The sequence below is a fragment of the Diceros bicornis genome, chromosome 12 (assembly GCF_020826845.1).
Source record: "Diceros bicornis minor isolate mBicDic1 chromosome 12, mDicBic1.mat.cur, whole genome shotgun sequence".
Classification (NCBI taxonomy): Eukaryota; Metazoa; Chordata; class Mammalia; order Perissodactyla; family Rhinocerotidae; genus Diceros; species Diceros bicornis.
The window spans coordinates 69498887-69643065 of NC_080751.1; the positions used below are offsets into that span (position 1 = coordinate 69498887).

At 41.2% G+C, this 144179-nt stretch overlaps 1 protein-coding gene across 1 annotated transcript; it reads left to right on the top strand.

Moving 5' to 3' along the window:
* Window positions 1–12450: 12450 nt before the first annotated feature.
* Window positions 12451–117580, top strand: NOL10 (nucleolar protein 10). The gene is made up of 21 exons (XM_058551804.1): window positions 12451–12606; window positions 16837–16882; window positions 18845–18943; window positions 22053–22130; window positions 27007–27044; window positions 28613–28749; window positions 29910–29975; window positions 31395–31455; window positions 35128–35213; window positions 39327–39405; window positions 40626–40775; window positions 43620–43686; window positions 50820–50872; window positions 84003–84129; window positions 87849–87928; window positions 88107–88205; window positions 90063–90152; window positions 99021–99194; window positions 99454–99701; window positions 109257–109359; window positions 114864–117580. The coding sequence occupies exons 1-21, from the start codon at window positions 12541–12543 to the stop codon at window positions 114981–114983; spliced, it is 2067 nt and encodes a 688-aa protein (XP_058407787.1). The 5' UTR covers window positions 12451–12540; the 3' UTR covers window positions 114984–117580.
* Window positions 117581–144179: the final 26599 nt, after the last annotated feature.

Here is a 144179-nt window from a genome sequence, read left to right on the forward strand (position 1 = left end):
AAGAAACCTTTGCCTATCCTCCAACTCACAAGACATTCTCCTATGTTTCCTTTTAAAAGCTTTATGGTTTTAACTTTGATGTTCATGTCTATGATCTATTTTGAATTCATAGTTTTTTGTATGGTGTGAAGTTGGACTCAAGGTCCATTTTCCCCATATGGATATCCACTGATCCTAGCACCATTTGTTGAAAAGAATTTCCTTTCCTCTTTGGAATGCTTTCATGCCTTTGTTGAAAATCAGATGATTACACAAATTGGGGTCTATTTCTGGGCTTTTTATTCTCTTTCATGATCTGTTTGTTGATTCTTACTCCAGAAGCACACTATCTTGATTCCTGTAGCTTTATAGTATGTCTTGAAATCAGAGAGTGTAAGTCTTCTAACTTTGTTTTTTTTTCCAAAAGTGTTTTGAAAAAGACACTTGCATTTCTACACATTTTAGAATCAGCTTGTCAATTTCTACCAAAAAGAAAAAAACACCTGCTGGAATTTTGATTGGGATTGCTTTGAATCTATAGATTAACGTGGTGAGAATGGACATCTTAACAATAAATTTCATCTTGAATTATTTATTTATCTCCCCCAATCTCCCACTCCCTCACCAAAACCTGCTCTTGTACTAGCTTTTATCACGTTTGACCTTGAACCTGAGAGGCACTCTTAACTTTGCCCTCTCCTTTGGCCCTCACAACAGTCACAAAGGCCTACTGGTTTTTCTCCCTAAATATTTACTGGATCCATTCTCACCTCTTTACCCCTATCACTTCCATGCCGATGTAGGCCTTCCTCCTCACTCACGGAGATAGTGAGATAATCACAGTCACTGCTTCATTAGCTGGACTCTGCAAATCTAGCTCACACAAAACCCTCAGGGAGACTGCTTTTGCAAATCTGACCCAGCACTCTGGCTCAAGGCCCACTGGCTCCAGGATGAAGTCCCAATTGCCTTAACTTGAAGCGCACCATGTTCATGATCTGGCCCTGTCCTGCATTTTCAGCTGCATTTCCTGATATTCCCTGTACCTTCCTCTTTCTGAAAGCCTCCCCACTCCCCAAATGAGCTAGGGGCCCCTCCCTGGTGTGCCCATTATGCCCTATCCACAAGACTGGGTATATAACATGGGGGACCCTTGTTCAAAAATCATTAAGAACTTCAAGATGGTGACAGCAGAACATTAAACTAAGTGTGCGGTGCTTCTGGGCACAGGCCTGGTGTGACTGCACGGGTCCTTTGCACATCCCGCACTTGTTATTGTCTCTGTTTCTGTGGAGCAGGCAGCCCTAGAGCTCTGGTGAGCCCAGGGGAGTCATCCACAAAGTAAGTTTCTTTCTTCCAAAATCAATGGCTTTTGTTTTCTGTTGTAATCTGATCGTTTTACTTTTTTTTTCCCCCCAAAGCCCCAGTAGATAGTTGTATGTCATAGCTGCACATCCTTCTAGTTGCTGTATGTGGGATGTGGCCTCAGCATGGCCGGAGAAGCGGTGCGTCGGTGTGCGCCCGGGATCCGAACCCGGGCCGCCAGTAGCGGAGCGCGCGCACTTAACCGCTAAGCCACGGGGCCGGCCCAACCTGATGGTTTTAAATGCTCTTAGAAGGTAGAACATTCACCAGTATCCTAGTCCAGTTACTCAGTCCTGAAAACTGAGTCAAGAAATGGCTCTGTGTAAGACCCACCATGATCAGGGCATTGCAAGCTCTGAGGGAATGAATGTGCTTGTGGTTGCAATGTCAGCCAGCAACTCCGTCACAAAGGGGGAGGTTGTGATCAGCTTTCAAGCCCAGAGGTCCCCTTGCAGCCAGTTTGTGTTCTGTGTAGTATAATTAACCCGTCCTTATTCTCAGTAAACATTTGTTCTTATTCAAAGCATTCTATCCGTTAAACACTCCAAAATGTCTCCTTCCAAGTAGACTGGAAATGCACGCACATTTGTATTTGGTATTATGTATATAAAGTGTAAGTGTGTGATTGAAAGAGGAAACGTACAGTGAAGTAGCATCTCACTGGCTGGGCCTGGTGTGGGGAGTTTACTGCGGGCTGGTTTGGGGCCCAGGTCCTAGTGAGGATTTTCACGGTCAAGTGTAAGAAGTCTTTGGTCTGTCTTACTACCCAGCTGCCCTGGCTTGATTTCTCCCCCTCCGGAACTCCTTGGCAGTGTGGACTATGTCCTAGGCAGCTTTTTATTCCCAATATGCACAAGGCCTGGCAACAGGTCCAATAAATGTTTGGCTGATGAATGGAAGAGAAAGGAGGAAAAAAAGAAGGCAGGAGAAGGGAAGGAAACAGAAGGGAAATTTCAGGGTTGAATTCTATTATCTTGTGGAAATAAGATAACTAACATTACCCTCTCCACCACCACCTATAGCAGACAAGCAAACAAAAAACAGCCTTACTTCACGTCCAGCTTAACTTTGTCCATAATGTAGATAATAACTCTGATTCACTTAAGATAGTTAAATGCCCATATCAATAAAACTAATGAAAACAAGAATACATTTATATCAATAATGTTTATGAAACATTATTTTCTTAACAACATGCATATAACTTTAGGCATTTTTATAATTTTATTTATTTATTTATTTTCTCCCCAAAGCCCCAATAGATAGTTGTATGTCATAGCTGCACATCCTTCTAGTTGCTGTATGTGGGACGCGGCCTCAGCATGGCCGGACAAGTGGTGCGTCGGTGTGCGCCCAGGATCTGAACCCGGGCCGCCAGCAGCGGAGCACGTGCACTTTAACTGCTAAGCCACAGGCCAGCCCTAGGCATTTTTAAATTTAGTTATTCATCCATTTGTTTATGTGATAGACATTGAGTGCCCCTTAAGTATCATAGCTAGGGAACAAATTTTCATGATTAAACATTCCATTGTTTATTTTACCATTGGCCATTTGTGGATTTAAACACAATAAAAATGTAATCTTTTTTTTGTGTGTGTGAGGAAGATCAGCCCTGAGCTAACATCTGATGCCAATCCTCCTCTTTTTTTCTGAGGAAGACTGGCCCTGGGCTAACATCCGTGCCCGTCTTCCTCTACTTTATATGGGACGCCACCATAGCATGGCTCGACAAGCAGCGTGTCGGTGTGTGCCTGGGATACGAACTGGCAAACCCTGGGCCGCCACAGCTGAGCACCCGCACTTAACCGCTTGCACCACCAGGCCGGCCCCCAAAATGTAAATCTTTTTAACGGTAAAAGTATTAACTGCATATTCCTTTCTCTTTCCTGCCCAAGCCACATAAAATAGACAAAAGGCATAACATATGGTCATCTAAAAATAAAGAGCAGTACCAAAGTGCAAACTGCATAGACATCCCTGAAAACATTGACATTATCTAACATATACTCTGGAATCTGTATGCCGATTCAGCCCACAGAGAAAGACTTGCACAGTAATGTCTTACTTTTATGTAACAATGTCATCTACAAAGTATTTTCAAATGTGTCATTTTACTTGAAACCTGCCTTCTAGGAGCTTACAACCTAAAGCAGACATATTGACAAACGTCTGAACTATGCATGACACGTAGTAGTAACTTAATAAATATTTGTTGAATGAGTATATGTATGAATATGGTTACAGTGCATGTGATCAAGAGCAAGGAAGTATTAAAATAATACAAAAATATGAAACTTTTATAATAAGTCCTAGAGGCATTTCAATTCAATTCAAACATGGTGTTTACCCATAGTAGCAGCTGAATACTTGTGTACATTTTTTTGTGAGGAGATCAGCCCTGTGCTAACATCTGCCAATCCTCCTCTTTTTTTGCTGAGGAAGACTGGCCCTGGGCTAACATCCGTGCCCATCTTCCTCCACTTTATATGGGATGCCGCCACAGCATGGCCTACCGAGCAGTGCATCGGTGCGTGCCCGGGATCCGAACTGGGGAACCCTGGGCTGCCAGCAGCGGAGAGCGGGCACTTAACCACTTGCACCACCAGGCCAGCCCATGTGCTTCACTGAATTTAATTTCTCAAATCCTTGCTATATGCCAGGAGTCTATTGCATGGAGGGAGGAGTGATTCTCTTTTTTCCTCAGTGGGAAAGATAACTTTGTGCTGGATGATAATGATGACAATGATGAGGACTATACAAGTTGTGTGTGGTAGGCAGAATTCTAAGAGGACCCAATGACCCTCACCTTTGCATAATTCCCTTCCCTTTGAATATGAGAGGATACTATGTTATGTTACACGGCAAAAGAGATTTTTGAAGATGTAATTAAGGTTACTAATCAGTTGATCTTGAGATAGGGCCTAACCTACTCACATGAACCCTTTAGAAGAAGAGTTTTCTCTGCTGGATATAGAAGAAGTCAGAGAGACCCACCTTGATTGGCCTGAAAGAATGCGAGCATCCATATTGGGAGCTGCCTATGGCGGTCATGGTGGAAGGACATGAGAATGGTCTCTGGGAGATGCCAGTGGTCCCCAGCTGACAGCTGGCAAGGAAAACAAGAGATCTTAGTCCTGCAACTGCAGAAGACCGAATTCTGCTGACGACAGCAATGACTTTGGAGGCCGATTTTCCCCCAGAGCCTCCCGACCACAACTCAGCCTGGCTGACACCTTTGTTTCTGCCTTGTGGTACCCTGACCCAGAGAACTCAGCAATCCTGTGCCAGAATCCTGACCTACAGAACGGTGAGCCAATATTTATGTTGTTTTAAGTCACTAAGTTTGTGGTAATGTGTTATGCAGCAATAGAAAACTAACCCAGTTGTTAATGGTATTTTTATGGTACGGAAAATTCCTTCACAGATTATGGGCAAGCCTAAGAGATGATTCAGAGAAACAAGGAGATGCGAGGGCTTGGTATCCTGGAATGGGAAGGGCTTGGCTAACTATCAGGCATTTCACTACTCTAAAATGGGGTCTGATTGGTGAGAGGACCACGAGATCACCAAGAGTCTGAAGGACAAAAACATAATCTTTGGTAATCACTTAGAGTAGCATCTTCCTCTTTGATTCATTCAGCAAATATTTATATTTATTCTATTCTCAGTGTTGCATATAATTACATATATAGCAGTCAGATGGCTAAGGTCCCTGTTCTCATGGGGCTTGCATTCTAGTTAGCACAGAGGAACCAGAGTATAAAAATGTTGACGTGTCAGAAAGGAAAGTCATTTCAGATGACAAATACAATAAAGACAATAAAGCACATGGATGTGATAGAGGCTGCTGGGGTAGAGGAGGGGCCGCTGTGGGTCAGAAAAGGCATCTCTGAGGAGGTGACATTTCAGTTGAGATCTAGATGGTGCAAAGTAGCCAACTATGAAAAAGCTGAGGTCAGAGCATTCGAGGCAGAGAGAACAGCATGTGCAAAGACACTGAGGCTAGAAAAGCAAGAAAGCAATGTGACTAGAGTCACTGAAGAGAAAACTCTGCGATAAGGTCAGAGAGATAGGCTGAGGACAGGTTGGATAAGATCTTGTAGGTCTCAGGAAGGAGTTTAGATTTAAATATGAGTGCACTGGTTCTGAGCAGGGGAGTGATACCATCTGAGGCACTATTTTTAAAAGATTGCTCTAAGGACTGAGGGGAGAACTGACTGTAGCAGGGAGGAGTGAACGCTGGGAGATCAACTGGCAGGCTCTTGAGGGAGCCAGGCAGTAGGTGGCAGTGGCTCAGATCAGACGGTGGCAGTGGCAATGTAGAAATCTAGAAAGTTCTTTGTGATTAAGCAGATAAGACTTTCTGGTGGATTTTATTTGGAGGGTGAGCAACCTGGTGGATGATGATCCCAGCTATTGAGACGGAGAAGCCCTGGGGTGAGGAGAATCAAGGGTGCTGTTTTTCCAGGTGAAGTTGGGAAATCTCTCCACAAGCCTCTTGTAATGCTTCATGGAGGGAAAATGAGGAAGCAGGTTCTAGAAGGAACAGAGCAGCTCCATCAGTGTGGCAGTAGGGACACTGGAAACCTAACTCACTTCAGGGTGAGTGGCGCTGCCTGGTCAGGTGTGCAGCTCTGGCAAAGTTGGACGGGGCCTCTTCCCAAGGCCCAAACCAGGCAGTTGTTCCTAGCCTTATTCGGGTCCCAATCCCTTTAGGAATCTGAGGGGAACTCTGTGTTTGTTCCATAGGAAAATGCACACATACAGATATTTTGCATAATTTGGGGGCACACCCTTGGAGTCCTAGCCTATAGCCCCCAGGTCAGTATGCTGAAGTAGGAGGGTCTCCAGCAGAATCATCTAGGAGAAAGGCATCAGGGCAATTCACACTGACCAAAGGCCTGGAATGCACGTGTAGTGGACATTTCTCATCTTTGACCATCCAGCATTTGAACTCTCCTCCAAGATTTGTAAAATTAATTTTTACAAATCCTCCTCTCAGCCTCCCCTGGAGCTTGGGCATAGGCCAGTGGCCTAGGCTGGCTGGTCAGATGTAGGATGGGGTCTGAAATGGGAGTAAGTCACGTGGAGAAGAATAAATGGGAGTAAGTCACGTGGAGAAGAATGAATGGGAGCATCCCTCCTGAAGGTGGGGGCTGCATGGCAGCAGGAATGCCCAGTTGTCAGGGGTGGCAAACTATGGAGTTGGGTTCAGTGGCAATGGCAGCAGGGTCCTCAGGGGGTAGATTTAGACAAGGTCAAGCCTCCGTTATTCCTGCTTAGTTTCTGAGCTGGCTTCCTTGCTTTCGCAAGGATTCTGTGACTCTCTCAACAGCCTTTCTAGAAAATCCTTTTCCTTTTAAATTGGCCAGAGTCTGTGAGTTTTGTTTGCAATTAAGACCACTGACAGGAGAGGGAGGGAAGGGAAGGGGAAAGAAGAGAGGGAGGAAAGGAGGAGAAGGAGGATAGGAAGAGGGAGGAGGGGTGGAGGGAAGGAAGAGGAGGAGAGGAGGAGGGAGCAGGGGAGGAGGGAAGGAGGAGGAGGAGGGAGGAGGGAATAGGGGAGGAGGGGAGGAGGGAAGGAGGAGGAGGAGGGAGGAGGAGAGCAGGAGGGAGGAGAAGAGGAGGGAAGAAGGAGGAGGAGAGGAGGAGGGAATAGGGGAGGAGGGGAGGAGGGAAGGAGGAGAGGAGGAGGGAGGAGGGAGGAAGTGATCTTCAGTCACACAGGTGGTGTTTGCGTCCTGCCTCTCTCATGTAACCTGGGGCAAATTTGTTTGTTTTTCTTTTTAACTTTCAAATCTACAGAAAAGTTGAGAAAACAGTATTTTCGATGAGTCACATAGCCCTTACATAGATTGAACAATTATTAACATCTTAGGGCAAGTTTCTTTTTTGTGAGCCTGTCTCATTTTTCTTATTTGTAATATTGGAAAATTAAAACTACCTTTCTCCTAAGGTTTTGGTGAAGATTAAAAGAGGTGACTTGTGTAAAACATTTAACTTAGAACGCCTACTGTGCGTACAATGAATTATGGTGATTTTATTGTTATTAATTTTCTCAACATACACTTGGGGGCATCTACACGGGGTGAAACTTTTGAGGCGTCAGAGATCTGATGATATATCTTGTAGTTTGGGAATCTATGGTGATATGGATAAGTAAATTAAAAATTACAATATAAGACAGTACTCTTCAACTTCGAAAAATGTTCAAACATGTAAGTGAGAAAGAAATCTCAGAATCTCATTGTTGGCTTAGCTCTTTAAAAAAAACTTTATTTTATTAAAAAAACCTTTTAATTTTAGGTGTACAGAAAAGTTGTTATTATACTACAGAGAGTTCCCATATACACCTCACACAGCTCCCCCTATTCTTATGACATATTTATCAAAACTAAGACATTAACAATGGTCCAATACTATTAACTAAACTACACATTTTATTCAGATTTTACCAATTTTTCCACTAACGTCCTCTTTCTGTTCCAGGATCCAATCCAGGACAACACGTTACATTTAGGACTCAATTCTTTTTAACGTTTTCCTTGAAGATGTACAAATATAAACCTAGCTATAAGTTTACTATGCTTTTAGCTCTTGTATTCCTATACACCCAAAAAAATTTATACATTATTTTCAAGCAAAGCTTTAAAACTTCAAACCAATATAATGCAAATTAATTTGACATGATGATTGATATTGTTTCGATGAAAACCAGTTGCCGCTTTGCTAAATAAACACATAGCACTGCTATGGCATGAGTTCTTTCGTATTTTCTACCCCACCTGATAACGTTGGTTTAATTCTTCCTATCACTGTCCTCTATCTGATCAATTGCAAAACCTTCTTTCACACAGCACACCATGACATCATTGGGCTTTCACTTGGCTCCAACTTGTCTCTATCATATTACTTTGTACCATCCCCCCTCCTTCTAATCACGGAGCCCAGACAATAAAAGTAATGGCGCGTGGCACCAGTGAACTGTAAACTTAAATGCAAACTTGGCCCTGATACTGAGTGGTAGTACCTTTCAGAAGATGGCCGACCAGATATCAGAGATGCTTATATCAATTGTTGAAAAGATTATAGTCGAAATAAAAAAAAAGCTAAAGGTTCTTTGAGAATACAACTGTAAGCCCCAGTTTAAGAAACACTGCAGTGAGATTATACACAATGTATGATGAGAACTTAGATATTTAAGGCCTCCTGGAGATGGAGAAGGATAAACGGAGTCGACGAGGTACACTGAGGGAGGAAGTTGAAAGTAGCAAGAAGAGCAGGTGCAAAGGCATGAGGGTCTGTATTTTTCAAGCTGTAAGTAATTCACCCGGAGAGTCTCGCGAGTGAGGGGTAGGGATAGGAGAGGAGCGGGGGCTGGGGGGGGGGGGGACGGGGGGTGCCGCATCAGGTACCGTGTCTGCGAAAGGTCAGAAGGGGCCAGCCAAGGTGCTCAGGTGTGTTCTTTCAGGCTTTGGGGGAACTAACCATTTTTGAGTTGCAGTGTGACATGATCAGATTGCCCACTAGAGAGATGACTATCTCCTGTGGAAGACAGATTGGAGGCAGAAGACCAGAATAAAAGGGTTGCAATGGTGGGAGAGGATGAGGGTTTGAACTCCTATGGCACTGGGGACAGAGAGAATGAATCTGACATCTGAAAGGTAGAATCCAAAAGATTTGGAGATGGATTCGCCGTGGAGATGAAGAACTGGGGGAGGAATCTTGAACTTACTTGAGGATTTCTGGAATGGCAACTAATAACAGAACATTTAAGGTTATTTGGAATCTACAACTTAACTATTTTTTTCTTAAACAGTTTTTATTTATTTTTTTTAAGAAAGACTTATTTATTTATTTTGTGAGGAAGATCAGCCCTGAGCTAACATCCATGCTAATCCTCCTCTTTTTGCTGAGGAAGACCTGCTCTGAGCTAACGTCTATTGCCAATCCTCTTCCTTTTTTTTTCCCCAAAGCCCCAGTAGATAGTTGTATGTCACAGCTGCACATCCGTCTAGTTGCTGTATGTGGGACGCAGCCTCAGCATGGCTGGACAAGCAGTGCGTTGGTGCACGCCCGGGATCCGAACCCGGGCCGCCAGCAGCCGAGCGCTCGCACTTAACCGCTAAGCCACGGGGCCAGCACCTCTTAAACAGTTTTTAATGTTTTGGTTCCCAGGAGTAAATAATAATAACTAATACATAGTGCTTACTATGTCAGGTACTGTTCTAAGTACTTCATTTTATTGAATCTAAAAGCCAATTCACTTTAAGATGCACCATTACTCATGTACCATTAGGGGAAAAAATATTGTCAATGAAATATTCATGACAAGCAAGACACATCCTGATTTCAGGGATGTTAAAAATAGATGTCCTGGAATCAATGATTTATGGCATATACTCATTTATCTTTCCAACAGCCCTCTGAGGTAGGTACTGTTATTATCATCATTTTACAAATGAGGAAACAGAGGCAGAGAGATTAGATGAGATTAACGTGCTCGATCCAGGCTCTATCCAGGTAGTCAGTGGTAGAGCCAGGATTTGGATCCAGGCAGTCTGGCTCTAGTCTGTGCTCTTAGCTCCGAGCATTGGCATCTAAGAAAGCACTACATTCAAGTTCATTACAGCCAAGGGACTGATCCTTGGGTTAGAGATGATGCTAGAAACATCCAAGAAACTGCACCCTGCTCTGTAGTTCTGTCCTCAGTAGGAAGCAACCCGAGTGGAGTATGTCAAACTCTCAGGCCGGTGCCTGTGGGGAGGCAGCTGTCTTGCCACTGAGGACCAAGAACACCTTGTTTTATCTCAGAGAAAACACTGTGTTCCCTCATGTGTGGTTCCTGACTCTAAGGTATGACATCTCTTGTTGGAAAGACAAGATGTATAAATGGACGTATTTGAAACAATGATCATCTGGCACAAAGCCACACTGTTTTCAGTATCTCCAAAGGCCAAAATGTGTGAAACAAAGAATTAGGACTTTGGGTCAGGATGAGGAGTGATCAATTAATTGATTCATTTTTACCAAGAAATATTCACAGAGGGTGTGCTATATGCCAGGCACTGGGTCAGGCCCAGGGAACCCAGAGATGAACTAAGGCCCAGTCCTGTCATCAAGTCTAGATGGAGGGGGTAGTCAGACAAGTACATCACAACTCTCAAAGATAATTGCCATAGATTTACTTCAAAATCATTCCAAATAATTCAAGGATGAGGGAGTGGTGGGGGTATAGGTGAAACATGCTGGGTCATGCGTGAGTTGGTGAAGCTGGGTGATGCATACGTGAGTTCAATACACAAATATGCTTTTAAATATGTTAAAAATTTCCTATAGCAATAAAAATGAGGGAGCAAGAAAACAGAGTGAAGAACATGTTCAAAAGGAGCCCGTTCCAAGTTTAATAAAGGAAGAAACTTTATGGGCTCTTTAAAAATGACATTTTAATTAGACTTGAGAGGTTGTGGTGACTTAAGGAAACCAAAGGGCCTGAAGGAAACTTCCAAGCATAAGCATCTAGTGTAGCATTACATCCAAGTTCATTATTACTGTGCTTGTAGGATGTTTTAAATCACTGTGTATTTTGATAATAAAAATCTACCAAAAAAGATATACTTGCCATATAGCTATTTATACAGTACACTGAAAGCATAGGAGAAAGAGCAAAATATTCATCTGGATATAAGGAGAAGCGGAGGGCATCCCAGAGTCCAGATGAGCACAGGCAAAGATTCAGAACCAGAATAATGAAACCGATGCTAATGAAACAGAAGGCAAATCTGGGAGTCAGTGGGAAATAGGATTGAATAAAGCAAAGTGAAATGGTCTAGGGCCCTTAATATCAGTAGGTGTAGGATACATCTATATATCTTATCTCTAACACTTACATAGCACTTAAGTGACAGATATTGTTGCAAGTGTTTTAATGTCAATGGCTTTTACAGTACATTCTTGAAAATAATAAAACTAATATTTTTGGGGTCTGTAAAATTATTTAAGATTTCTTGAAAATCATCCTGCATATTTTGGAAAATAAGCGTTTTCTATTTATCTGACTTGCTTAAAAGGCTTCTTTTTTTTTAATCACTATGAAGCCCATGATCTTTCTACCATGGCACACTGCCTCCCCGAGGATGGCAGTCCTGGATATTTCCTCAAAGTCTCAGGCAGAAGGTAGAAACCGGACTGGGAGTTCAAGGACAGTTATAATAGAAACAAAATTGCTAAACCCAGAAGTCCTTACCCCGACCATGAGCCTGTTGCTCAAAATGACCCACCTGTTACATGTAAGGGAAGTTAATACTATGCTCCAATTTCAAAAGGACCCGTTTGATCGCACAGTTAATCTACACTTCCCCCCGCAGTTTTCATCTACGCCAAGAATTCTCAAGTCCTCAGATCCAGGCAACAGTAAAGGCGGTTCTCTAGGTCACCGGACGATCAAGAGAGAAAGTTTGTGAACTTTCTGGAAACGACGTGTACGTGAGGGGCTGTGTCTGTAGATATTGTCACACAACCTCTCAAAAGCCATCAGGTTCAAATCCACTTCTTCCCTGATCTCCACCCCTTCTTTTACTGTTTTCTTTTTCTTTTTCGGTATGCTTTTTCTTTTATTTCCCTTCTTAGTGGATGAATATCAAAGAAATCCAGACGAAAATAACATCTTTAACACACTAATTTAAAAGAGCATTTATTTCTAATGTAATGTTGCAGAAACCCTGGAGGAGAGAAAACAACACACTTCCACTCTGAATTCTCTCACTGGCCGCCTTCTGTAGCCGGGTTCCCTCGACTGCGCCCACAGGGCTCCGGCCAGCCCAGCCAGCACCGCCCGCCTCACCCGTGACCGCGACCCTTCGGCTTGGGCAGCGACCCTACGGGCTTCCTGCCACTCGGGAAGCTGAGAGCAGGGAGAGCGACTCCCGGCTCTCCCGGTATCGGGGTCGCCGCAAGCCCCCGCCACCTCCCCGGAGCCTCAGTCTTTCTCCTCAGAGCCGCTCCCCTCCTCTAACGCCGCCACTAGTCCTCTTCCGGGAACGCGCGCTTTCTCGGCGCCCGGAAGTGCGTCATCAGCCAGCGCAGCGCCGCACGCCGAGGCGGCGCGCCGGGGAGGCCCGGAGGTTTTGAGGCTACCGTGCGCCGCGCGGAGAGGGGAGCGGACTGGAGCAGGGGTAGTCGCTTCTCGGCGCCGCCATGCAGGTCTCTAGCCTCAACGAGGTGAAGATTTACAGTCTCAGCTGCGGCAAGTCTCTTCCCGAGGTGAGTCACTGCGGGGTCCGCCTCCGCGCGGGCAGCTGCCCCTCTCTCCGGTCCTCTCCCTGTCCTCTGTTTTAGCGGGGCCCTGGCCGGCCCCTGACTCGGGGAGGCCCAGAGGCGAGTGACGGCCAGGGGGAGCTCGTCGGCACCGGGAGACGAGGACACTACTGTCGCCGCGCCAGAGCGGGGCCGAGGGGTGATCAGGGTTGATGAGCTTTGCTTGAACTTTTGTAAAGTTCTCTAGAACAGAGGTCGCGTCCCTTTTGGGTTTCTGTGGATGTTCACAGCCGCTGCCGCACGGAGGATGAAAACAGGGACGGATTGGTTGACAGACATTTCTTCCCAATTTTAATGCACGTTCATCAGCTGTTTGTTGAGTTCCTTTATATACCAAGTTCTAGAAATACAGCAGTGAGCAAGAGAAATGCAGACTTTGCGCCTGCAGAATTTACAGTGTAGAGGGCACTGTTGTTGAACCTTGTTGAACTTAACTTGATTTCATTGAGTCTTAGGACGTCAAAGTTGGAAGGGGCTTGGAAAATCAGTGATTCTCTTCCAATCTTCTCATGTTTAAAATATGCAACAGATCCAGTGAGGGGAAGGGTGATTTATTCTGGGTCACATTCCTAGGCTCTAAAGCTTGGATTTTATTTCTGTTAAGTGATGGTCAAGCCTCTGTCCAAGCACTTCCAGCGAGAGGAAACTTTTTGCAGAAGCTCGTTTCCATTTTGAGACTACTTGTTAGATAGTGGTTTTAAAACATGCCACTTTATAGCAGGCTGCTGTTGGCCTGAGTCTTGCTCTTGGAAATCAGAATAAATATAGCTCTTCCGTGTGTCCGCCCCTGAAAAATTTGGAACCAGTGATTAGATTCTCCCATTCTTCTCAGAATTAAAGTTAAATAACTCCTCGTCCTCCAACTATTCTTCACACAACATGATCATCTCGTTCATTCATTCTTCGCATTTGTTGAGAAGTGACTGCACGCAGGCAGCCCTGTGTTAGGTGTTGGGATTCACGGTGAACATGTCAGATAAGGTTCCCTATTGAGGAAAAGGATAATAATTAAGTAAATAAGACAACTTCAGATACTGGTAAGTGCTGTGAGCGATGAGGGACTAGAAGAGAGCTGTTGGGGATGAAGTGTTCAGAAAAAATGTTTTGAATAAATCCTTCAGGAAAGGCCTCTCTACAAGAGGTGACATTTGAGCAGAAACTTGGATGATGAAAAGGGGCCAGTCATGTGGAGACATGGGGGAAGGAAGAGTTTTCAGTGCTGAGAGAACAGAAAGTGTGAATGCCCCCCAGTGGGAGTGCACTTGGCGTGTTGGAGAAACAGAAGAGGCCCAGCTGTGGCTTTGGTATGCTGAGTGAGGGGAGAGAGTAGGGGCAGATAAGGCTGGAGAGGTGGGCCTTGTAGGCTAAGGTAGAAAGTTGGGCTTTTATTCTTAGTGCTGTTGGAAGCCATTGTTGGATTTTATTTTATTTTATTATTATTATTTTTTTTGTGTGAGGAAGATCGGCCCTGAGCTACCATCTGCCAATCCTCCTGTGTTTTTTTTTTTTTTTTTTTTGCTGAGGAAGACTCGCCCTGGGCTAACATCCATGCCCATCTTCCTCTACTTTATATGGGACGCCGCCACAGCGTGGCTTGCCAAGCAGTGCATCGGTGCGCGCCCGGGATCCGAACCGGTGAACCCCCGGCTGCCACAGCGGAGCGTGCGCACTTAACCACTTGTGCCACTGGGCCGGCCCCCATTGTTGAATTTTAAACTGGCTGCTGAATGGCAAATTACTGTAGCTGGGGAGAATATGAGTGGGGATGAGTTAGGTAGTCCAACTGAGAGACTTTGGTGGCTTGGGGTAGGATGGTAGCAAAGGAGATGCTAGGACACGGTGGGATTCAGGAGGTATTTTGGAGGTAGGCTAATGGGATTTGGTAATGGATTGTATAGTGGCGGGGAGAAGTTGAGGTGAAGGAAAGGAAGGAGTCAGGAGAGAACTCTTGGGTTTTGCATCTGAACAGCTGGGTACGTGGTGTTGCTGTTAACTGAAATGGAGGAGAGTTGAGCACATTGTCGTCGGGGAGGGGAAAGGTAGTGAGCTAAAAGGGTCAAAAGTTTTATTTTTGATACTTAAAGTTTGAAGTTCTAAAAAGTATCAAGTGGAAATGTTGAGTAAACAGTTGGGTGTATACTAGTATGGTGAGCTCTCTGAATCTTCTTTTTTTTTTTTTTTTTAAGATTTTATTTATTTATTTATTTTCCCCCCAAAGCCCCAGTAGATAGTTGTATGTCATAGCTGTGCATCCTTCTAGTTGCTGTATGTGGGACGTGGCCTCAGCATGGCCAGAGAAGCGGTGCGTCGGTACGCGCCCGGGATCTGAACCCCGGGCCGCCAGCAGCGGAGCGTGCGCACTTAACTGCTAAGCCACGGGCCAGCCCTCTGAATCTTCTTCTAGAGTAATTCTAACTTATCAACAATTGCCTATTTTGCTTTACCTACTTCAAATGTAAGATCAAGTAGGGTCTTGTTTTCTTTTCAACAACAGTGAAGCACCTGTCCAGTGAGAGAATTAGGTCATCAGCATGTCCAGAGCTCTTTTTCTAGGTTTTTGATCGAACTGTTTGGCATTGGTAAAGTGTCATTCTTTATTGGCTATGATTTTAATCAATACAGAGAGGATGACTGAAGTTAGTAACAACTTGCTGTTCTTTGGTGAACTTCTTTTAGCTTTAGGCTTATTTGTTCCTGCCCCGTGCTGGCTCTCTGTCTTGTGTGCCCTCCTGTAGTGCTTTTGGTTCATACAGAAACTCCCGAATGAACTTTCCTTCCTTCTCATCATCACTGTGTTACAGAATTTCTGGCCCTTTAAGGTCCCAGGCTCCCATTTAGAAGGAAATCTAAGTCCCCTTCCCTTTGCCCCAAGCTCTTGCTCATGATGTATGAGACTAGTTATTGAATGAACTGCCCCTTTCTTGAGCATAACTTCCTGAGAAGAGGAGATTGAGTCATCTATTAAAGGAGAAGCCCTGGTAATATGTCTTTGTTCTGCTTGTAATAGGTTAATGTAAAAGAATATGTTGAGTGCCCAGAAACATACTTTGTCATCTTTAATTGAAACATTATTACCTAAAATAAAATCAGAGCAGTTGAATCACAAAGAGTAGCATAAACCTATAAATCAGTGCACTAAATTCAAAGGCAGGAGGAGAGCTCTGGCTCAGACTCAGGCCTTTCACAGAATGACACCTCTTGCAATGTAGACACTGCCTCAGGCATCAGACTTAGGGTCTTGAGTGGTGAGTCTGCATGACCAGAGAATCCTAAAGATTATAATGTCATGGGTCTAACCAGCTGTACATTGGGTTTGTGCTTTTAGAAATGACATCTGTCAATTTTTCTCTCGCTTTTCTTTCGTTTCTTTAGGGTTGGGTTTCTTAACCTCATCATTGTTGACATTTTGGGTTGGACGGTTCTTTGTTGTATGGGCTGTCCTGTGCATTGTAGGATGTTTGGCAGCATCTCTGACCTCAACCCACTAGATGCCAGGAGCACACCCCTCAGTTGTGACAACCAAATATGTCTTTGGGACTTGCCAAATGCGTTGCCGTGGGGGAGGTGGGGTAAAATTGTCCCTGGTTGAGAACCAGTGCTTTAGGGTAATCGTAATTGATTAGTGCTTCATTGTTGGCACCTGTTCATGCAGTGAACTTATGCTGCTTGCAAAATTGAGGTACATTAATTACAGAACAAAATCTGGTATCAGTGAATGTGACTTTTAAAAGTAGCCTTTCTTTATTATCAAGTGGCAGCTATTTGGTCAGGTATTTATCTAGTTTTATTCTTTGTAAAAAATATATTTAAGAAAGTTTCTATTTTAATGTTTTGCTTTTTAAAATTTCACTTAAGTGAAGTTGTTCCGTATATTAGTTATAACCCATAATATTTGAGGCTTACTGCTTTCCCTTAGATTGATTAGATGAATTAGTTGTCTCTTGTGTAAAACAAGAGTAGTAGTTCTAAAAATTTATTGTCTATTATATGTAAATATATACAAGAAAAAATCCAGAGTATATGTTAACAGTAGGATTAGGATTACAGAATGTTTTCACTATGTTATATATTCCTGTAAGGTTTCAATTTTTTAATATGAGCATGTATTATGTTTGTAAGCAGAAAAACAATTCAAGTAAATATGTTTTAAAATAAAGTCTCTTCATTTTCTTTAAGTGGCTTTCTGACAGGAAGAAGAGAGCACTACAGAAGAAAAATGTTGGTGAGTATAATTTTTTCCCCAGTTTACCTACATTCATGATCCATGTTATAATGCTCTTACTTATTTATTATCATATTTAAGTGTAGGTTTGCAAAAATGCAGTGGCAAATAAACTTTTTGCCCTTTTCCTTCTTAGGAAACCTTTTCTTGTGGTTGATAGATTCCTGGTGAGTAGGGGGTTTGATCTCACCTCCATGCTAATAAGTTAGGCTGTTACTGTTTTGTGGATAATAGCAGAAGACGTAAGGCTCCTGGGTCAGAGACAAGGACTCTGTTACTAATGCAGCCCAGCAAATAGCATTCGCATCAGCATATATCTGTCACTTCCTCTTGCGGTTAAGTCCCACGGGGGCGCTCAGCATGTCCCAGATGGATGCTCTGCCTGCAGGGGGTTTGTGTTGCAGCTGAGGAGCAGGGAGCTTGGGAAGTCCGCTGCTTTTATAGCAATCAGTAAGCCAGCCTGTCTTTGTCTAGAGGAGACATGTTACCTTACCTGTCAAGGTTCCCAGCTGCATAAATAACGCTGAGAAATGGCTCAGATTCAGGAGTGGCCAGGGCCTTGCAGTCTTGCAGTACCCGGCAAGATGTGTAGGCATGCAAGAGGCCCAGGAAGGACTGTCTCTCCTAACGGTTCCATAATTGCTTTGTTCTCCAATGTATTGAAGTCTTTTTCCATTTGTTAAATCCACTTGTCAGTTTTTGAGATATAGAGACAATGAACATTTTCTTTCTGAACAAAGTAATTTTATATACAGGACATATGAACTGAATAATGAAAGATCCTTGCAGAAGATTTCAATTCTTTAGGTTATGGCAGCAGGGAAGATAGATATGTAAGGTCAGTTTTTAACTTAAATCATTTTGGACAAATTTGCATTAAATTTTCTCCAGTACAACTTGTCATATATGAAAGATGATTTATCTTCCCATATATTTTTTTTAAGTTATTATCTAAAAATCAAAGACCTAAGATATTGAAGGGGTTTCTGGATGTGAGATAAATACCCCAAGGCAAGTATCTTGGAAAAGTAGGCTTTATCTGGTACTAAAGTTAGAAAATTAAAACTTTAAATCAAAGGAAAACAAAAATTGCTGCTGATTCTGATTTCTTTTGATCCTCTTGTTCCACTGTAATGTTCTAGTGTGTAAGAAAACAGATTCAGATTGTTTAGAGGAAAAAATTGTTCATTGACTGTTTCTGCTGACCCATCTCAAAACAATCATGTGTCTTCCAAATTGAGTGAGTGGGCCACTCCTGCTCACTTGGTTTGAATCTTATATTTGAGTTTAATAAACAAGGCCGTAATGTGCTGTGGAGTCGTAAACAGTTCTGGCAATGGGCATATTGTTATGATGGTACTAGCAAGAATCCACACTTTCTTATAGGAGGGAACCAGTTTTTGTGAGAGTCCAGGTCAGTGTTTTGATCTAGAGATGGCTCTAAGTCTTCTAGCCAGGATCCTCTTGGCTGCAGATCAGTGGTGCCCACAGCGGCAAAAAGTCAGCTTGATAGCAGTTTCTTAACATTTTAAAGGTTTAAAACTTACCATTTTAAGGGTTTAAACTTGTTATTATTTAGGAGGAGAAAATGATAAGATTTTTGTCTTGGCCATGATTGAGTAACAATAGGGGCTTAACGTTTATTCTGTTCACCCATTATCCAGGTCTTAAAACTGGGTATTTGATGCACTATTATGGACATTGTTTTTTAAATTAATGATGATACTCTTTCCTTTTTAAAAAGTAAAAATAAAAAATAAAAAGCTTAGAAAAATAACGTATGAGCTAAGAAAAACCCTTGCTCTGTAGTGGGTGAGGCTGTACTGGTGTGCTTTCCCAAGGCTTGGAAGCACTGGGATGTGGTTGATCTGTTCGTAGTGACTGCTCTGAGTACTCTGTCTTCCTGTGATATAGAATAAGCACGTGGTAGTTAACCCAGTTATTTATTTTCTCTCTTTGTAGATGTCCGTAGGAGAATTGAACTTATTCAGGATTTTGAAATGCCTACTGTTTGTACCACTATTAAGGTGTCAAAAGATGGACAGTATATTTTAGCAACAGGTAAGCATCTTTTTGATTATGATTTGTATACATGTCATAGCATGAAATGCTATGGTGAGAAAAGTCACGTTTTTTTTAATTACTCTAATATTTTATTATGAAAAATTTCAAATATACAGAAATATTGAAAAAATTTTACAGTGAACATCCATTTACCCACCACCTGGGTTCTGCAGTAGTTTTCTCTATTTGCTTTATCACATATTTATCTATCCATCTTTCTGTCAATCCATCAATCCCTCCTGGTTTTTGATGCATTTCTGAGCAAGTTGCACATATCAGTATACTTCACTCCCAAATACCACAGCATGTACATCATTAACTAGAGTTCAATATTTATTTATAGCTTTTTTCCTTAGGTAAATTTACATACAGTGAAATACACAAATCTTATTATACCGTTTGGTGAGTTTTGACAAATGCATACACTTGTGTAGCACAAACCCCTATCAAGATACAGAACTTTCCTGTCACCCAGAAACTTCCCTCATTCCCCTGACAGTCAGTCCCTGCTCCCACCCAAGCCTAGGCAACCACTGCTGTGATTTATTTCTTCACCAAAAACAAGTTTAGCCTGTTTTAGAACTTGATATAAATGCATTCATACACTTTATATATTCTTTTCTTGTAAGACTTATTTCACGTAGGACTTCGTGTTTGCGATTCATACATGTTGTCAGATGTGACAGTAGTTTGTTCTTTTTTTAATTACCAAATAGTATTTCCTTGTAGGAATATACCACAGTTTATCCATTCTCCATTTGATGGACACCTGGGCTCTTTTCATTTTTTGGTTGTGATTGATAAAGCACTATGAACAGTCTTGTACAAGTCTGTTTTGAGGACTTTGCTGGGTCCTAGGGTAGGTGGATGTTTAGTTTGATAAAAAACTGCCAGGAGCCGGCCCAGTGGCACAAGTGGTTAAGTGCGTGTGCTCTGCTGCGTTGGCCCGGGGTTTGCTGGTTTGGATCCCAGGTGCACACTGACGCACCGTTTGTCAAGCCATGCTGTGGCGGCATCCCATGTAAAGTGGAGGAAGATGGGCACGGATGTTAGCCCAGGGCCAGTCTTCCTCAGCAAAAAAAAAAAAAAGGAGGATTGGCAGATGTTAGTACAGGGCTGATCTTCCTCACAAAAAAACAAAAAAAAAAACCTGCCAGACTTTTTTGCAAAGTGATGAGATCATTTTACACTCCCACCAAGGATGAGTGAGAGTTCCAGGAAAGGTCACTTTTAACGTAATGATTTTCTGTATCATGTACTAATATTTTTTAGGTCACTAAGATATTCATCAGTATCAAAAAGCCATGAAATATAGGGAACTTTTAGTGTATTATAATTTAGAACAGCATTACTCAACCTGTTTTAGTTGTGATTTTGGTACATATATCCTGTGTATTGTGCACATACATTTTTTTACTGGCTTAACATTACCCATCTCTATCCCTTTTCCAACCACTTTCTTATTTGACAGAACTTTTATACATCTGCATGCCAATCTCTTTTGTTCTGTGTTAATGGTTGTCTCAGTACTAACACTATCTATATTTCTTAGCCTCTAGTGTTTTGTTTTGTTTTTTTTTGTGAGGAAGATCAGCCCTGAGCTAACATCCATGCCAATCCTCCTCTTTTTGCTGAGACAGACTGGCTCTGAGCTAACATCCGTGCTCATCTTCCTCCACTTTATATGGGACGCTGCCACAGCATGGCCTGACAAGGGGTGCATCAGTGTGTGCCCAGGATCCGAACCTGGGCCGCCAGCAGCGGAGCTTGCACACTTAACCGCTACGCCACGGGGCCGGCCCCTCTTAGCCTCTAGTTTTATGTTCAGAATATATATATATATGTAGTAAATGTTTATAGTAAAACATTTTATAACATTTTATAAACATTTTACAATATAATGTTTATAATTATAATTTATAATGTAAATATGTTTGTATTGCATATTGTTTACGTGTGTAAATTATTACCTATTATATAATATATATAACATATATATAACATATTTTCATATATATTATATATAATATATATTATATTACAATATATTATATATTATATAGTGTGTGTGTGTAGATATACACTATACTATATACTATTTTTACATGGGATCTTGGGCTTTGATCTATGCCAGTAAACACAAGACTACCTCATTCCTTTCTTTTTAAAAAATCTTTATTGGTTTTAAAAATCAGTCTTTCTCTTTTCCTGATTGCTAACATGATAAACTTATAAAAAATGGAAACATTACAGAAATACATAAGATAACGTGTAAAAGGACCTAATATTGCACTTCACAGAGACAGTCACTGTGCTATTCCTCCAACTTTTTTCTGTACAAAGTGCTGACATTATCACTGTTGGGTTTTATAAAAATGAGAGCATACTGTGTGCACCATTGTGCAGCGCTCACCCTGGCTCTCGGTACTCACTCTCTTTCACTTGTAATACGTTTTGGTAGCTTTCCATGTCATCCTCTTTCCATTTCTGTGTCATCCTCTTTGTGAGCTATATAATGATTTACTATCATTTATTTAACCATTTCCCTATCAGTGGACATTTTATTTGCTTTCAGTTTTTGGTCATTTGTAAACAATGCTGCAATGAACATTCTTCATGTCTTTGGTACACTTGTGGGTGTGTTTCTGTAGAATAAATTTGTGTAAGTTGAAATACAGATTCAAGGTGTATAAACATCACATATGTTACAGGTATTGCCAGATTGTCCTCCAAAGAAGTTGTAACAATTTATGGTAATCCCCAAAGTATGAGTGTACTTTTTTTTAACATCCTCGCTAACACAGATATTAACCACCTTTTCATCTTTGCCATTCTGATGGACAAGAAGTATTTCATTGTTTTAATCTACTTTGTTAGATAATTAGCAAAGTTTATTAGTTATTTGTGTTTCATTTTCTATGACTTGCTTGTTTATATCCTTTGCTCATTTCCCCTTGGGATGTTGGGAGGGCTGCTTTTAAATTATTTTTCTTTGATATGGTTATGATGAATCCTACTTACCTCTGAACAAAAAGTGTACTCAACAGATTGTGGGATAATGAAAAGTATGTACTTTAGGTTTTACATCACATTAATTCTTTTTTAGGAACATATAAACCTCGGGTTCGATGTTATGACACCTATCAGTTGTCCCTGAAGTTTGAAAGGTGTCTCGATTCAGAAGGTAAGTAAGAGGTTAAATTTGAATTCATGAAAGTAGCTTTTTATGCAGGTGTGCCTTGGAGATATTGCGGGTTCAGTTCCTGAGCACCACAGTGAAGTGAATCACATAAATTTTTTGGTTTCCTAGTGCATATAAAAGTTATGTTTACACTATACTGTGGTCTGTTAAGTGTGCAGTAGCATTATGTCTAAAAAAACAATGTACATACCTTAATTTAAAGAAACTTTAGGGGGGCCAGCCTGGTGGTGTAGCGGTTAAGTCTGCACGTTCCTCTTTGGCAGCCTGTGGTTCGCCAGTTCGGATCCTGGCCGCAGACCTACTCACAGCTCTTCAAGCCATGCTGAGGCGGCATCCCACACAGAGAGCTACAACTCTACAGCTATGATACACAACTATGTACTGGGGCTTTGGGGAGAAACAAAGAAAAAGAGGAAGATTGGCAGCAGATATTAGCCCAGGGCCAGTCTTCCTCAAAAATAAAACAAAAACAAAACTTTATTACTAAACAATGCTAACCATCATCTGAGCCTTCAGCGAGTCCTAATCTTTTTGCTGGTGGATGGTCTTGCCTTGATGTTGATGGCTGCTGGCTGATCAGGATTGTGGTTACTGAAGGTTAGAGTGGCTGTGGCAATTTCTTAAAAGAAGACAGCAATGAGGTTTGCTGTATCCATGACTCTTCTTTTGACGATTTCTCCGTAGCATCTGATGCTGTTTAATAACGTTTTACCAACAGTAGAACTTCTTTCAAAATTGGAGTCAGTCCTCTCAAACCCTGCCGCTGCTTTATCAACTAAGTTTATGTAGTATTCTAAGTATTTTGTTGTCATTTCAATAATCTGCACAGCATATTCACCAGGAGTAGATTCTATCTTAAGAAACCACTTTCTTTGCTCATCCATAAGAAGCAACTCCTCATCCATTAAAATTTTATCATGAGATTGCGGCAATCCAGTCACATCTTTAGCTTTCACTTCTAATTCTAGTTCTCTTCTATTTCCGTGACACCTGCGGTTACTTCCTCCACTGAAGTCTTGAACCCCTCAAAGTCATCCATGAGGGTTGGAACAACTTCTTCCAAACGCCTGTTAGTGTGGCTATTTTGATCTCTTCGCATGAATCATGAGTGTTCTTAATGGTATCTAGAATGGTGAATTCTTTCCAGAAGGTTTTGAGTTTATTTTGCTCAGAACCGTCCAGAGGAATCACCATATATGGCAGCTTTGGCCTTACGAAATGTATTTTTTTTTTTTTTATTGTGAGAAAGGTTGGACCTGAGCTAACATCTGATGCTGATCCTCTTCTTTTTTTTGCCGAGGAAGATTGGCCCTGAGCTAACATCTGTGCCCATCTTCCTCTACTTTATATGGGACGCCGCCACAGCATGGCATGACAAGCAGTGCGTCGGTGCGCTCCCGGGATCCGAACTTGCGAACCCCAGGCCAACGAAGCAGAGTGTGCACACTTAACTGCTTGCGCCACCGGGCCGGCCCCCGAAATGTATTTCTTGAGTAATAAGACTTGAAAGTTGAAATTAGTCCTTGACCCATGGGCTGCACAATGGATGTTGTGTTAGCAGGCATGAAAACAACATTAATCTCGTTGTACATCTCCATCAGAGCTCTTGGGTGACCAGGTGCATTGTCAATAAGCAGTAATATTTTGATTTTATTTATTTATTTTTTCCCCCCAAAGCCCCAGTAGATAGTTGTATGTCATAGCTGCACATCCTTCTAGTTGCTGTATGTGGGACGCGGCCTCAGCATGGCCGGAGAAGCGGTGCATCGGTGCGCACCCGGGATCCGAACCTGGGCCGCCAGTAGCGGAGCGCGTGCACTTAACCACTAAGCCACCGGGCTGGCCCAGCAGTAATATTTTGAAAGAAATCTTTTTTTTCCTGAGCTGTGGGTCTCAACCTTGGGCTTAAATATTCAGTAAACCATGTGCTGTCATCTAGGCTTTGTTGTTCCATTTATAGAGCACAGGCAGAGTAGATTTAGCGTAATTCTTTAGATTTAGCATAATTCTTAAGGGCTGTAGGATTTTTGAAATGGTAAATGAGCATTGGCTTCAACTTAAAGTCACCAGCTACATTAGCCCCTAACAAGAGAGTCAGCCTGTCCTTTGAAGCCAGGCATTAACTTCTCCTTTCTAGCTATGCAAGTCCTAGGTGGCACCTTCTTCCAATATAAGGCTGTTTAATCTACATTGAGAATCTCTTATTTAGTGTAGCCACCTTTATTAATTATCTTAGCTGGATCTTCTGGATAATTTGCTGCAGCTTCTAGATCAGCACTTGGTGCTTCACCTGCACTTTTATGTTATGGAGACGGCTTCTTTCCTTAAACCTCACAAACCGACCTCTGCTAGCTTCAGACTTTTCTTCTGCAGCTTCCTCACCTCTCTCAGCCTTCATAGAATTGAAAAGTTAGGGCCTTGCTCTGGGTTAGGCTTTGGCTTAAGGGAGTATTGTGTCTTGTTTGATCTTCTATCCTGACCACTAAAACTTTCTCCATATCAGCAATAAGGCTGTTTTGCTTTCTTGTCATTCATTTGTTCAGTGAAGTAGCACTTTTAATTTCTTTCAAGAACTTTTCTGTTGCAGTTACAAATTGGCTAACTGACGCAAGAGGACTTCGGCCTGTCTTAGCTTTTGACATGCCTTCCTTACTAACCTTAATCGTTTCTAACTTTTGGTTTAAAGTGAGAGATGTGCAACTCTTCCTTTTACTTGAACACTTAGAAGCCATTGTAGGTTTATTCATTGGCCTAATTTCAATGTTGCTGTGTCTCGGGGAATAGGGAGGCCCGAGGAGAGGGAGAGAGACAAAGGAATGGCTGATTGGTGGAGCAGTCAGAACATTCACAACATTTATTAGTTAAGTTCACTGTCTTATAGAGGTGTGATTTTGGTTCCCCAAAACAATTACAATAGTAACATCAGAGATCACTGATCACAGATCACCATAACAAATATAATAATAATGAAAAAGTTTGAAATATTATGAGATTACCAAAATGTGACACAGACATAAAGTGAGCAAATCCTGTTGGAAAAATGGCCCCAGTAGACTTGCTTGATGCAGGCAATATCTGTGAAGCGCAATAAAGCGGAATGCAGTGAAACGACATGCCTGTATTTGGCTGTTTTTCTGCCTTTTTTTTTTTTTTTGTGAGGAAGATTGGCCCCTGAGCTAACATCCATTGCCAGTCTTCCTCTTTGCTGAGGAAGATTAGCCCTGAGCTAACATCTGTGCCCATTTTCTTCCATTTTGTATGTGGGATGCCGCCACAGCATGGCTTGATGAGCGGTGCATAGGTCCACACCCTGGATCTGAACATGAACCCCGGGCTGCTGAAGCAAAGTGTGCAAACTTGACCCCTACGCCACCAGGCTGGCCCCCTACTTTTCTGCTTTTTAAAATGGGAATGGGTTGTGTATTAGTTTTCTTTGCTCTGTAACAAATTACCATAAACATGGCCATTTAAAACATCCTTTTTTTTTTTTTTTGTGAGGAAGATTGGCCCTGAGCTAACATCCGCCAATCCTCCTCTTTTTGCTGAGGAAGACTGGCCCTGGGCTAACATCCATGCCCATCTTCCTCTACTTTATATGGGACGCCGCCACAGCATGGCTTGACAAGCGGTGTGTTGATGCGCGCCTGGGATCCGAACTGGCGAACCCCGGGCTGCCGCAGCGGAGCGCGCACACTTAACTGCTTGCGCCACTGGGCTGGCCCCTAAAACATCCTTTTATTATCTCACAGCTGTGTAGATGAAGTCCGCCCAGGCTCTGCTGTGTTCTGTGCTCAGGGCTGGACTCAAGGTGTCGGCCACGTGGGACTCTAATTCAGAGGCTTTGGGCAAGATTTGTTTTTAAACTTTCAGCTTGTTGGCAGAATGCAGTTTGTTGCAGTTATAGTACTGGGGTCTCCTTTTCGTGCTGGTCATCAGCCTGGGGCCACTCAGCTTCTAGAGGCTTTCTGCATTCCTTGTTGTCACCTTGTCTGCTCCACCTTCAAACCAGCAACAGCTCACCAGATGCTTCTTGTGCCTCGAATCTGTCTGACTTCCTCCTCTGCCACCAGCCAGAGAAAACTCTGCTTTTAAAGAGCTCATGAGATGATAAAGCTCCCCTTTGCCATATAATGTGACGTTATCAAGGGAGTGGTGTCTCATCACAGTCACAGGTTCCACCCACACTCTCCAGAGGAGGGGACTAGACAAGGGGGAAGGTCACTGGCGTCATTCTTAGAATTCTGCTTAGCTAGCACAGAGAGCAGGCTGAAATGGGAAAGTTCAGGTATTTTTATCAAGTGGCCTTGTGTTTGAGATTGAGGGAAAAGAAGTTAATGGGATATGTATTCTTCTAACTGTTTCACCCTTCTCTTTTTAAAAACAATGCAAACTTCATGTGCCGCTAATGAAAATTGTTTTTACTTCTTTATTTTTGTTTAGCAGGTATACTATATAATGAGTAAAAAGTCACTGTTATCTTTTTTAAAAGCAGTAATTTTTTAATGTTTTTCAAGTGTCTATTATTTTATTATGAATATCTCAGAAAAACTGGCAAAATTTAGAAGTCGTTATGTTTGATAAATTTATCTATTTTTAATTTGCTTCAGTTCTGCAGAAAATCTAGTTGATCTGTATTGAGAAATTATAAAATTTGTAATTTTCCATTTGATGTTTTGGGGGCAATTTAATATGGCAATTTCGTTCTTGTTTTAAGTAGGGGCAAAAAAGTAAAAAAAAAAAAAAAGCCAGCATTTGTATATAATTTTTGTGTTGAATTAGAATCTTTGCATCAAGTTTGCATTTTTATTAAAAGGCAGGTTGATAATTTTATTTTTTCCTACTATTTCTTGTTTTTCAGTTGTCACCTTTGAAACTTTGTCTGATGACTATTCAAAGGTATGCTTGATAGCATTGGTTTGTACTGACTATACTTGGGAAATGAATGAGTGGAATTTGGTTTTATAAGTATTTTTATAATGTTCCCGTTGTTAGATTAAAAATGGCTGTGTAGTAAAATAAAACCTGTTATTTTCGATTAATATATTTTTCTAGTTTGTCACATGTATGATACATAGTATCTTTTAAAACAGTAATAGAGCTAGCCTTTGGCCAGTCTAGTATCAGAATAAATTTTCCATATCACATATGAAACCTTCTTTATATTTGTAAGAATTGGTAGCAGTCATTGTGTTTAGACCACCTTATATTCTAAATGTGTGATTTTCATCACTGCATTTATTTATTTATTTATTTATTTATTGTGAGGAAGATCAGCCCTGAGCTAACATCCATGCTAATCCTCCTCTTTTTGCTGAGGAAGACCAGCTCTGAGCTAACATCTATTGCCAGTCCTCCTCCTTTTTTTCCCCAAAGCCCCAGTAGATAGTTGTATGTCATAGCTGCACATCCTTCTAGTTGCTGTATGTGGGCGCAGCCTCAGCATGGCCGGAGAAGCAGTGCGTCGGTGTGCGCCCGGGATCCGAACCCGGGCCGCCGGTAGCGGAGCACGTGCACTTAACTGCTAAGCCATGGGGCTGGCCCCATCATTGCATTTAAACTAGTGTTTTCCGGGTTGCTTTCCTTTTCTTATTCATATGTGAAAAATAAAATAGTAGTGAATGTTTAGTTTTCTTAACCCTGCAAATAAATGGTTGTGGCATATTCTGAAACAGTTCAAAACACAGCTAAATATATATCTTTTTTCTTTTCCTTCTTTTTTTGGTGCCATTAGTCCATCTATCAATTCTTGTGGTCCTTTTCAGCAGTTAGAAGATTGTTAGTCAAGTGCCTTATTCAATTTAAAATGAAAAATTTTTAGTGATGTCAGATGTCATCTTGAAGGAAAATTGAATTTTCTGAACTGACACGGCTTTATGTATTTTCTTCAGTTCCAGAAACAATAGAGTACAGTTTTATCTTTTTGCCTCTGGTAGCCATTTATCATGTAATTTGGGACATGTAATTTTGTAATGTATTTTCTCTAGATATTGATAAATTTGCTTTTAAATACCATCTGCAGATTTTTAAGATACCTCTGTAATATATTAAAGTTAAATTTATACAAGGAGTTTATCAAACCCTGTGTGATAATTGTGAGATTATTAAAATGTGTTCTTAGTAAACTGAGAAATTACTCATTGAAGTTACTGAGCAGTGCTCTACATTATAAGGTGTGGGTACCAGATAAATGAGGGACATTTGTCTTAAGTCAGTTAGAAGGTAAGGTTTGTAGAAAAACTATTTAGGATGCAGGGAGGTATTGAGAAACCAATGGAGAGGTTTGATTCTTAATCACAATTCTTAATCATGATGGAGAGTTGTGGTTATGCATGTGTCTTTACAGAGAGAAAGAGGCAGGTGAGAGAGGTCAGAGTTTTTCTTGCTTTGCTGGTTTTAGTGATGATTATAAAATAAACACTTTACCTAGAAACCTAAGCAAACTAATTTTCTTGTTTCATTTTCAGATTGTCTTTTTACATAATGATAGATACATTGAATTTCATTCACAATCAGGTTTTTACTATAAAACCAGAATACCAAAGTTCGGGAGAGATTTCTCTTACCATTATCCGTCCTGTGACTTGTACTTCGTTGGCGCAAGGTATTGGGTCTAATCACTCTTTGTTGTCTCCTTTCCGCCTTCCCAAACAACTTCTGTTCTTAAAACTGGGCAGAGGGATTAAAAGAAGAATAAGACGTGATCTCTGCCTTTCAGTTGCTCAAAGGGTGTAGTTCCAAAGTAACCGGCTCCTTTAGGAATGACGTCCTTGACTTTTGTTAGCATGGTGCTCTCAGTCTAGAGAGAGACATGGGTAGCCTAATTGGTGGTGCAGGCAGTTTCTTAGCCTCATTGCATGGCATTTTAAAACTTTGTATTCTTAAATGCTACCTTTTTCTTTATGATTGTAAAAATAATACATATCCTTTTTAGAGAATTGGGAAAATATAAAAATAGAGAAAGAAAAAAATCACCCATAATTATGCAACCCAGAGGAAACCCTTATTATGTTTTATTGTATTACCTACCTTCTAGTCTTTTCTTTTATACCCATGTAGATACCTTTTGGATCTTGTATTCCTTGTGTTATTTGTAAATACAGTCATGTGTTTCTTAACAGCAGGGATACGTTCTGAGAAATGCATCGTTAGGTGATGTCGTCATTATTCGAACATTGTAGAGCGTACTTACACAAACCTAGATGGTTAGCCTACTACCCACCTAGGCTCTATGGTACAGATCTTATAGGACCACCTTAATCTGTGGGACTTCACTAATGTATGTGATTCTTTGTTGATCGAAGTGTGGTTATATGGCACGATTGTGATATTCTACTTAATGACTTCATAATATTTCCTTGGCAAATGGGTGGTTTACATCACTTTTATACATGAACAAACTCACAAATAAGGTGATTATTTTGTAGGTTTACAATACATTTTTTTTTCCCCCCAAAGCCCCAGTAGTTGTGTGTCATAGATGCACATCCTTCCAGTTGCTGTACGTGGGACACAGCCTCAGCATGGCCGGAGAAGCGGTGTGTTAGTGCGTGCCTGGGATCCGAACCCTGGGCCGCCAGCAGAGGAGCGCGCGCACTTAACCGCTAAGCCACGGGGCCGGCCCTACAATACATTTTTATATCAGTTTTTACAAAGGAAATTGACGCCTTATGAGCAATAAAATATATTTCTAAAAATTATGTTTACTTGAAGAAAAGCTCTTTATGGTATACCAGATTTTTAACTTTTTTCATTACTTTGCAGCTCTGAAGTTTATAGATTAAACTTAGAACAAGGACGGTACCTGAATCCTCTGCAAACTGATGCTGCGTGAGTATTTTGTTTTGAGAATACTGCTGTATTTATTTTGGCCAGGAGATGGAGCCAGATGCTCACGTTGCATCCTGTGTTGCTTTTAAGCAGAGCTCTGGGCAACTTAGAAAGTGCTGTTCAGTTTTTGTCTTAAACAAAAAATTTACTAAAAGACCTGGTGATTTCTTTAAAAATTTTTATTAATATACTTGAAAATTTTAAAACTCACTAAAAAAATTCAGTTTATTATTTTTTGCAGTGTTTTTAAAATTTTCATTCATGATTTTGTTTTGTGATATTTTCTCGTTTGGAGAAGTTTTGAATTAACTTAGAGTGCCATTTAAAAAATTTTATTTTTTATGTTTTTGCTATCAGGCATTTAAGCTTTTTTCAAGTTTTCCTTTTATTGTACGTTATAGTCTACGCTTTTGTTTTATTTAAAGAAATCCTTTAGGAATGAATCTGTCATAATATTAATACTGAGCAATAACAAAAATAATAGTGAAAGTGCTTACTATGTGTTAGGCATTATTTAGTATTTTATATATATTAACTCATTTTAGACATAACAAATTTTTATGGTAGGTACTATTATTATCTCCATTTTACAGCTAGGGCAGCTGAGGCTCAGGGAGGGTAAGTAGCTTGTCCAAGGTCACACAGCTAGTAAGGGGTGGCAGCTGGATTACTTCTCATCTATGTATGTAAGGAGCTTGTTGGATTTTCATTATTGCTTTGAAAAGGTTTTTAAATGTTAGACGAACACATAGTGATAAAAACCAAGTAAACTCTTGGTATTTTATTTTACGTTGGCTTGAAATGCTCTTATTTTCTTTAAAAAAATTTATAGTCACTTCATGATGCCTCATTGAATAATAAAAAGTCATCTGCTCTTTAGCTGCATAATTTCCTGTTTATAATAACAGCTGCTATTTATTGAGTGTCTTGTAAACTCTGGACACTGTGCTGAACATTTTGTAGTTTTATCATTTGATCTCACAATAACCAAATGAGGTGGGTGAAATACTCATTTTACAGAAAAAGAAAATGAGGCTTGGATCAGTATACAGGTCTCAGGATCGGCAGAGGTATAGCTCATGTTCTTTTTGCCTTGGGAGAAAATATGTTGAGAAAGTGGAAACAGCCTTTATTCTCATGGCTGTGAAATAGTGTTTCAGAAGGAAGTCTTGTCTTATCCTTGTCTCATCTGCTGGCAGATGGAGTGTCACCCTGGGGATCAGAAGCTCTGGTGACTGGGTGTCAAGCCCTTAACCCTTTCCTGCCTCAGTGTTTTTCCTGTGCAGATGGGTGAGGGCGAATACGTGTGTCTTCTTTCTCCATAGAATTGGGTTGACTGTTTACTTCGAAAGTTTATTGAGTATCCCTCCCCCCTAAAGCAGATGCTAATACTTTCTCCCTATTGCTTTACTGTTTTAGGGAGAATAATGTTTGTGACATCAATTCAGTGCATGGCTTGTTTGCCACAGGAACAATAGAGGTAAGCATACATTGACTTTTTTTAGGTATTTGTTTTACATTTGCTGATGAGTGGAGTTTTGTTTAAGGACAGAGTTGTGTGGTTCCTCAGAGCAGGGTGCTAATGAAGCGACAAGCCACTGGCTTTCTTTTTGTGTGGAGCGTTGGTACCTTCCACACAGAGACACAGCTGTGCTGTTGCTGCAGACTGTGCCTCGTATGCATCTGATTTGGCGCGCACTGACGTGGATCATCCGGAGCTGGATGCGGAGTCGCTGCTGGGTCGCCAGCTCCGGGGGAGCGGTGTGACAGCCTGTCTTGTTCTGAGCAGGAGGCCGTATGTCCTGGAGTCCCAGCTCTCTGCTGCTTGTTAGTTTATGACTGAATTACTTTCCCTGAGGCTTAGGTTCCTCATTCGTGGCATGGAGATAATACCTACCTTGCTGACTTTGTAGAGGTGCTGGTGAGAATCACATGAAACAGCCTCTATGAAAACATTACAAACTGTAAAGGCACATAGGATCGTGATTTGTACATCCCGTATAGTAGCATTCAATAAATACACAATATTATCCTTTTAAATCACAGTACCTTTGAATCAGTGTCCTTCATACTTGTCAAGAATTTTTCTGAATTTACATTTTTTAATTACAATAATAATAAATTACTCATAGTAAAAAAAAGAAAAAGCAATTATGTCATAAACATATTATTAAAAAAAGTGTCCTCTTGTGCCTTCCAGTCACCAAATCCCATACCCCAGAGGTAACTCTTTAATGAGTGGTTTGCAGTTTTATCCTTTTGGGTTTTTTTTTATGTATATAGATATACATGTATGTTAGTAATATATTTTTTAAAGTTTTTACAAAAATGAAATTATACCATGGTTCTCCGTTTGCTTTTTTTTTTTTCAACATAATGGTATATAATGTGTATCTTTATACATTGGCACTTAAAAATTACTCATAATGCTAAACTAATTTTCTAAAACTGATGGATAAGATTCCTTTTTTTTTTTTTTTTTGGTGAGGAAGGTTAGCGCTGAGCTAACATCCATGCCCATCTTCCTCTACTGTGTATGTGGCACACCTGCTGCAACATGGCTTGATAAGTGGTGTGTAGCTCCGAGCCTGGGATCTCAGCCTGCCAACCCCAGGCCCTCAAAGTGGAGCACACGAACTTAACCGCTACGCCACCGGGCCAGCCCCAGGATTCCATTTTTTAATGCACTATAGTTTATTAAACCAATCCCATATGGATGAAATTTAGGTCTCTTTAATCAAATTATTTTTATGTTAAGAGATCGGGATTTGCAGTGGGACCCATGAGGTTGACTTAATAGAAATACATAAAATTATGTTGAATATGTTATCATACTGTCACGCCTAAATCACGCTAGTGGAGCATTTTCTTGGCAAGTACTTTTCTTGAGATTACCAAGGGAGAGTTTTAAAGTAGTTTCCTCATAGTTTTTGAAGAGTCCTTGCAGAGCAGTCTACGCTAGATATCAAGGAACACGTTCTGTAAGAGAAGTTCTGTTTTAGAGCAGGCTACTCTTTCCCCAGCTGTTAGAAGACCAGCCCTGAGACATGCTGAGGGGTGAATAGACCCCCTCCAGCTCAAAGGCTGGGGTTCCTGAAATTCTTTGATTATTGAGGGCCTGAAATTTGATATGCATAGTCAGACTAGACTTTAAAAATTCATTTTTACATTAATTTTGATATTATATATCAAATAATTTTGATTTCTCATGTGAGTTATTATAATATTATTGTTATCGAATCAGACAGTAAGTGGTTGCATTTTGTGCTTTTTGAAGTATGTAAGAGTGCAGGATTTAGCAATAGGAATATTGAAGTTTAGGTCACAAAAAATCAGTATGGTTAAAAAAATCATTTTATATTTACTCTGAAATTTATCTGCATACCCATTTTTTGTTTTTGAAATGTGACTTTTCTTTTTTCTGTCCATAAAGTCTGTTAACTCATTTTGAGAAGACATAGAAGACTAGACCATTTGGAATTACCTGCTGCATGATTGATAAGATTTCTCCTTTTATTTATCTTTGTGACAGACACGTTGGTAATAATAATAAACGATTAATGAGATCAAGCCTTCTAAGTATATTGGAGGTCTTTTCTTTTAAGGTGGTTAATATAGTAAACAATTTTTTTTTTTTTAAATTGTAGTTTTTTTTTCAATTTTATTTATTTATTTTTTTTCCCCCAAAGGCCCAGTAGATAGTTGTATGTCATAGTTGCACATCCTTCTAGTTGCTGTATGTGGGACGCGGCCTCAGCGTGGCGGGAGAAGTGGTGCGTCGGTGCGCACCCGGGATCCGAACCTGGGCCGCCAGCAGTGGAGCGTGCGCACTTAACCGCTAAGCCATGGGGCCGGCCCTAAACAACTTTTTTAGTCTCTGTGTATGTTTATATTTTTTTATCATTACAAAATCAAATAATACAGAAGAGTAAAAATTGAGAAATGTAGTTCCCTTTGCTCTAGTCCAAGCCTGCGTCCTTAGGTAAGCACTGTTCATAATTTGTTCTGTGTCCTCTCAGAGGTTTCTCTGTGTTTATGCAAACGTTTTTTAAAATGACAATGGGATCATACTGTTTTTTTAAACAAACTGGTTTTTTTTTTTTTTGAGGAAGATTGGCCCTGTGCTAACATCTGTTGCCAATCTTCTTCTTTTTCTTTTTTCTCCCCAAAGCCCCAGTACATAGTTGTGTATCATAGTTGTAGAGTAGTAGCTCTTCTGTGTGGGATGCCACCTCAACATGGCTTGAAGAGTGGTGAATAGGTCTGCGCCCAGGATCCGAACCGGTGAACCCTGGGCCGCTGAAGCAGAACGTGTAAACTTAACCGCTGCACCATCTGGCTGGCCCCAATAAACTGTTTTCTTACGTAGCAGATTGTGAACGTATTTCTAGTACATATGTATCTACATCATTGTTTGTAATGACTGTATAGTGCTGTATTTGATGGGTTACACCACTTGCTCCCTTGCTCTAGTGTTTGAAGTTTTTTTCATTTTTTTTGCTTTGTTTTCCCCCAGTTTTTTATTTTTAAAAATGTGTACCTTCTGAAAAGTTGGAAAACATAGTTCATTAATCACTCATTTGCATATATTTTGCACATTTGCTTTTTTCTTTTTTTGAAAAATGTGTGTGTGTATATATTTATATATATATATATATAAAAAAAGGTTTCTGAACCATTTGAAAATAAGTTGCAGACATTATGACGTTTTAGCTCTAAATACTTCCAAAATGTTTTTCTTAAAAACACTTTCCCCTATAAAATCATAATCCTGTTATCATCTCTAAGAAATTTAGCACTGATACAATAATACCACATAATTAAATGTTGAACATTGATGTTTAAATTTTCCCAGTTATACCAAAATGTCTTTCATAGCTTCTCCCCTCTTCACCCCACCAACCAAACAAGGGTCCAGTCAAGGATCATGCATTGCATTTTGGACCTCTTTTCTTAACCAGTTTTTTTCTTTCTTTTAATTATAAGAGAAATTCAGCTCATGGTAAGACATTTAACAGTACTAAAAGGGATATAAGGTAAAAAATTCTTATTTCCTATGAGATAATCAATATTAATAAGGCTTTTTTTGGTATTTGTCTAAAAATTTTCTAGTGGCAGCTATTACTTAAAATTACTGTTTTTTGTTGTTTAGGGTCGAGTGGAGTGTTGGGACCCAAGAACTCGAAACAGAGTAGGCCTGTTAGACTGTGCGTTAAGTAGTGTCACAGCCGATTCAGAGTAAGTAGAAATTAATTTGCAGTTTAAATATTCATCAGCTTCTGATTTAAACAAGTGTCTCAATACTGAATTAAAATCAATTGCTAAACGATGAAATTCTTCTGACTTATATCTGAGGTTGTAGTCATGCTGATGTTTTATATAAAAATCCTGTCCTGTAAAAGCTCACTACCTGGGTCAGCCACATAGAATTGCATTCTAAAATACTGCATAGAATGCCTTATTTATTTAGTTGCCATGGAATTGTGTTAAAACAAATACACTGTAGGAATTTATATTTCCAATTCTGTAGGATCTAGTGGTAGAACCGGGAGTCCCCAAGCAAAAAGATGTGCTTTGAATTCTCAGGTGGAGGAAAGCAAGTGTTTTTGATATTTTCTTATTCCTGTTGGCAATTCCTACATTTAAAACAATTAGAAAAGTAACACATACTCGAGGGATGAAAACCTCTAACAGCTTGAATCAAGTAAGAAATATGGGCCCCCTGTCCGACCTTTCCCCACTCACTGGAGTGGTTACTTTTGCACTGTTTGATCCATATTTCAGACATTTTTCTGTGCTCGTATTAACACATATGCAGAATTACACTGTCTTGGTCAGATCCCTGACATGGGGTTGTTTGCTGTGTTCAGTTCAGGAACGACCTCTCTGGGCTCCTGATCCTCACAGGAATGTGGCTTTACCAGCGCGTCCTCATTGCAGTGGGTCAGGCGTTCATCTGTGGCCGTACCGTGTGGGAGGTGGAGTGTTTGATGGGTGGGCTACAGGGAGACTGTGACCCCTCTAAAGTATTGCAGAGTTTTGTGTGATTTGTATTTTTCTGGGTAAGAGAAGAATTCATTTAGCTCTTTCTTTTGGGAAAAAAAAACCCAGCTTATGTAAAGCATCCTTGACCTAGAAACAAGTTAAGAATCACTGAATTGAAATTCAAGACATTTTTCTAATGTATACATCTTTCCCTATGTGATAACTAAAGAAGTTAATTTTTTTCATCTTTTTTTTTTTTTTTTTTTTGTGAGGAGATCAGCCCTGTGCTAACATCCGCCAATCCTCCTCCTTTTTTGCTGAGGAAGACGGCCCTGGGCTAACATCCGTGCCCATCTTCCTCCACTTTATATGGGACGCCGCCACAGCATGGCTTGCCAAGCAGTGCGTCGGTGCGCGCCCGGGATCCGAACCAGCGAACCCCGGGCTGCCGCAGCGGAGTGCGCGCACTTAACCGCTTGCGCCACTGGGCCGGCCCCTTTTTCATCTTTTTATTATAACATTTAAAGGGAGTATAGGAGATTTTTTTCTTGACTATTAGTGAGTTTTATTAAAGTAATATTAATGAACAACTTTGTTAACATGGTATGGAGTATATTATATTGAACAGTTTTAAAGTGGGAAATTCACTCATTCTAGATTTGTTTTTAGAATTAGACATCTTTATTGTGAAATATAACACACATACAGAAAATCTCATAAAACATTAATGTGCAGATTACTGAATTATTATGAACGTCTACATTTGTTAAAAGAATAAACCAATAGAAAATGCTTCTCAGTTTCATCATATTGGTATGAAAGAAAACAAATCAGAAACTTGTTTATTTTTAGAAAGTAGGAAATCAGTTGTAGGTGAACAATCTTGACCTACTCCCTAGGAAGCAGAGAGGTTAGGTTTTTCTTACTGAAACATTAACGTCTTTAAATTAGCGTAAAGATACTTGATTTCTAGTACAAGCTCTGTCATTAGTTGTTTCATCTTGAAAAAGTCATTACAGGCCAGCAGGAGTTATTTGCAATATGTCTTAAGGCTATTTTTACTTTAAATGTAATGACTACGATATACCACTATAGAAAATTTAAGGAAGGGCTGTGAAAAAATATTCTTAACTGTAGTCTTTAGAAACATGGGAGTATTTATTCTGTTTTTTTTTTTAAATAGAATATTGATTCACAAACATTTTTTAGTGGCCTTGTTTATCCTTAGGGGTGGGGCATTTTTCAGCTGTCATGATGGAGGTTATTTTGTTTATTTAAAAAAAGTAATTTTATTATTTTGTAAAAATGATTTATAGTTAGTGTAAAAAGATATTAATCAGTTTCAAAAATACACAAAAGAAAGTAACATCACCTCTGCATACACATAGGCAGATTTAATTTGAGTAACCAGACCACTCGGTACATGAAGGATGTTTATAGTTTTTCACTCTTACATATCCATTTACATTCTGTGATGATTTCCTGAGGGAAGATATCAAGAGCCTGAGTTTATGGGTTAAATAGCATATGTGTCTTTAAGGCTTTGGGTACCCATTGCTAAATTGCATGGTAGAAAAGGTAAAATTGGTTTAAAGGTCTACTTGCACAGACAGAATGCACATTCTCCCACCCTCAGTAGCCCCAGGCACCCGTCTTATTTTAATAATACTAAAATGTCAGAGAGAGCCTGGGGATGTCAATTAAATACAGCTTGGTAGAAATAATAGCTAACAGATAGCACTTGCTATTTTCCAGATAGTGTTCAAGTTCTTTACATATGTTAACTTACTTAATACTCACAACAACCACCTTTGATGTAGGTACTGATCTTGTATTCATTTTACAGATGAGGAAGTATTGACCAGTGGCGTACGTAAGCCTTTAAGAATTGTGTTGCAGAAACGTATTTATTTCTAGGGAAAGATATTCCAAGTATACTGTTAAGTGGAAAAAGAAATCATACGGATGCGTATAAAGTTTTATCATATTTTCATAAGAAAAACAACATGGATATATATCACAGGGGAAAAAATCTAGATGTGTACCAAAATGTTAAAAGTAGTTTTTTTGCTGATTCAGTTTCAGGTGATTTTATTTGTTTGTTTTTTTATGCTTTGCTTTATTTTTTCCTACACAAACGTTATGAGCTGTCACCTCTGTTATTTGACAGAGATGGAGTTCTGGAAGCCAATACAATAAGAGAAATATGTGTAAATATTGGATAGGGGAGGACAGGCTGTCATTATTCACAGATGATGTGATTGTCTGCCTGAGAAACCCAGTAGAATCAACTGGAAAACTATAAAAATATGGGAGTTAAGTAAATTGGCTACAAAATAAATGTACAAAATCAATGGCTTTGATACTTATCAGCAATATCCAGTTAGAAAGATACAATGGAAAACAGTTCTCATTTATAACAACTAAAATTGTAAAATACTGAGGGATAAATTTAATGAGTACCTATCTGAAGAAAATGACAAAATTTTATTAAGAAACAAAAAAAGTTTGAATAAGTGAAGAAAAATGACATGTCCTTGCACTGAAAAATAATTCTAGAGTTCATTTTGAAGAGTAAATGACTAAAAATGATGTGGATGAGAGGCCGCAAGGTTCCAAATGGATGCTCAGCGCAGTTACGGGCTGAGGCTTTAGGTGGCATAAGAGACCCGAGGATGCTAACAGTCAACAGCGAGGACTGTAGGTCCTGGTCCAGGACGTGTAGACGATAAGTATTGAAATGAGGACTGTGGTCCTCTTCTAACTTGTTGTCTGGCACCCTTCCACCATAGATCATTACCTTCAGTACTGATACTCTTGGTTGCTGAGAGAGAAGCATATTCCAGATTCATGGCCGTAAACATTTTTCATCATTCTTTGTACTTTTATTCCCCACTTGGGGATTACTCTTTTATTTTATCTTGACATAGCTAACTTTAAAAATGGAGATGGGTATACCCGTGCCCGAATATAAAATTGTTTCTTCTTAGGGGATGTTTAGATGCAAAAAAGAGGATGTTTCTGTAAATAATCTTATCCTGGATTAATTAAAATGAAAGATATTGTCATACTGATCCTTTTGAATTGGTTTTATATTTTCAGAAACTTTTTTTTTGTTTGTAGCTACTTTGAGAATATTTCTTACAGTTTTTGAAGAAGATAATCTACAGATTTTTAAAGGAAGATTATATTTATACGTAAAGCTCATTTTTTATTTTAATCAAGTTTGGGTACAATTACCTTTTAAACAGAAGGTCAGAAATATGAATTTCCCCATTAGAATTGAAGTGAAGATTAATAATAAATTTGTTACTTGGAAGGAAGTTTGGCCATGTGTACATGAAACACGAATATTTTGCCTTTCAGGATAAACAGTTTACCCACAATCTCTGCTTTGAAATTTAATGGTGCCTTGACCATGGCCGTTGGAACATCCACAGGGCAGGTAAGTATGTTTCAGTTGGAAACTTCACACTTAAGTTGGTATTTCAGAGGCGTGTGTGTGTTGTGGGAAACACCCACAGACCTTGTCACTGTGGGCACAGAAAATGAGGCGTTACTGTTTTGGCCGGAGTGGAGAGGCTGCTCCAGAACGCTGTGTTCATTTAGGACCCTGAGAAATTCTGATTCTGGCCTTAATGTATTAGTCTGAGAGGCTCTTGAGCTGGATCCCTGGTGGAGTGTGCCTCAGGTGTTCTCTTGACTGGAGTTTAGAACAGCATTTTCCAGAGTGTGTGTAAAAGAGTTCTGTGGTTAAAAAAGTTTGGAATTCTGTCAGATTCCTACTCTTGGAGAGTCACTCTGCATTTAAATATATTTTAAAGGCTCTGAGAATTCCTGTAGACAGGAGATGTGTTTAATAAGTGTTTCCGGAGTTTATTTGTTCAAGGATCCTCTTTTCAGATCTCGCCATTGACTGCATCCCGTGCAGTGAGTGGTCAGTGGAACAGACCTTGGCAGATGCTGTCTGAGGAGTCCAAGTGAAGTGGCCGCCGAGGTTTAGTTCATCTTTTCTTTCTTTCCGTCAAGGCAGAGCCCACACACTTGTGAATTTGCTCTCCCCAGAACAGGTCTGAGACACTTCTTCCAGGAGAGTTACTGCCTCTGTCATCATGGTCTAGAGGGGATCCGACACTGGAACTAAGATCCGGCTTCCCCAGGTCCCTGCCTCTAATGACAGGGCTCAGAAAGACGCCTGCCCTCCCCAAACAGTCATAGCCTTGCCACCACCATCTGCCTTGAATCTGCCAGGACTGTCTTCATTATGCCTGCCATTCTTGTTTCTGTCAGTTGCTCTCACAGTGCCTGGTACATAGTAGGCCCTCGGTATATGTATTTGTTGAATTCACAAATGACACAAATTCTTAAGGACTTTCCTTTTTGTTCTTTTCTTAGGATAACTCAGTAGTTCTCAATCTTAATGGGCCTAAAAATTACTGTCAGGGTTGAATTTATAAAACCATGTATTCTAAGGGTAATTTAAGAGATTTTTCCAGAATTCTTTTGCTGGCTGACTTTAGAATCTTTGTACCCTGAGTAAGGGTATTCATTGTGTTCATAAAAAGGTAATGAAACAAATGACAGCATTATTCTAAGTTTTAAATCTTGCTTTTTGAAATAAAATATTTAGTTTGTTTAAACAAATAACTTGTTTTTTTCCCCTAGGTTTTGTTATATGATCTTCGATCTGATAAGCCATTGCTAGTTAAGGATCACCAATATGGGCTGCCCATTAAGACAGTTCATTTCCAGGATTCATTAGATTTGATTTTGTCAGCAGACTCTCGAATTATCAAAATGTGGAATAAGAACTCAGTACGTATTTTTTTGTTGAAATTACTTATTTGCCTGTTTTCCTAATGTTCCTTTTCTTTCTGTTGCCTTTTTGAGTTACGTGGGTTCTTGAGGAAGAGATGCCAAGTGTCCATTTGGGAGCTTAGAGGGAAGTCAGTTACTTCAGGAGAGATCATATTCATATGTGGATGAGAGTCAGGATTGCTTTCTTCCTGTTAGGAAGTTTTCCTGTTTTGCTGGAACTGGAATGCATTTTTACATGTACCGATTAGGTAGAGAGTAAATCATTGTTTAAAAACATTGATCTGTGAGAAAGCCCCTGGATCTTGAGGCACTCTCACAACCTTAGGAAAGTTTTTGTGAGCTGCTAATTATCTTTCCATATCAATGTTATTATACATCTCAATTTCATACCTTTTCCCCATCTCAAACAACTGGATTTTAGAAGTGACACCTTTACACTAATTTCTTATGGTGTTTTTCTTAAAAACAATATTTTCTTAAGAATATTTGATGTTCTCTCCCCTCAACTCCGTGTCATTTAAAAAGTAACAAGTTCTATATTGCTAGTTTTAATCTGCCTTCTGCTTTTCATTTTTCATTTTAAAACCTAAGTATTTTGAGAAAATAGTAGAAGGTTAGTGCGTCAACTAAATGTAAGAGAATTCATTCAGTAGAGCAATTGCTTTTAAGGGCTCTTTGTATTTAATTAATTACAAACTTAGCATCTTTAGTCAAAAAGTGTTACTTTTTTTTTTTAAACTCATTTTTGAGATGAAGGGGTGGAAGGTCCAGAGCCTCAACATTAATTGCCAGAGGACAAGCGCCAGTCTGCCTGTGGAGGCTGCCTGTTCTCAGGGCAGAGATGCTACCAGCGGCCCCATCCCAGTTCAGCTACTTACCAGAATCCCTGGCAGCTTGGACCATTAGTTTTGTTTTTAATTTTCACGTTGTTAGCTCTCGAAATAATGACCTTACTCAGCTTACTTTCTTTTTTCCTCTGGATGTGTTGTGGAGATTCAGAGTTATCCTTGAGATGTGTTCTGCCTCCCAAGGCCTAGTACCTTCACAGCTCCTGTGACTCTATTTATATTAGGGAGAAGAGGAAGTCTCCCTGCTTTTCTCAATTCTTGGAAGAATTACCCTGATGACTGCCCAGGAATTGACTCTGCTGCTTACATGTATATGTTAGCTTTGGCTTGGGAGGGTTTTGAGATCTTTCTTAGGGAGATTCATGGTGTCTTAGGCTGGAATTTTCTCTGCTCTTCTTCTGATAATCCAAAGTTTTAATTTACTTTAAAACAATATTTATTTATTTATTTATTATTATTATTATTTTTTTTTGCGAGGAAGATCAGCCCTGAGCTAACATCCATGCTAATCCTCCTTTTTGCTGAGGAAGACCGGCTCTGAGCTAACATCTCCTCCTTTTTTTTTTCACCCAAAGCCCCAGTAGATGGTTGTATGTCATAGTTGCACATCCTAGTTGCTGTATGTGGGACGCAGTCTCAGCATGGCCGGAAAAGTGGTGTGTCAGTGGCCGCCCGGGATCCAAACCCGGGCTGCCAGTAGCAGAGCACGTGCACTTAACTGCTAAGCCACAGGGCTGGCCCAACAATATTTATTTTTAATACTGCAAATGCAGACATTTTTATTTTTAAAAATTCATAAAATACTGGTAAAGTAGAAGTTGTCATTGACCTGACTTCCATCCTACCTGAAGGTAACTACTGTTACCACTTTGCACGTATCCTCCCAGACCCTTTGACTACTGCGTGGTTTTCCATAGTGTGGATTTCTGTGCAGTGTGGCACCTTTTCTTTTTTGTTCCATGCTGTTATAGTTCCCTTTTTCCCCTCCTTTTTTTCTTCCGTCCTTCTTTCCTGTTTGAATGGGAACTTCAGAAGAAAGGGCGGTAGCTGTGTGAATTTCACTGTTTGTCTTGAATTAGAACTTGGCTGCTGTTTTTCACTGAGCATGAAATAACCATCTTCCCTGGGTGTTAACTGTGACCTCCTTTTGCCACGGGAGCCTCTAATAATGAGCTAATAAATGAAAGGGCTGGCAGACATTTTCAGCATCACATCTTGAAATCATCGTGATGTAGTTGCTATGATAAGTTTTATTTGGGCCTTGTTGTCATGACGGAGCGCGCCCTCGTGACCAACACCCAGGTGACTTGGTTTTGCTTGACTTGCTTTCCTTGTGTATCTTTCTTATCACTTTTTTCCACTCTCATCTTCCTATCTTCTGTTTTTTTTTTTCTTTTACTTTCCTTCTGTTAGTTTTTTAAAATACAGAACATTTCCCCCACATTTAAAATAAAAATGTTTTAGCCTGAACTGTATAACAGCTAACACTTTATGTATTTATAAGATTTCCTTTTGTAAGTTATTTTATGTCCGTGGTCTTATTTGATCTTCCTCAAACCCTGTGATACAGGGATGGCAGATAACTGTCCTTATTTTACTGTGTTGCTATCTGTCCTTCTTTGGTTTCTTTGAGTGCAAGTTTAACTAGGATGTACTTTCCAGATGATGAGAATTTTTTTAAAGTTGATGTACAACTTTATTTTAAACATTAGACATTATCTTTAAAACTTTGTATTTAGTTTCTTGGATAAGTCACCTCTTCCCCCCTGGGTTTCAGTTCCTTCATCTCTAAAATGAGGGCATTTGATAAATTGATAAAACAAATTCTCTAAGAATTTTTAAACTTAAATTCTGTGATGTCATAGGTGATTTTATTTCTTTACATAGCAGTATGTGGTTGAGTTTTGTCTCCAGTTTATTTTCTTTACATGACATTGCCAAAAGTTGTCTTCTTTTAACTATTTTAATAATTCCTCTTTGCTTACTCTTTTAGGGAAAAATATTTACTTCGTTGGAGCCAGAACATGACATTAATGATGTCTGCCTCTATCCCAGCTCAGGTATGCAGTGTGTAGCAATGAGTCATTCAGTGAGACAGATCTGGGCTATGCTTTATTGGGTTTTAAACTCATTTTATTTCTCAAGACAGGGTTTGGCTTGGTCAGGACAATTCTTGGATATTGTATTTTCTTGAAGAATCCAGAGCAGGAAGTGGTGTGGATGATTCAGAAAATGGTACTCTCAGTGACTCAGTCCTCAGCCAGCCTAGCTATTAGTAGAAACTGGTAACAGTATATAGGTAGGTGGCAGGTGCGATGCTATTTTAGTGTGCTCTTTAGCTGTTTTATGTGATTAGTAATAGTGTGTCGAAATTGAGGTTAGGGATTTGGAGAAGTCTGGAGTTGCCTGATAAACTACAAGACTCATGAAGCCATAGGTTTTGGTATATTCCATGTTGTATGCTGTTCAGCAGATTACATGGCAGATTTCAAGATTTAACAATACCTTCAAGGCAAATCTGAAGAATTTGGGGATATGAGAGAAAGTGAGAACAGTTCCCACTCTCAAGCAGCGTTGTACTCTGAGAACAGACATACACAAACAATTTTGGTGGGGGGGTACAAGGCAAAGCAGGGAAAGTTCTGTTATGTATGTACAAACAGCATTTGGACAACATGTTAGAGACGGGGGTTTCAGCCAGAGCGGCTAGAGGAGATCGTGGAGAATATTTTTGTTTGCAGTGAGTTTGGAGTGATGAGTGAGATTTGATAGGTGGAGTTGGGAGATGAGGTGAACAGAACAGGAACGGACAGAATGACAGTGAAAGAAGCAACAGTTCTTGAAGCAGCATAGAAGCTAAGACAGGAGCAATTCAGTGGGCATTGCTCAGCGAGTGTTAAGTATCACAGAAGTTGAGGCAGGAAGCAAAGAACTAAGAGTTATTACATGCTCCTATGTTGCCAGTCTAAATGATGGATGCTGTAATATTAATTTATCATTTAATCTTTTTATAACCCTGTGTAGTTAGAGGCACACACTTTTCTTTCTGTCTGTGTGTCTGTCTTACATTGTAGGAGGTGAGAAAAATTGGGTAATTTGCCCAGGGTTGGTCACCCAGTTGGTGTGTGGCAGAGCCTCGGTTAGAGCCAGCCTTTCCTGATTCTGGAGCCCATGTTCTTTCTAGTGACATGCTGCTCTTGTGAGAAAGATTAGGAACTCTAGATATTTGTGCTTAGCTTTTCATCTGTGATAGTGGAGAGGATTTTATTATAATAGTGGGAGTGAGTCAAATTCTGATGAGTTCAGGAATTAATTGCAGTTGAGGATGCTGGGGTCCTAGTTAGCAAGTATAGAGTGATCTAAAATGGCATCTGGGCTGAGTACAGTGATGAGTAAAACTAGGTGAAATTGAAGTTGGAACAAGGGTGGTGAGCATGTTTAGCTGGATTGAGGAAGTGTGAGTTTGAAGGGCAGCAGGTAGTGATGAGAGAAAGAACTTCTTGACCTGTGCTGTCCAGTTTGGTAGCCACCAGCCACATGTGGTGAACTTAGTATGACTGATCTGAGTTGAGATGTGCTCTAAGTATAAAATACACACCAGATTTCAAAGACACGGTACGGAAAAAAGAATGTAAAGTAGTTCATTAATTTTTTATATTGATTACATATTGAAATGAAAATATTTTGGACTTACTGGGTTAATAAAATATATTAAAATTAATTTTACCTATTTCTTTTTATTTTTTAAATGTGTCTACTTTTAAATCACATGTGTGGCTTGCATGATATTCCTATTGGATAGTGCTGGTCTAGACTTGGAGATCTTTAAACAGTTGAGGATGCTGAAGAGTGCAAGGCATTACAATTGAGCTGCGGGCGTGGTGGTTCTTCCCCACCACAGAGTGCAGCATTGATCTCCTCGGAGTGGAGACATTCTTCTAGTGGTCAGAAATACCGTTATCCCACCTAAGAAGAATAACAATCATTCCCTAATACCACTTTACGTCCATTCCATTTTCACATTTCCCTAACTGTCCTCAAAATGCCTTTTTTAGCCCATTTCTTTGAACTAGGATATAATCAAGGTTGTATATTGCATTTAGTTGTTGTGTATCTCTAGTTTCTTTCAATCCGGAATAGTCCCCCCATCTTTTTTTTTTTTCCTTCTTCCTGACAACTGACTTTCCCAAGAGTAGGTTCATAGTCTTATAGATTATCACTCATCCTGGACTTATGTGATTGTTTTCATGGTGTCTAACTTGTTCCTCCAGCCCCTGTATTTTTTCTAAAATAGAAGTCAGATCTAACGGCTTGATGCGCTGTAGGTTAAATATTTTGGAGGAGAGTAATGCTCGGGGCTGTGGGGTTCTCCGCTACAGACCTCATCCCATCAGTCTTCCATCCCAGTGCCAGTGAGGATGAGTGTGGGCGCTCTGTTAAGAAGACCCCCAGATCTCTGCATTACAAAGTATGCTTTTCTGACAGGTAAAAATCTTAAGAGTGATGATAAGAGGAATGACTCTACTGTTGAATAACTTATAAGAGGTTCATCAAACACAAAAACTAGCTGAGTAGTTTCTTTCGTGAGATCGCAAGCACAGTAAGATGAGTGCCTTGGCTGCTGCTCTGGGGTTTGGATCTGAGCGTGGTTGATTCATGTGCTTTGCTGTCTTTCCCTTCCTTTACCACACCTTTTTCCTTTAACGCTACTCTTTATGGTTTGTGCTTAATCATTATGAGCTTAATCATATTTTAGAAAAGCTAAAACGTTCTTCTTTTTTTATCTTGTCACTTACTCATTTTGGAGTAATTAAAGCTGAATCACGATTACTGTTTTGTAATATTTTTCCAATACTAAGACTGCTCAGAATGTTGAGAAATGGTTCTGCCTTCCTGGCCCCTTTTACACCCCAGCTCTGTTGCTCATTCAGCCGTCTCTGCGTCAGGCAGCTGCTCTGCAGGTCAGGGCGCACGAGAGGCAGCAGATGCACATCAGCTTCACATGGTGCTTGTTGAGCCTCTCTGTGTCGAGTCCCGCCCCAGGCCTGCGGAATCAGGATCACTGGTTTCAGAACCACTGGTAGAGAGAAAAGAAGGTTTCCACTCAGAAAGACCTAATTCAGGCTTCATAATTATTCAGATTCTCCAACCTCAGTTTTCTCACCTGCCTCACAGGCTGCTGGAGGTTGTCTCTACTGTTAAATGTGAAGTAGCCTTTTATTCTATCAGTATCCTCTCAACACACAGTAAAAAGCTGTTCGAGTCATCTGTAAATACCCTTGGTGCCGTATATACAGTCTCGCACTGTGGACCTACGTTTCGGTCAACGACAGACCGCATATATGACAGTGGTCCCATAAGATTAGTACCATGCAGCCTAGGTGTGTAGCAGTCTATACCATCTAGGTTTGTGTATGTACGCTCTATGATGCTTGCACAACAATGAAATCGCCTAATGACACATTCCTCAGAACATATCCCTGTTGTTAAGCGACACATGAGGGAAAATCACATGTTCCAATTTATATCAGAAGTTGAACACATAGGAAGAAATGTCCCGGCCTTTCCCCTCTGACAGAGTTCAGTACTCACCGCTTGTCTGCTCAGAGCTGTTCAAGGCGATGACAGATGCTGTATCTTTTAGTACAGTGCTTCTCATATGTATCTGATGAAGGACCAGGGTTTTGCTTTTTCTTTGTTTTTAAGTTTCCAATCCATTGCAGATTGATATTTTTGTAAAATATAATAAAAATGAATTACTAGAAAAAGGATCACACATTTGGATCTCATTGCAACGTTAAATTGCTATACAGGTTTCTAAATTCTTCTTTTCAGTTTCTACACATATCTCAGCCGGGTATCAGTTTGCCAACTGGCCCTGGGAGCACACTGTGAGTAGTGCTAGGATGGAGCATTGTCTCTGATTTCCAACTATGAGCTTCGGTGAGTCCTTCCGCCCCCGAAGCACATGCAGACCGGTATTGATAGGTGCATCCCTCTGGGGAGGACAGTGTTCTAGCAGGTTCTCTTTGGCTGCACTCTTACACCATAACCATACATTGTATACTGTACTCTACTATTTCATACCAGAGGTGTGTTCTTTTGATTCTAGGTGCCGATGATCTTTTCCTTCTTTTTTAAAATGCATATTTTTATTGTAGAAGCCGTAATAAACATAAGGAAAGGAAATTTAGAGGAAAAACCATCTGTAATTCCACAATCTCTTCACAAGTACCATTACTCTTTTCATTAGAGAAATTCTTGGTGGGCTGGCCCCGTGGCTTAGCGGTTGAGTGCGTACGCTCCGCTACTGGCGGCCCGGGTTTGGATCCCGGGCATGCCTGATACACCGCCTCTCCGGCCGTGCTGAGGCCGTGTCCCACATACAACAACTAGAAGGATGTGCAGCTATGACATACAACTATCTACTGGGGCTTTGGGGGGGGACGGGAAGGAGGAGGCTTGGCAATAGATGTTAGCTCAGGGCCGGTCTCCCTCAGCAAAAAGAGGAGGATTGGCATGGATGTTAGCTCAGGGCTGATCTTCCTCACACACACACACACACAAAAAATAGAAATTCTTGTTGTATTAATCACGTGTTCATGTGTTTTTATTTTTATTTATTTATTTTTTTGTGAGGCAGATCAGCCCTGAGCTAACATCCATGCCAATCCTCCTCTTTTTGCTGAGGAAGACCGGCCCTGAGCTAACATCTATTGCCAAGCCTCCTCCTTTGTTTCCCTTTTTCTCCCCAAAGCCCCAGTAGATCGTTGTATGTCATAGGTGCACATCCTCTAGTTGCTGTATGTGGGACGCTGCCTCAGCATGGCTGGACAAGCAGTGCGTCGGTGCGTGCCCGGAATCTGAACCCGGCCACCAGTAGCGGAGTGCGGGTCCTTAACCGCTAAGCCACGGGGCCAGCCCCAGATCATGTGTTTTTAAATTGTTGTCCTCACATGATACATATAATTGTCTTTTGGTTTCCAAGTTGACATTATATTAAAAACATTTTTCATGTTGCTGTATGGTGTTTATATTGGCACTTTTTAGTGGTTTGTTAGTTGATCATGCAAGAAGTCTTTTCATTTCACCTTAGTTGTTATTGGAGTTTTAGAGTCTCGTGTTACGTGGGCTTTGTAGTCAGGAGAATATCAGCTAATCTACTTAGTAGCTGTTCAGTGACCTTGAGCAAATTATCTCATTTCTGATGCTGCATTCTCATCTGTGGGTGTGAAGTGCCTGGCATGGTGCTTCCCACTCTCCTCTCTTGCCTGTGATCATCTTCATTTCTACTGAACTAACAACTTTCTTTAACTAGTTTGAGTTTTCTGCTTCTTACTTGTTAAAAACTTCTAATACTCCTGGGCTTTGTGAGGTTGTTTGTTTTTCTCATCCATAGTTGGTTTCAGTCCTGACCCTCCCCACTTTAGTTTGGTGGTAGGTGAGCTTGTATCACTGTATATGGCCAAGTGAACTCCTGCTCCATTGTAGAAAGCAGTCTGCTGCGTCCAGTCTGAATTCTTTTGTCTGATTGGATTAGAGCCTCTTCTATGGTTTGTTTGGTAGGTGTGGTTTTGTTTCCTTGTGGAATGTTCACGGTTCAGGGTTGAGCCAGTGAAACCAGGCTTAGGGGATGTCTTCAGCAAGAACCTTCTTTACAAGCTGTGAAAAACGTCTCTGATTTTTGTTTTGCTTTAATTTAGACATACATTCTTGCTTTTCTCAACTTGACTGTGTGCTTTTGGATGTTGCCATGGTGTGTGTGTGTATTTTGGTGAGGGTTGGTTAAGGGTTAGCTCCCACTTTTGAGTTGTGCAGGATGTGGTTCTGCTGAGAGAACATTGAGTTCCTGCTTTCTGATTGTACTTGACCTCATGTATCTCAGCATTTCACTTCTGTAGGAGCGTTAAATACTGTTCTTGTATTAACAAAAGAATAGGAAAAAATGCTTTTTAAAACACAGAATCAAATCACTGTCCTTAACATTTGGTGTATTTAATTACGATTATGTGGTCTGATGATCCAGGTGTCTTCCTTCTGTGGATTCCTCTTCTGTATTTTACAAATAGCTTTTAAAATGAATTTGGTTGATCTGTAAAAGTATTTAAAAACAAGAGCTCTTGAGTTTGAATTTTAGCTCTGAAATTCTCTAGCTCCCGACAGGACACTCAGTCCCTTTGAGCTTTGTTTTTTTGATCTGTAAAATAAGGACGGTGATATTTCTTATTTCAGAGCATTATTGCATATTCACTAAGATAATATGTGTGAAAGTGCTTAGTGAATTATAAAGGACTCCCCAAATGGTTGCTGATTTCAGTTTTATTTAAAGTGCATCATTCTGGAACAGGGGCTCTGAGGACTGGAGCTGCTTCAAGAGACTTTGGGGGAGGAGTAGGTTGCAAATGTGGTGAACAGAGACATCTAAATACTTTGGTCCTGTAGCAAAGAATCATGGATTCCTAGGTTGCTGTTGCTACTGGGGTTATAGGGAAACCTTTACTTAAATGCTGGCAAGTTGTCCCTTACTTCAATTTTGCTTTCTTAAAATGCTGATCCTGAGAAGACTAAATTATTAAGCACTCTGTTGGTTAAGTCTGTTCCCTGGTGAGTAGGTCCTTTTGGTGTAGTAAGGGCTGTGAGGGTCTCTCAGTCCTTTCTGCTGTAGCTGCATAGCTGCACATAGCATTGCCCTTAAGTCATTTTGCTTTCAGTTCAGGTGTGAAGTTTAATGCAGAAATTAGGAACTGCTTTGCTGTGACATTTTGTGGAGAGATACTTTACCGTGGTTCTTTGATTCCTGGTTAACAGAGGAAGCCTTTCTTCTTAACTTCCTCATACTGCACCAAAACTACATTTTATCTACGTCTGAAGCTTAAAACTTTCCCCCTTAAAAATGATGGCAAACTTTGTGTAGACCTGAGCCCTTTACAGTGGGAGCACTCATTTACTTAGCTAGTACAGCCTGAGCATTTTGCAGATGGGCAAGTTGGTCTTTCTGATACTTAAGGTGCCTGTCTAAGAGGGTCAGGGACTGAAGCCCATGATCTGACTCCTAGGGTACCTTGCCCCCAGGCCCGGCTCTTCTGCTCTACACTGTGTTCTGAGCCTCAAGCATTGCAACATGTAAAACAAGTAGAAAAGGATACTTTTCTTTTCCCCATGTGTTTACCTTTTTCATTGTGTTTATTTTCAGGAATGCTTCTCACTGCCAATGAAACCCCCAAGATGGGTATCTATTACATTCCGGTACGTAATACAAATAGGAGTTAACAATAAAAACAGGACAAGCAAAGATACTTTGTTTTTAAACTGATGTATTGAGGGACTTTGTGTCTGCATGTGGCTCTGTAAATTGAACACAGTGGGTCCACTTGTAGGTTCAGTTTGCTTCCTGGAGCCAGTAAAATAATGCTTACCCATTCTTTTATGGGAAACTATTTAATATCACATTAAAATAGACGTTAGAAATTAGTCTTTATTCTTCAGATTTACATTGGTTTTTTGTTTCCAAGTATTTCAGAATCTTAAACTTTCAGCTATTAGTGATCAAGAGGTCTCATTCTAAAATGAAAGTCTAGTACTCTTCCAGTCATGTCATTGTAGTTTGTTTCTTTTAAAAATCAGTTACATATAAAAGAAACTATCCAAGACAGACATGGTCAGTGATGACATGCAGTTTACAATCTTGTCCTTTTTTTTCTTCCTTAAAGAATTCTTCTCTTACATACGCCAGATGCTTCCCTACCTTTACGTTTTAGAGTATAGTGGGAAAGAAACAGGAAAATACAATCTCCTAAAGAGAAAAACCCCATAGTACAAAGTTGGCATTAGATTACCTTCTAGTCCACAAATATCTCCCTTTCCTGAGATTTGGGGAGGAGGGAGTGGGAGTGTTGAAGGTCAGAACTCTAGGGAGGGTGGACTCTCTGTAATCACTTTCAGCCCCCAGTTATGAAAATTTTTCTTATTTATGATGGTTCTTTTAAAATAGCTCAACAATGTGTGTATTTCCAAAAAAAATATTCTGGTTGATGTTGACTTTCTGTGGTTTCAGGAAACTGATATGTTGTTGAAAGCACTTTGAGATGTTTCTTTTGGTTGATAGTGAAATGAAGACCATTCGAACAGCAAGCTTTTCCTTTTTTCTAAGTTGTCATTTGTTGCTCTTTCCCTGGACTCTCACAAATACTGCTTCTGTATTCCTATCAGTTTATCCATCTTTCCTTGTCTTCATTTGTTCAATAAATATATTTATTGATTGCATCAGCTGGGTGTCAGCACAGTGCCATAGGCTGGCAGTATAACAGTGTATAGGGTACTGCACCTTTGCTCCAGGAGTTCATTGTTAGGAAATAAAACAAGTAGGCAGACTCCATTCATGTGATGACTGCTGTAAGAGAAGTATGGAAGAGTACTTTACAGCACTTAGGAGGGGAGACATTTATCCCATGCTGGGGATGGGAACTGGTGGGAAGTGTGGCAGATACGCAGAGAAACCTTCTAGAGGAATTGACTTCTAAGGGAGACCTGAAGGATGGTTATATATACTGGATGCAGAGGGTGGGTGGAGTGGGGTGCAGAATGGGAGAAGGATCTTGGAAGTAGAGGGAACAGTGTATGCAGAGATCAGAGAGAAGTTAATCCACGTGGCTGAGCATTAGAGCGAGAGGGATGGGGGTAAGATCTGAGGTTGAAGAGCCGCTCAGGAGCCAGATGGCAAAGGTCTTGTAAGCCAGGTGTGAGAATGGAGGACAGGAAGTCTTGGAAAAGTTTTAAGTGCGGGAGTGATGTGATCAGATTTGCATTTTGGAAGGATTATTTTGGCTGCTGCAAGAAGGTGGATTAGATAGGATCTAATCCAGAAGCAATAAGAACAGGCTGTAACAACCTACAGGAGAGATGACGGTGTCTGTGTTACCTCTGTGAGGCCTCCCTTTTTAGTGGTTGGAGTGTTTTGAGTTCTGAGATAATTGGAGAGAAGTCTGATTTGGCAGGTGGTAATTTCAGAGGTTTGTTATCCTTGAACTGCCAAATGGCATGTCTCAGAGATGCTCACTGATGAAGACTTGTATAGATCACAAGAAGTGCCTTCCCTCAGTCCAGCATGACACAGTCTTCTCCCAGTCTCAGGCCCTTTTGGGAGCATTGTTAGGGGAGGCAGAATAAATCAGCTTGCCGTCTAAACTTTACTTCTTGTCCTGGGAGAGGTCTTTCATTTTCCACTTAGGAGTGCTTATTATGTTTCGATCTTTAGCAGCTGCCTAAAGATGTTGATGTCTTGGATCGTAGAGCCTTTACCCCTGTAAAAAGTATGTAGAATCAACCAATGTGAAGGGGAAAAGCACTCTGTGATCGAGCATCGAGGGCTGTATCCGGAGGCCGGCTTGTAGACAAGGAAGGTGGGCTGGAGAGCCCTTGGTGTGGAGGTGAGGAGGGGCGGGTCTGAATACTTTTGGAGTGAGGCCATCTTACCACTTGTGCTTAGAAGGTGGCAGTGGGGATAGAATTGAAAGGGTCATTAAGGTTGGAAGATAGACTTGCTAATGGATTGGATGTGGGTAGTAAGGAAGAGGAAAGAACCAAAGATGACAGCCCAGTTTTTGCTTGGGTAAATGTGTGGACGAGGAGCTCATTCCCTGAGTTCAGGAAGCGGTAAGGGAGTATTTTTTTTTTTTCGGTGAGGAAGATTGGCCCTGAGCTAACGTCCGTTGCTGGTCTTCCTCTTTTTGCTGAGGAATATTGGCCCTGAGCTAACATCTGTGGCCAGGTTCCTCCATTTTGTATGTGGGATGCCGCCGCAGCATGGCTAGCGCTGTGTAGGTCCGTGCCTGGGATTTGAACCTGCAAACCCTGGGCCGCTGAAGCGGAGTGCACAGACTTAACCACTATGCCACCGGGCCAGCCCCTGAGGTAGGGGAGTATTAAAAATAGTTTTCCTGTGGCCGGCACGGTGGCATAGTGGTTAAGTTCGGTGCTCTCTGCTTTGGTGGCCTGGGGTTCGTGAATTTGGATCCTAGGCGTGGACCTACACCACTCATCAAGCCGTGCTGTGGCGGCAACTCACATACAAAATAGAGGAAGATTGGCACAGGTGTTAGCTCAGGGCCGATCTTCCTCAAGCAAAAAGAGGAGTATTGGTGAGAGGTGTTAGCTGAGGGCCGATCTTCCTCACCAAAAATATAAATAATTTTCCCTTTCGTATCATGTCCTGCGTTTTATGAAATGGTCTTTAAAAGGAACAAACACACAGCTTTTTTGATTATGCAAACAATGTATGCATATTGCTATTTATTCCAAGTGTTTTACAAAGTGTGAGAAAAACCCCTTCCCCCCCTTAATAATGTTATAAGCACTGTTAGTATTTGGATGTATTGTCTTTCAGTTATAATGTTATGTGTGTGAAATTGTATTTTATATACAAATTTGTATCCTGATTTCTTCAGTTAACTTTAGAAATATTAATTCCAAGGCATTAAAATTACCTAAAACATTTTTAGTTATCTCCATTATATTTTATTGCCTGGCTGGTGACATTTTTAGAATCTTAGAACTATAAGAGACCCATTAGTCACTTCTTATTCTCTGAGTCTATTTCTCAGGGTAGACTTTTTTGTTCTGAGTATAGGAACTTTAATTAGCACAAGTGAGAGGGGCAGGATGATAGCCAGGTGGTAAGAAACAGCTTTCTTGAGAAATGTTAGCTTATCTTATAAGACCTTTTTAGTTTCACCTTTGTGACTCGGATTTAACAGAAAGCTGTGGAAAAAATCTGCAGAGACAGCTCCCAGGTGACTGCAGGTGGGGACAGTGAGAGCATAAGTTATTCTTGCTCAGCCAGGCATTGTGCTGAAACTTGTACTTAAGTGTTCCTTCCCGGCCTCCATTCTACCCTGCTGCCCTGTGCCAAGTGATGTTTTATAGTGCCACTTGTCTTTCCTTGGAGCCTGCTCTTTGTAATACTCCTTCAAAGCAAGAACAGAGTCCAGGGGTCTGAAAGCCTGCCATTTTTCATAAGATTTTATCAAACTTACCGAGCTGGTATTTGGCATGAAGGTTTATTTGAGGCCTATAGAACCAGAGAACTGTGTGTTAAATATATGATTCATGCCAAATTTAGGAGGTTTGGACTGTGATTTGTATTAACATCTTATAAATCAGGTATGAAAACTCTTTTATCCCCCTTTGAGCCTCTGCTGAAAATGAAGACAGCTTAATGTTCTTTTAGTGTGTTAATTTTGCCTATCAGATTCCATCTTGAATACTTGAAATCTTTATAAAGTAAATGCAATTCCTAATTTACACACTCTGCCGCTCACATATCCCCATGGCTAACTAGTCTCTTATGACCCAGTGGATTTTCTCCAGCCCTTTCCCCACTTTCTCAGGACTCTCCTTTTTTCCCCTCTCAGACGCTGGGATCTATTATTTTGTTTGTTTGTTTGCTTTTTAAATTCTAGGGCCTGATTCAACTGCAGCTCCCGAGACTAATGCCAGGAATAGTTTTTCAAATTTGGTTTTCCCCTGAAATGTAATTTAATCTCAGGTTAGTTCTTTATAATTAACACCTTTGGCAACTATGTAGACTCCAAGGGGAACCCGAGTTCCCTGTGGCACCCAACCCAAAACCCAGCCAGTGTGGTTAATGTTTCTGTTGGAAATGTTCCTGAGTTCCAAGGCCCTAGTGTATCAGCAAGCTCCTGAAACCACTCGTTACTGGACAGTTGATTGCTTGCGTGCTTGATAATATATATGGGTGTGTAAACTTAAAATGTAAGAGGAAAATACATTATTATTTGCTTAGGAAGCTATTCAATTTAGAAGAATAAAAGTCAGTTAATTAAGGGTGAATGGTTTGTTTTTGTTTTTAAACATGTAAATTTAACCCACTAAAAAAGTTATATGCAATGTTACTGAACCCAACTTTCAATATTGGCAGTTAGGTATTTTAGTTTTAAAACATTTTCTTAGGAAAAAAAAGACCTATACTGTTTTTATTGAAATGTTTTTATTATTTACAATAAATCAATAAAGCGTATTAAATATTTTAACATTTACTATTTAATATACAATTATATTTTAAGTTTGGGAAGTACTTTTGGAGCCAAAGTACCTGCAAATAGAGCAGAGTTAACAACGTAAAGGATTATTTTCTATTAAGAAATAACACTTGAACTTATCCAACATAATGCATAAACCCCACAAAACTCTGTCTTTGCAAACAGAGATGATTAGTGTTAAGAAGCATAAACCTTAAGAATACTTGCTTCACTTAATTATAAAACACACACACACATCCTCACAAAGACATATAAAGCCGAAAGAAATGCAAAAATTTTTTAGTAGCCAAACTTGTGAAATGTAATAAAAAGTTCAGTCTAATGAATATCTTTAAGTCCCTTCACTTCGTGAGTTATCATTCACAAACCCAAAAAGGTCTGTGGTAGAGCCACGGTCTTCTGACCCCGGCACTGGATTTGTTTGCTCATGTCTTCTTAGGGGTTTAGTCACTGGTTTAGGGAGAACATCTGCTGTGGCACCCATGGAGACAATAGGATGGTAAGAGCTGCATAGTTTTGGGGGTGGTCAAAACTATGTTTTTGAAATAACTTAAGTTATAACATTTGAAAGTCGGTTTTAGAGAAATGGCGTGAAAAATGTTATAGTAAATATGTGGATATTTATGTTTGGGCAGATTTTATTTTTGTTGTGCAATAAAGAATTAAAAATGGATATCAAAGTCTTTTCATCAGTATTTTTTTTCTCTATGGGATTTTGTGACCAAAAAAGAAATGTAAGGGGGCTGGCCCAGTGGCGTAGCGTTTAAGTTTGCACTCTCCACTTCGGCGGCCCCAGGATTCACCGGTTCGGATCCTACGCGCGGACCTACACACCCCTCATCAAGCCATGCTGAGGTGACATCCCACATAGAACAAACTAGAAGGATGTGCAACTATGACATACAACTATCTACTGGGGCTTTGGGGAGAAAAAAGGAAAAAAGGAGGAAGATTGGCAACAGATGTTAGCTCAGGGCCAATCATCTTCTTCAGAAAAGAAATATAGGTATAAACAGTTTTGACTGTCTGTGGTGAATTGAATTTGTTAGTCTAGTTCTAAACTCAACCGCCATGTCAGATTGTCTATTATGGAAGTATTTCTGGATACTTTTTGATCATGCCTTATGTGGCCTCCCTTAGAGATGGCATCATTTTTTAAGTCCGGTATTTCAAGTATACCACTCTGGTATATTTTGGCATAATTTTCTAGAAGGCTTAAGAACATAGCCATATAGTGCTTTCTAACAATTATTCCTTGCCTTCACCTCTTAAGAAGATAACATTTTTATCAGCTATCCAAATCGGAAATGTGTTATTTTAGTTGAACATCGGATTTGACAGTATCTTAAAAATAAGTGTCTAAAATTCTTAGGTGGATGACTTCTTTGCCCTTTTGCCTATTAATATTTTTGTCTTTTTCTGTATTATAAAAATAAATGTAGGAGACAAGTACTTTTATTTATTTAGCAAGGATATATTAAGCACTGTACTGGGAACCTGAATATGTTGGTGAATGAAACAGCCTTAATACCCTGCCATTGTGAGTTTACAATCGAGGGGGAGGGGTGATGATGAACACGTGACTAAGTGCTGTGAAGGAAAGGAGTAGGATGCCGTGACAGAGCGATACACTTAGGGTCGTCAAGGGATCAGTCATCGATTATCAGTCTCTTTTATATAGATATGTTATGTCTCCTATTTGTGTGGATATTGTCTTTCCATTTTAATTTTAAAGTTTAGGGTTGGAGACTTGGTCTTCTTTTGGTCTTATGATTGCAGCGCACATCTGGGGGCAAAATGGTGAATGACAAGTTTGTCCCACAATCTCTAGAAACAAAGTGAACAGCAGAGAGGATTTTGGCCAACAGTAGGTACTGCTTTTCTTGGAGAGTCACTTGTATGAACAGTCAAGTCCCCCTTCTCCTTTAACGTACATCTCATATACAGATCACTTAACTTTATCTCTAAGTAGCATTTGACACAGCTGACCAGCCTCCATGAAAGACTGCCTGGCTTCTAGAACGCCACATTCTCCTGGTTTTCCTCCTGTCGTCCACTTGGCCCTTCTCAGTCTTCTTTGGTTTCTCCTTCCCCTGCTGGTATGTCCCAGGGCTTGGGCCTCAGCTCTCTCCCCTTGACCTGTAACTGTTAGTGAGCCGTGGGGTTTAGTCCTTGTCTCTTCTGTTTATATTCTCTCCTGAGGGAGCTCTTCTGTCCCTAGGCTTTATAGGACACCTGTGTGCTGATGACCTCCACATTTCTGTCTCCAGCCTTTCCTCCCCTCTGAGCTACAGAGTTATATATCCACCAGTCTACTTGGCTTCTCCACTTAGATGTCTAATAGACGTATAATATTTAATGTGTTCACAGCAGAATTCTTGATTCCAGCTCCCCATCCCACACCTACCAGGTGTTTCCATTTCAGTAGAGGCACTATCGTCCACCCAGTTATCTAGGCCCAGAGCACAGGAACCACCCATGTTTCCTCTCCCCCTTCCACTTCATCCCTCCTCATCCAGTCCATCAGTAAGTCACATCAACTGTATTTCCAATATTGGTTCAAATCCAGCCATTTCTCAGTATTCCTGCTCCTATCACTCATCTGGATTATCATAACTGCCTCTTAACTGATCTTCTTTTACTTTTGTGTCTCTTGCAGTCTATTTTCCATACAGAAGCCAGATTGTTTTAAAATATGAAAATAAAAACAAACATAAATCAGATTATGTCACTCCCCTGCTTAAAATCTTCCAAAGGCTTATCATTTTGCTTAGCATAACATCCTAACTCCTATCATAACTTAAAATGTCCTACCAGCAGAAATAGACTAAAACACCAGAGTCTCCATTTTCTCTTACCCATCAGAGGATAGACCTCTATAAACCATTAGTCTTTGTACAGAGATCACGAAATAGAGCATAAAACCAAATTAACCAAATCAAAAAACAAAATTAGTAGAGAGAAAAATTAATATTAGAAAAACAGAGTTAGCAAAGTTCTGCTGCCCCTTTGGATTCACCTCTGAGAGCCAAAGAAAAAAACTGCTTGGGCCTGAGCAGCCTGGGTGAGGCGTACCTCCCTGGGGATGAAATGGACCTGGCTCTGTCAGGTGAATCCATTGGGCATCTTGGTGAGACCTCCAAAACTGTTCAAGATAATTTTCAGAAAAAAGTGAAATCGTGACTTGCACAGAGATATCAAACACATTTAAAAAATTTTATTTAGCCTATTAATTAAATGAGGGAATCAGGCACATGTTATAACCAGATCAAAGGAGAAGTCTCAAATAGCACAGATTTACATGGAATAAAGTTATGTTGAATTGGAAATTTGCAGATGGACACAGATTGGCTTTTCCAAAGGTATGGAAGGTTATCTATCCAGGACAGAATTTATTTGCGTGTCTATGGACAATTATTTACAGAGTTGTAAAATAGATCCTTTAGAATCAGAATCAGATAATCTCGAAGGGTGCATTCTAGACCAGGGGTTTGGCAACCAAACACCAGCTGCCTGGTTTTGTAAATAAAGTTTTATTGGAACACGGTGCATCCATTCACTTAATGTATTGTTTATGGTAGCTTTCTGACTAAAATGGCAGAGTTGAGTAGTTGTGACAGAGAAAGACTGTGTGGTCCTCAAGCCCTCACATATTTACCTGGCCTTTTAAGAACGAGTTTGCAGGCCCCTATTCTAGACTATGCATAGTTTTCCAGTGAAGCAAAATATTTTCCCTACATTCATTTATTTACTTATTTATGTGTGTCTTTCCCCATTATAATATAAAACATGGACACAGAGACACTGTTTGTCTTTTTTGCTGTTATATCCCCAGCACCTAAAGCAGTGCCTAGTACACTGTAGGCATTGAGTTAATATGTCTTGAAAAATTAATAAAACAAATACATGTGAGAGTAATCTGATTACTGTAATGTGGAGAATCTTAAATAATAGTTGTATATTTTGACAATGGCTAGTTTGCAGTGCTTTTTAGCTGTTCTTATACCAAATTGGAATTTTGTATTTGCATTTTTCTGCTACAGCTATTGAAATAAAGTGAAGAACATGACTCATAAGTGCCAGAATAATTTTTATACAGTAAGGTAAGGATCAGTTCCTCAGTACATTCTAATCAGCCAGATAAGAGAATCTTGGTGTGATGCAATCATTGTGTTTGGGAGTGCTGACAGATTTCTAAAAGTAATACCTTGTCCAAAAGATTTAATAGTGCTTCTGTTAAGAGGATAAATTCTTTCCTAGAAAAATACAAAAGGAGAATATGAAAGTAAGGGCATTTAGCTTTTTTGTACTTTTTTTTGAAATTTGTGCAGAAGTTGCCTTTGCACCTAGGGTAGGATGGACTTAGTGTTTTAAAGACTGGAGAACAGTGCCTTTGTTGTCTTCCTGTGCGCACCTGTGCTTTTACGCTGGAGTTGCTAGAGTGCTGTGCATGCTGCTCCCTACGATTTGGGTTTGGATCTGGACCATGATGGGTCTAGTTGATCCATTTTGATTCAAAGCCAGTATTGAAGGTCTTTTATGTTTACTAATTTGATATTCAGAGAGTCCTCAAATGTGAGATCTCTTTGGCCCACTAGTTTCTGTTGAAATGGCCCTGAATGTATTAGTGTCCATATAGAATCCTAAAAGTGATAGATGACATTTTCATCTAAAATGCTTGTTTAAGCAGAGAGCTGTTGGGCATAGTGACAGAAGAATTTTGTTAGAAATTCTTATTTTATAGTGCCAGTAGCAACATATTCTCTTGGTTTAGGGAGGTAGTGCCAGATGCAAAAAAAACTATCCTTAGGGGAATTTGCCAGCATACAAAGGATGTACAAGACAGAACATAAACTGGACAAGTAGTTGCTGAAATGTTTCCACATGAAAGGATTTTTCAATGTGCTGTAAAGAACAGGGGAGGCTTTTGAAGCACAGAATATTAGAGCAGAAAGGGAACTTTGAGGTCTTCTAGTCCAACCCCTTAATTTGTAGCTGAGGAATCAAGTTTTTTGTTCAGGGTCAAATGACAAGTTGGTAGCAGAGCTGGATCTAGAAGGCATTTCTTTATTCCACATTGCATACTGGAAAGAACTTGGATTTTGGAATTAGTCTGACCTGCGTTTAAATACTATATGTGATCAGTTACCTTCTCTCCTATACATTTATGATGATGCTAGTTAATGTATCATTCTTGGGAGAATTGAGAAAGCGGTCAATTATTTTTTGTTATGTGGTTGAGATGAGGAACGCCATTAGAAAAAGGTGCTTGAATCTGTTGTTTTCATCAAAAGATGTTTATCCCCAATACCTCTCATAGCATTGCAACACTGAGTATGATTCTGGTAATTTAAGATATGGGATTTTTTGGTAAGACAAGGCCACTAGAAGCAAGTCACCCACTGTCTCTGGTCCTGTTCCAACACCTATGGAAAATGGACTCTTTTAGACTTACTGAAAGACATCCTAAAGGGATGTTCAAATTTAATTTTGATTATACTCCGTTTAGTCTTACCTGCTTGACTTTAGAACCTGATCTCTATATAAGAGGTTGAACCAATAAAACTAACTTCAGAGATAGTAAATGCAATGGATAGAGTAGGAGAAGGGAGAAGCTTTTTAAAATATAGTTAGCAAGTTCAGAGAGGGATGTGCAACTATGACATACAACTATCTACTGGGGCTTTGGGGGGAAAAAAGGGAGGAGGATTGGCAACAGATGTTAGCTCAGAGGCGGTCTTCCTCAGCAAAAAGAGGAGGATTAGCATGGATGTTAGCTCAGGGCTGATCTCCCTCACAAAAAAAAAAAATATGTGTGTGTGTGTATGTGTATGTATATATATATATATATATATATATAGTTAGCAAGTTCAGAATGGGCGAGATAGGGCTTAGCAGCAGCATCTGTGAAAAAGAGATCTGGGAGTGTTATTCAGCTGTAAGTCAAAGGAATAAATGTTAAGCAGAATGTTGGCAGTGATTCCACATGTGAATGGGGCTGGGGAAGGACAAAGTGGTACAGGAAGGAGCGTCTTGGGGCGCCTAATGGGAATGTTCATTGAGAAATAATTTATAGGCTGAGGGTCAGAGAAAGCTCAGAAAAGAGTTCAGGAATTGTGTTATCAGGCACTTTCTAGAGAAGGCATGTTTTTAGGATGTAGGAAAAGAATAAGATCATGAAACAAAGGCACCTTATGTGAGGTAAAGAAAATGAGGGGGTGTTGGACTGAAGAAGAAAGTTTTCATGATTGAGAATATGGGAAGAGCTATTAGAATATAGGAGGGAGTGAAAGGCTGCCCTTTCAGAGCTTCTAGAGGGAAGGGTAAGGACAAATTTGAATGAAAAACATGATTCATTTTAAATTGAGTTCAGCTTTGAGTTCAAAGATGCCTATTTTTTAGCTGCCTTGATTCCTAATAATGCAAATGGGATTTATGCTTAATTTTGCTCTCCAAGAAAAGCATTTTAAAGATAAAGCAAAGCCTATAAGAAAGATCTGGAAGGCTAAGACAGCTTATGAAAGGTAAAAAACTTAATTCTATAGAGAAAAAAATGTGAGGCATTTAGAGGCAGAACCTAGCAGCTAGTAGAAGAGTTAGCATTCCAAACTCCGGGCATTTTCATTACCTTTTCCTGATTAAGAGAAAGGGAAAGGCATGCAAAGCAGATGCATTTATTTTTAGTGAGTTTCCTTTCTAATCCAAGCTCACAGCAAATCTGTCGTAATTGAATTTTATCTTATGCATGAGGTTGCTTTATAAGGTGTAGTATTCTTTTTGTAATTTTTCAGTTATGTATTTATAACTATGAAATGGGAAGTAAGGCACAAAAGTCAGGTGGCTAATAAAGTATTCTGTTCTAATACAAACAAGTTGTTTGCATCATCTTTACAAAAGGGAAATATGGGCTTCCTATTTTAATCTAAACACTTTCAGGCAGTAACATAGTATCTGTGGCATTTTTCTCAACAAAGGAAATCCTCTCCATTTTTCCCATCACAATTTATTGGGTTGCAAGAATAGCAGACATACAGAAAGCATTAATGTGTGATGCTCAGGAAGTAATTTTCTGGGCATCCTGTCACATTTTCAGAAGTTAATTTTAGTTCTGACTAGGTAAAAACGCATGTAATTTCCATATGATGTACACATGACATTTATTATGTTAGTGTATCAGGTGATACTTGTTTTTGTTTAAACAGTTACACATCTGGCATGCCCATTTTCTTGAAAGTAAATGACAACTTCCTATTCAGATGCTACTCAGTTTGAATTGAATATTAACCAAAGAACCTCTCTCCCCGTGCCGGCTGTTACCTCCAACTTGGTGCTTATTAAGTTGATCTCTTTACCATTCTTGTTTTGGACAAGGTGAAGTTGGAAGTAAATCTAGTATTCCAGTGTCCTCTTGGTGTGGTTGTGTAGGTGGTAGTGATAGATGATAGTGTTCACAACCAGGGACTGGTTTTACTTTCTGAGTATGCCTGACTATTTGAATCATGTGGCAGTTTCTTTGATTAATGTGCCCATTACCAACTCTGGTTTTTTGTTGTGTTTTGTTTTTTCGTTAAAAATACAGGTGATACAAATAGGCCAAAAATTTGGACTACATTCTTTTAAAAGGCCCAGATTTTACAGAAAATAATAATAAAGTTCTGTGACTTGCGCTGTCATTACTTTGATTCAGTGTTCTCAAATCCCAAGAAGGTTTGTCTTGTGATGCCCATGGACTTGATTATAGGCGCCATAAGGGCGGGGCTTCTGTGTGTTTTACTTTTTACTCTGTCCCTGGTGCCTAGAACAGTGTCTGATACTCATAGGCTCCCACTGAATACATGCCAATTAGAAAGAATGCCAATTAGAAAGAATGCATATTATTGACACTTTGTTTTAAAAATTTTGTTGTGGAAAAATTTCAAATACACATAAAAATAGAAATATAATGAACCCCTATCTACGTGTGTCTTTGCTTCAGTATTTTCAGCTTTTCTGGGGAGTAGAGGTGGAATTGGTTTGTATTACCAGCACTTTAAATTGCTCTAGAAGATAGTCATTGAAAATTATTAAATGGAGATGAATACTTCATCTTCACATTGGCAGATACCTCTAATTAGGTTATATATTTACCTTCTTGAAGAACAGAACATTATTCTTGGTTGGAAACAAATCATGCGTAAATGATAATAGTGAGGCGTATTGAAAGAAAAGTTAGATCTGCCTATCTATGTTTCTTGCATACGTGCATATGGATGTATCGTTCATTCATTTACTCATTCATTTAATTGACTTTATTTTTTAGAGCAGTTTTAGGTTCACAGCAAAATTGTATGGAAAGTACACAGAGTTCCCACATACCCCATACAAACACTTATGCATAATATACATACTCTCTTCCACCAACATCCTGCACCAGAATGCTACATTTGTTACAATGGATGAACTCACATTGACACAGCATTATCAGCCAAAGTCATCAGGGTTCACTCTTGGTGTTGTGCAGTCTATAGATTTTGACAAATGTGTAGTGACATGTGTCCACCATTATGTGTCATACAGAGTAGTTCACTGCCCTAAAAATCCTCTTGTGCTTCTCCTCTTTATCCCTCTGTTTCTCTCCCCCAAAGCCCCTGGCAGCCACTGATCTTTTTACTGTCTACATAGTTTTGCTTTTTCCAGAATGTCATAAAATTAGAATCATTTAGTATGTAGCCTTTTCAAATTGGCTTCTTTCACTTAGTAATATGCCTTTAAGATTTCTCCATGTCTTTTTATGGCTGGTTAGCTCATTTCTTTTTATTGATGAATACTTTTCCATTGTATGGATGTACCATGGTTTGTTTATTCATTCACCTATTGAAGACATCTTGTTGCTTCAAGTTTTGGCAGTTATGAATAAAGCTGCTCTAAACGTTTATGTGCATGTTTTTGTGTGGACGTAAGTTTTCAACTCCTTTGGGTAAATAGCAAGAAGCGTGATTGCTGGATCCTCTAGTAATAGTACGTTTAGTTTTGTAAAAAACCACCAAACTGTATTCCACAGTGGCTGTACCATTTTGTTCCCACCAGCAATGAATGAAAATTCCTGTTTCTCTGCATCCTCGCCAGTATTTGGTGTTGCCAGTGTTTTGAATTTTAGCCATTCTAATAGGTGTATACTGGTATCTCATTGTTTTAATTTGCAGTATCATATATTTTTATATTGGTCACTGAAGAAAATACCACCCTCTGTTTTTTGTCTTTGTGAGTTTGACTAGATAGTCTATGTTGACTAGTTTTTTGTTTGAGTATTTTGCGGGGCTGGTTCATTCATTAAACAAATACGTAGTAGGCACCTTTCATGTGCCTGCACTAAGGCCTGGGATATCAAAGACATTTTAAGACCTGAGCCTTGCTGCCTCGGAGCCTATAGTTTTATAAAGAAACAGACAATACAGTTGATAAGGGACTTGTTTATACAAGATCTTAAAGGAGCACATAGAAAAGTCACTTTCCCATAGGTGCGAGAGTTAGAGGAAGTACTGATGTCTGAATTGAATTTTGAAGGATAGGTAGGAATTAAGCAATAAGAGGTAGAAAGAAGGGTGGTGGGATCACGAGATGATTTTACACACAGAGAATTGAAACAAGACACTGGAGCCTCCTTGTCTTCCATCTGTTTGGGAGGAGCTTAGGTTTTCGAGGGGTGGGGAAGGGCAAGAGGTAAGTGAAACTGGAGAGGTTTCAGGGCCTAAGTCTAAAGCCTTGACTTTAAGTAGAATGGCATGCGTCTGAAGGATTATTCAGGGAAGTGAGATCAGTTATGTGTGTCAGATTATTCTGCCTGTAGGGAGGGGGTTCCTTTGGCAACAGGGCAAGGACAGACTGTAATTGATTAGGAAAAGTCGTGAGGCCTCCATCTAAGGCTGTGGCAGTGGGTGGTGGAGGAAGAGACATATAAGAGACATTGAGGAGGTGCGTCCTTAGAGCTTGGTGATCATTGAGAGTGGAGACTAAGAGGGAGTGAGGGGAACTGAATGAATAGTGGTACCATTCACAAAGGTGTAAGAGCTACAGAAGGTGGAGTAGATGCTAAATTCATTTTTGGAAATGTTGAGTTGTCTTGAAATTCTCTCTCCCATGTGTATGAGTTAGAACTCTGGAGCTTCAGATAATATTGTGCTGAACTGCTTCCTGGGAGAGAGTTTTGATCTTTTGTTTTTTTGGCTCATCTCTATGGGAAGGATCAAAGGTTGTGAGTTAGTTCTTGAATTTTCCAGAGAGGAAAAAAAATCATCTTTTTTAAAGGTCTCTTCTCAGTCAAACATCACAAATATCAATCCAGGTGTTCACTAAGGACCTCACTCCCGAATTGTGGACTGGGCCTCTGCTCCTTGGTAAAGATTATCTGAAACCATTGATGTTTCAGTTGGATGTTGTAGAAGGCTTGTTAACCCTCAGTATCTATCTGTATCTGTGCCTCGGTCCTTTTGAAGATGTTATTTGTTTTGCTTTAGAAAAGAATGCTCTGCTTTTTAAAAAAAATCACACATTGTAGAAATACATAACCTAGAAAGGAAAAGTCCTTCATAACCACTCCTTCCACTACCACTATTAACAAGTGCACATTCTTCAGAGAGTCAAGTCAGTCCTCCCCCATTCCTTCCCCCTGAAACCGTACACACACACTAGCATGCATATTTTAGCAGAATCATTATACATATTATTCTGAAAGGTTTTTTTGTCACTTAATATATCATGTGATCAACATATATAAATTAAATCCATTCTTTTTAATAGTAGCACAGTATTTCATGATATAGATATGGCATAATTTATTTACCTAATTTCCTATTAATGGATATTTACTACCCATTTCTTTCAATTCTCTAAATGAGCACTGTTCAATAGAACTTTCTGTGATGACAGAAACATGGAAGCCACTAGCCGTGTGTGGCTGTTGAGCACTTGAAATGTGCTTAATGTGCCTAAGGAACTGAATTTAAAATTTTATTCCATTTTAGTTAATTTAAATTTAAATAGCCACATGTGGCTAGTGACTACTATGTTGAATGGCACAGATCTAAACTATTTCAGAGTCAAGTTAGGTCATCAAGCTGCTTGCTTGGACCGTGTTACTCTGGCATTTATAAATTACAGTTTAATGGTGTTTCTTTGATATTTAACAGTCATATAAAGTTTCTTTTGTAAACTTTTTTTTAAAGAAGTATTATTTATTGTTAGAATCCCTTAAAGTAAGATTTATGATACGCTTCTTGAATTTAGTTCCAACAAAGTTTCTCTTTCAGACACATCAGTATACTTCCCTTTATCAGGTAAGTGACATCTTTCTACCTTGCCGTGCATCTCTTTTTGCCGTGGTTGCCAGGGAGTCCAAAGTTACATTTTTGGTCCAGCTGTAGAGCAGGTGGTCTTTTACCTCTCATCACTCCCTCACCAAACTACCTAGCTTTCCTTTCATTCTGAGTTTAAAATTTTCATCATGTATGGTTTTTCTTGTAGAGCTCTTCTCTTTTTGAAAATGATTAGGTTTTGCATGAAGTTTTTGCAATCTATCCTAAGACTTCAGTAAAAAAAGATTAATACTATATGCACACTATTTGCCTCCCACAGCCCCACACACACTTGTCTCTCTTAATAGGGCCTTTAATATTGCCACATGTGTAAGAATCCTGTTTATCATCTCAGTGGGAAATATAGATATTTAAACTCTGAAATAGACATTCTACCTGGAGTTGTAGAAAATTACTTTAGTACTTTGTGGCTGGCCACATTTTATTCGACTGTGAGTCCAGATTGGGTTCTTGTACCCTCTTCTTTTCCTCTGCCAGTATAGTGCTCTCCTTTGGCTTTCTTTGGGGATTTTGCTTGAACTTAAAATGTATTCTTTAGGATTTCCTAGTTTCATGTGTGGCACCCTCTGGATAAACAGTAACTGCTGAATGGTGGCAAATATTTGTTGACCCTGCTGGAATAGCACTAAGTCATATAACCTTGGGAAAAAGTGTACATATAATTTAAAAACATTTTACTCTTCCTTTGTTTCTGCCAAGTTTCCATCGCTAGATATTTTTAAATATTAGGATACTCTTAGTTTTTACATAGACTTCAGAATTAAGAATCAGAAAGCATAAGAATATGCTGAAAAATTATTAATAAGTTCCTTTGCCTGCAAGGAAGTAGGATAGAACCAGGAAACTACTGATGTGGTAACCAGGATAACACACTAAAACCATCTGTGTAACTTTGGCAGGAATAAAATGACAAAACAAGATCTTGGAGAGCGCTCATTACCAGGTGTTTGATCAAAAAGAAAAATACGTTCTCATATGATGAAATTGGCCTGGTGCCTTGAGCACCCATGGGGTATGTGTGCGTACGCATGCGTGCAGACAGCTGTCAAGGTTGAGCATTTTCGGCGCAGTTAGGAAATTGGGAGAGGAAAAGGCTGGAAGTGGAGGACTTGAAGATTGCTTGGGGTCATTGTAACTGTAAACTCTGGAGGTGAACTCGAGGAAACGGCGTAGGATTTCAAGTGTAATGTGATGAAGAACATCAAGTGGTGATCTGTAGCAGAGGTTCAAGGCCAGGCTCCTCAGGAAAGAATGTATGGAAGGCCTTAAAGGATACATGTTTTTGTTATTTAACTCACAGTGGACTTTGAACGAGATTGGGACTGTATTAAGATATCCTTTCTTCTTTTCTCGAGAATTGAAGGAAGGTGGAAGCTGAGGATGTTTCATGCTGTTTAATGCATTGCTTGTACTTTTCATGAAAGAGCAGAAACGTAAAGCTTTTTATTTTACCTCAGATTAGAATTACATAGATTATATATAATGCAGTTTTGAATACTTAAAAGAGAACTTGAAGAGACTTCTTTTATGAAGGAATTTCGTGGTTTTGAAGAAATTTTTGCCCTCTTAAATTGTTCATTTGAGAATAATTCTGTTTCCCCTCTTCCTAAATTTAGCAAAACTATTTGGCTTCCACTAAGCTTGTATCTTCTGAATGTTGCTAAGCTCAGAGTCAATAAATCTCCAGTGGATATATGTGTTTAGTTTTCAGTAAATTGTTACTTTGGTTTCCCACAAGCTTTCTTGACTTTCCAGCACCTCAAATAAATTTGAAAGTTTAAAAAAGGAAAGGAGTGGTATGATTTTGTGTATCTTTTCATTTAGTGAAATAACGAAACGGGATAGTATATCTGTAGGCGTGATCTTCTTAGATAAGTCTGCTAAAAGGTAATGTCATGATATTAGCTCCTTTTGAAAAGAACTGAGCTGTGCCCCTATCCCCAGTCCTACCCATCTTTCCAAAATATTTGTGGGGGTGGAGTGGGGCGGGGGGTGAGGAGAGTGTGATAAGTATTGGAACTTTCTGGTCTCTCCTTTTATGTAGCCCAGGGTAGCTTCATCAGGAATTTATGGCCTCATGGGCTTCTGGGATGGCTTCAGACAAACCCTTATTGGACCCCCTTTCCGGAAAAATCACTTTATACCCAAAATTCAAAGCACAATGAAAAAACACAAAAGTGTAAATATACATGAAAATAAAGTACTATAAAGCACATGACTTCACAAACATTAATCATGCAAAGCCAAATGCTTAATGTGGAAACAGTTCTAAGTGTTCTTTTGGCACATACCACCTGTGCATTCTTGCCAGCAATGTTTAACTGAATCTAATTCTGAGGAACAGTCAGCAGATGAAGATTGTGGGGATCTCTACACATCAACTGGCCTACCTCTTAGAAAATGTTGACATCCTGAAAGGCAGTAAAGATGGGGGAGAGGGGCTCTTCTAGATTAAAAGAAATTAAAGAGACATAATAACCTAATGCAATGTGTGATCCTTAATTAGATTTTTTAAAATAATAGCTTTGTAAGATATAATTCACACGCCATGAAGTTAACCCTTGTAAAGTATGTAATTCAGTAGTTTTTACTATATTCGGAGTTCTGCGATGATCACCACTATCTAATTTCATTACGTTTCGTCACACCAAAAGGAAGCACTGTATCAGTCACTCCCTCCCCCTGCAACTGCCAATCTACTTACTTTCTATTTCTATGGATTTGCCTATTCTAGACATTTCACATAAATGGAGTCATGCAGTGTGTGGCCTTTTGTGTTTGGCTTCTTTACTTAGCACAATGTTTTCAGGATTTATCCATGTTGTAGCTTGTATCAGTACTTCATTCCTTTTGATTGCTGAGTAACATTCCATTGTATGGATTACCACATCTTGTTAATCCATTCATCACTTGATGTGCATTTGGCTTGTTTCTACTTTTGGCTATTATAAATAATGTTGCTGTAAGCATTCATACAAGTTTTTGTGTGGACATGTGTTTTCAGGTCTCTTGGGTAGATACTTAGTAGAATTGCTGGATCATATGGTAACTCTATGCTTAACTTTTTGAGAAACTGCCAAACTGTTTCCAAAATGGCTGCACCATTTTACATTCCCGATAGCAATATTTGAGAATGCCAGTTTCTCCACATTCTCATCAACTTGTTGCCTTCCATTGTTTTGATTATAGACAGCCTAGTGGGTGTGGCCTGATATCTCATTGTGTTTATTTTTTTTCATTGGTCTCCTTCAGTTGAGGGAATTTAATAATAACAAGATCCACATCTATGCAACTTTTATGTATCTGGCTATATATATATTTTTAAATTTTTTATTGATGTCATAATAGTTTATAACATTGTGAGATTCCAGTTGTACATTATTATTTGTCAGTCACCGTATAAATGTTCCCCTTCACTCCTTGTGCCCACGCCCCAACTCAGTTCCCACTGGTAACCACCAAACTGTTCTGTCTGTCCTTGTATTAGTTTATATTCCTCATTGTGGTTTTGATTTGCATTTCCCTGATGACTAATGATGTTGAGCAACTTTTCATATGCTTATTGGCCATTTTTATATCTTCTTTGGAAAAATGTCTATTCAAACGTTTGCCCATTTTTAAATTGTTATTTGTCTTTTTATTATTGAGGTATAAGAGTTCTTTATATATTCTGGATGATACTAGACCTTTATCAGATGGGTGATTTGCAAATATCTTCTCCCATTCTGTGGATTGTCTTTTCACTTTCCTTATAGTGTCCTTTGGTGCACAAAAGTTTTTAAGTTTGATGAAGTCCAACTTCCTTTTTTTTTTTTTTTGGTTATTTGTGCTTTTGATGTCATATCTAAGAAACCATTGCCTTAACTAGGTTTAGGAAGATTGGAATTTTGTAATCCAGATACAAGGAGATTTACAACTATGTTTTCTTCAAAGAGTTTTATAGTTTTTGCTCTTACATTTAGGTTGTTGATCCATTTTGTTTTGTTTTTGTATATAGTGTGAGGTAGGAGTACAGCTTTGTTCTTTTACATGTGAGTATGTAATTGTCCCAGCACTATTTGTTGTATAGATTATTCTTTCCCCATTGAATTTTTTGGATACTCTTGTTGAAAATCAATTGACAATAGATATAAAGGCTTATTTTTGACTCTCAATTTTGTTCTATTCATTAACAGTTCTGTCCTTATGCCAGTATTACACTATCTCGATTACTGTAGCTTGATTACTGTAGGCAAAAAGGCATTTAGAATTTTGGTAGGGATTGCGTTAAATCTGTAGATTGATTTAGAAGTATTGCAGTCTTAACAAGATTAAGTTTTCCAGTTCATGAACATGGAATGTCTTTTTATTTATTTAAATCTTTAATTTCTTTCAAGAAGATTTTATAGTTTTCAGTGTACAGTTTAGTTTCAGTCTTACGTTTTGAGGTTGAATATATTCCAAAGTATTTTATTCTGTTTAATGTTATTGTAAATGGAATTGCTTTCTTAATTCATTTTTGCCTAGTGTATTGCTGGTATATAGAAATACAGTTGAGGGCCGGCCCCGTGGCTTAGCGGTTAAGTGCGTGCGCTCCGCTGCTGGCGGCCCGGGTTCGGATCCCGGGCGCGCACCGACGCACTGCTTCTCTGGCCATGCTGAGGCCGCGTCCCACATACAGCAACTAGAAGGATGTGCAACTGTGACATACAACTATCTACTGGGGCTTTGGGGGAAAAATAAATAAATAAATAAAATTATAAAAAAAAAAAAGAAATACAGTTGAGTTTTACATATTGATTGTATCCTGCAGCCTTGCTAAACTTGTTTGTTAGCTCTAATGGTTTTTTCATGGGTTCTTTAGTGATTTCTATATATGATCATGTCATCTGCAAATAGAGATAGTTTTACTTCTTTTTTTCCAATCTCTGGATGCTTTTTATTTCATATTCTTGGCTAATTGCCCTAGCTAGATCTTCCAGTACAATACTGAATAGAAGTGGAGGCAGCGGACATCTTTGTCTTGTTCCTAATCTTAGGGAAAAGTACTCAGTCTTTCTAGGTATGATGTTAGCTGTGGGGTTTTGATAGATGCTTTTTAGAAGTAAGTTCCTTTCTCTTTCTAGCTTGTTGAGTGTTATCACGAGTTGGGGTTGGATTTTGTCAAATGCGTTTTCTGTGTCTCTTGAGATTGTGTAGTTTTGTCTTTTATTGTATTAATATAGGGTATCATCTTGATTGATTTTCATATGTTGAACCAACCTTTCATTCCTGGGACAAATCCCACTTGGTAATGGTGTATAATCCTTTTTGTATGCTACTGGGTTTGGTTTGCTATGATGTACATAAAGGATATTTGTGAATTTCCCAAATTTCCTTCTGTTATTGGTTTCTAATTGCATCCCATTGTGGTTAGAGAACAAACTTTGATCTCAGTCCTTTTACATTTTTTGAGACTTGTTTTGTAGCCTAACACTTGGTCTCTCCTGGAGAATGTTCCACGTGCACTTGAGAAGAATGTATATTCTACTCCTACTGACTGGAGGGTTTTTTAGATGTCTTTAGATCTAGTTAAGTTACAGTGTTGTTCAAGTCTTCTGTGTCTTTCCTATCTTCTGTCTAGTTATTCTATTCATTATTGAAAGTGAGATATTGAAGTCTCTAAATATTGTTGAGTGGTCTCTCACTTCAGTTCAGTTTTTGTTTCATGTATTTTGGGACTCTTTTCTTAGGTACATATATGTTTGTAATTGTTATATTTTCTTGATGAATTGACCCTTTTATTGTTATGAACTGTTTTTTTTTTTCCTCTAGTAACAATTTTTATCTTAAGTCTGTTTTGTCTAACCTTAATATAGACACTCTTGCTGTCTTTTGGTTAATGTGTGCATGGTATATGTTTTACCATCCATATAATTTTACTTTCAACCTATTTGTCTTCAAATCTAAAGTATGTCTCTTGTAAACGTTATATAGTTGGATCATGCTTTTTTTAAAATCCATTCTGTCAATTTTTGCCTTTTAAAGGAGAGTTGGATCCATTTACATTTAATGTCATTACTGATAAGATAGGATTTATGTCTGCTTTTTTTGCTATTTGTTTTCTAAATGTCTTATGTCATTTTTGTTCCTCAATTCATGCATTACTAGCTTTTGTTACACAGACATTTTGTAATATACTATTTTAATTCCTTTTTTGTTTATTTTGCTGTATATTTTTGAGTTATTTTCTTAGTGGTTTCTCTGAGGATTGCCATTACCACTTTAATTTATAGGAATCTAGTTCAGATTAATACCTATTTAATTTCAATAATATGCAAAAATTTTGCTCCTATGTAGCCCCATTTTTCTCCTCTTTTATGCTGTTATTGCTTCAAATTATATCTTTAAACATTGTGTGCCTGTAACTTAGATTTATGACTATTGCGTTATAGAGTTGTCTTTTACATGATGAGAAATCGCCAGCTTAACTTAGTGAGAATCCCTTCCATGTGATCAGTTGCTTTTCTCTCAATGCTTTGAAGATTCTCTCTTTGTCTTTGTCTTTTCACAATTTGACTATAATGTGTCTAGGTATGGATCTCTTTGAATTTATCCTGCTTGGCATTGAGCTTCTTGGATGTGCACGTTAATGTTTTTTACCAAATGTGAGAAGTTTTTAGTCATTATATCTTCAGATATTCTTTCTGCCCCTTTGTTTCTCTTCTCCTGCTGGGACTCCCATTATGTGTGTGTTTGTCTCTTTGATGACATCCAACAGGTCTCTGAGGCTCTGTTCAGTTTTCTTTTTTTCTGTTTCTCAGACTGGATAATCTCAATTGACCCATCTTCAAGTTTGCTAATTCTTTCTTCTGCCTATTTATATCTGTGGTTGAGCCCCTCTAGTGAATTTTTTATTTCAATTATTTTGTTTTTCAACTCAAGAACTTTTATTTAGTTCTTTTTTATAATTTCTATCTCTTTATTGATATCCTGTATTTCATGAGACGTTTGTTCTTATACTTTCCTTTAATTCTTATAGACATGGTTTCTTTTTAGTTCTTTGTGCATGTCTGTATGAGCTGGTTTCAAGTCTTTGTCTGGTAAGTCCAATGTTTGAGCTTCCTCAGAAGAAAGATTCTATTGACTGCTTTTGTCCCTCTGAGTATCGGCCATGCTTTTCTTTGTGTCTTGTATTTTTGGTTGAAAACTAGGTGTTTTAGATAATGTAATTTGGCAGTTAGAGAACTTAGATCCCTGCCTTTCCCAAGTTCATTTCTATTATTGCTGTTTGTTTACTGATTCTCTTGGGACTAAGTCTGTAAAATCTGATTTCTTTATGTGTGGCCACCAAAGTCTCTGCTTAGTTCACTTAATTATCAGCTAATGATTGAATAGAGATTTCCTTAAATGCCTGGAACCAGTAAGTCTCCCAGCCTTTGCAGAGCGATCCTTGTAAACGCAAGTCAGACCCTGTCATTCCTCTGCTCTGAAGTAAAAGGTCAAGTCCTGCAGTGGCCTACAAGACCCTGTGTGATCTAGCCCCAGTCTCTCCCTCCCTCCCTTTCTCATGCCATACTGGATTGGTCTTTTTCCTGATCCCCAAACATGCCAAGAAATTCTGACCTCAAGGCCATTGCGGTTGCCAGATACTCTCATGGCTCATTCCCTCCTCTCCTCCAGGTCTGTATTCAGTTGTCACCTCAACAAGGGCTTTCCTGTCCACCTCTCCTCCCCTTCCCCTGTATTCTCCATCATCCTTCACTGCTTTCTTTTCCTCTTAGCTCCTATCACTAGCTGTCGTACTCTGTCCTGCTTTTCGTTTGTTTGTTTATTGTTCCCCTTTCTGCATTGTTAGCTCTTTAGAGGTAGAGATTCTTGTTTGTTTTGTTCACTACTGTATCTACTGTGAAGAGAAAAATGCTTGACAGTAACTGTTTGTTGAATAAAGGAGTGGTGATCTTTGGCAATCTGTTCCTGTTTGACAATGAGGCACTAAAATGCTGATTGGAACTCTTTGTATGTGGTGGTCTTGTCTACTGGTAGTTTTCATGCTGACTCTTCAGCTAATGGCTGTTGGAGGATTCCAGATATCAACATCCAGAAGTCTGTCTTCAGGGATCTTTCATTTTCTACAGAGAGGAATCTCCCAATTTCTTTCTGGGAACGTTGGAGATTTAGGCTGGCGGGAGTGGAAGACTTGGCTTCTGGCATTCTGGGAGCTGAGAAAAGGAGCTGAAGGTCACACAGTTTGGTGTGTAGACTGCCATTTAATTGTGCTAATTTCAGCCCATAGCTCAAGTCGCCTCTTCCTGATATCCGCTCATGTGGAGCAGCTTTTCTTCACTTTCTCCAGAGAATTATCCTCTGATCTTCTCAGGGGTGATGGGAATTTAAGTATTCATCATCTCCCCTCTGTTCAGGCCCATCTTCCCAGATACATGGTGCCTTGAAGTGCTGGGTCTCAGGGACTCTAGGGAAGAATCTCCTCTCCTTTCTCTCTGTGATTTTCCTCTGTAAGCACCCGGCATTTACCATGTTAAATCCCTTAACCACTGTATTTCCTTCTTTTTGTCATAGAAGGTTGATATCTTGTTATATTGATTTACTGTCATTTTGACTGGGCTTGAGAGGGAGAGGAGATAAAAATATATAGTTAATGTGCCATTATTAACTGAAAGCTCTTTGTGGTTCTTAGTATCAGTTTTAATTTTGTATTTAAATGTTTGCTTGGAGTGTCCTATCTGCCTCTAACCCTTGAGTATAGGCACTGTATCTTATGCTTATTTGTACTCGCAGAGCCTTGCATAGATTAACTGTTAGGTTGATTGGCTGGTAGTGGAACAATAGCATAAGCAATATTAAATTTTTTTTACTTGGCCTTATTTTCTTATTTCGTTTCAGTGCCTAAACTACTTTTCAAAAACTAAATCAAAATTGAATTGATAATAGTTTTTCTCTTTTTTAAAATAAATCTTTTGAAATGTTGAAATTAAATTGCTTCTTTGCTAATCTGATTTTTAGGAATGAGAGAACAAAGCACTACAAGTAGAGTACCTTTAAATGACTCATAATTACTCACGCAAATGCATGTAAACTTGGGTATGCAATTAGGCAGCTCGTTATGTTGCAAATACAATTACATGCTTAAATGCATGGCCACTCCCTCAGCTCACCCAGCTGTCCTCTTGTCTTAAGCTTATGATCAGTTATTGTTAAGCTCCAACTGTCAGAATTTGAAAATACATGCTGGTGCTAGTGGTGCCTTTCAACCACTAATGGAGGAAGAGTTTGAAAAGGAAATTTTCCTTTGAGTTTATGTATTGCAGAGTTGGTCTTCTTCATTGGCAAAATCCCTTTCTTCTACTGGAGATGCAGGCTATGCAGTTAGAACAATTATCATTGAGGATAATAGTGGTCAGTGATATTTACGGTATAGTATATACCTCTGTCATCTCTGACCTGTGATTCTGAAATCCAGAAAGCCCTGAAAAATTTTTTATAACTCTTTGGTGGCAAAACCTGACCTGACCTGCTTCGTTAGAACTCAAACTTGACATGTAATGATGAGGCTCTTTCTAGTCTTTATTTATCCCAAATTACCGGTGTGAATATGTATGTATTTTGCTGGAGAGTTATTAATGTGTTTGATTATGGACCACTGACCCAACCTCACTGAAGATTTATGTGGTAATATAGTATATGTACTATATTACCTTTTTAAAATGCACAAGTTGTGAGTTTCAAACACTTTTTGGTCCCAGTAGTTTCTGATAAAGAGTTATGTAGCCTTATAGTAAGAGTAACAGTTTGGAGTTAGTTGGAGTTAAAATTCTAATAGGGGGATAAAACCCCCTTACCTCGTAGAGTGTGGATTGCTACTGCTATTATTATTTTTGCTATTCTTGTTGTTTTTATTATTGCTTTAGTTTTAGAACTGATATTTATATCTACTTTTAGAATGTCCTGAAAACAGTTCTCTAACAAAATAATTAGATAATTTACATGGTTACTAGGTGGTAAAATTATTTTATTTTCAAACTCTCCGTTGTTGGTTGTCAGTAAGTGCAGTTCTTATCTGTTCAGTGGTGTCATTATAACATAAATAATGTTTAAATTGAGTTTCTAGGATCGTAGTAGTATAAGATCAGTAAAAGGTAAAATTGAAAATTCTTCTGTCAAAGTATCTTTTCTATAATTAATGAGTAAAATATATATTAATTTTATGTAGCATTAAATTCTATTTAGTATGACAGTTTTTACTGAATATAAAATCATAACCTCATAGAGTTTATCAAAGCCTAGCTAAAATGTCTCCAAAGCTATCTTGAGCTCCTACCTCAATAGATAAAGGGCTCCTCAGAATCATTTTTAAATTTCTGTGGCATTAGTCACATTATATTATACTTGATTGTTTTCCGAACTTTGTTTTGCTTGTATTTGACAGTGCTTAGCTCTTGGTAAATGCTCAGTTAACCTTTTGAATGAATGAGTGAATGTATGAAGTTGAGGAAATTAAGAATCATCTAGTCCTTCCACACAAGTAGTACTATATGTGAAACAACTCCTCTCCCATTGGATTTCATTCTAGTACCTAATTTTATAGAGTATACTGTACCTGGAACAGAATAAATATGGAACTCAATAAATATGTGATGAATGGAAATTGAATTAAAATCTACCTCCTTACTTTTAATGGGTCTAGTTTTATTCTCTGAACGTAAAAGAATATACTTAAGTTCTTTTTCCATGTGATGTTATACTCTCATATCATCATCATTCTCTTTCCAATTATCATTCAAAATATGTCCCACTTCACACTGTATGCTGCAGTGCCTTCTGGAAATTGTGTAAAAGAATATTTTAAAAAGTCAACTGCGTGTACTTAGATATACAATCATGCGTTACTTAACAACAGGGCTGCATTCTGAGAAATTCGTTGTGAGGTGATTTCGTCCTTGTACAGACAACATAGAGGGTACTGGAGGGGGACAAAATTTGCCACCCCAGAAAGTGTCTCTTTAACATGAGGATTATTTTAGGCTGATTTTTTTTCTTTTCTTTTCTTTTTTTTGCTGAGGAAGATTGACCCTGAGCTAACGTGTGTTACCAATCTTCCTCTTTCATTGCTTGCGGAGGATTAGCCCTGCGCTAATGTCTATGCCAATCATCCTCTATTTTGTATGTGGGATGCCGCCACAGTGTGGCCGACAACAAGTGGTGTAGGTCCATGTCCAGGTTCTGAACCTGCGAACCCAGGCCACTGAAGCAGAGTGCCCTGAACTTAACCACCAGGCCACGGGTCCAGCCCCAAGGCTGATTATTTTTAAGAAGCAAAAGACTCAGAAAGTTTTTCCTGTTACCTCTGCCTTAACTGCCTAAAAGAATTCAGATAAAAAAATCTGTCTCAGGAAGCGAGTTGTCACCTTAGCATAACATGAGCTAGGTAGTAGAGAGGGAGGAACCTAAGAAAAGGCCTGTTTGTTGAGCTCCCCTCTGTGTTCTCTCCTGTTTCTGTGTGGCCAAACACTTGTTTTCCAAATGTTTGCTCCTTTTCACCTACCTGTGAATTGCCTTCTTTCCCTTTGAAGTCCCTGACTCTCCCCACCCCCAACATCTTCTTTTGTCTTTAGCTGAAGATGTTATTTAAGGTGACAGCTTTCACCATTTTGGCGAGTTATTCAGTTTTCCTGGGTTTCTCCCTTGTATACATGTTACTAAACTTTTGTTTGTTTTTCTCCTGTTAATCTGTCTCATGTCAATTTAATTCTTAGACCAGCCAGAAGAACCTAGAAGGGTAGAAGAAAATTTCTTCCTCCCCTACAGTACTTACACAAACCTAGATGGTATAGCCTGCTACACACCTAGGCTGTAGTACTCATCTTATGGGACCACCGTTGTATATGTGGCCCGTTGTTGACTGACTCGTTGTTATGTGGCTCATGACTGTATTACATACTTCTGTGTGTTCTAATGTAGTTATATATCAGTTAGAGTTTCCTGTACATAAGCCCATTTTGGTTCAGAGTTATTTATTGTCTGTTGATACAGTTATACCAAATGGAGTAATTAAGAATTTTCTTAGTTTTGCTAAAGTTTTTTAAATTGTTAGTTAAAAACAAGATAATTTCAAATTTAATTGCTGTTCTATGTTATCAGTTATTTTCTTTCATATTAATAGTAGGAAAATAATGAAATTATTTTGTCTTACTGAGTAACATAAGTAATGGAAAAAATGATAGCCTTTATGCTAAATTTAGTAGTTTTGTTCTTTGTCTCTAATGATATTAATAATACTTTATTGTTGTTATTTTAATCACCCTTGATCTGTTGAAACCATCCATCCACTAATCCTCAATCCTTATTTCTGCCTTAACACAACTTTAGGGTGTGGCCCAGTGGTTTTTCATAAGTAAAGTGGGGGAAGGGTATCCTTCTCTGTCAGCTGCCTAGGAATTTTAATATTCATCCTCTTTCCTCCCTACTCTTTGCCATTTTTGTCCATTACCAGAATATATGAGAATTTTGAGTTTTAAAATTAGGCATATATAATTAACATCTTAAAGACAGGTTATAATCATAGAGGCAGATGATCTTGGGCACGTGGCATGTATTTTCATGTACTTAAAAATTGGTTCTGCTGCTCAAATGGATTAGAGCAAGCAGATACTTGGCTGCATTTGTGTTGAGGCCTTCCCTTTATGTTGATGAAGTTTCTTTCCTATTTTGGAGGACCAAGTATTTCCATTTAGATTGGATGATATGATGGTCATTAAAGTTGCTAAGAGACCCACGGTATCCCTTTATAGCGGTTTGATGAACTGGTTTCCAATTCTCTGCTTTTACTGACCTGTGACTTTAGAAAATTCTTCTAAATAAAAAGTGGAAGGTCATTAACAGATAATAGAAGTTTGAAATAGAGCAGTCTTCACCAATTTTCTAAAACCTACAAAACTCTTAAGGTGTGTAAAAATGTAGAAAAACAAACAATACTGTTTTGACTGAAATATAGAATATAGCAATACAGTGACAATACAGAAACCTAGAAACTTTAGATGTGGTAGTAATAGTGTACCAGTGGTTCAAAAGGATGTTTTCTTTAAATTGTAAAGCCTGAAATTTAGGAGTAAATTAATATATTTTTAAGGATTAGTTGAAGATTTAACATTTTATAAATGAAAACAGCAAGGAATTTTTACACAGTTAATATCGTGGTCATTATAGGTACCTCAGAGAGCTATGCATGTCATTAAGCCCTCCTTACTGGTTAAGCCAACTACTGTTTTTGCAACTTAATGGTAGACTTTTGAGGAAAGCTATAATGTAGATAAAACCTGCCGTTTAATACTAGTTAAATCAGTAACTTCAGCTTTGTTGTGGTTGTTCTGATTTTTTTTTCTCTGAAAAGGAACTAGGGAAACGTGATTAATAAAATGAACCTGCTAGATTTTAATTTTGTTTTTTTTTTCTCGAGGAAGATCAGCCCTGAGCTAACATCCATGCTAATCCTCCTCTTTTTGCTGAGGAAGACCGGCTCTGTGCTAACATCTATTGCCAATCCTCCTTCTTTTTCTCCCCAAAGCCCCAGCAGATAGTTGTATGTCATAGTTGCACATCCCTCTAGTTGCTGTATGTAGGACGCTGCCTCAGCATGGCCAGAGAAGAGGTGCATCGGTGCGCGCCCAGGATCCGAACCCCAGGCCGCCAGTAGCGGAGCGCGCGCACTTAACCGCTAAGCCACGGGCCCGGCCCCCTAATTTTGTTTTTGATGGAAATTTTTCCTCCTGTAAAATTTAATGGCCATGAATTTGATTGCAGAGGTTATTTACCATAACTGACTTGTCCCCTGAGAGGCAATTTAAAACAATTCCGTTAGAATCTAGATAACTAATAAAAAAGAATGTTGTGGAACATTATTAAAAAGGATGTCATGGAAGTAATTTCAGATGTGTTCTGATATTTTTATATTCCTACCCCTTGCCTCCCCCCGCCCCCCCAAGAAAAGTCAGTAAACACAATATAATCTTTTCATTGTCTTAGAAGCCCATGTTTAGGGCTGATTTAAGGTTTAAAGGTGAAACTACTTTATTATGAGGTCCTTTGGTAACCAGTGTGCCCTTGCATAGCAGGCAAAATAGATCTGACTTTCACCAAAAAGTCTTCTTATATCCAGTAGTTTTATGGTGAGGTATTTGAGTGACTTTATCTGAATAAGGAAAATTAGACAATTTAAAAAATACTTTTGCCAAACAGGACCCTGTAAGTCTTAGTACCTTGTGCGCATGAAATTCATGAATGCATTCTTACATCATATATGAATAGATTTATTTATGAAATATTTATTGAACACATACTACTTGGCAGGCAATGTTCTAGGTAACAGAAATTCAGCATTTAGAACAGATGAGGTTCTTATTCCCCCAGGGGACAGTGTCTTGGATCTTATGTTTTAGGAAAGTGATAGTAGTGTGCTTTCTTCCTGTCTAAAAGGAGAGAAGATTGCTGTCTTAGGGCGTACAGCAGTATATGGGAGAGCTTTGCATTTGCAAATATGACTGATGGGAAGCAGATACCCCTGTAGTTGCAGTGCCTAAACTCTCACTCGCAGAAGGTGCCCCATGATTTTCCTAGCTTGCTCATGTGTGTTCATTCCAACCTGAAGTCCTTTCAAATATACTTTTTTCAGTGTCCCAGCCTGCCCTGTTTTCTCCAGCCCTCGTCTGTCTTCCCCATGGACTCAGTGCAATCTCAGTTCATTGCTTTCCATGACTTGAGTGTGTGTGTGTGCACGTTCACATGCCTTTCTGCTCCAGCTGGATTTTAAACTCCTTCAGGGAGACCACAGTCAGAGACTTTGGTTTACTCAGTGCCTTATATGGAGTAGCATTTAGTATCAATATTTGTTGACTTCAAGCTACTGTCCTAAAATTGCTTAAAATCATAGCAATTTCTTTTAAAAGTTTTCTACATTGAATTTTTTAAAAATGCCTTGTATTTCTTTTTTTTTTTTTTTTTGTGAGGAAGATCAGCCCTGAGCTAACATCTGCCAATCTTCCTCTTTTTGCTGAGGAAGACTGGTCCTGGGCTAACATCCATGCCCTATCTTCCTCCACTTTATATGGGACGCCGCCACAGCATGGCTTGACAAGTGGTGCGTCGGTGCGCGCCCGGGATCCAAACCCTGGGCCGCCACCGCGGCAGAGTGCGCGCACTTAACCGCTATGCCACTGGGCCAGCCCCCTTGTATTTCTTAAGGGTTTGTCTTTTATGGTTAAAGTCAAACCACTTAGTGTATCAAAACCTTTACGTTTGTTTTTAAAAATTGCATAGATTATGCTAATATGAAACTTCTCGATAGGACTCCTTTTATGCTCATTAAGAGTTGTTTTTCATCTTCACAAGCCCCGTATCCTTTGTGTGTGTGGAGGGGGGATTCACCCTTTCTAATCAGGCGAAGTAATATAATTAAATTAGTATGGCTATCTCTAACATTTCCTTTTTTTTTTTTTTTTTGATTGGATAGGGTATTAGGTGTCTTTTTTCTTTGTTACAACTCTCTTCCTCCTACCTTCCTTTCTCCAAAAAGTTAAGCTAGATAATTTCCATTATGATTTTTGGTTTTTTCCTATATAATTGATTACTATCAAAATACACAGGCACATATTCATTGGAAGTTCCATTTTGTCAGAGCCCAGGATTCTCCTCTGATAGCCTCCACGTTAAGAGAGGATTTCAATAGCGTAGCTTTCCCACTGAGCGAGGGTTGTTTCCTTTGGGATAAACTTTGACCTCAGTGGGTGAGACATCGAGCTGGGACAGATTTGTATCAACAGCAAAAAAGTAAAAAGCAGTCAATATTTTATGGAAGTAGTTGGATTACAAACTGAAGTATTCATATTTTATTAATTGGTTATAAATTCTCTTCAGTCTTTTGTTCCTCAGCCTTTCATTGGGACTAACTTTGTGGGCCCTGGTGACCCATTTTAGGTTCAGTCTGAAGAATTCTATTACAGAATTTTAATTTTTAATGAGTTAAATGAAGCAGACCATACAAGATCGAATATAATTATCAAGTAATTAGTTGAAAACTCTTGAAAGAAGGTAATTCTCATTTTGGACTTCTGTTTGTTGTGAGTGGCAAACTTAAAAAATTTTTCATACCAAATATGCTTTTGTAGATTCTAGTACTATTTTGAATGAAAGAGGTGATAGATAAATGGATGGATGGATATTATAAGTGCCTGAATTATTTATGTGTTTTGATAGTTCTAATGTAAGAGTATTTATTAATATCTTTGTATCCCAGACTAAGTGAGATTTTTCCCTTATAAGCCTAAGTTGTTCCTACTTTGTTTATTCTCTTCCATTATATACTTGTTTTTTTTTTAATTTTTTAAATTTTATTTATTTATTTTTTCCCCCAAAGCCTCAGTAGATAGTTGTATGTCATAGCTGCACATCCTCCTAGTTGCTGTACGTGGGACGCGACCTCAGCATGGCCAGAGAAGCGGTGTGTCAGTGCGCACCCGGGATCCGAACCCGGGCTGCCAGCAGCAGAGCGCGCACACCCAACCGCTAAGCCACAGGGCCAGCCCACATTATATACTTGTTGATTATGCATTTTGCAGTTGTTTTTCAAGACTTCTAATAGAAACAAGGATTTAAAAATTATATTGAAGAGGGAGCCGTCCTGGTGGTGTAGCGGTTCACGTGCTCCACCACTGGTCTGGGGTTCGCAGGTTCGGATCCTAGGCGTGGACCTGCACACCGTTCATCAAGCCATACTGTGGTGGCATCCCGTATAAAGTAGAGGAAGATGGACACGGATGTTAGCCCAGGCCCAGTCTTCCTCAGCAAAAAAGAGGAGGATTGGCAACAGGTGTTAGCTCAGGTCTAATCTTCCTTGTAAAAAAAAAAATTATATTGAAGAGAATCTGGTTGTAGAATAACTCACTCTGAGTTGGCATGGTGAGAATGTATATTTGCTGACTTTTGCATCAACCCCGGCAGGTTTTGGGTCCTGCTCCCAGATGGTGTTCCTTCTTAGACAACTTGACAGAAGAATTAGAAGAGAATCCAGAAAGCACAGTTTATGATGATTACAAATTTGTCACCAAGAAAGACCTTGAAAATTTAGGTAAAAAAAATTATGATAAAATGTTTATAAAATTGTTTTATTTCTACTTTTTTGGGGGGGTTTCAAACATTAGAAGTGGTGGAGTTGCGTTTGTCTGCTTTTCCTATCTTCTCTTTCTGCCAGGTCAGATACTGAACATATTATGCATACTATATATTGTCAAGTTTGTAATCTCTGCTGAGAGAAAGGTTCAGATAAATTCAACCTACTGAAGCTTTTTTTCTATCTTAAATGAAGAATAAGTTTTTTTAGCATACTAGCTATGAATAGAAAAAATATTTGTCAAGAAAGCAGTAATTCTTTTTCAAATACTGTTGGATTGTAATAAGATTTTGAAAATATCTCAGTCTGCAAGTAAATGATTTCTGGCTCCCTTTTAGGTTTGCTTATAAAAGACTCTATTCAAAACTTAGAAACCATAGATTGAATCCTCAGATATATAGAACCTTAATAGTTACTTTAGGCTTAAAGGTCACAAACCTAGAAATGCCTCTTAATAATTGCCAACACTTATATAGGGCTTACCATGTACCAGGCAATATTCTGAATGTTTTACATACAACTCATTTAATCCTCACAACTCAATGGAGTGGATACTATTATGATTCTATTTTATAGATAAGGAAACTGAGGCACAGAAGTTGCTTCAGTGGTAGCACGTGTGAGGGTTGGGTTTTAAACCTAGAGTTCTATCTCTGGTTGAGTTGAAAAGCCATACTAACCCCTTGGAAGAGCATAGTTATCTCAGTTGCCTAGCACTAGTTTGTAGGATAGAGAGAGTAGATTTTGCTAATCTTGTTCTTTTGTTGGGAAGAGGCTACATAGCAAATTATTGAGAGTGGAAAAACTGAGAGGACCCATTCTCCTCAAGTCTAGACCACTCAGTTGTCTTTGGAACAAATAGATGTACAACAGAAAATAGAATCATGTAATAAATAGATTGAGAGGTTCCTAAACTGTATTTTAAGCTATATTTCATAGCACAGTTAATCCAGACAATTCATCTTCTGCCAGTTACCACCAAAATAATTCTTTAAATTTTAATGTGTTAAAAAGAAAAGAGTTGTGTTTAGCCTTTTTAAAAACGACTTATGAATGAAATAAGGTGAACTGGGATCTTCCTCCTGGAGTACCTTCTCAAACGTCTCCAGCACAGTGTTGACAGTACCCTTGTGTCGTACCCACCTGCATTCTTAAGTTGGAGAAAAGTCGTTGCTAATTTGTAGATTTTTTTTAAACTACTGTGTTTAGTTCGTTTTGGGTGCTTTTTCAGTCTCTTTACTGGGTTTATTTTAGGTCTAGGTATATTTTGTTACAGTGTAATCATAGTGCTCATTTTTAAAATGATGGAAATAGATATAATATTCAACAAAATAAGTTACACTAGAAAGCATTTTCATGTACATTATTAATATCTTTTAATATTAAGTAAGCCATTGGTTATCATTTTTCAGTAGATTTCACCATCATATATAAAACCTTTTAAATAATTTATATTAAAAGTAGAAGTAGGGGCCAGCCCGGTGGTGTAGTGGTTAAGTTTGCGCACTGCACTTCAGCGGCCCAGGGTTCGTGGGTTTGGATCCCAGGCACGGACCTACACACTGCTTATCAGGACATGCTGTGGCAGCGTGCCGTATACAAAATAGTGGAAGATGGGCACGGATGTTAGCTCAGGGCCAATCTTCCTCACCAAAAAAAAAAAAAAAGTAAAAGTAAGACCATGTAACTAATTTCCCTTATTTCTTAAGATTGTATTTAGTGCAGCAGTAATAACATTGAATACTTGCAAGTTCTGACTTTTCCCAGCTACGAACTTTAGCAGATCCTATATAGCATGCTATTTCCCAAAACATGTCTCCCGGTCTATTACTTCTCTGGAAGTGCTGGGTGGATAGCACAGTCGCTAATGTCATGGACATTAGAGGTAGACTGACCTGGTTTACATCCCACCTCTACCACGTAATGTCTGCATGACTTGGCCAATTTACTTAACCTCGTTAAGCCTTGGTTTCCTCATCTATAAAATGGGAATAATAATGGGACCTCCCTGTAGGGTTGCTTGGAGAATGAGTCAGATAATGCCTGAACAGTACTCAGCACAGTGTCTAAATGTAATAAGTGAATGTTAACTGTTATTTTAAGAGATTTGTGGCAAATAAGTTTGGGAAATGCTAGGTTAAATAAAGTTACATCAGTTTCTTTACTTATGGCCTTCTTCGAGCCTTTAACATCATCGCACATTGTAAATCTCCGGAAGGGAGGGGAAAATATGAAGCATTTCCCAAACTTACTTGACCACAGAACTTTATTTTCCTCAGAAGATCTCCTGGAGCTTGTGTTCTGTGGAGCTAGCTGAGAAGGGCTGCTGCTGTCAGATTCTCTGCCAGAGACTCTGTTTAATTCTCTGTTTAATGTGAAAAGCTTTCTGCTTGGGTTTTTATTTATGACCTAACTTTAAATAATTCTGTGCCATAAATGTGAGCTTTATACACTTAATAGAGGAAACAAAAATTATTGTTGCTGTGGTTGATGTATGTATTTTACAATTTGGTCATTAATCCGACCAATTATTCAAGGAAAGATTATATAATAAAAACATATTTGCAAGTACATAAATGCAGATTGTTGTGCGTTGGTACATTTCATTAAGGTTCAGCCCCCCCTTTTTAAGATTCCACTGTGAAATCCAAACCCCGTAGTTTTATTAATCTGTTAGATTCTAGAAAAGTATTTTTCTGACCAAGTCGTATGATTACTTCATGAGATTATCTTGAATTTAATTTTGCCTTTTGATGTTGTTCTGTAATGTAAACTATTTTGCATACCTGCATAATTTTGCCTAGTACTTGATTTCCAGGTCTGGATGGATGTTTATTTCTAAAATTTGGAAATCAGGGTAAAGTTTTCCTTAGAAACACAGTCACTTAGTATTATATCAGCTAAAGGTATTCTCCATGTGGGTATATCATATGTGGTCTTCTTTTGAGGCTAAATATGCTCATAACATTTCTCTGTGTAAATATTTGCAATTAATAAATAATTTCTGTAACATAGGCAGAGTTTCCTTATGTGACCAACAGTACCACTAATTCTAAATATAATCTAAAACCAGGAAATTGTTCAGGGCAGGGTTCCCAAACACTGATTGTCAGTGAACTTTTTGTTCTTCCATAATGAAGCATGTGTGTATATAATGTATATGTTAATGTGCTTATGTATGTTTATGTATGTTAATATAAATTTGTCAGCTGTTCTTTCTTAGGAAGGAACATGCCTTTTCTACATTATTGTTGTGACTGTATCCTTTTTTTTGGAAATTATGAGAGATAACAGTGTTCCTGCCCCATCACCACTACTGTTCCTAGTTGTCAGTACAAAAGTTGGCAACTTACTGTTGATCCAAGTATTATTTTTTAAATTGAACTCATTCGTGGAGTCCAGAAATCTGAAAACTGCTGGTATAAGGAACCCTTTTTTACCAATCTGTCATAGTTCATAAAGGCTTTTTCATCATTTTTACACTTAGTATTAGGTTTACAATAAGTAAGGATAATATTGCTTGAAGTGGATTAAAATTTTCTCCATAGGTATTGAAGATTAGTAATTCTCATCCTTAAATTTTTACTCAGAAGTGAAATCTTATTATAATCCAAGAAAAACTGTTGAGTTTTAATCAGGATTTCATAAGGACCTGCCTTCTGATTAACTTTCCCCAGGGCTCACACATCTCATTGGATCACCTTTTCTCCGGGCCTATATGCATGGATTTTTCATGGATATAAGACTCTATCACAAGGTAAATACAAAACTACACTTATTTTAAGTGATTAATGAGCCATTTCTTCTCTACTTACTTGCATTTTCATAAAACATACTTATGATTTGTAAGAGATCTGTCTATTCTTTGACGTAATAGTCATGGTGTATATGAAACAAGCTGCTAACTATGATTCTTTTTTTCCTACTTTGAAAAGGTGAAATTGATGGTGAATCCATTTGCTTATGAAGAATATAGAAAGGATAAGATCCGACAGAAGATAGAAGAAACACGTGCACAGAGAGTCCAATTAAAGGTGAACATTGTACATACTCACTGTTAAATTTACTAGAGAAAAGTACTTAATTTTCATTTTGCGTATTATTCCAAAGAAACCTGCTATCCATTTCTTAGTTTTTCCATCCTTAGTTTACATCTTTTACTAATATTTTTGTATATTTTATTTGTTGTGAGGGTGGGTACTCTGTGCTGTTATCATTATGGCCTCTATGGTAAGGGTATTTTTTTTTTTTTAATAGTTTTATTTTATTTATTTTTCCCCCAAAGCCCCAGTAGATAGTTGTATGTCATAGCTGCACATCCTTCTAGCTGCTGTATGTGGGATGCGGCCTCAGCATGGCCGGAGAAGTGGTGTGTCAGTGCGCACCCGGGATCCGAACCCGGGCCGCCAGCAGCGGAGCGCACGCACTTAACCGCTAAGCCACGGGGCCGGCCCTATGGTAAGGGTATTGTGGGACATAACGCCAGATGGACTGATGCTGTCAGCCCTACTAAGGAAATCTGGTGGAGTTTTCAGATGGGTTTTCAGAGTCTACAGTGTTGGGCGCTTTGCTAATCCCCAACACTTGCTAACATTTGGCGGTATCGTAGGCTGGCTGCTTGGATCGTGGGAAATGGTCATTAGACTATGTGAGGGTCCAGACAGGAATCAGACCTCACTAGTTACATTAATAGAATTTAGCATAAAGAATTGTTAACCAGGTATTAAGAACTTAAAAGGCAAACACTAAGGTATTGGTAAGAGAAGCAGTGGCCACAGGAAGCAGCTACCACTCCAGGGCTGGGCAACAGGGAAGAGGCGCGCCCTGAGAAGCTGGATCCAGACCTCTGAGGAGGGCCACCAGCCGGTGCTGGAACCCGGGACTCTGAGGAGGGCCGTCAGCCGGTGCTGGGACCCAGACCTCTCAGAGGGCTGCTGGCCAGTGCTGGGGGCCTCAAGGTAGATCGAGGCTGTTCCTAGGAGTGTCAGAAAACCACAAACTGGAATCTCCCTCTCTGTTGGAACCACCTGTTGTTGCCAGGGCAAAGGACTGTTGATGTGTGATGCCAGCCCAACAGCAGACAGACAGGAAAGAACAAGTGCCCCCGCCCCTCGCCTTTTAGTCTCTCTAGCACCCCTCTTGATTAAGGTTAACCACCAAATGATGCAATAATTTCTAACTGAACATTAGTTTAAAAAATTAAATAAATAAATGTGTGTGTATATACACACATATGCACACTCTTTCAGTACAAAAAAACTAATGACTTTTTCCTTTTTCCAGATTATTTGTTAAGTTTTTAAGAGTGATGAATGTGTGTGTGTTGGCAAGAAGAGACTAGGATGTGGAGTACTTTTGTCCCAGCTCTTTGCGTTTTGTCCAGTTGTATTTTACTTGCTTTACCGTGGAATGTAAAGCACTAAGTGGAAAAGGACAATAAATGGCTTATAGCTTTATCCTGAGAGTTGTCGGATTCACATCTAGAATTCCCCTTAGAAATTTAGCATTTCAGGAGCAGGAAATAGTGCAGTCAGCACTGTTAGTAGAATTTTAGGAGTTCCTGCAACTCCAGCCAGAGGCTACAATCCTGGGCCTGGTGGCCTCCGTTCATTAGGGGCCTAGACTCTCTGAGGCTGACCTCGGCCCAGTACAGCTTCTCTCAGCTCGCTTCCAGGTGAGCTGGGAAGAGGCAGGGGAGGCTGCTGTTTCTGTAGTCCGTGACCCACCTGATAACATCGTGTATGTCCACGTTATTTCCTACTCTGGGGATAATGACATTTTAAAAATAAGAATAAGGTATCCTCTGTGTGAAATTATACTCCTTACAGAACTACTAACCTTTAAAGCTAAAATGTAGGTATTTTAGTACAGCTTTTTTTTTTCTCTACTAGAAATTGCCAAAAGTTAACAAAGAGCTGGCACTTAAATTAATTGAGGAAGAGGAGGAGAAGCAAAAATCTACATGGAAAAAGAAAGTTAAGGTAAGATTTTATAAGGCAGGGAAAATACTGATAAATTGTACGTTTTCTTGATAATAATTTGTATCTTTTCTTTAAAACATTTTTTTTTCCTTTTTATAATATGGTATATGCTCAATGTGGGAAGTTTGTAAAATAGGAAAGAACTTAAAGAAGAAAGTCACCCATATAAGTCTCCCCAGAAAAAGGCATCATTAATATTTTAGTGAATTTCCTTCCTGTCTTATTTCCCTTAAATTGTAAACTATAATAGCAAGATAATATTGTATATACAAAATATCCTGGTTCTATAAAATAACACAAGTGGTTTCCCGTTTCATTAAAAATTCTTTGTAAATGTTTTTGAGAGCTACATGTTCTGTTTTATGAATGTATTATAATTTACTTAATCCCTTTATTGTTAAATGACTGTTTATTGTTTTTCTTTGTACTAACTAGGTTTGTTTATAATTCCAGAAGTAACCAATTTTTAATTAGACATGGCAGTATAGAGAGTGTGCACGCTTACATGTGACTGTTACCCACCATCCTTTACTAATGTGAAGATAGACAAAGAGCAGTCATAAAATAAATAAGGGTTAGCACTTCATTTAGCTGATGTTGTCAAGACAGGAGAAGAGTTTTCTAATTTTCCCAGGTGTATGAAGACTTCCTCATTTCTGCCCAGTGCTGTTTTCTCACCTGCTTAGATGAGGCAGGCAGATAAGCAAGCTGGAATGAGTTGTAAAGACAGATCTCTCCTGAGAGCCTGCCTGATCTGACTCTGAGTAAATGGCCTACCCTTGTAACTTTGGACTAGCTGTGTTGAGCTCGCAGGAGGGTTTTGTTTGCTTGTTTATTCTTTCTCTTTTCTTTCTCTGGTTTTTAACCAGGCAAGTGAACATGAGATAAGGGAGCTCTTCATATGTTTATTTTTGTTCCCCTCTCTCCAGCGATGCCAAGGGACTGCACTAAACATTCTTGTTTCTGTGTACCTTGCTCACTAGTTGTGTCATCTTGGGTGACCCTCAGCTTCACTGGGCCGTAGTTTTTTCTTTAACATGCAAGGATAGGACCAGAGAGGGGCGTTCTTGGTGCTGTGAGTTCTAACTGGATTCACACTCACTGTGCCCCCTGTTGTCCTCTGCTTCCTGATCCTTTCTGCAGCCTCTCGTCCTGGTCTATTACACTCTTTTAATATAGTATTTAAGTCTTAATTTTTGGAAGCCTTCCTTAAGTAAATAGATAGATGGCTTTTATGTTTCCATTTTCATTACATGAATAATAAACCAGTGTTGAAACAATGACTTAAACTTATTATTATATAAATTTACATCTATGTGCTATGGCTATGCACCTTCCTAATTTACATCAATGTGTTAAATGTATATGTATATCTTAAAGTGTTTAAAATGTAAGTGCTTCCTGCAATGTTGACTTGCTCCTCAGAGTATGTTCACGTTGATCTTCTTGTTAGCCCAGCCTGAGGATGAGTAGGGAGGTAACTTTAAGCTTCATATCATTTTACAAGCTAAATGGGCATGATCTCTTTTACTTGCCCTAAAGCTTCAGTAGGAAGAAAGTGGAACTAATTTAGGCTGCAGATGTATGCATTCCTATCTATGTTTTATACTTATTAGTCCTTATCATTACATTTAATGTTATAGTGGGTAGAACACAAGTTAGTGTTTAATTTTGATACCGTATGCAGCATGTTGTACACAGTTCAGAAGCCTTTTTATAAGGCCTTTATGATTATATGGATGTGGAAAAAGGCTCCTTTCCTGGGGAGCCGCCCTTTCTTTCGCAGACTTTTGTTGAGATTGGAGCAGCCAGAGATTTGTAACACAGGCAGTCCTCGCTGTGCACAGTAGTGAAGGATAGTAAAAATGACCATGTGAGCTGAAAACATGTAAAGTGGTCTTAATAGTAAATGGGAAAAGTCATAATCTGTGCCTTTAGAATTTTTTGTCAAAATATTAATAGAGTCATGCTGTAGAGATTCATTAGGCTGTTACTGTTTCTACTGCAAGTGCAGAAGAAGAACCTTGGAAATTCTTATCTTTCATCAAACAGCAGTTTCTCTCCAGCAGTTGGAAGCTAGAAAGTGCCAGCTGTGTGGCCATGTCACCTGATAAAATTCTGCTAGAAAGTAGTGTTTGTAAAATGTGCTCCTAATTTGCCTTTTGGTGGTTTGCTGACCCAAATCAGGTCCTGTTATCAGAGCTCAGTGTCTTTCCAGAAATTCTTAAATATAGTCTTCTAAAAATCTGAGGCTGATATGGACAAAGTTTGTATGATTGTTTAACAGTTTTATCTAATTAAATGAAGACCTTAAAAACCATTCATGAATTAAGGAAAGAATCCTTCATTATAATTGGAAAGGATACTTGAAAGAATTGTTTAATCCATCAGTAATTCATTAGTCTTGCCTTTGAACTCAGCTCTTCAAACTCTCAGAGCTTTAATAGCTCTGATAACTCCTGATTTGAAAGTCAGTATCGTGCAGTTATGTTCTGAAATTTCATGGGGGCAGACAGTGAAACATATTCCCAAATATTGCTACCACTGATAACATGGTTAAAATCTAATAAGGTGTTTACCGTTTAGTTGATGTTGAACCTGCAATAGGAAGTGACCCCCCGCATAATGTCAGTAGCATTATCTGGACATTATCCAAACTTAGAAACTTGGTGATATCAATTCTAATTAAGAATTAATTCATTTAGTCTTTAAACAAATATGTATTGAACTCCAAGTGTGCACAAGCAGCTTTGAGAGCCATGGCACTGGTGACCCATTTGATTTGGAAGGGTTTGAGTTTTGGTTAGAGACATTTTGCTTACAGATGTCATTTCCTGCCTGTTAGCCTTTTCTGCCAATTTTTGCTATTGCCTTCGAGTCTTGTATGAAATTACTGCTCTTGGATTCAGCTCAGTCAGATATTGTCGTGCATGACGTCTCTAGGCCTAGAGTACTCTGTGGCCTGGAGACCAGGGGAGAGGTGTCTTAGCCTTGGGGATTATTTGATATCATTAAGAGTTTGTGTTAGAGGAAGATTGGCACAGATGTTAGCTCGGAGACAATCTTACTCACCGAAAAAAATAATAATAATAAAAAAAATACTTAGGAATAAATTTTTTAATAAAGAGTTTATGTTAATCATTCATCTCTCTAGGGAAAAGATATAATCGTACATAGACACTGTGTTGGATAAGATCAGTTTTAACATCTAAAATATTATTTTTTAAAGCTTTTTTAGTACCAGTTAAAAATTGTTTTTGTTGTTTATTACATTTGTACACACATGGTTTTAAAAACTAAATATTTCTCCAAGGTTTGCTAGGAATGTTGGCTATCCTCTGTCCTTCTCTCTGTTCCCTCCCTTCCCCCCATTTCTACTTCTCTTGAGACAAACACTTTTGCCTTTTTTAGTGTAAGATTCTGTGTCTCTTTATATTGCCCATAGGGCTACTTCTTGACTTTTAAGGTTAGGCATTGTCTTTTGATAACCTTCCCTCCTGATAAAATTATATTGTCATTTTGGGTAAGTCAGTATTCAGCATTTACATTGTTATGATTATGCAAATACTCTTTATATGCGAGTTGGAGTCACATAGTAATCTATGGTTACCTTTCCTGTATAACCTTCATCTTCCTTGGACTTAATAATTGACTTTTTTGTTTGTTTTCTATATGGTTATCACTAGTTAACGCTCAGTTCTTTGCCAGTTGTCTAAATCTCATCTCAAGATATTTATATGAAGATCAGTTGTATGAGTTTTACTTTCCTGAAGAAGTCTCTTCTATATCTTTCTGCCCTGCTTCATTCTGGTCTGATGTCTTCGAATCCTGATCCACAGCCTTGATCCTGGGAATTCACTCTACCTCGCCCCCATATTGGATACAGAATTAAAGGAACCTTTAGTTTTCTGAAGGAATATTGTTTCCAACCCAGACAAGCAGTCAATCATTGTAAGGGTGTAGTGAAGAAATTTTCAAACATGCAAGTTCTCAACAACAAATTGACCCTTATATGCTTTTTTCCCTCCACAAGTTCCTTAGGATTTGCTCCTCCAAAATAAGAGAATAGGCCAAGAAAGAGGGCGAGTTTGGGGCTGTCTCCCACGGACAGCTCTGCTTCACTGGGGCCGCTTTCCATCCAGAAATCCAGCCCATAGTGCTGGCTGCTTGGTGGGTCCTTTCAACCCAGAAACTTATGGTCTTCAATGCTGGGAAATTTTCGAGAAAAAAAATTTTTAAATAGTTTTTCCCTGCTGCGATCCTTGGTCATTTATTCATATTTAAGAGTGAAAGATTTAAAAAGCTGAATGGAGGGGCTGGCCCGGTGGCATAGTGGTTAAGTTCGCATGCTCGGCTTCAGCGGCCCAGGGTTTGCAGGTTCGGATCCTGCGTGTGGACCTATGCACCACTCATCCAGCCATGCTGTGGGGCTGTCCCCCATACAAAATAGAGGAAAATGAGCACGGATGTTAGCTCAGGGCCAATCTTCCTCAGCAAAAAGAGGAGGATTGGCAGCAGATGTTAGCTCATGGCCAGTTTTTCTCACACACACACAAAAAGAAGCTGAATGGAAACTCTGAGGTGGGGACAGTGCCCATCAGTCACTGTATGGTGACCTGGCCAAACTGCCTATTTGGAGAAGCTCTAGATATCGATATCTTTTCAGCCTTTCTCTTGGCTGGTCAGACCCTCCTGCATTCCAGTATCTGAGAACTATAGTCAGGCGAGCTTGGGGTACGGGGACGAAGAGGCATTTCAGCCCCAACACACGAACCTTCATTGCATCCCCTTGGTGCCAGATGCTTCCCTTGCCCTCACAGTGCTGTCGCCCCAGCCCGACAGCTCCCCCTTGCAGAGAAGAGGCCTCCAGATGAGAGGGGAGGTTCCAGGCCTTCCTCTCTTGCTTCCAGAATCTCATTGCTCCTGTTTCCTTTCGGATCCTCTCATTCTTAAGGGTTTGTGTCTTTTTAAAGCCCCATTTCTATTGTTTTCTTGGGGTTTTAGCAGAGATTAAAGGAGAGGCCTGTGTTCAAACCACCATCTTTACTCAGAAGTGTACATCAACTTAATTTCATAGATATCTAGCATTGAAAGAATTAATTTGTTTTAAATATCAAACATTCCTCATATGTATTACTGTGTTGGAACAAAATATTAAATAATAAGCACCCTATCAGATCTAAAAGTATATGTCTTTGAGATAGGGCTCTGGTATGAACAGTACTTTAAGGTGTTTTCCAAATTTGAATGACAAGTGTTTAGCAATATGTACACATGTATTTACAGGGAAGATCACTAGCCAGACACTTGTAAACTACTGTAGAACATCACTAACTACATCTTATCCTCCTCTTTTTTTTTTTTTTTCCCAAGACAGTTGTGGAAACAAACAATTAGACTAGGAAAAATCTCTGGGGGAAATATTTTTACAGCTGGGTCAGAAGAGTTTTTGTTTTGTAACTGTTCATCCAAGGCATACTTTTCTTTAGGCAGTGCAATTTGTTGTTTTAAATTAAGAAAGAAACTTAAGAATACTAGCAACATACTCTTTTTTAACATTTTCCTTTGTTATTTATTAAATGACTTTAATAAATATAGTAAGATAAAAGGAAAACATTTCCCTTGGATTTTATTTGTTTTTTTTTTTTTTTTTTACTTAGAAGTGTATAATAGGTAAATAGCTATTCATTTGAAAATATTTGGATCTTTGGCACCATTGCCTATCCTATATTTACAGAGAACTCCAAAATTTTCAATTTAGCCCTCTCCTCTCACCTGAGACCTGGTGCCTTATTCCCAGGCACCTGACGGTGTCCATCAGAATGCAGATAACATTCTTGTACCATAGACTTAACCAGTCTTAAATGGAGCATAATTTCTTTTTTTCTTTGGTAATTTTTCTCATTCACTGGATTTTTTTTTAAGACTTAATTTTTTTAGAGTAGTTTTAGGTTCACAGCAAAATTGAGCAGAAAGTACAGAGATTTTCTCTGTACCCCTTGCCCCCATATACTCACAGCCTCCCCACTATCAACGCTTCCAACCAGAAGGTACATTTGTTATAACTGATGAACCCACATTGATACGCCATAATGACCCAAAGTCCATAGTTTACATTAGGCTTCACTCTTGGTGTTTTTTCATTCTGTGAGTTTGGACAAGTGTATAATGACATGTATCCACCATTAGAATATCACACAGACTATTTTACCTGCCCTAAAACTCCTCTGTGCTGTACCTGTTCATCCCTCCCTCCTAACCCCTGGCAACAACTGATCTTGTTACTGTCTAGACCCATTGTTTTGCCTTTTCCAGAATGTCGTATAGTTGGGATCATACATATGTAGCCTTTTCAGATTGGCTTCTTTTACTTGGTAATGTGCATTTAAGGTTCCTCCATGTCTTTTCATGGCTTGATAGCTCATTTCTTTTAGTGCTAAATAATGTTCCATTGTCTGAATGTACCACAGTTTAATTATCTATTCACCTACTAAAGGACATCTTGGTTTCTTGAGACATAATTTCTTGCGCTTTACTCCATCCTGTGCCTCTTTTTCTGATCTCCAATGACGGATCCTAACTCATGGTATCACCATCTTTCTAGTCACTTAAGCTATACACTTGAGAGAAATTTCTAACCCTGTTTTTCACTCTTAATCTTCCCCCATCTCCTCCATAGCTGTATCTATCAATTCTAACTTAGAAATCTATCTCACAATAATCCTTTCCTGAAGAAGTATTTATTCCCATCTTGAGATTCCCATTGCCCTGATTTAGGCCCTGGCTCTTCTCCAAGTTTCCTGAAGTGGTTTCTTAATCTTCCTCATGACTCTGGCTTTATATACCAGGCCATCATATACCATGCTGCTGAGGACCGTTCCCGTCTGAGATTCTTGAAGCACACTTCTATCTGTCATCTGTTTCCTCCTCATCTTCTTCTTCTCTAGTAGTTCCCCTTCACCTGTTGAATAAAGGTCATGGTATTTATAATCTTTTACAACCTGGACTGATCAAAATCAGTCAGCTTTTTCAAATGTTGCCATTATTCTTGCATCATTAGACTATTCACCACTCCTCAGAGTGGTGATGCTAAAGAGCTGGAAATGCTCTTTAGATTTCTATCTGTTGAAACCTACTTTTCTTTGAAGCCTCCTCCCAGATGTCACATCCTCTCTGAGCCCTTCTGAGATGTCTCTTGGGGCCGGCCCCGTGGCTTAGCGGTTAAGTGCGCATGCTCCGCTACTGGTGGCTGGGGTTCGGATCTCGGGCACGTACCGATGCACCGCTTCTCCGGCCGTGCTGAGGCCACGTCCCACATACAGCAACTAGAAGGATGTGCAACTATGACATACAACTATCTACTAGGGCTTTGGGGAGAAAAAAGGAGGAGGATTAGCAATAGATGTTAGCTCAGAGCCGGTCTTCCTCAGCAAAAAAAAAAGAGGAGGATTAGCACGGATGTTAGCTCAGGGCTGATTTTCCTCACCAAAAAAAAAAAAAAGATCTGAGATGTCTCTTGTTGGAATTACTTTTTACCTCTCTGTTCCTGGAGCACTTTCAGCTGTTTAGCATCCTTCATAAGGTACTTTGTAGCATACAGATGTTTCTTCTTTCTTACTAGATTGTGAGTGAGCCCACTGGGATCAGGAACTAGATCTTATCTATCTTTTTTCTTCCTTAAACCTAAATCTATCTTGGAAATGATGTGTAATCAGGGAAGACTTGTTCAGTGTATCTCAAATATATATTCAATATATCATAGAATTTTAGGTAAGGGTTCATCAGATTTTAGGTACATACGGGTAATAGATAGGCCAAGTTCCTTAATGTCTCATGATTTACCCCATTTTTATGTAGCTCTGTTACACAAGTACAGTGTTCAGAACTCAACTACTTACAACCTTATATATTCTAAATAATGGAGAAACAGTAGTAAAATAAAGTCTGTTCAGTAGAGCTAGAGCCACCACAAACAGGTTAGCTTTTCCAGCCTGTGTTCTGGCTGTTGATTCTGTTTTACAAACCATTTTAATTAGGTTGATTTATCTGGTTTCCAAGCCCATGGCAGTTAAGGAACAGTAGGAGAGCCGTGTGTGTGTAAGATTGTCATCTGTTTATGTGAACAGATAAGTTTACAATACACTCTAGAAAACTTTGTGTTCAAAAATGGTACAAATAGAAGAGGAATTTATTATCAATCCTGAGCTGTCCAAATGGATCTCAGTAGCAGTTTTATTATGTCAAAATGACAAAATCTTACACTGTATCCTTTGAGGACAATTAAATGGCTTAAAGAAAAAAATTTATGAGGCTGTCCTATAAGGGATGGAAATATCCCTTATGTTTCCTAATAACTCAGTTGAGTCAGTCAACTTACCCACCAGCTCCCACCATATTAATTCTTGACTTATCAGTGTATATGTCCTCTCGCAGTTTTGGAATATGAAATTGAAAGACTCGCTAATTTTAATTCAGTATAGTAACTATGCTTTAAAAGCCATGTTTAGAAAACATATTTTTCCTTGAAAAGTCTTTTTGCATTAAAAATGTTAACTGAAGAAAATTCTTTCTAATGTATGAAGCATAAAGTTAGCCAAAAAAGCTCATTCTTAGCTCATTATGTGTAATGGCTGAGCAATACATATTGTCTGTGAAATAGATTAATAAAATTTGTTTTGTGGGTAGGAGATAAAACCCAGGGGCAATTAGAAAGTTCTGGAAACTAGTTCTAAAGAAATTTCATAATGTAATAAATTATGTCTTAGGCAGCTTATTAATTTATAATTGAGTGAAATGTTTTTAAGCCATCTTTCTGGTCAGATTTTATTCAGATATTAACTTTAAATTTTTACATTCTTTTTGTTATAGAGCCTTCCTAATATTCTCACCGACGATCGATTTAAAGTTATGTTTGAGAACCCTGACTTCCAAGTAGACGAAGAAAGTGAAGAATTTAGGCTTTTGAATCCACTTGTTTCAAAAATTAGTGAAAAAAGGAAGAAGAAACTAAGACTCTTAGAGCAACAGGAACTTCATGAAAAAGTAATGTACTCTGAATTATTTAGAGTTTGCTGCTGTTTCTTTATATAAAGTTTCTATGTAAGTTAGAAGGGTCTTTGAGTACACTCGAAATGTATTTTGTTTGACTTTCAGCTTAGGAGTATATCTTATTTAATTAAAGGCATTTTTGTCCAATGCATACGACATCATGTACTCCGATGAGCTAATGCTATTTAAAAGAAAATAATGGGTCACTGTTTGATTGGGGGATAGGAGCTGCTTCTTACTATTTTTATTTCAGGAAGAGGAGGAAGAACCGGAAGGAAAACCAAGTGATGCTGAAAGTTCTGAGAGTTCAGATGATGAAAAGGCCTGGGTTGAAGAGGTCAGGAAACAGCGCAGACTTCTCCAGCAGGAGGAAAAAGTGAAGCGGCAGGAGCGACTCAAGGAGGACCAGCAGACAGTCCTCAAGCCCCAGTTTTATGAGATCAAAGCAGGAGAAGAATTCAGAAGCTTCAAAGATTCTGCCACGAAGCAGAAGCTGATGAAGTGAGTAACACGCTCTCAGTGAGGCCTGGCGTCTGGTGGAGCCTGCTTTTCCTCACTGGCACGTTGCCCTGAGCATGACATTCTGGTCTTTGGAGTTAATGTGAGGACAGGACCACAAGGCCTGAGGGAAATGTCATTATTAAAATACACTGGTCTTTATGATGATTACTTTTAACAACTTTTTGAGGTAGACTTTGCATACAGTAAGATATGGGTGTAGTCCTGTGCATGTTGGTAAATGTGCAGCAGAATGTCTATGCTGCAACAGCCACACTCGTTTTTGTTGTCCTTGCTTTTTCCCTGTCGGGCTCTGTAACGTACAGTACTTACCTTGTTCTGTGGCCTGTGGATCAGTGCCTTGAAGCCTTTTGGACAATGGTAGTTACAGAGGTAACAGATTCTTTGCCTCTTAACAAAAAAGTTATTTTTAAAAATTGGAATTTCAGTTTTGTTTACCCCCATCTCAGTTTACCTGATTATTGAAAAAGTCACTTGGAAAATTTGCTGGAAATGTTAAGCCTTTTGCAAGAAAATTGAGAGATCAGAAAGAGTAGTATTCCAGAATAGTCGAATACATAGAGACAGAAAGTAGAATGGTGGTTGCCAGGCATGGGGAGATGGGGAAGAGGGAGATATCACCTAATTAGGACAGAGTTTCAGTTTGGAATGATGAAAAAGTTCTGGAAATGGGTAGTGGTGATGGTTGCACAATAGTGTGAATGTACTTAATGCCACTGAACTGTCATCTTAAAAATGGTTAAAATGGCAAGTTTTGTTATATTTATTTTACCACAATAAAAAAATCAACCTTAAAAAATAATATTATTTGGACAGTTTCAGTTGTCAGATATCTAAATGAGGAACAAGGTAGGTACTCAAGTCTCTGCTTTGAGAATTTCTAGGCTAAGTATTACGTACATAAGATTCGAATGTGAGAGATGGTCACGGTAGATAATATTGAAAGAAGAGCTTGAAGATCTGGGGAGCCAAGAGGAGCAGGAGGAGGAGGAGCAGGAGCTGGGCAGGATAGATGAGGCGTTATGTCAGGCCGGGGGCAATACCAGTCCTGTACCTTGTATTTCTCCAGCTTCCAGCTTTCTGTTTAGGAAAGTGTGGTTTTTCAGATGGAGGAAGGGGGAAAAGGTAGGAGGACATCAATGGACAGGTTCAGTTGTTTCTGGAATGGAATATGCCTATTCATCTTTATTTCACCAGCTCCTAACAAATATCTGGGACACCAAAAGTTGAGTGAATCCTTCAATTTAGAATCCAGGAGCATCTTGAAATTCTGGTTCTAACTGACAAAAGAAATTTTGGTGAGAAAAGAATCTAGTTAATAGATATCTTTTGAAGATATTTTCTTTACCTACCAACCTCACTTTTCTTTTATAACATACTTTCTTGAGATATAATTCATATAACATACAATTCATCTACTTAAAGTGCACAATTCATTGGTTTATAGTATATTCACAGAGTTGTGTAACCGTCACCACAGTCAATTTTAGAACATTTTCATTACCCGGAAACAAAACCCTGTACACCATTAGCATTTACCCCTACCTCACCCCATCCCCAGGTAACCATTAATCTACTTTCTAGCTCTATAGATTTGCCTTTTCTGACATTTCATATAAATGGAATCATATAGTATGTGGCGTTTTGTCTGGCTTCTTTTACTTAGCATAATGTTTTTAATGTTCATCCGTGTTGTAGCATATGTTAGTACTTCATTTGTTTTTATTGCCGAATGACATTCCAGTGTATGGATATACCATATTTTTCCTTATTCGTTTATCAGTTGATGGACATTTGGGTTGTTTTCATTGTTTGGCTATTATGAATGATGCTGCTGTGAACATTTGTATACGAGTTTTTGCACTAACATATGTTTTCGTTTCTCCTGGCTATATACCTAGGAGTGGAGCTGCTGGTCGTATGGTAACGTTATGTTTAAACTTTTGAGAAACTGCCAAACTGTTTTCCAAAGAGGCTGCTTCATTTTACATTCCTCCTAGCAGTGTATGCAACCTCACTTTTTATATAGCTGTTATTCTTAGGTATTTGGAGTCCTACTCAGAAGCAGGGGGAAGATGGCATGTTTCTAGTATTCTGATTCTGTGGAGTGAATTTCTTTGTTAGGTTATCTGCTGTTTTCGTCTTGTTTTATTTACTTTATCCCTGGCTCTTGAATCAGTACCTAGACCGAAGTAGGCGCTTGATAAATCCTTGTTGAAAGTGTGAATCTTCTGTGCCTTGGCTACATGTCAGGCAGCTCAAGAAGTTACGCTTTCGAGATCTGCTGAAAGGGAACTTACTAACTCCGCTACCCATTGACCAGGGAAATGTGGGAGCAGTTGTTTTTAGTGTAACCATGGTAAAAGGAGGCCGTGATTTGGGGGTGGGAGGCATGACTAATCACACAGACATTCTTCTGCCTGTGGGTTGTAGCAGGAAATTAATGTAAAAAACAAAAGGGATAAAAATTTCATGTTTAATGAATAAGTAATAGCTAAGTTAATACACTGCAATTAAACATTCTTACTAAGTCAAACATCACTAAGTTAAACATTTTTTTAAAGAAGAGGAGCTATATAAGTGATAATACTTATATGAACTTAAAAGAAAAATCCTGTTGCTTAAAGTAATAACCCTTTGGTATGAATAGCCTGCAGTTTGCTGGCGTTTTGGCATAAACTGCTTGTTGAATTCTAGTCTTGACTAGATTATTTTGGCAAATCCTGGACTTGCAGTATCTCAATATTATTTAATGAAGCAGTGAACCATTATCCTTCAGAGAACTAAAGTGACTCCTTATGTTTATTATGCGAGTTACTACAAGGCGTAAAACACAACATCAAAATTGAGTGTGTTATGTTTAAACATTCACTGGTGCTTGCCCAGCTTTAAACTATTCTATGTAAAGAGAAAAGTGAGTAGTGAATCGTACTCACTACTTGAGTAAGTTATCTTCTTTGCTTGGCATAGTAATGTGGCTTTAGAGAAATACATATGTCTGTCAACATGTATTTATATGCATTACAGTATGCTAGACTCTATTTGTGAGTGTATTCATCCACCTCTCAGCCTCTCCACCCGTCCATTCATTCATCAAACACTCGCTGAGTGCCTAGTGTGAGCAAAGTTCCGTTCTGGACCCGGGGGTGCACAGGACAGGACGGCTCATGTGCCTGGAGCACTCACATTTCCGGCTGATGCTCTGTGAGCTGCGAAGAGGCATATGAAAGGTATAAGAAAAAAGGGGATTTAATTTTTTGAGATTTAAGGAAATCTTTATAAGAGGTCATATTGAAACTGGTCTTTTGAAAGATGAAACGATGAGCACTAAAAGCAGGGTGGGAAAGACGGCGTTCTAGGCCGAGGCTCAGTGTGAACAAAGGAACGCTGTGTGAACGCTGTGGGGAGCACTGTTTTCGTGCAGTGAGAGCGTAGAATATGTGGGGGGAGCAGCAGTAGATGAGGCCAGAAGGGCACATAGGGCCCCGCCCCAAGCACTGGAGAGCCAGGGGACGTTTTTAAGCTAAGAGTGATGTGATCAAATCTGTTCCATCCCCTCCTGCCAGTAATGTCAATACTTTTATAATAAAAGCAATACATGATTTTTTGTAGAAAATAAAAACAAAAACATACAGGCATAAAAAGTCCCTATTTCCAGAAACCTATTAACAAAATACCTCAGTTTTAGAGAGAAAAGGTGAAGAGAAACTGGACATCTGGGATCAGCTAACATACTCTACAGTAGTCCCAGTCAGAAGTGATGAAAGCCTGAACGAGGGGGTAGAGAAGAGGAGACAGACTTGGAACCAAATTATTCGTAAGACTGTCTAAGAAAAATGAGCATATACCACAATATTGGCTACTAATGTAATATCAAAGGGAGAGTCAGGTGTAATGTTGAAATATCTAACAGTGTTGCCACTGAGATGAAGAATATAGAATGAAAAACAGGTTTAAGGCTAAAAGCATTGAGGGGCCGGACCCACGGCCGAGTGCTTAAAGTTCCACGTGCTCTGCGTTGGTGGCCCAGGTTTGCAGGTTCGGATCCTGGGTGCAGACCTACTCCCCTCATCAGCCATGCTGTGGAGGTGTCCCACATGCAAAGTGGAGGAAGATTGGCACAGATGTCACTCAGAGCTAATCTTCCTCAACCAAAAAAAAAAAAAGCATTGAGCTGAGTCTTCAGCACATTGTCTACAATGCCAGATGTCTTCTTGGTAATGTTCAGTAGACAAATGGAAATGTAGGAGGGGGCCAGAGATGTTAGTTTAAAAGATACCAGCTTTTATTGTGTGATTGAAACCATGGTATGAAAAAGACTTACCATATATGTGTAGAGTGAGATGAGAGCTAAGGATGGAGACCTTGGGAACAACAAATATTTTTCTTGAGTCTAGGATAAAAACTATGAACTTCTCTTTAGAAAAACACAAATGCGTGCAAAGTAATACGTGTAATTTTAGAGATGTCACAGATACACTGATAGCCTAGGGCTAAGAATTCTAATTTAGAGGACAGGCAGAGGAGAAGATGGGCAGTAAAAATTACAAACTAAGGAGTTTTCCGAAAAGTAGGAGGAAAACTGAAGAGAGCCAAGCATGGACAGACTGTCACAGAGAAGGGTGCGGTCGAAATGTCAGGTGGAACAGGGAGGTCCACGAATGAGGTTGAAAAAGGCCCTTAGGAGATTGTCTTGTTGGGACTGGTTCCTCAGGCAGTCAGACCAAATGTCTGATTGCAGTGGATTGATGGATGAATGGAGATAAGAAATACTGTGAACAATTATGTAGATGGTTCTTTCATGAAGTTTGGCAGTGAAAAGAAGGAGTCAAAGCCAATAGGAAAGGTTGACAGGAAAGGTTTTTGAGGCTTGAGAGATGTGATTTGTTAGTAGGCAGAGAGGAATGAACCTGGGAAAGGGGACAGTACAGAAACGAGAGAAAGGACTGAATGGACAGAGCTGAATTTGGGAAGCAATCAGGAGGAAGTGGGGCCAGGAGCTATAGCCGCAGAAAGGACAAGGGGTCCATCTTCAGAGACACGAGGGAAAGAGGTCAGGACGGGTGGAGAGAGTCACGTGTATAGGTAGAAAGATGGAGAAGTCCTGTTTGCTGGCCTCAGTCAGGAGTCTGGGCACACGAACCTCTTCAGTGGTCTGGGACAGCATGGCCTGCAAGGGGTAACGTAGATGTCGGAGTTGTCTGTGGTTGAGCCCTGGAGGAAGAGAGCCCTTAGAATGACAACCTTCTAAATTTCAGGAGCCGAGGATACCTCCTCTTCTTGGGTAATAAATACTACCCACTGGGTGGCCCTTTTAATTCAGTTTATGAAAGCGTTCTTTGAAGTGCCTACCCTGTGGTAGGTCCTGGAAATTCAAAGGTTTTAGGACGTTCCCTGCCTTTGGGGAACTCATCTTCTTCACTGGGTAGTTTGAGGAGCTCTGGGTGAGCTCTTATCACGTCTATGACATCATCCACTTTGTGAACTAACTATGGCAAGTTTGTACTCTTCTAATTCTCCTCACTGATAGTGGATGAGAGCTGAAAGAATGCAATCTTGTTTTAATAAAGCATTTTTAAAATCTAATCCTGAAGACAATTTAATTTCAAAGTTACACTTAAAGAGAATCTTTTATTACTTAAGTAATATGTACTTAAGTAATATATAAGCATATTTTCATTGTAATACTTAAGAATGGAGGATAAAAGGTGGAAGTCTCTTTTACCCCTCCACGCTCCCTCCCTGAGGTACCTGCTTTGTATGCCTTTTCAGAATTCACTCCTGTGTATGTACACACTCACATATGAAGTTTTAGCTTTTCTTTCTTTGACATTAGTGGATCATACTGATCATATTGCTGATTACTTTACACTATTCATTTAACAATAAGTTTTGAAATTTTTCTTTGTAAGTACATGTAAATCTGTTTGCGGCTGCATGAATATTTCGTAAGATGGATGGGCCATAATAATATGCCCTAATTTTGGATGTTTAGGTTGTTTCTCGTTTTTCTTTTACCTTTTTCACAGTTATAAATATGTGCACGTGTGCAAGGATTTCTTTAGAATATATTACCTAGTAATGCAATTTGCTGGATCAAAAGGAGTGTGTGGTGGATACAGCCAAACTTCCTAGAGAAAGGCTTTGTGCACTTTGCACTCTTCCTAGAGCACCTGTTTCCCTGCACTGGCAGCAAGAGTGGGTGTTAGGAATCTTTTTAGGTTTTAACTAAGCTGGTAGACGAGGTAAGGTATCAGACTTGACGGTTGCTTGAATTTACATCTCCTAAGATAGGGGCTTTGAAGCCACATATGCAAAGTGAAAGCCTTGAAATAGAGTGTTCAGTAACTGTTACAGTATATGTAAATATTTGTCCAAGTTATTTATTTAAAACAAAGGACTTAAAACTTTAAAATACTTAAAATTCATTTATCTGTGGATTCCATTTCTCCATTCTCTTCTTATTCCCTTTGATGTAGACTATGGAGGGGTGATTCCTTTATTTTAATTAGAGTTAATTTAACTCTTTTCAATGCTATACTCACTAAAGCATGTGCCTTTATGTATATTACCTTCCACTCCTCTACCTCCCTTTCCATGCAAAGTGATTTTAAAAACTCTCAGTTGAGGAGTATTATTTTTAATTAAATACTTTTAATTAAAGAAATATTTGTGTGTGTTTTAAAGCCTCAATGAAGTAAATCATTCAGCTTTCCTGGGGCATCTAATAAATATCTAATTTAATTTTTACCCGTATAGTTTATGCTCCTTTTTCTTTTTTCTTTTAAGATAGCCCTACTGATAATTCAAAGTCTTCCCCTTATAGCCCTCTCCGTCTTGTACCAAGTAATTCCTCTCACTTTCAACCTTCTAAAGCCCATATCTTTTTCCTTAGCAGTCCCCACTAATTTGTGTGTGTGGGGGGGGGTTGTTCATCTTGTGGCAGTGAGATTTTTTTCCCTAAAATTCTTAACCTTGCTGTTAATTACAACATGCCCAAAGCCAGCAGACCTGAAGCTGAGAGAGAAGCAGCAGCAGGACCGGGGAGGGCGAGAGAGGCAGGAAGGGAGTGCTGGCCCTGCTCTGCTGAGGGCCACCAGTCCTGGGTGAAGCCCTGAGAAGGACGTGCAGTGTGCTTTGTGCATTCTGTTCTTCTGCTACAGTAGAGAGTTTCCAGCTGTCTACTTCTTCAATCATCTGACCAAATTCACACTCAAGTAGCAGGCTTTGGAACTGCTGGTTAGCAGCCACGCTCCGTAAGCTGACTGTCAAAGGGAGGGAGGTAGGACTCACTTTAATGTGGAAATCTCCACACTCAGTCCCTGGTTCTGATCTTCTGCCATGGCTCGTCCTGAAACTCAGCTGTCTTTCCAGTAGCCTAGACAGAACAAGTTTTTACAAGTGTACATTGAAAGTACCTTGAGAGCAAACCAGAATTTATATACCCTATCATGGAGGAAATAAGGTCATTCTTAAAAGAGTAATAATTTCCCACAATTTACTTGAAAAGTCTTTTTCTTCCCAAATTAGTGTCTTCTGTGTGCCATCTTGTCTCAGTGGCTCCATAGTTATTCAGAAGTCCTGTTAACTTTAAAACCTCAGCATTTATAGCTATGAGAGGAAAGGACAACAATGAAATGAACAGGTTAAGGCATTTGCTTAGGCTAACATAGTTCACATGCATGCTAGAGTCAGTCTACACTTCACTTTTGAATTCTTGTTAAAAAAAAAAAAGCTAAATTAAATCTTAATTTCATTCAGTTTGTCAGGTGGAAGCTTGTCGTTTAGAATACTTAATGGACTTGTTTCCTGAACAAGACTTTATAAATCAAGTATGATCTGACACACACCTGGAGACCAGAAATTCTTAAATTGGAATCCTGGTTTTAGACCTGAATCCTTATGTGGCCTGGGGCAAGTCATTTACCATCTTACCTCCCTTTTTGCCATCCATGGAGGATAAATACTTCTGTCTCAGGGATGTTGAAAGGATTAATTAGTTCATCTGTAAAGAACTTTGAAGATGAAAAGTACTTTAAAAGTGCTTCTTAATAACATTATTGCTTAGAAAAGAGTGCCACTTCTATGCTAACCGCATTATGTCTCAAATTAAAGAAGGTATGTTTAGTACATTTCTGGTAATTGTAAACTAGAGATAAATCTCTCATGGTGTGAACATCAAACATTAGCTTCAGAATTTCAAAGGAGCATCTCTTTGTCTTATGGATCATTTAGGAGCTGTGTTCTACTCAGTAATTAGTTAGAAAGGTCATATTTCAGGAAAAAGAAGACCCTTTCACACAATTCAACCTTTTTTTATTCAGTCGAGTTTTTTAGTATAAACTTTAAAAGGGCACATTCAATTTTAGTTGGTGCAAGGAGGGCTAGAAAGGGAAATATATTGACTTTTTTAAGCAAAGAACAGAAGAGAGAACCATATTCTTTCTTTTTTTCTTCCCTCTCCTCTCCCCTCCCAGTTTTATCATGAGGATATAAGGGAGTTGCTTTAGCCATTTCTAGAAGGGGTAGAGCTAACATTAAAACTATGTACCTTTAGGCTTAATTCAGTTTCTTCCCCTTTAAACCAAGAAAACAAAAAGGGCCAAAGGTTCTGATTTTATAATAAAACATTATTATAACAACATGCAATGAAGTGTTATATAACCGGTACAAAATTCAAATTTAACGTCTTGACTGTAAAACAGAGGTGGGATGGTGTTAATTATGCAGATGACAGTGAATTGCAGGGCACAGCAAACAATATCAGGGACACAGTTATATAAACAGACCCTAGAAAAGTTTAGAAAACATGATCAAGAAATGAAATGAAAAAATTTGGGATGAAGTGTGTCAGAGTAACTTAAATAAGAAACTGAAAGGGAGGCCACCTGGAGAAATGGTGGTGAATCGGGCTGAATCAGATAGAATTTACCCTCAGTGCAGTTGCTCTTGTGTTCTCTCTGTGTAATCAGACAGGCTCATGGTTCAAGTTGCTCATACTGTGGGTGATGAGTGCAGTCCAGCAAGCTAAGACTGAGTGAAGGACAGGTCAGACTTCTCACAGCCCTTCTCTGTGGTTTGACCTGGAGACTTAATTTGGGTCCACTACTGTGGAGAAGGTGAACGAGTTGCTGAAATACATAGTTTAAATATAAAACACTGTAGAAACGTAAGTGCCACTGACCATTACAGTAAATTACGGGCTTCAGAAATAGTGCTTCTTGCATTTTGGCTTCAGAAATAGGATTTAGTGAGGTAAGTAGCAACCATTGAAGTATTTGGAACCACTACTTAAAATATTAAATTAGTAGGTGTTTTTGGCAGCCATTGTTTTTACTGTATTATCTATTGAGTGTGAGTAATGACTGAGTGCCCCTTATTCTTTCCATTGATTGTGTTAAATGAATGCCATTTTTTATCTTTACCACATGTGTAAAAGATTTTTCTTTATGTGATCAATCCTAATTAAAACTTGTTTCAAGTGGTAAATCAAAACATAATACTAATCAATGTGTCATTCTCTTAATTTTTCTACAGTAAAACTCTTGAAGATCGTTTGAAACTTGAAGCGAAAAATGGGACATTGAGCGTATCAGACACCACGGTTGGCAGCAAACAATTGACATTCACATTAAAGAGGGTAAGTTGTTTTTTTAGTGATATTTTTTAATTCACAAAAGAAAAATAGGCTTCCAATAGTGCTCTGGGTGTGTCAGACCTCAGAACTGCCTTTCCAAGTTTTTCCCTATTGAGGAAGCTGTGTTCCTGTGCTGGCATTTTCTCTGCGGCCAGAGCGCCTCCTGGGTTGATAGCACACAGCTTGACTGAGGCAGAGCCAGGCGTGTTTCTGGTGTTGTGAGGGAGGCAGCGCTGTTGGTGAGGAGCCAGCAGTGTGCTTTCTGGGGCACTGGGCCGCCTGAGGGGCAGCGTTGTAAAGCAGAAGTCTGACCATTTAAGGCTATAAAAGAATACTTAAAGCTTATGTGGACTCTGGGGCCAGCCCTGTGGCGTAGTGGTTAAGTTCGCACGTTCTGCTTCGGCAGCCCAGGGTTCACCATTTCGGATCCTGGGTGCAGACCTACTCACCGCTCATCAAGCCATGCTGAGGTGGCCTCCCACATAGAAGAGCCACAGCTCTACAACTGTGATACACAACTATGTGCTGGGGCTTTGGGGAGAAAAAAGAAAAAAAGAAGAAGATTGGCAACAGATGTTAGTGCAGGGCCAATCTTCCTCAAAAAAAAAAAAAGTCAAATCTTTAAAAAAATAAAAAAGATTATGGACTTGAAAGAAGACCAAGAATCGGTGAGTTCTAATGTATTCATGACAGTAATATCCAGCCTCCACAGGGTACTGTAGTTTCAGAAGGCGAATTACTCCATCAGCGATAGGTGCCATCATAAGCTGACTTATAGGAGTCATTTCTTTAGCCAGCTTCAATAAAGCCTGGCACACAGTGTAGAAAGAATAAGCTGCTTAAATATTTGCTATTAACTGATGAGTGAAACTACGTGGTTTTATTTTTCAAAAATTTTTTCTCATTCTGTTGATCTCCCTTAATATATATTGTCACCAAATAGGGAAAGAATGACAAAGACTCCACCTCTGATTTCCTTATTTTTAATTAAGATAAAGTTCACATACTGTAAAATTCACCTCTTTAAAGTGTACAATTCAGAGTTTTTAGTATATTCACTAAGTTGTGTGATCATCACCACTATGTAATTCCAGAACATCCTCATCATCCCGAAAGGAAACCCCGTAACCTTTGGCAGTCACCCCATACTCCCATCCTCCCCGCCCTAGGCAACCACTCATCCACTTTCTGTCTCTATGGATTTTCCTATTCTGAACATTTCATATAAATGAAATCATAGAATATGTTTTTTTTTTGCAACTGGCTTCTTTTGTTTTCAAGGTTAATCCATGTTGTAGCTTTCAGATCTTCATTTCTTTTTATGACTGAATAATATTCCATTGTGTGGATAATGCCACATTTTGTTTATCCTTCTATCTGTTGATGGACGTTTGGGTTGTTTCCCCTTGTTTTGGCTATTATGAATAATGCTGATATGAAAATTCAGGTGTATGTTTTTGCATGGACATATGTTTTTCATTTCTCTTGGGTTTATACCTGGGAGTGGAGTTGCTGGGTCGTATGATAACTGTTTAACTTTCTGAGGAGCTGCCAGACTGTTTCCAAAGCAACTGCACCATTTCTCATTCCCAGCAGCGGTGTATGAGGATCCATTTTTTCCAAGTCCTCACCCACACTTGTTTTTGTCCATCTTCTTTGTCATATCTGTCCTAGTGGGTGTAAAGTGGTATCTTATGGTTTTGATGTGCATTTCCCTGATGATATAGAACATCTTTTCCTGTGCTTATTGGCCATTTGTATATTTTCTTTGGACAAATATCTGTTCAAATACTCTGCCCATTCCTCTGATTCTTCAACATTTCTCTCTGACAGCATCCAGGAGGCTTGCCAAATTATAACTTTTTTATTCTAAATGTAAGAAGCTTTTCATTTAAATCTGTCTCCATTTAGAGCAAATTTGCACTTTTAGACTTCTTATGTAAATAAGCCAAAACTGGATGTGTGTCCAGAGTAACTTATTGTGCCTATTTCTAATTTCTTATAAGTTGTCTGTGTACCCTTCAAACGTTTCCTGATTCCCTCTGACATTCAGAATGCCAGGTGTGCGGCAGGAGCGGGGCAGCTGCAGGAGGGGCCATCAGCTGCCTCAGCTCTGCTAGAGGGAGTGAGCTTCCACTCTGCAGTAGGGTGCAAGCACACGTCTCTTCTCACTTTTTCTTTTTTTAATTAGAAGGTACTATGTTGAATATCAGTTTATAATTTGTGGTGAAATGAAAATAAGGTGGTGAAATGAAAATAAGATGGCTCTGAAATTATTTTTTTTTGGCTAAAAGAAGCACTAAGAAATACTTAAAATGACCTCATAGTTGAGTCAAGTAGAGTCTTAGAAACTATTTTTGGGAATATATCAATTAATGTTTGATTTATGCCTGTTGTATCATTTGACTAACAATATTTTAACTATTAAATCTCAGTTTTATTTAAGAATATTTAGGGATTTGTTTGTGTATTGTTTTATAGAAATCTCTTTTTATACTAAATGTGTAATATAGTCAAGTAAAATCTTGAGTTTTCCCAGTATTTTCATATATAGTTTCTAAAATGTGAATAAAATTTAAGGGGAAAACTTATGCTTTAGTATTATTTAAAAGTGGCAAAACTGGGAATAGGTCCCCAATCCAGTTTTAACACTTCCTGTAATAACAGTTCCTCGTCAGATCTGCGGCAAGGCTGCTGCTGATGCCGGCGTGTGGTTGGTGTTTGTCCTGCTCCCTGCTCTGTGGAGTACTCAGGGGCTGTGGTCAAAGAGTCAGGGCAGGAACAAGGAGGAGAAGGAAAGGAGAACTTGCCGAGAGCTCCTGGCCCATAAATCATAACGAATCGGTTGCCTGATGACAGCGTCTTCTAGACGCAGCCTTTTAGAGAGAGGCTGAGTCTTTTTCTGGATGGAGGTTTGCCTACAGACCATCGCTGCTGCTTAAAAGCTCCTCTGTAGGCTCCTGCCTTTGTGGGAAAGGTCTGGCAGGGCTTCCCAGAATGTGCTGCAGGAGCTGTGGAGGTACCTGTGGCTGTGCCATGAGATGCATAAGGGAAATGCTGACGACTGAGGTCCGTATTGAAGATGTGTAAACGCACCTCACCTAAGAGCTCCAACACACCCTGTCTATCTTCATTTAGTACATCATTTTCCAAAATTATTTGAACAAGAAACACTTTTTCAGAGATGCTTTTTGACATGAAGAAACAAAATATTAAATAACCAGTGTTTGTTACCTTTGCAAGGGTCTTGATGATACCATTATTTGGTCTGCTAGGAAGTGTGCCTTTTCCCTCAGGTTTTCAGTACGTAAATATGTATTGAATATCTGCTCTGTGCTGCATGCTGGGGACACACAGAACAAGACAGACGTCATCTTTGCTGCCACAGTTCTCAGGCTGTTGAGAGAGAGACATATACGGTTATATCGTTATAATGTGGTGAGTGCTCCAGGGGTGGCCAGAGGGGCCTGACCTGGACAGAGGAGTTAGGAATTGATAAGTGATGGACAGGCTAGGTTTCTAAGAGCGGAGGTGGGGTGGGGGCAGGCAGGGTTCCAGACACAGTGCGCATATAGGCAAAGTTCTTGCTTGAGGGAGGAAGCCAGGCGTGCTCGGGGTCTAAACGAGAGCCTGTGTGTAAAACAAGCGATCAAGGGAAAGAGAGGCATCAGATGTAACTGGAACGGCACACAGAGCTGTCCTGTAGGGCCTTGTGGGTAAGCCACGTTAAATTTTAACCTTAATCCTAGGAACCGTGAAAAGTTGTTGAACAGTTTTTGTTAGCAGAAGACTGACGTACCATTTTTATTTTTAAAATTCATGCTGTTGCATGAGGAGTGGACTGAAGGGGGATCAGAGAGGAGGCGAGGAGGGCCCGCAGAGGGCAGCTCCTGCAGTGTCTGGGCCAGGAAGGCCGTAACCAGGGCTGCACGGGAGCAGAGACAGAGCCACGCAGAGGAATTGGAAGGCCCTGGGAGGAGTACACAGGGCAGGGCTTATTTTGGAAAAGGCACTTGAAGAAATGGTAATAATCAGAATAAGAAGGTAGAGAATTATTCAGAATCCCAGTTTCAGGGCTTCCTAGAATAGGGAAATTCATCAGTTTTTGGTCTTATAGATAGCTTTCCTTTCCCACTATTCCCTCACCTCCCAACTCTTTTTTTTTGTGAGGAAGATCAGCCCTGAGCTAACATCCATGCCAATCCTCCTCTTTTTGCTGAGGAAGACCGGCCCTGGGATAACATCTGTGCCCATCTCCCTCCACTTTATATGGGACGCTGCCACAGCATGGCCTGACAAGCAGTGTCTCAGTGCACGCCCAGGATCCGAACCGGGGCTGCCAGCAGCGGAGCGTGCGCACTTCAACGCTGTGCCACGGGGCCGGTCCCCCAACTCTTTAATTTTAAAATATTGAATAATATCAGCTGGAGGTGAATGGAGAGAGTTTTCCTTCAAAAGTAAGATGCAAATGAATATTTTTTTAGGGGCCTAGCAAAACATAGATCACAGTCAAGCAGGCTTCACAGGTATCTGTAAGGCAGTGTTTTTCAGCTTTTGAAACTCAGGCCTCTGACAGTGATCCTCAGTTTACCTCTGTGTAATACTGTAACCAGCTAAGAATGTTTTTTTGAGTTTTACATTCAGGAGTTTCTATTATCAAAACCATCAACCGTGTTTTTAAAACTACACAGTCCTTACCTTCGTCATGGACTCTGTGTTGACACTCTTCTAAGAATTTCTGCTGGAAGTGGTGACACTGTTTGGGGCGGGGAGGTGGTCCAGCTCTCACCTGAGCAAGTGAGTGTTGAAACCAAGTGTGGACGCCCTTAAAGCAGTCGGCCTGCGAACCTGCGTGTTCATTCAACCACGAACCTGTGACTAGTCTGCAGAGCCATCATCAGCGTACGTCTCTGCTTTCGAGGGGAGTTTGATTTTTTTGAAAACAGTCAAAAATTCTTTGGAACCAGTTCTGGTGAATGAATGCTTAACCCTGGGTGGCTTATAATACACTTTTAGTACACATAAGTATTTTGTTTCGTTTTTAAGACAATGTGAATAAATTAATGGTTCTGGCTTATAAACAAAAGACGGTTCTACAAGAGAAATCGTGGACATTTTGTAAGTGACAGTGTCTTCTCATTTGGCTCTTTTGAAGGTGACCATTCCCTTTTAAAACGTCCCCGTGGTATTGTGTGTTGGTCGAAAAGCCAGTCTCATGCTCTGTGGTTCAGACTGGTCTGTCAGGCACTTCTCTGGCCCAGGGGTTTAGAATTTTGGGTTTTACGGTGACAGTGAAAGTTGGCCCTGTCTGGCTGTTCCTGCCAGGGCAGCCTTGGTGGGAGCAGAGTCCCGCTGCTGGACCACCTGCCCTGGGGCCTGTGGGCAGCATCTCTCCTGGCAACAGTGTTGGGATTGGTGGTCGTACTGTTGGCACTCTGACGGTTACAAAAAAACAAGTGTTGAATTTTCTTTCTCTTTCCCTCTGCTCATTTAATTTTCTCTTTTAGTCTGAACAGCAGAAGAAGCAACAGGAGGCGGAGAAACTGCACCGACAAGAGAGGAAAACCCTCCGTCGTTCAGCTGGTAACCTGAAGTCAAGACACAGGAGGGGCCGGCCGTTTCATTGAATCTGGAAGTGATCCTGCATTTGATTTGGAAGGAGCACGTCTCCCCCAGATCGGTCATCATGAGAGGACATTATGCACAGACAGGGGAACACACATTTTAGAAGTTCCGTGTAAACTCCTGATATACCTACAGAGGTAAAGATTTGACAACTTATCCCTATACCTATACCTTGTGGGTCACACTTTGAAACTGGGCCCCCCCATGGGTCAGTGCATCGCTCCCAGGGTGCTTTTTGTAAGTTGTTGCTCCCCATAAACATTGTCCTTTTTCCCCTGGGTTTAATCAAGTAAACCAGGTTTTTGCTTTTTAACATTGTGAAATGTGTACCATGTAAATGGGAGGTTATCCTGTGTTAAAAACCAAGATTGATCATGTTTTAGGAACTTTTTTTCTTGCAATGCCTGCTGCCATTCACGACTCAACCACCCAGAAATATCATTCCTGCCTTACCTAACGCGCAGGTGTTGGTCGTCTTTGTGTTTATAAGTGTATGTTGGTAGATTTGTTGCTTGTTTATGTGTTAGTTTGGGAATTTTTAAAAAATATTTTTATACCTAGAGAATATAATTTAATGGTAATAACAACCTTAAACAAGAAATAGAAGCTACTGGTTATTCTTTTAACTTGGCACAAGATTAAATACAGATTTTTTTCTGTTTCTTAAGTGCAGTTAGAGATAAAAACATTTATAAAAATAAATACTTTCATTTGAACAGGTTTTTTGAGAAAGACACATTCCTTGGGTTAACTTGAAAATTAGGTTTGGTTTCCTTAGTTTTTCAAGTATTAATGTGATTTTGGAGGCGCGTTTCTTTATGTATAGCTGGAATAGTATCTCTTTGGACCGTAGATGATAGAATCTGACTTGAAATGCCGTAGGCAGAAAGGCAGAGTGAATTAGTTAACATGCACAGGCTGTAGCACCTGTAGCTGGTACAGGTGCCTCGGGGACACCTGGGTCTGGGCTCCAGGTTTAGTCAGGTCTCTCTCCCTCTCCTTTTCCTCCTCCTTTCTCAACACTCTTCCTGATGTCTGCAGTCTCCCCTTCTCTCTTTCCTTGATGTCTTTCCCTCCCCTCGTCGTGTATCTGCACTCTTCTCTGCAGACTGGTTCACTCCCCCAGGCAGAGAACAGTGGGTCATATGTCCACTTCTGTGGTCTGAGAGATGGAGTCTGTTTCCAGAATAAGTGTGTGTGCGCTCGTGTGTGTGCTCACGTGTGTGTGCATGTGGGCACACACGGTCACCAGAGAGACTCTTGTTACCTAGGTGGCCAACCCAACTTGTGTTGTGGCTCCAGAGGGTCCTCCACCTATTTCAGTCCCTGGTGCCAGCTGCTTTTCATCCCACTGACTCCTCTTCATGAACCTTCTCTTCCCAAAGGAGGGGGCTTCAGCTTTCCTGTGGCTTTCTCTTCTCTATTTCCCACATTGCTTCCTTAGAGATGAAAGTTTCAGAAGTTGTTAAAGAAGGACACTGCTGGCTGGAGTTTTTCCCCGGGGCTTGAGTGGTTGTGCTCCAAACCTGTCTCCTGGGGTCAGGTGCTTCCACACCTCTACCTGCCTTCCCAGGCCTCTTTTCTTTCCTTCTTTGGGGGTTCTCCCTGTGGTGTGGGAGCCAGTATGCCATGGTGTTAAATCCCAGAGCAGCGCTGCAAGCTAGCAGCAGAGTTCATTTGCTCTGTGAAACGGAGGCTCATCTAAGACTGGGCTTCAGAGCATCACCAGGTTGGGGAGGATGGTAGGATCCATTCTGGACCCTGGGACACTGGCACGGAGCCAGCTTGACCCGGGTTGAGTCCCAGCCCTGTTGCCTACCAGTTCTGTATCCTTTGACTATTTATTTAACCTGTTTGAGTCTTGTTTTCTCCTTTAAAATGAGCCTAATACTTGGTTTCTGTGAGAATTGAATGAGATACTTACGTCAGGTGAGCATCTAGCACAATGTGAGCCTCTTGAGTCCTTGATAAAGCTGCTCTCTCGCCAGCCACCATTCCCTCACCTCTGCACACACACCCCTCTAAACCCAACATGTTTCTTAATATTGAGGTTTCTCTAGAGCAGAGGTGCCCCTCAGCTTTTGTTCTGGGGGATTCCTGAAAGGGCACATGGAGGGCCTGAACTGAATCTGTGAAGAACATTCAAGAAAGACTTGCTGAATAGATAGTTGCACGAAGACTTCCTCCAGGGTATTCTTTATCCCTATTGATCCCTTAAAATAGCCCCGCCTCTTAAGGGTTGAGATTCCTGAAGTACCTGCTACAATCCTTACATTCCTTTGAAGTCTCCTGTTTTAAAAATGTTAGACAAGTATCATACCCTGTAATTATTCTGTGTTTGTGGTAGATTACTTACTGGCCCTAGGACATGGCTGTGTTTCTCCTGGGTCTCCTCCAGGAAAGTGTGTACAGGGTATTCATGAGCCAGGCGCAGCCTAAAGATGTGGTTTTTACATCAGGACCATCGTGGGGGGTGGGGGGGGGGTCACTGAGTTACCACTTCTCCCCTAATTCTGCTCCAGATCCCCCTCATTCTCTGATATCCCTGACCTGTTGCTCAAATATTTTTTTTTGCTATTAAAAAAAATTGTTTTCGGCACTTGAGCTGTGGCAGTGGTTACTTTTGGAGAGAGAGGAAAGTGATGGGCGGGGGGGACCTGAGGGGACATCTAGGGTCTGGTTGGTTCTGTTCCTTAACCTAGTGGTGAGCTGCTCTCACGACTCGTACACCTTTCTGTGTGCGTGTTCTACTTCAATTAAAAAGTCTTATTGAAAAAGAATTGTTTTATCAAAGTCAATTTTTATCAATTTTAATAAATTATTCCCATCTAATCCCCCTGAGATAACTCCTAACAGTATAAGGTATATTTTTTCAAATATTTTTCTGTTCTATAAACAACTGTATACATACTTGTTTTGGTAATCAAATGGCATCATATTGTTTGTGATGTTGCTCATACTATAATGTGCTGTTCCTCAACTTGATTTTTATAACTAATAATATATAGTAGACATTTTTCCAAGTCTTCACCTATATAGGGAGGTCTACCTCATTCTTTTGTATGAACATCAGAGTATTTTATTATATGGCTGATCCGTAATTTAACTCTTTCCCTATTAATGGTTATGCCTAAAAATCTAAAGAACGAACCTTTTAAAATCATTTCTGTAACAAGTATAACCCAAGCTATTTTTTAAGTGAACATCGTAACTTTATGAAGCACCTATATGCAGTAAAGCAACCTAAATGTCATTTCAGTTTTTTCTTTCTTCTTTTTTTTGTATGGGATTTGAGAAGGAATTTCAGTTCTGTTAGTTACGATGTAGTTTTAGCTTCATCCAGGATCCACTGTTTATCATAAGAGCAGAAACAAATATTTTGTAACATAATTGGGCTAATCTTAATGACCTTCTTTTAAGTGCCTTTTATAGAGTGTTTTATTATGCCTGAAACTGGAATTATGAAAGTTCCTAAGACAATTGTATGCGTTTTCTATCTTGTGAAAGACCCACATCATTTATTCTCCAGCTGTCGTGAGGAGAATGGGCTGTATGGAGATGGGGGCAGAAGCACTGTGGCGACCTGGTGAGGAGGTGGCGGGGGCCTGGCCCTGGGTAGGAGTAGTCGTAGGACCTGATATGTTTTGAAGGTGGGTTGGCAGAATTTGCTGCCAGCCTGGCTGTGGAGTATGAGAGAAGGAGAGGAGTCAGGCCTGGCTCCAGTGTGTTTGGCTTAGCAAGGGCCGGGATGGAGTTGTCAGTAGCTGACATGGGAAGATCCCAGCAGAGCAGGCCTTGGGGTGAGGAGGTAATGAGGGATTCATCTGACCAGAGTAAGTTTATTTAAAATCTAGTTCAGATCAGGGCTCTTCTCCTCTCAAAGCCCTCCAGTGGCTTACTCTCAGAATAAAAGCACAAGTCCTGACAGCCTCCAAGGTACCTTGTGATCTGGCCCCTTCTGCTCTGCCTTCACTTAACTCGTCATCACCACACTGACTTTGCTGTTTCTAGAACGCTCCGGCTTTCTCTTAAGCCAGGGCCTTTGCAGATACCTCTTCCTCTGCCTGGAATGCTCTTTCCTTGGCCGTGGGCATGTCTGTCTCTCCCCCTTCAGGCCATGACCACCCCGTGTAAAATTGTCAAACCCCCGCTCCCTGCGCTCCCTATGCCTTTATTGCAGCTGACACCCGACATAATGTGCTTTTAAAGAACTTTTTCTTGTAAAAAAAAAAAATAATAATAAAGGAAATAGGAATATTTGCCAGTGCCTACATAATGAAAGTCTAGAAGGATCTCTGAGGAGCAGTGGTCACCTGTGGGGGATGAGGCTGGGTCCTGGAAGGATAGGAGAGGGGAGTAACAGGGAGAATATTCACTGGTTGTCTTCTAATATATATTTTTAAGTTTTTGCAACGTGAGTATATTAACAATTCAAAAACGTAAATTAAAAATGGCTTTGTAAAGTGGAAGAAAAAAAAACCAACTTTTTATTGTGGAAAATTTCAAACATGTACCAAAGTGCAGAGAACAGTTTAATGAGCTCCCATGTACCCATCACCCAGCTTCAGTAACTAACAACGCAAGCTCATCTTGTCACCTTTACTCCTACCTATTGGCCCTGTTATTTTGAAATATTTTCATCCCGACATCATATCATTTTATCTATAAATACTCAGAGTGCTTTACTTGTTTGTTTATTTTGCCCCCCACCCCCAGCCCACACCAAAATGTAAACTTGGTAAGGATGGGGATTTTTTTTTTTCAGTCTGTCTTGTTCACTGCTCTCCATCCAGCATCTAGTACAGTGCCTGGCACACAGTAGCTGCTACTAACAAATATTTATTAAAAGAATAATTGAGTCAGGTTAGACGAGGACTGAAGTTTGAACTTTGGATTAAATACCAGAGGAGTGATTCTCACTTGACAAGAGCTGTTTTAGAGCTGAAAGGCCTAATCAGAGTAGTTCAGGAGAGATTAGAGAAAAAAGAATCAGAAATAGTGATTATAGACAACATTTGGTAGGAGTTTTTGGATACAGAGGAATAGGAAATAGGACATGTGAGATCAGGAGAGGGTTTTCTTTAAAATGGGACAAATTCTAGCATGTCTGCATGCCGCTGGGAATAATCCAGGAAAAGGAGCAAGTGATGGTGTCAGAGAGAGAGCAGAGTTACTGGAGTGATACACGTAAGTAGGTGCAGTAGTTACCTGTTGCTGCGTAACAGGTTCCCCTGAAACTTAGTGGCTTATGATAAAAAACAGTTAAGCAAGTTGTCTAGCCGTTTCAGAGGTCAGGAGTTCAGGAGCAGCCTGGCTGGGTGGTTCTGACTCAGGGTCTCTTGTGAGGGTACCATCGAGATGTCAGCCATGGCTACAGTCATCCACAGGCATGACTGGGCCTGGAGGATCCCCCTTCCCAGCTCAGGCGCAGGGCTGCGGGCAGGAGGCCTCAGTTCCTTGCCACATGGACTTCTCCATGGGGCCGCTTGAGTATCCTCATGACATGGTAGCTGACTTCCCCTGAGCAAGGGATCCAGGCGAGCGAGAGTGACCAAGATGGAGTCACAATGCTTTTTGTCGCCTAGTGTCAGAGGTTGCACGTCATCACTTACCCTTTCTTCCATTTGTTAGAAGCTAGTCCCTAAATACAGCCTATGCTCAATAGGAGAGGAATTGGGTGCCATCTTTCGAGAGGAGGGAATATCAAGTAGGATTGCCAGATAAAATACAGGGCACCCAGTTACATTTGAATTTCAGATAAACAAGTAACTTAGTAGTATAGATGTGTCCCAGATTTTGCATACTTATATTAAAAAATTATTTGTTGTTTATCTGAATTTCAAGTTTAATGGCTGACCTGCATTTCTGTTTTTTAGATTTGGCAACCTTAGAAAGAATCTGTAGACATATTTTAGAACCACCACTACACTAGCCAAAGAGGGAAGGGGATGATGTAGTGCATAGATAGAGGCACTGACCTTCTATAGACACACGGGTAGAGAAGGCAGAGTACACGGCAAGTTGAGATAGGTAAGTGATAGGTGGGTAGGTACAGTGAGGGACCCAGGTGGACGTTCTCTTCTGATTGCTTCTGTTTTCTCACTGAAGTAAGAAACAAGGTGGGCTTCTTCCCCCCATCACCTTGTCCTGGACTTCCCTGCTTACACAGCGAGCTCACTCCTGGTTCAGAGCCTTTGTTCTGGTTGAATCCCTTAATTCCCAGTTACTGTCCGTCCTGTTCCTTTTTCTCCCTCCTACCTCTGCATCCCCGGATGATCTTTGGAGACCACTGATTGCTTCCTCAGAGTGATAAAACTTAGGACATCGAGTTGAGGAGCCTGGGTTCTGCTTCTAATTTCCTCTGGTTTTATTGCCTCTCTGGGTTTCCAAAATTCTACCTCAGTGTTTTTCAAATGTTTTTTGCTTTGTCCCACTGTAAGAAATCCATTGGACGTTGTTACCCAGAACACATGTATATCAAAAGTGTTATAAACTACCTGGCAGCATAGAAAGCACACTGGTATTTTTCTGTTCTAGCATATTCCAGTTTCTTTACCTTCCCCTCCCCCCCAAAAATAAGTTCACATCCATTAAGTTGATTTCACGACCCACTAATGATGGATCCATTCCCAGTTGAAAATCACTGCCTTCCCTAACGGATGGTTGGTATTCTTGCACTCCAGGAGCATGTTGGCAAAGCCCACTGAAATTTGTCCACCAAATATGTACTTGTTGCTATTCCTTGTAATGGTGATAAATTGTGTAGACAGACATTTTGCTGGAGCTTCTATGAGAATTTTTTTTTTGACTGAGCACACAAGATGAATTTTTTACTCTTTTTTCCAAAGTTCTATCTTCAGCATAAATTAAATGCAAAATTTTATAGCAGAACAGTTGTAGTGGGTTTATAAGAAAATTTAAAAGATTTTGTGGTTCTTAGGTAAACTTTCAGTGCATTAAAAATCTGGGTATTTTATTTGATTGATTTTGGTTTTGAAATGATTCTCAAGCCTCCCATTACCTGTGTAGGCATGAAGTTGAAACGGAATCCTGGAGTTTTTGCTGTCATTATTTTTAGGCAAATATAGATGATGGCAATTACAGAACTTCATTTTAATCTGTGTGAAAAACCAGTCTCCATATTTCATATCCAATAGAAGACTCGTCTCTTTTTTGCATTTGAGAATACTAAAAGTAATGTATTTTAGTCCCAAAAAAGTCCAAATTAAATGAATATGTTCTATCTTGGAATAACTGAACGGAGTAACTCAAAACTTGGAAAGCAAACAGCAAAGTATTAAAATAAGTGATTTTTAAAGCATATGTATAAATAAATACTATAATTAGAGTCTCGATTCTTCTCTTCAACATCCCTAAAAAGTTTATATATCCAAGTTTGCATAAATTTTTTTCTTCTCCTTGAGAAAATATGGAATTGCCTAATTTTTGGAGATTTCCTTATGTTTAGGCATAGATAGTAGCTTGATTTAGGGTACTGCACATTTTTTTGAACATGAAGGGAGAATTCCAGTCCTAATAATTTTTATTCTTGGAATTCATTTTTTATCCACATGTAAATTTCCCAAAATTAATTAGTGCAATAAAAACGTCTAACAGTTATACTTGAGTGAAATATTTTGGGAATTAGGGTGCTGCCTCCTACTCAAAGCTCATGTAGCCTTCGTCATGAGCACACCCTGGGTGAATGGAAATTCATTAGAAAATGTTCCATCCTTGCCCTTACAGATATGATGGCCGAGGGCCGAGTTTCGGGAGGGACAGGGCTCCGGGTGTTCACGTGGCGTCCTGCTGCCCAGCAGTCCTGCAGGGGGGTGGGAACCGCCTGTTGGCTCCCGGGTCTTCCTGCCTAGTGAGAGTCCCATACACAGGGTTAATTGAGGAGGAAATTGTTATGCTCTGACGATGGTAGGTTCCAGACTCTGTGACTGTTTTGTAAACGCAGATGGAACTTCAAAGTTGTAGGGCCAAACACTTTCCTGTTGAGTGGGAGGGAGGCCAACTGTGTTTTTCTAGTAGCCTTGGGTTTCTTCCAGATTCAGGACAGAAACGTGAATCCTAGGCTCTCGGGATTTGAAAGGATCTCAAGTCCAGCTGGTCCAAACACCTGGCTGATTGGATGTCCCCTGTCATATCCTTGTGAACTCACAGTCCAGTTTCTTCTTTTTTTTTTTTAAGATTTTATTTATTTACTTTTCCCCCCAAAGCCCCACTAGATAGTTGTATGTCATAGCTGCACATTCTTCTAGTTGCTGTATGTGGGACGCGGCCTCAGCATGACCAGAGAAGCGGTGCGTCGGTGCGCGCCCGGGATCCGAACCCGGGCCGCCAGCAGCAGAGCGCACGCACTTAACCGCTAAGCCACGGGGCCGGCCCCACAGTCCAGTTTCTGCTCACACACCCAGTTCACAGGAGGCCTTCTCTCCCGTTTTAGATGCTCAATGGTGAGTTAAAATTTGGGGAGTTGGAACCTCCCTTCCCCCTCACCGCGCCTCCTCCCCCCCCCTGCCCCCAGTTCTGCCTCCCAGGTTTCTACAGAGCACGCTGAATGGGTCCTCCTCCTGGCCGCTCCCTGTCTTCATTCCCTGACACAGTCCCTCTGATACTGTAGATTCGGGAGAGAAGTGCATCTCCCGATTCTGCCAGATCTAAGACGAGGTTTTTCTCGACACTGCTTGGCTCCTTTGTCACGTTTGACGCTGTCTGGCGCTTGGCCTCCTTGTCTCGCTGCCGGGCCCTCATCCTCACTCACCCACATGGGTGTCATCGTGCTCCAGGATTCCTTCTTGAAACCTTTCCTTCCTCCTCCTCACATAGTATCACCTCCTCAGTGTTCCGGAGCCACCCAGAAACAGCCTCTGCACCTTTCGTCTGTGTGGCCCAAGTTCAACATGCCCCCAACAAAACTCATCGACCCCATCCCCCACCCACCCAAATGCTTGTTCCTTCCCCTTGTCGTTCATCCAATAACCTGAGTCAAAACTCGTGGTTCGTATCAATATTTATGGATCACTCTGTGCAAGTCACTAAGCAAAGGGCCCTGTTCTCGTGGAGCTTACATTTTCATGTGGGGAGACAGACAATATCGAAGAAACGTGATGAAGACAGTGAATCCTGTGAGGGCCGGGAAGCGGGAGTCGGGAGGGCCAGGAGAGGCCCCATTACTGAATTAACTAGGCTGTGTCAGGGTGGGCCTTCTTGAGAAGGTGAGATGTGAGAAAAGGCTTGAAGGAGGGAAGGGAAGTTTGCCAGGATATTTGGGGGAGGAACAGCCTAGGCAGAGCTAGTGGAGAAGCCCCCGGAAGGCTTGTAAAACAGAATTTCCGATTCAGTGGGTCTGAGGTGGGGCCAGAAACTTTGTGTTCCTCACATGACAGCTACTGCCGCTGCTGATCTGGGGCCCACTTGGGAACCACTGAGCTGGAGCGGAGGCCCTCGGGCAGGGTTTTGGCCTGGATGTTGAAGGAAGAGCCCGTTGGCCACTGTGGCCAGTGCGGAGTGTCAGACTCCCTTGTGATTGAAGCAGGAGCCGCCTGGTGTCAGCTGTGTGCCCCCGCAGCCGCACCACCCTGGGAGCCTCGGGCCAAGTGTGCGGACCTCCAAGGCCAGTCGATGCTGGCTCTGCAGGCCAAGAGTGCATGCCGGGCAAGGCTGTTGGAACAGCCCTTCCCACCCTCTGGACCGCTGACGGCCCCGCCTCCTCTCTTCCCTCCGTTGCCCCTGCAGCCTCCTGGCCCAGCAGCCCTTTCTGCATACAGACGGCCGCAGGGCCTGGGATCCTGAGATCACGCTGTGGGAAACTCTGAGCCTTTAATGATGCAGGGCTTTCAAAACCCAGGATGGAGTCTGATGAGTAGAGACAACAGACGGAAAGAGGAGACCTGAGTCTGGCCCAGACTTGCTCGTGGCTAAGCTGCTAGTCAGTAGCCAAGTCACTTACCCCATCAGTGCCTTGGTATCTAGGTCTGTAAAATGGGTTTAATAGTATCTGTCCCCTAAAGACTTCAGAGGGTGTTTGTGAAACTTAATGAGTGAGGTCCATTAAACTCCTCAGAAGAAAGGTGTAACTAAATATAAAGCACTATTGTAATTAGCACTCAGGTTGTTCAAACCAGGTCCTATCTTGTTTTAGGAGGGTTACCATGACGACAGCTTTGTTTGAAAAACACACGTAAAAAAGGCATGGACATAATAAGTGAATTTGACTTTGCTGGTTTCTATTGTAGTTAAGAACTGTATAGTCTTACTGATAGTCTTACATTGACAGCCAGCCTTCACTGCGACAGGTGACTTCTGCGTCTTGTGCTCCACTGTGGCAAGGACTGCATTATTATTTCTTTTGAGCACGTGGTGGGCACTTCATAAGTGATTTTGAATTAATGGACTCACAGTGCCTGACACTCTAGGCTCTGGGAGGTTGTTGGCTGCACAGAATGGAGGTACAGTCATATTATTGATGACACTGATTGTATTAGGGTTCTCCAGAGACCAGAACCAACAGGAGATGAGATATGTATAACGAGATTTACTGTAAGGAGTTGGCTCACGTCATGATGGAGGCTGACAATCCCAAGTCTGCAGTCAGCAGGCTGGAGACCCAGGAGGGCTGATATATGATTCCGGTCAGAAAGCCAGCAGGCTCCAGACTCAAGAAGAGCTGATTTTCAGTCTGAATCTGAAGGCCAGGAAAGACCAAACGTCCCAGCTCAGCATCAGGCAGGAGGAGCTCCCCCTTGCTCTGCCTTTTTGTGCTATTCAGGCCTTCAACTGATTGATGAGGCCCACCCACGTTGGGGATGGCCATCTGCTTTACTCAGTCTACCAACTACAACCTTAATCTCATCCAGAGACACCCTTACAGACATACCCAAGATAATGGTTGACCAAATGTCTGGGCACCCTGAGGCCCGGTCAAGCTGACACATTAAATTAGCCGTCACACTGATATTTGCCATGCCCTCACTATGCATCAGGCGTGGAACTCAGCACCCACAGTGAGTTCTGGTCCAGCCCTGTTGAATGGATCAATGGGTCGGTGAACAGATGGGCATGGGAAAGCCCACTGGATTCAGCCAAATGCTCCATAGGTACTAGGCGTTATTTCAGGGTATCAGCAAGGGTCTGGGACCAGCTGTGAGACTTGGGAGCAGATGTTAATAAAATACCAAAATTTCAGATTGGAGGATGAAGCTAAAAAGATTTAAGATGGAAGAGAACATACCTCTTTGTTAATTAACAACGAGGAAAATGATGAGGTTTGGGTTTGAGGTAAGCAGAGGGCCAAGGTGCATTCCAACTCTAAGAACTGGGTTCAGTGTTGGCTGGGTCTTCTTTCCTCCTTGAACAAGAGATGTGCTGTCTGTCCATGAACTTCAAGTGACTAAGCAGAACCCCTCCAATGCCCGAAGGCCTTCCTGAGAGTCCAGTCTGCGTGCTGTGGGACTGCAGTCTCAGGACTGTTCCCTCCAGAGCACCTGACACGAGCCACGTTTGCTGCTCCTACACCCGTGCTCTGCGAATGATGGGGGCTGCTCACTCAGGCCACAGGGGCTCGGAGCTCCGCTGGGCTTGGAGCTCAGTGCACATGGCCATTTAGTCTCCTCCGGCTATGCTCAGTGGAAGAGGGAATCCAGAATCCCCAGCGGGGTGCTCTGCACGTGGCAGAACTTTGAACTATGGATCCGCAAAGCAGGGGAAGACTTTACACCCACACTTCAAGTAAACTGACTGGGAAAATGCAAGCTCTTAGGGCCACACTGTGAATGGTCAGAAAGGAATGGCTTTGAGAGAATCGGGCTTTGAGTGGTAAAGAAGAGCTTGCTGGAGGAGGAATAAGGAGAGACAGGAGGGGATAAGGCAGCTGGGAGACACGTGTAAGCTGGGTGGGGCTTGAATCCGGCTGTCTTGGGATGGCTTTGTGGAGCCCTGACACCAACCTGTGAAGGCGGCTGTCATAACAGAACAGCTTCCGGTGGGGACAGAGAACTGGCTGGTAAGTGGCAGAGGCAGGACTTGAAGGCGGTGAGGCTAAGGGGCCAGCCCTTGCCAAGATTGCTCTGGGATCCGGCCTTCAGGACTGGGATGTATGGGCTGGGCTGAACCGGGGCACAAAGGGGAGAGAATTGACTGAGGCCAACGGAAACCCAGGAGGTTTTCCCAGCAGAGGGATGAGAAGCAGCTGCAGCAGCAGCAAGAGGTAGGAAGACGTGAGGAGAGGGAGAGACAGACAAACTGAGGAGAGAGTGAAGGGGAAGGCGAGCAAGCGAGAGGAGCCCTCCTCCTCAATTAGGCTCCTGTCAGCAGGGTCAGGCTGACATGGCAGCTCCCATTAACCATGGATTGTTCCAGATCTGTGGGCTTCTCTTCACCCTTTGGGGGGCATTCCTCCTGGGGTAAAGGGGTGGATCTGTGAAGAGTCATTTAAGAAATTTCTGCTGGAAAAGAATGATTTTCCCTCAGGGTTTGGCCTAGTGAGTAGGGTCCTTGCCTTTCATGTAGTCAGGTACAGCCCCACGTGGAGAAAACCGGCATGTTCTCCTTTCTTCACGGAGAGTGGAGTGGCAGGCGGTACCTGCAGTTAGCTGAAGACACTAGAGCTTGGGGCTAAAACCCACCGCTCGCCCCTGTAGCCCTGGGGAGGCCGTAGGGGCCACGCCTTCCACGGGTTCTGTCCACGTTTCCGCTCTCTGCTCTTCTTCCGCTTTTATTATTACTTTCTAAACCTTGGCTGTTCGGCTCACAAAGCCATTGTCTTTACCCTTAACCCTCAAATTAACTACTTCCATCCCTGGCGGATCCCAGGAGATGGGCTGTGTTGGCCGATGCAAGCCCCATCTCGACAGAGAGACGGTGAAGAAGGTAGAGCAGAATGCTCTGCGCCTCTGCCCTGCTCTGGCTCCTGGCTGTACCCTCTGGTGACGGAAGTGACATTGGGCGAGGCTAGAGATGGGTCTTACCCTTGTGGGACTGAGGGTGCCCTTAAAAAAAGGCCGTCAGTCTGGCCTGCACCTTCATGAATTTTATGTAACGGGTGGATTGAGAGTTCCATCCCGGTTACTGGTAACCATAGCAACCTGGTGGACAGGAACCACGCCCGTGAGGGGCCTCCCACCTGCAGAGCCCCAGTTATGCACAGCTCAGTGGAAACAACCGGGTTTGCATTTACCATATCTGAAAACTTGGAAACGTTACTAAAACTTCCTGGACTTCTTTGTAAAGTGGGCATAATTATTTCTACCTCACAAGACTGTGGGGGCATTTAATGAGATAAAGTATGTAAAGAACCCTACAGCGCCTAGAAAACCAGGTTCCTGGTGGATGTTCAGCATCACTCTCTCTCTGCCCAGTCTTGCCAACATGTTTGGCTCAGCATGGACCAGCCTAGGCATAGGTGCAAGAGCATCATTCTGGTGGGTTGTGCCCACGGGACAGTCATCTAACTGTGTGACAGGGTGGCGCCACGGTGGAGATTCTGCTCCAGATGTCAGTGAAGTGGGCTCCACACTTGGGTCACAGGCTCTGTTACCATGGAAACAGTTCTTGGAATCCTGGAGTCCCCTCTCCACTGCCTGACCCCATTTGCACCACCACTGTTTCATCAGTTGGAGCCAAAATCTCCGATAGATTGTCGCTCCCTCTTCCTGGTACAACCTGCCAGATACATTCCATCTTTGAAGAGTCATCTCAGAAGGTTCTGTGGGTGAAGAACAGAGGAGACATGCTTTCTGGATGTGCGGCTCCTTCCTGGCTCACACTGCCTGGTGGTCTGCCGTGACCTTCCTTCCCTTTGTTTGGGATATTACCAAGACCCCTACTGGAAAAGCCCCCTTCTATTCATTTTCCCTGCAGTTTTCTGGATGAGAATAAACCCCAAGCTTTGAATGAGTTTCGAGCGTTTCACTGCCTCCGTTCACCCCTACCCTATCTCCCTTTGATTTCAGAATTTTCATCTCTTGGGTTTGACTTTTCCCAAAAGCAGATCTGTGGCTTAAATAATAACAACACACAATACATGAAACTGACTTATAACTCAGTAGTTTTTATAAAATATTTCTAGGCTGCAGAGTGTCCGGTGGCAAAATCTCATTGTATCTCCATTTCTCCCCAGAGCCTTTGCAGGTTGGTCTCTTGGTGTATATTTCTGAAGGATCTGCGTACAGTTGTGTAGCTCTGAGAGCGATGTGCTGATGCTGGGGAGATGGTCACCGGGGTGAGAGCCAAAGGCAGGAGACAGCCAGACGGGTGTGGGAGTGACTGGGGCTGGAGGGAGAAGCCCCCAAAGCTGGGGACAATCAGGCCCTAGAGACCCCAACTTTGTTCATCTGACTGCGTTCCCAGCTTCCTTTATTGGGACATGACCGCTAACCAGGATTTGAGGCTTCAGAGTTTATGTCAGTTTATACCTGAAAATACTCATTCACTCAGTTTGCTCTTCCAAGTCAACAGGCAAGACGTTTTCCGAGCCACCAGTATGTGCCCAGCACTGTCCCAGACGATTGATGGGGGGCCAGGGACGTATAAGAGAGAAGACCCAGGGCCTTCCCTCCGTAGGGACACAGTTCAGCCAAGTAAAGCATGGCCGGGCAAAGCGGGGGAGGGGTGGTCCTAGAACTCCAGGCACCGGGGCCAGCACTGGGCATGAGGGACTGCCAGGAGGTGGCAGAGGCCTTCCTGGGAGCACTGGGAGCCAGGAGGGGCTGGGCCTCGAGCCTGAGCAAAGGCAGCCAAGCAGCTTCTCCAGCCCAAGTGTGACTTGGCTGACATAAGCCATCGCCTCTCCCGACCGCCACATCATCTTACCTTTCTGTGGAGAGCTGCTAACTCCAACAGCAATTCTTTTCAGAGGCGGGGCCTGGCTGTCTGAAATGCCTTAGGAGGAGATGGGTGGTTGGCGCACGTGTTGGATTGCATTTGTACCAAATGGCTTTGAAGCTCTTTTCTCTCCTGACACCTTGGATGGGTGAGGACAGCAAGGAGCCAGTAAACCGTGCTCTGGGCCCATCTTGTCCCCGCTGGTCATCTTAGGTGGGCCACTCCATTGCTCTGGGTGCCAGCCTCTTCATGTGTCAAGGGGGTTATGTCCTTCTCCAGTGCTGAGAGAATCCAGCAAGGCAGTGTTCTTAAACTGTCAGGCCCCACCTCACAGCTTAGATTTATTTTATTTTTTCCAATTAGAAGAGAAATACATGCTGATTATTTAAAAAGATTTAAATGTTACAGAAATATAACAAAGTGAAATTCCCCCAGAACCCTGTCTCTCCAGAGACAACTTGTGTTTAATGGCTTGGTCTTGCAGTTTATTGGTGTTTTGACATTGGCTGGGAGAAAGGAGCATGTGAGCTGATGCATCGGCTCCACCCCTTCATCTTGTGCTGAGCACTCGAAGGGCAAAGCAGTGTTCCAGGTACTGCGAGGGGGCCCGGGGCTGGCCTTAAGGAGCTGTGCTTAAGGAGCCTGCAGTCTAAAGGAGGAGACAGAAATCCACAAGAAACTGGCACGGCCAAGAGGAGCCTGAGGAGACATGATGACTGAATGTAATGTGCTGTCCTAGATGGGATCCTGGGACAGAAATAGGACATTAGATAAAAATTAAGGAAATCTGAGTAAACTATGGACTTAATAATAATGTATCAACATTGGTTCATTAATGGTAACAAATGTACCACACCAGTCTAAGATGTTAATAATAATGGAGACTGGGTGTGGCATATATGAGAACTCCCTATACTATATTCTCAATTTTTCTGTAAATCTAAAACTGTTTGAAATTAAGTCTATTAAAAAAACAAAAACAAAACACAGGACAAGGCGAAATGGTGAGTGGTGTGTTGAGGTGGAGGCAGCCTAGGCTTGGTCTGCACGTCCTCCTTGGCCCCTCGGGCTGGAAGCACAGGCCTCTCACTCCGGACCCTTGGGTTGGCCTCCCAGGGCAGCCGGCCCTCCCGGCCACACGACGGCAAAGGAGGCAAGTCAAGTATTTCAGGAGAGAGCAATCAGAGGCCCCATCTGGACACTGGTCCTCATCTTTCCCTGTCAGGGTGCTGGTCAGGTACGCCACGTCTTCAGCCCTGGAGATGTCTCAAGAGAAAGGGGACAATTAACGGAGATTTGGAGGGCAGAGGCCGGGCCTCACTGCCCCGGTTCCAGGTCTCGTCTGCCAGCCAGGCGGGAGGGCTCTGTAGGTGCTGAGTGGCACATGAGTGTGTGAATGAGCCAATGTGTTTGTTTCTACGTCTCGATGGAAGAGCTGCATCAAGGCCTAAAGCCAGAGAGGGTGCAAGTAGGAGCCCCATCCGTCTCACTCGGTGCAAGGGGGGTCCTGAGGTGGAGGCCTGAATGCTCAGTACGTCTCTCGATTCACATTCCATTTTACTGCTTTTTAATTGCCCAAGGTCACGTTCAGAAAACAGCTTCTGAGGATCCCACCGCTTCCTGTCCGGCAGTTGTCCTCCGCTGCCGTTTTCCTGTTAAAACACTTGAGGATCATTGGGAGCTGAGGAAATTGACCAGCAGCCCCGGAGAAGCTTTTCCTTCTGGTTCCTTCCCCTGGACGTGTGTTTATGAAGGTCTCTGCAAACACAACTGTTTGGAAAAGTCTTGAAATAGGAAACAGAGTCCCAGCTGAGTGTCTAGGTTACATGAGAGCCTAAAAAAACATGTAAATCATTTCCTCCACAGTTGCCAAGTGTTTGGAGGTCCTGCCTGGATTTGCACATCCTGCAGATGACTCAACTTGAATTTCCCTCCCTGTCCTCCACTCGTGCGTGGCTTGCACACATGAAGCCAGTGCCTGAAGGAGGAGAGAGCAGCGCAGAGGGGCCCCGGGCCAGCCTCATGCTCAGTCATAACACCGGCTCTTCCCCAGCCAGGCTCTGGCCCCAGCGCTAAGCAAGTGTCGGTTGCTAACAGGGGCATGTCCTGAACTGAAAATGCCATTCTTAATACAAGTAAAAATGGCCTGTCCCTTTCATGGGGGAGAATTACTCTGCTATTTTAACTGTTTTTAAGTGCACAGTTCAGTGGCATTAAGTACATTCACATTGTTGTGCAACCATCACCACCATCCACCTCCACAACTTTTTCATCTTCTCAAACAGAAACTCTTTCCCCCTTAAGCACTAACTCCAGGTTCCTCCCTTCTCTCAGCCCTGGTAACCTCTATTCTACTTTCCGTCTCTATGAATTTGACGAATCTAGGTACCTCCAATAAGTGGAATCATACAATATTTGTCCTTTTGTGTCTGGCTTATTTCACTTACTATAATGTTTTCAAGGTTCGTCTATGTGGTATATATACCTTGGAGTGAAATTGCTGAGTCATATGGTAATTCTATGTTAAACTTTTTGAGGAACTGCCAAACTATTTTCCACAGTGGCTGTACCAGTTTACATTCTTACCAGCAATGCACAAGGGTTCCAGTTCCTCCATATCTTTGCAAATACTTGTTATTTTCTGTTTTTATTATTATTATTATTTTTATAATAGCCATCCCAGTGGATGTGAAGTGGTATCGCGTTGTGCTTTTGACTTGCGTTTCCATGAACGTCGCTGTCGAGCCTCTTTTCATGTGCTTATTGACCAGTTGTATATCTTCTTTGAAGAAATATCCTTTGCCCATTTTTTAATTAGGTTGCTTGTTTTTTTGTTGTTGAGTTGTGGGAGTTCTTTGTGTATTCTGGATATTAACCCCTTATTCTATTTGATGTATCTGTCTGTTCACGTACCTCTGGGAGCAGAAATTCAAGGTGCACACATACCTGAGTGGACTAGGAGGGACTGTTCTTAGGCATTCCATGCTCTAGGAAAGGGCATCTGAGCTAACCAGGTGTCTCAGGGGCCAGACTGGGAATGGACTGGAGGGGGAGGAAATCAGAGACGAGAGGTGGGGAGATCTCCATCCAGGATCTCACACAGCTCCGGCCTCCAACAGCTGATCTCTACAAAGCAAGCTCTGGAGGACTCTTCAGACACGGGTGAGTCTACAGGGCCTCACCTAGAGCGCACCCCACTCAGCACAGGGACTGCACCCCCACCCCAGTCCTGCTGAAGGTGACTGCATGTCCAGTGAAGCCAGCACCCCCTTTACTCCAGCCAAGGAGACTGCTCACAGGGTTTTTCTGGTTACCCCAGTTATTTCAGAAGACTTGACTGAAAGGAGGAGGGGCTCCCCAATAAGGATGAAGCCCCCCTCTCCCAGCATGGCCTCTGGCTGGCTCCAGGCAGAACGGCTACCCGCACCTCGCACCTACAAGCACGGGCTGAGGCTACAACAGCTTTTCATACCTTAGGACCAAGGCTACTAAGTCAAGGGGACCTGTGATTCTTGCCGTTGTGGAGAGAGTCCCGTCGAGCGGGAAGCGTTGGCTGGATCTCGGTTTGGGTGGAGAAGGCAACCATGCTGGAAAAAGGGCCCTGGGTTTTGAGTCAAATGTCAGCTCTGTGACCCGGGGCAGATCACGCAACCGTGGGAGCCTGTTTCCTCAGCTCCAAAAAGAGGCGAACGCAAGATGAACGATGATGTGTATGAACTTGGTGATATGTGTGATGATGTACTTTATAGACCACGTGGGCACAGAGCTGCCTGGCTGCTGTCGGGTGGGGGTGGGGGTGGTCTTTCTAGCTCTGCTTCAGGCTGACAGACCCTCAGACTCTGAGCACCCATGTTTTCATGCATTAATGTGCTCTCGATAAATCTTAATTCACTGTAACTGACCAGACCATTTGGGAGGTTATGAAGATAAATAACAGGCTGGATAACAGACCTTTGACTGGTGGAGCACCTAGAATATTCCAGACACTGTGCCAGTGCTGTCCCGTATGTGGACTCCCCCAGGGGCGATGGCATCACCTCCGTTTTGCAGAAGTGGAAGCTCAGAGGCTGCTTGTCTGGGTTGTCAGAGTCTGGGCAGAGCTGGGATGGGGACCCAGGCTGCAGGGGTTCCACTTCTGCTCGACACCACCCCTCACTGCCAGCTGTGGTGGTGACTGCTAACTGTCCCCCCCACTCCTCTAGTAATGGGACACTCCTAGTTTTAGTTGGGCACACAGCCTAGCCCAAGGCTGCATCCTGGAGCCCCCGGGAGTGAACATGAGCAGAAGTCATGTGTGCTACTTGCACGTACCCAGATTGAAGGGAAATTGCTTGCCCTGCAACTCCTCCATCTCTCTCTCCTGAGATCTGGAGCGCGAATGTGGTGGGGACCCAGCTCTGACCATGCTCACGAGCAGACAGCAGAGCCACAGGGTGGAAGGAACCGGGCCCTAAATGACTTCTTGCAGTGGGACTACCCCGCTGGCTCAGGCTCCTTCCTTACAGGCCATTACGTGAGAGAGACATGAAAGGCTCTTTTTTTTGGGCCGCTGTCATTTCCAGTCTTCTCACTCCTGCAGCTTTACCCATAGCCTCACTAAGGAGTGTAAATGCTAAGCTGACACCTTGTGGCATTGCCAATAAGGACCTCGCCGTGCCGTGTCACACCAGCTCCATGCTCCATCTAGACATGTTAGAGTAAGAGCCCAGGGCAGGGCGTCCTTACTGCAGCAGAATCTCAGGCTGTGCCGGTAAGTCCATTCTCTGGGCAACTAAGGGGAGAGTTACCCCTTCTAGCAACATCTTCTGAAAAGTGGTGAGTTCCTTTGCTTGCCATGGTAAGTCCTGTCTTGGAAGAGAAATGGACTGGGTGTGGGTTGTCCCAGGTTCTTGTTCAGAATATCAGGTGTCACTGGACGGGACTTGAGGTGGATGCTGAGGACAGCAGCCCCCTCAGCACACGGAGCTGCCCTCCCATGTTCACTGAGGGCCGTGCTGGGGGTTATGTGCTCCTCTGTCTCCCCACAGAGAGCAAAGTAAGTCCTCACGGCCTGGACCTGGTCGTCTTCAGCAGTAAATCCCCAGTGGGGCCCCCTGGCCCAGGGTCTGGCAGCAAGAGGCACTTCCTTGACTTGAGGACAGCGTAGGAGATCCCTGAGGAATTAGGCAGCTGGGGCATGTCCTGCAAAGACTCTGCTTTGACTTCAGAAGGTTGCCCTTTTGCACAGGAGCTTTCCTAGTTGTCTAGGCCATTTTCTCCTAAGAACTGAGTGCAGAAGCCGAATTCTTATGATTTGGAAGTTCTGATTATTTGTGGCCTGTGTCTTCAGTAATGCTTATTTGAAGTTGATCTTAATGTGTTTGAATAACATAAGCCCTTCTTTGCAGAACCATGTAAAAAGCTTGAAAACAAAACATAATTAAAACCAGACTCTGAAGAAGTCCCGCTTCTTTCCATTCCCAAGGGAACATTCCAGAAAACCCTAGTCTGTCTTAATTTCTATCTTAGTCCACTCCTTATCAAACAGTCACTTGGCCACACCCTTAGTGTTCTCTTCCAACCACACTTTTTCCTTTTTCACAATATGGATAGGCTGAGAATTTTCCAAATCTTTAAGTTCTGGTTCCCTTTTGCTTGACAATTCATGTTCATTTCTCTCTTCTTGCATTTTACTGTGAGTTGTCAGGAGGAACCAGGCCTTTCCTTCAACATTTTGCTTAGAGATCTCCTCAGCTAAATATCCAACTTCATTGCTCATAAGTTCTGTCTTCCACAAAACCCTAGAACATGAATACAATTCAACCAAGTTCTTTGCCGCTTTATAACAGAGATCTCCTTTTCTCCAGTTTCCAATAATATGTTCCTCATTTCCATCTAAGACCTCAGCAGAATGACCTTTACCATCCATATTTCTACTAACATTCTGTTCACGATTACTTACGTATTCTCTAAGAAGACTGAGACTTCACTAGCTCTCTTCCTTTCTTTCTGAGTCCTCACCAGAATCACCCTAAACTTCCATATTTCTAGCATGCACCTCAAAACTCTTGCAGCTTCTACCCACTACCCAGTTCCAAAGATGCTTCCACATTTTAAGGTATTCGTTACAGAAGCACACCACTTCTTGGTACCCCTTTTGAGGGCTGGGCTTCTCAGTCTTTTCTCCATGGCTTGACTGAAGCACTTGAGCCCTAAGTCCACAGGCCTGTTCAGCGATTGCCGAGGCGAGGTGAGTGAGGGCAGCCACAGCCCCACCTACCTGAGGATAGTCTGTTTCTGCCTTGCTCTGCCTGTCACGCTCATGTGTCAGGCTCCCCTCCCATGAACACTCCCAGAGCCCACCCTACGTGCCCACGTTGCCTCCTGCCCCCCTGGTCAGCCCCTTCCTGCACCTCCTGTGCCTCCCTGTGCCCATCAGCACCCATCACCTCTGGGGGCAGGAATTTGGTCTGCAATGTTTGATGGATCTGTGTGGATGCAGTTTCATCATTCAGGGAAGCCATGAGTGTGGATATTAAATAATAGTTATGAAAAAGGAGAACAAAACCCACGCCAGTATTATTATCCAAGGTGTGATGCATCTGAAGGAGATGGTAGACCTACCTATCTGAGTCATACTCAACTTATCGGTCAGATTCCTCAAATTGTGCAAACATCGGAATCCCTAACCTCATGGGTGTTTGCCACCCACAGTCAGGCTCCAAGGATTCAGGCCTGCCTTATCACTGCTCAGATCTGAGCTTTTCCAGGAGTGAACGCAGACTCCACAGGAGCTAGGCAGCAAAGGGTAGTGAGCAGCACATCAGAGGGAAGATGCAAGCCAAACATGGTGGGCCCAGCTCCTGAACCAGAATGCGCAGCTCAGGGTGCACTGGGGCCTCTGTGGCTGCAGGAGCGAGCGCCAGCTCCGTCCCTCTGCTCAGCCCTGCTGTGTTAGCAGGACTGGGCTGAGCCAACCCTGAGCCAGCAGGCTTAGGTCCTAGGACCCTGTTCTCCCAAAGCTTCTGCTTGGTCCTGCTAACTGCCCTTCGTCTAATGGCTGGTGAGTCCCGTCGCATGATGCCCCTCAGGTTGACACCATAGTTTAATACCGCCTCAGCTGTGGTGGAGCTTAGCTCCTCCACATAAAAGAACTTTGGGGGAATTCTAACCACATCTGATACTATCTGTTTGAACAACCTCCCTGCCGTTATCCCTGGTGGATTGTTCGCCACAATAGGAAATCTGGGTATCAAAACTACCGAATCCAGTCGTTACGGGTGTGCTTCTCCTCCGCTTAGGCCGTCTCTGGTAGAGAAAGCTCCGAACACCGGCGGGCCACAGCCGGACTGGCTGCATCTTCATGACTGTGAGCTGCTGGGTGTGGGGAAGCCCCGGGCGGCCCGCAGTGCAGGCGCGAGGGCCTCTCGCGTGTTCCTGCAGGAGGGAGCCTCTGGCCCGCAGACCCCGCTGGAGTTCTCAGCCTCTCGCCTTAGGGAAAGAGGTGTTGGCTACCCCGAGGGGACCCAGACCCGGCTGGACGTGGGGACTCCTTCAGCACCTGCCCCTTACCCTGAACATCCCTCCCCTCACTTACCTGCCTCTCTGTGTCCCTCCCGTCTCTCCATCACCTTGCCATGGAGTTTGGCGGGTTTGTTCTCCTTCCTCCTCTAAGTGGAGAACGTCAGACCTCTGGCTGGCTGAAGCTCAGGACTGAAGCTGTGGCCCCTCTGCCTTGCAGGGGACCTGTGCAGGGGGAACGGGGAGCAGCCACAGGGACCATGAGGAGGGGGAGGCAAGAGACCCGAGTTGCAGATGGGGAAACTGAGGCTCAGAAGGTAGAAGGCTGGCCCAAAGACGGTCCTGAGAGTGGGGCTCGGGGCTTGGTCTCCTGCTCACCCACCCGGCTCATCCCTGACACTGTCACACCTCTGAGCGCAAATCCAGAAGGGCTCCAGCATCTGGTCTTCTCCCCAAACTGACCCGCCCTCTCCCAGCCCTAGGTGTAGAACAGACACAGGTCCTTACTCTGATTGCCTTCATGCCACCAGAGGAATTTGCTGTTTAAAGGCAGCCTATGATTAATCTGTTCATAAAGCAAAGAATCACCCTATTTTTCTGTTGAGAATATCTGAGTTTTCATAGGTGGGGTTTGCTTAAAGTAGGGTTGCCATTAAAAAGAGAGAAAGGGCAAGATGCCCAGTTAAATCTGAATTTCAGATAAACAACAAATAATTTTTTAGTATAAGTATGTCCCAACTCCTGCATGGGACTCACTGAAATTCACATGTGACTGAGGGTTCTGTAGTTAATCTGCTGTCGTGGGTTGAATTGTACCTACGAGTGGGTGACCTTATGTGGAAATAGGGTCATTCACATGATCAAGTTAAAACGAGGTCATTAGGGTGGGCCCTAATCCAGCATGACTGTCCTTATAAAGGGGAAATTTGGATAGGGACAAGTACACAAGGAGAATGCCACATGAAGATGAAGGAGAGATCCTGGTGATGTGTCTACAAGCCAAGGACCACCCAAGATTGCCCTCAAACCACCAGGAGCCAGGGGAGAGGCTGGGACAGACTCTGCCTCACAGCCTCAGAGAGACCAACCCTACTGATTCCTTGACCTTGGACTTCTGGCCTCCAGAACCGTGAGATGATAAACTTCTGTTGTTGAAGCCACGAAGTTTGTGGGGCTCTGTTCTGGCAGCCCTAGCAAACCAACACAGTTGGCAACCCTCAGTAGAGCCACTTGGTTTGGAAAAGTGGGGCCTGGGGGCCCCGAGGGAAGCACTTCTGCTCATCTCGCTCTCCTACCCTGGGGCCATGGGCCTCGACAGTGATGCACCGACAGTGATGCACCGCAGGCTCAGGTGGTGTTTTGTGATCTTCCCCGTGGCCCTTAGGGGTGGTGCAAGGCAAGATCATGCGTGACTGGTTGAGGCTCGCCTTGCAAATCAGGCCAGAAAAGAGGATCCCCGGGCGAGGGGGAGCCTGAACCCCCCAAAGGTGAGGCGCATAGAGGGCTGTGTGTGCGTTCAGGGGAAACCAACGCCAGGGAGCCTTGCACGGCCTGGTGCGCAGACCTCTTTTGGGTCTTGTTTGCTGGTGGAGCAGGGTGGCAGCCCCCGGGGACCCGCTGCAAACCCGATGTTTGCGGAAGGGCCCGTGCAATGCCTCTCTTTCATGGCCTGGGGAGTGAGCGGCCGTGAAATCAGTGATGCTGCATTATTGCTTCCTGAGCGTGCGGGTCGGGCTTCCTTCCTGTGAGCAGCACCCCAGGGCAGCAGCTCCCTCCCTGGAAAAAGGCTGCAGACACGTGTATCCTGGACAGCTGGGGTTGAGAGTATTTCCTCTTAATTGTTTGAAGGAACACTCAGGGGTAAATATGGAAAAAGCTGTCCACTGCGGGCAGGCCGCCTGACCCTGGGAGTTGTGGCCAGGCCTTGGAGAATGTGGCCTGCCCTGCCACTGGCCCCTGTGTGGCCTCCAGCTCTGGGATGCCTGAGGAACCCTCTTCTCAACAGCAATATTGGGGGTGTCGGACTCCCTGGGCCTTTTCATCAGGTAGAGGTGTTGGGCCTGACAGGACAAGGGCAGCATCATTTCAGGGGGGTTTGGAGGGTCCCCATTGCCTACAGCAATGTGGGGGCCTGGGAAGCCAAGCAGGGGGCACCCTGCCTGCCTGTCCACCTCTCTTCAAAACGGAGCCGCCACGCTGGGCTTCCACTGAGGTTTGCTCCAGGGCTGGGACACGGGTTTTATTGCTAAAAGTGTTTGGAAACCAGTGGCCCTGGAGATAAAGCCCCAGTCCCTTAGCCTGTCTCCCGCTGTGCTCAGCCGTGGGCACACTCCGTGCCCTTGCGCTCCAGCCGACTCTGCACACGTCAGAGAATCTGTCTCGGTGGTCCCCGCGTCCCCCCGCCCCCAGCCTCAGTTCGAGTTGCTGCGTTTAATTATTACTGAGTACAGATCGCCAGCAGGTTTAGCTTCAAGCTGAAGAAGGACTGTCTGAGTTGAAGACACGGAAAGTGCCGTGGGAGGCGATGACTGCCCGTCTGCGCAGAGAGGGGCAAGCACAGGGCAGGAGAGCGACGACGTCGCTGTCGGGGAGGAAGGGGCGGAGCAAGTGGTCCTCGAGGGCCTTTCAACCTGGGATCCTAAGACTCTTTATGACAGCTGGGAGCACACAGGCCCAGTGTCTACACTAGGCGTGGTGTCGGGGGGCCTGTGGCAGCCCCACTTCCCCCAATGCCACTGTCCTCCACTTTCAGCTTACTGCTTCAAAATGCTCTTCATGTCCCAATACCTCTTCTCTCTTTCTTTCAATAGAAATCCCAAATTTCTAGCACATGCCGCCTGGAATAAAGACTACACTTCCCAACCTCCCTGGAGCAAGGTGTGACCACGTCACTAAGTTCTGGACAAGGGGATATGACAGAAGTGATAAGTGCCACTGCTAGGAGTCATTGTTCCCTAAGGAGGGAGCATCCCTTCCAGTCTCCTGCCTTCTCCCTAATGGCTGGAATTTCAGCACAATGGCCGAGCTCCAGCAGCCATCTTGGGCCATGAGGACAAGGGCTGCACCCCAGGGATGAGGTGCTGAAAGCTGGGAGGAACCCGGATCCTGGTGGTTTTTGGAGTTCCTGTACCAGCGCCGGGGGGGCTATAGTCTGGACTTCTGGAACATGAAAGGATGCAGCTTTGGATCTTGATGCCAAATTGAATGACTAATACATCCAAATGACAGCAATATCCATGACTTTAAATTTCCCTGAAGGGAGAGACCGTGGTTTATGTTTCTTTGTATTCTTTTCAGCATCTAGCACATAGTATGTGTTTTGATTTGCTTTGATCCAACCTTTTAAAATCCTGTTACCCAGGGAGTAACAGAATCTTCACAGTGACTCCCTGGTGTGTCCAGTAATACTTCCCTTTTATCATTCTAAAAACTACGTCTCTAGGTTCCAGACAGGCCCTTTTTAAGGGATGCTGAGCTCACTTTTGACCCAATTTATGCTGACGCCAGGTCTGGATTACATCACCTCTTAGATCCCGTCTTTCCAGGTGGGATGTTCCCTCCAGTGGCTGCTGAATGAAGCCTTTGGTGGGGGCCACATGCGGGTCAGAGTCCAGGAGAGGAAAGGCCTCCAGGAAGGAAGGGCTGAGGTCAGCTGTCCGACGCTGGGCAGCCCCTGGTGGGTGGAGCAGGCCTTCCCGTGCGGGACTGCACGTGTCCTGTGGACAGGAGCCGTGCCAGCAGAGCTGTGAGCACGGCCAGGCTGTCATCTCTGGGGAGTGACTGAAGCCGGGGGCCGTGCCGGGCAGAAACCACCCTTGCTGAGGACATGCACGGTGACAGGAATGAAAGAAGACAGGGCGTCAAGGGCCACGAGGCCACCTTCCTTTGGGTGGAATCTAGACAAGGAAAAGCAGTGGTTCTGTTTCTAGCAGCAACAGTTTCTTCCAGGCCTGGGCTTCTTCTTCCAGGGGCTGCTGGGGGGACGGTGGGAGAGAGGGAACTTTTGTGCTTTCCTGTATACTCAGCTGGATTGTTTCTAGTTTTCCAAAGCCTGTTTGCCTGCTTCTGTCATTTGAAAGGAAACATTCTGAATAGATGCTTAAAAAAGAAACCATTAACAATGAAAGACAGAACCCAGGAGCGCCTATCCACAGCCTCCTCTGAGAATGGGACTTGTTTCCAACTGTGGGCTCAGCCAGACAAGGGGTCACCGGTGGGAAAAGCTTGGGGACTTGGCGTTGGGGGAAAATGTCAGGGTGGAAGCCGGCAGCCACAGGTTCGGACTGGACGGGCATTGGACATCCCCATCCTCCGGGCGCAAGGTGGGTCCCAGGTCCCAGCACCCTCCCTTGTCCTCCCCTGACCAGGAGCCTGGGCTCACGCTCAACTTCGTTTCCTTTTCTTCCTGTGAAATAAACAGCCCAGTGGCAGCCGTGGGGCGTGTGGTTTGAAAAAGTTAATGACACGAGCTTTGGCCAGCTTCAGGGAGAGGACCCCAGGTAGAGTGGGCCGGGGGAGGCCTGCCTTCGGCATGGGATGGTAGCTGGGTACCTCACCCACCGTGTCCCTCGACCTTTAAGAGCTAGATACCATGAGAGACACTTCACACGTGGCATCCAGCTGCTGCCCACACTGTCCCCAGAAAGCCCCCGGTGTCTCTCCACTTCATAGATGAAGACATCAAGGCTGACCGAGGTCCCACTGCCACTGAGTGGCCCAGCTGGAGCTGGAACTGGTGCCTCCCGGTCTTCAAAGCTGAGCTGCGCCCACTCCAGGCTAAAGCTGTCCCTACCACCAACTGGGCTGGCGGGCACAGTAAGAGCCGACCAAATTGAGCTGCGTGTGCAGGGGGAACTTAGGACAAATTATATTATGATCCATGCATTTTGCATCTACCTCTCAGGCACCTGCAAGGGTCCTGGCCTGGTGTGGATTTGCAGGGGTAACAGGGTCTTCCTTCGAGGGTCCGCAGGTAGATGGGAAGCTGAGTGCACACGTAGGGTAATGCCCAGTGTGCTGGGTGCAGATTGTAAGTACTGTGGGACCCCAGGGAGAGAAGGCCCCCTCAAGGGGTAAAGGTGTTCAGGAATGCTTCCTGTAGGTGTCAGGTTTCAACTGAGCTCCAAGGTAGGAGCAGGGTTTGAGCAGGTGACAACAAAGGAAGAACGTTCCAGAAGGAAGAAATGGAATGAGCCAAGGGTCAGAGGCAGGCCTCTGTATGGGACACAGTAGATCAGCCTGACTGGAAGAGCAAAGTTCATGGAACAGCGAAGGTTGTGGTGGGTCCAGAGGGAGATGAGTTTGGAAGGTAACATTCTGACACCTGCTACAACATAGATGAACCTCGAAGATATTATGCTAAGTGAAATTAATAACAATGATAAAGGACAAACAAATTAATAAATAAATAGGGGCCTCGTTGTCTACTCAGACTAAATCATGTTTCTCTGTTAAATCAGCCAATTTGTAGCAGTTAAGTGCGCACGCTCCGCTGCGGTGGCCCGGGGTTTGCAGGTTCAGATCCTGGGCACAGACCGAGGCACCACTTGTCAGGCCATGCTGTGGCAGCGTCCCATATAAAGTAGAGGAAGATGGCTGTGGACGTTAGCCCAGGGCCAGTCTTCCTCGGCAAAAAGAGGAGGCTTGGCATCAGATGTTAGCTCAGGGCTGATCTTCCTCACAAAAACAAAAAGAAAAGAAAAACAAATCCGCCAATTATGCAAAGATTTTATTTGTTAAAATCTGGTTAATAACTTTCCATCTACTCTGTTGTCCATTGGTTGTTTTTGCAGACTAACCAGAAGGTTTTTATATTTTTAATAAATGTGTTCACAATCCAACAAGACTCTTCACTGGGATGATTTTTAAACAGGTTAGAGAATTGTGTTCCCAAGTTTTGTTGTTGTTGGTCCTAACTTGTCAAGGTGTGCAGATATGAAAGATTTTAGTTGACATGCTGATAATCAGTTGTCCCCACCCCACCCCCAGCCAAAAATCACACAACGATAGTAACATTTTCAAACATATTTTTCAAAACGCTTGATTGCACAAAATAAAGCAATTACTTTCCTAGAATTATCAGAATGTCACTGGTTTTTCTGAAGGGACAGATTGTGTGTGTGTGTGTGTGCGCGCGCGCTCACGAGTCTCTGTTTTAACTATCTGCTAGGCGACGGTCACGTGCATCGGAGGTCACTGAATTTGGAACACTGGTTTTTTGTTTGTTTTCAAGCTCAATGGGTCTTTTAAGTGTTCTGTCACAAGATCACCTTTGGATCCTGTGCGACGAAAGTTTGTCGTCACTCCTATCTCATTGCAAAGTATTGAAAAGATCCTACTCTGTTTAAAGGTCTGGTTTTTATAAAACTAACCACTTCTGGTCGCGTTGCACTTTGGTGCCATCCTCTTTGCCTTCCTCAACGACGAAGGGAATGAATTCCCTGCTTCACTATCTTTGTAACCTGATCCTGAATTCTTTCTTTTTTAAAAAATTCCAAGTCAAACGCAGCTCCAGTAGCCAGAGATTTTCAATAACACACTGTTTTGGTTTTTTTTATTTATTTATTTTTACCCCAAAGCCCCAGTAGATAGTTGTATGTCATAGCTGCACATCCTTCTAGTTGCTGTATGTGGGACACAGCCTCAGCGTGGCCGGAGAAGCAGTGCGTCAGTGCGCGCCCGGGATCCGAACCCGGGCCGCCAGTAGCGGAGCGCGCACACTTAACTGCTGTGGGAGATCAAGATTTGGCCATCCTAAAATATATCTCTTTACCTTGATTGTTTTCTCTGAGGGACATTTGACCTCCCCCACTAACTGCCTAAAAAATTTGACATGGTGGCTCCTTCCTAGAACAGATCTATCACGATGG

Excerpts from the sequence above, each read along its gene's own strand:
- NOL10 (XM_058551804.1), top strand. The coding sequence starts at position 12,541 with ATGCAGGTCTCTAGCCTCAACGAGGTGAAGATTTACAGTCTCAGCTGC. Across the intron at positions 90,153-99,020 it reads CATGGAAAAAGAAAGTTAAG|AGCCTTCCTAATATTCTCAC; the intron begins GTAAGATTTTAT and ends TTTTTGTTATAG. Across the intron at positions 99,702-109,256 it reads ACGAAGCAGAAGCTGATGAA|TAAAACTCTTGAAGATCGTT; the intron begins GTGAGTAACACG and ends ATTTTTCTACAG.